Raw genomic sequence first — 144,179 nt, forward strand, 5'->3', positions numbered from 1 at the left:
TGCGGTTCCCTCACCTTTTCTCCATCTTTTCCCGCCACATTCCGCTTGTCTCCACCTCCACCCATCCCCAGAACCTGCTTCTTCCTTTTTCTTCTTTCTTATATTCTCATAACATTTCTCTTCACTTCCCCACCTCCCAGATTCTATTTTTAGAGTGGTCATACATAAACTCAGAGAATCAGAAGGGGTGTTAAGAGGACATCTGCCCACTTTGTTACCTCCAGGCAAACTTGTGCTTAAAAGGCCTCGCAAGATCAGGGGACACACTCCAGAGCCCTGCTGCAGGATGCACTCTGGTGTCTCGCAAGTTCTCCTGTAAAAAAATGGCCTCTACTACTCTCCTTTTCCTCCATACCTCCTGAATCACACCACAGGCCTAATGCACCTTTGCAATTACAGAACTGTTGGGAAGTTTAACCCAGAATGATATCGTTGAACATCCTAGGCCATATAGGACAACAGAATTAGGAACAAAGAAGAGCCAGTTAAGTGGGTCTGGCTTTTGTAAAATCAACAAAAACAAAACAAATAAACAAACATCCACAAGCATAATCCTACTGGAGTCATAGTTTCTAACAGACTATCTCAATTAACATGAAAAGTCTACCAAGCAGGGAGTTCTGGAATCAAAGCCCCCTTAGGTTGGAAAGGCCCTTTCTTAGATGTCATCAGGTCCAGCCTTTTATGCCAAGTCGGTAGCCAGCATAGCGAACGTCTGTGCCCTGTTGATTATAGTTGAATAATGAATGGAGGTCATTCAGCACTGGGTCCTCCATCAGCATATGCAAAATTCCCCTCCAAAGCCATTTTCCCAGGCCCCTGGGCAGGACACCAGCCAGGTGCACACCCGGAAGGGGTCTGATGCCCTGGATGTTGCTGCTTTTGCTCTGTGCTAACCTGCCAAGGTAGTCTACAGTCTTGAGAGAAGCAGTGTGGTCTAGCTGGGGGCCAGTGGACAAGGAGGCAGATTTCAAAATTGCAGCATTTTCTTTTTCTTCTCCAGATGGCAAGAGGCAGGCAACTTGAACTAAAGAGAAGAGGTTTCGCAGTAAGTTGCTGACCCAGCTTACAGCACAGCTGTTCTCTTCTGTAGAATGGGAAGAAGTAACCTTTTATACTTCTCTGCACTGTCAGCCTCAAATCTTGGTGGGTACCTCAGAGAAAGTGCTATTGTTAGCAAGTAGTCACAATTCCAAGAAGCCACTTGCTAAGGGGGTTCTGATAGATGTCTTTCTCTCTCTTTAGAGAACAAGGAATACCCTCTATCTTGGAGAAGGCCGGCAAGTTTTCCGTAGAGGCTGCTGTGGAAAGGAGTTATTTCATGTCCCATGATGGGCTGAGGGATGAAACCCTGCCTGGGAAAGCAAGAGTGGAAGAGGAAGTGGGCTCCAGTCCTGTTCCAGCCGCGATCTTGGACATGTCCCTTCAGCCTCTGGGACCTCTCTTTCTCTATCTGTCCAACAAGGGGGATCCAAAGACCTTCCCACTGCAGTGGTCTTGCCTTTGCCTGGGTTAAATGCTGCAGCCACAGGAGGAGAGGCAGGGTCCTTGTCCTTATGGGTCTCCCACCAGGCCCAAGGCTTCCCCCAGCTCTGCTGACCCAGGAAGGCCACTCATAGCCTTTCAGCCAAGAATCTACTTTCCTTCCCTCAAGGATTGATCATGCTCAGAAATCAGCTGATTTGGGGGATCCAACATGAAAAAAATTCTACAAAGAAACCCCTTGGTAAGCTCTCCACCTCTACACACACTCACACACATACACACACACACCCAAACCCTGAAGTGTAAGCATTTCCCCTTCTGTGTATCAAAACTCTTTTGCCCTTTCTAACTGCCAGTATGTTGGGAGAGAATTCAATCCCCCCATTGAAAAGCACTGCTCCCACCTAGGGAACTCAGCTGAACCTCAGTGTTTGGGGGTGACCCTGGGCACAGGTTGAAGCTAACAACCCTAACACACCTCAACTGTGGGCCAGAAATTCAGACTTTACCAGCCACGCCTGAGGCAGTAGCTAATTAGCAGCCTGGCGCCAGGGCCCAGACCCTCCCCTCCTTGCTCTTCTACCCCCACTGCCCGCCCCCACCCATAGCCATACTGTTCTGTAACGATGGTCACCTGCCGCAGCCTGCCTGTCCGCCCGCGTAGAGTGCTATGGACTTGTTGTGTAATGCACTGTGTATGTGTATGTCCTGACTGTGGTTTACTGCAAATAAAAGTGACAGCAGGTGGCTGACCTCTGACCTCCTGGTGGTTTCTTTTCATGCCACTGCTTGAGAAATCAGGATTGGCTGTACTGCCACAGAGCACTGGGGATGTGCACGTTCCTCCAGACTCTTCTGTAACCTTTCCACAGTTGCCCCCTGCCAGGAAGGTACTGCTAATATGCCAGGACTGGGAGGAGTTGGAATTCTCTGTTGCCACTTTCCTGGAGTTGAAGGAGGGGGAAAGGAAGCCAAAAACTCTATTAAATAAGCCCCAGCTGAACACTTTATACACATCATCTCACTGACATCTGAAAACCCTCCTGTGAAGTGGTAAGCGTTTTAGACGATGAAACAGAAGGCTCACAAATAGTAATTAACTTGCTCAGCATATAACACAATAAGTAACCCAGTCCTGTCTCTCTCAGACCCCAAAATTCATGTTCTTTCATCTAAACTAGTGTCTTTCCAAGTGTGGCCCGTGGACTGGTTACATCAGAAATACCTGGGCTCCAGATTGCTGGGTCCTACCCAGACTTCCTGAATCATGGTCTCTGTGAGTGGAACTCTGAAATCTGATATTTTATGGGCTGGGGCTGTGGATGGACCCTCATGCCCACAGAAGTTTGAAAACCATTGTACCACACCCTGCTGGGAGGGCAGGACCACTTTGGGAGGACCGAGACATGTCAGGGCTTTCGAACTCAAAAAACGGAGCCTACAGCAGAGCACCCCTAGACGGAAGAGGGTGTCGAGGAAGCAGGCCTGGAATAAAAATGCCAGTGAGGAGCAAGACCGTGGGCTTCACATCAGAGTTGCTGGCCCCTGTCCCCAGGGTTTAGACCCAAGAACAAGTCCACCTGCTGGTCTCCGGGCTGAGGCTATACTGAGCCAAGGGTTCAAGGGCATACCTACATGTGGCTAGGCAAGGAGGTGTGGGCTCAACACAGCAGCCTCAGAGGATGTCCATGGATGCTTCGCAGCTCCGGCGGGACGCTGCTGCCTTGTCAGCCCTATGCCTCCCTGCCCAGCCTGGCCCAACTGGCCAGTCCCCCTGGATTTGAAGAGCCATTACTGTTGTCTCTCCAGGCTCTTCCTGCCACAAGCTACCAACAAAGCTCTAAAAGCCCCAGAACTCATGACCTGAATCCTCCATCTTCCACATGTCCCTGCTGTCACTCTCAGGACTGGGCAAGGATTCCGACCTCAGGGAACTGAACCAAAATGTTACTCATTCCTACCCATTCCCTCCTCCTTCCACCTGGATCTGCTGAGTTCTATTTTGTGCCTTAGAGTCTAGGTGGAGGTTTCTGAAATGATGGTTGGGATGTCTGAGGTGGGGCACTGTGAGACAGATGCATAATTGCTACTTGGGGGCAAAACAAAATCCTGGAAATAGCTCAGCTGCCCACTCAACTGCACAGATTCAGCTAGCCTCTCACACTCCCAGCCGCCACACTAACTATGCGTGAAAAAATATTTTCCTCAAGAAAACGGCTTTTCTGGAGTCAAGAAATCAGGAAAACACCTCCTGAACAGAATTTGATATAACCAAATCAGCAAAGCACTTAAAGTATGAATCTAGAAAGTCGTTGATGATATAGAATTTTTATCGTGAGAGTTTTCTTGACTATCTGTAGCTAACAAGAAGAATTGTGTAAACTAGGAAAATGCTGGTCTGTTCAAGAACAAAGGCCTTGGGCCAGGCGCCGTGGCTCACGCCTGTAATCCTAGCACTCTGGGAGGCTGAGGTGGGTGGATCGCTCCAGGTCAGGAGTTCGAGACCAGCCTGAGCAAGAGCGAGACCCCGTCTCTACTAAAAATGGAAAGAAATTATCTGGCCAACTAAAATATGTATAGAAAAAATTAGCCAGGCATGGTGGCGCATGCCTATAGTCCCAGCTACTCGGGAGGCTGAGGCAGTAGGATAGCTTAAGCCCAGGAGTTTGAGGTTGCTGTGAGCTAGGCTGACGCCATGGCACTCACTCTAGCCCGGGCAACAAAGCGAGACTCTGTCTCAAAAAAAAAAAAAAGAACAAAGGCCTTTTGCAGTTGTGTTTGCATATTAAACAATAACTAAGAATAAGCAGTGCCTGTTCCTTGCTGCAGTATTTACAAGATCCTCTGACCCATACGACCACGTTCCTGCTCCTTCTCCCACTTACCAGGTTACCGTGTGCCCTTTAAAGGAACAAAACTGCTTTTGTTGTAAAATGTTCCACCCTCGTCCTTTCCATTAAACTGGACTATCGATTATTACGGAAATATTTGTGAATCTAAAACCCTAAAATCATTCTCAGGGGGAGCAGAAAGTTAACAAAGGCACTGAAAATAGTGAGGGAGGCAGATCAGAAAGAAAGAGCAGAGAGATCAGAAGGAGATAATTGTGGTCTCAGAACTGACCCAAACTCTTGGCCAGAGCAGGACTCTTCCATACAGCACCCTGTCCCACAGGCAGCCACCTCTGCTTGAAGACTTCTACTGATGGGCAGCTCCTACTTTCCCAGGAAGTCCATTTGGGAACAGCCCTCCGAGCTTTAGGTGGGCTCCTATTGCACCCAAATCTGCCTCTTCTTGGCTCCTACCATTGGGCCTTGGCTCCCACCATTGGGCCTTGGCTAGTGACACAGAATAAATCTTTCCTCTCCTCTGCAGGACAGCTTTCAGATATTTGGAAAGAGCTACCTCGTCCTAGCTAAGTCTTTATTTTTTGTTTCCTCCAGACTAAACATCCTCCAAATCCTTAAATCATCCCTTATATGTCATGACTCTCAAACCCTGAGCTATTCTTGCAAGTTTCTCTGGAACAACAACAGTTTGCCAAAGTCCCTCTTCAAATGCGACTCCCAGAACTGAACACACTGCAGCACCCCAGAAACGGTGGACAAGTGCAGAGCTACATCCCGTGCTCTGGATACCACATTAGTTTTCTTTGGCAACTGTCTCACCCTGCTAATTCATCCTGCTCTCACAGCCAGCAGAATCGCCTAGCCTCTTATGAATGATAATTACTACTATTGGTACCATTAGTTTCAGCAACATGCTCTCATTTGTTCCTCACAACAGCCCAGTGAGGCTGATTAAATATGAAGAAACTAAGGTTTTCCAAGTCTTCCCAGCCAGGCCTCAAGGCCCAAGCCTGTGATTCCAAATTTATGCTCCTCCAAACACACCCAGGTTGCCTTTTCACTTGAACCATTGTTAAGGGCAAGAAAGGTCCCCCTGGCTTCATTTGTTAGTGTCTATTACAAATTGAGATTTTTTTTTCTGTTCTATTTTGTCTTGTTAACTTCTACCCATCCTTTAACCTGTCTATCTCTGTTTCTGTCACCTGTTATCTTAAAGGGAAGACACAGGGTCAGAGAAAGAAGGAAGCAGAAGTGGATGAAGGACCAGACAGGAGGAGCCTTTGGGAGAAGGGAGCAGGGAAGGAGCACCTCAGAGAAGAATGGGCAGTGTGGTACTGCAGGTGCTGTGGGATGGAGTCCCAGTCACTGCCCACCTTGGTTGGCTCTGTGCCCCCTTTGCGTCTCTGAGCCTCACTTTCTGAGGAGGGGGCTCAGAAATGAGACTAGTCTATTCCCAAGCCCCTTCCCAGTTCTATGAATCTAATGGATAGAAAAGGTATTTTCATTAATCCAATGGTCCATGTCTCTTTTAATCCAATAAAGATATTGAAAATAAGACTTCTCTGCAATATTTAGCATGATTTCCTTTTGCTAAAGTAGAGAAAAGCAAAGATGGCTAGGGGCCATGGCAACAAGCAACAATTATTATATCTGATGGCCAACTCTGGTGGGTTTTTTTGGAAGGGGTGGATTTTAACAGCTGCTTCTCAAGATACAGGACTCAAGACTAGGAATCTCAAGGGGGTTGAACAAGAAGTTCTGCAGCAGTGTCACTGATACCTCTCCACAGTATCAGTGGACCAGGCATCCCACAATGAGCAACTCTTTCTACAGTAGCCACTTAAACCCTGTGTGGATGGAGAGAAACTCCTACTCGGTAAGCATCTCTCGCGTGCCTCCCCAGGGAGGTCACAGGATAGACATTCTTTGATCCTTGCACTAAGATAGGAAATATCATCTCACGCTTTTATTCTTCTAGACCAGTGCTGTCCAATAGAAATATAATGTGAGCCACATATGTAAGTTTACATTTTCTAGCAGCCACATATAAACCTAGAGGTGATCCCATGGCGTCTGGTACTTCCCCATCATAGTGCTTCTCAAACTACATTGTACGTGGCTGTTTCCTGGTCTGCATTACTCATCAGACTGGGAGCCTTTGGTGGGCAGGGACTGTGGAGTTAACTGGTGTGTTCCCAGCCCCCAGTGCAGTGCTTGACATGGATATAACAGGCCTTCGATGAACACTTGGCAAGGAAGCAAGGAAGGGAAGACTACAAGGTCACATACATAACCAGTACAGGGGATAGCTCTCGGGTTTGAACCTGTGCCTATCTGATGATAAAACCCATCATCATTTCACTATACAATACTGCCTCCTAAACTTCAGAAAGCATTATGAAAAGAACATGGTCTTTGGTGCCATGTGTTTTTTGGCATGAACTTGGGTTCAAATTTCAGCAAGGTGACCAGTGATGGGGAACTCGGTCCAGAGGTTATTACAATGGTTTTGTTACCTCTCATATCCCTGATTTCCTCCTTCATAAAATGGGGATGATAACATTTATCTCATAGATAACTATGAAGATGACATGAAGCAATGACTAGTACCTTACAAACATTAGACTTTCTATAAATGTTGGTTTCCTTTCCCGGCCTAATCAAATGGAAATAAATCATTCTTATCTGGCCAAGTTTTAATCATGCGGCAGCTTTGACCCTATCCAGAAAGGGGAAAGTAATAAAAAGAAAACCAAAATTTGAAAAAGGGAGCCAGCTCCTACCATCTGCCTCCTTGTTTGTTCTTTAAAAAGCTCCACAAAATGCAGGTCTATGAGGGCAGCCTATGCATTATGAGAAAGCTAGAGATCACCTTGCTCCACCAGTAGGTAGATGCACACTGCACTTTCTTCTAACATGTGCCTCAGGGATTCTAACATTTAAACCTCCTCTGCCCCAAGACCAGTAGAACCTACCTTGCTATTCTGAGAGCTCGGGAGGATGGAAACTCTAAGAATTGTTCCTGGTGCAACAGCCCAAGTGGAGAAGGGGCCCAGTAAATGCACAGAGATTCGGTCACATGGCCCTTCCCAGAGTGGAGGCCCAGTCCTGGCTTCACTTTGGTGCCCAGAGTAGAAAACAGCACTTTTCAACCCAATATCCTCCTTAGGAAGGACAGCTGAGGGGTGCAAAACTGTTGTCTCTTGATTAGAAAGTATTTGTCAAAGTTAAAAACTCTTTCCTAGCAATTTCTCACCATTCACTCCTCCCCTTGCACACTCCCTCTGGAGTTTTCCTGTCTCCACGCCTTTGTTGGCACAGCCACTCTGCCCCCAGGGCGCTCCTCCTCCCAGCGTATCCCAGTGAGATCGCCCTGCCCCATTTCTAGCACCATCAGGACCCCTGCACACACCCGTGTGAACACACACACAACCCCCACCATCACTACCACACACACACATATTCTCTACCACTTAACACACACACACTTACTGCCATATACACACACACCACCATCACTACCACACACACATTCTCCACCACTTACCACACACACACACTTACTGCCATATACACACACACACCACCATCACTACCACACACACACATATTCTCTACCACTTAACACACACACACTTACTGACATACACACACACACACCACCATCACTACCATGCACACATTCTCCACCACTTACCACACACACACACTTACTGCCATATACACACACACCACCATCACTACCACACACACACACTCCCCACATCACACCATCACTACCACACACATACATTCTACACCATTTACCTCACACACACTTACTGCCATATACACACACACACCACCATCACTACCACACACACACATATTCTCTACCACTTAACACACACACACTTACTGACATACACACACACACACCACCATCACTACCATGCACACATTCTCCACCACTTACCACACACACACACTTACTGCCATATACACACACACCACCATCACTACCACACACACACACTCCCCACATCACACCATCACTACCACACACATACATTCTACACCATTTACCTCACACACACTTACTGCCATATACACACACACACCACCACTACCACACACACATTCACCACCACTTACCACACACACACTCCCCACACCACACACCACACCATCATTACCACACACACACATATTCACCACCTATTCACCACTGCCACTTACCACATACACACTTCACACATGCACACTCCCATATACACACACATTTTCCACACCACACACACACCACACACCATCACTACCATCATTACTACAGCCACACACGTATTCACCACCATCACTTACTACATACATACACACACACTCCCATACACATAACCCACATGCACACAGGCACACACACAACATGACCATGGCACACACCCAACGCTTGCCCCCCTACACATACCAAACACACAAACAGAACAATTACCCACCTCAGGACACTTTATCTTTGGAATTCTGAAGGTTCTTATCTTTGTCACCTTGAGTATTGTCATTAATACACAAATACCTCTTATCTCCTCTTGCTTCTCTCTTCATTTTGGCAACCTCCATATTAGAGCTTGGTACATGGTTGGAGCTTGGAAAATACTTCTGAATGATTAAATGACTCAACTAATCTATCCATATTTGGCTATAGGGCCTAAACGAAGGGACTAGGGAGAAGCAGTGGTATGTAGCCAGTTGTGCAGGCACTGAGCAGGCCTGGCCTGGGAGTTGGGGGCTGTCTTTGGCCCCACTGCCTCAGTCTCATTCCAAGGGAAATATTTGTTCTGTGAGCAAATAAAATGTGAATATGTTCTAATCTGCTGCAAAGATACACAGAGCTGCCTTCAGCCTGATGCTTAGATCTCTGAGGGCACTTCAAAGAACTGCAAAAATAAAATGTTCTCAGTAGAAAAGGAAAAATGTAGCTCTTCCCTTTCCAGAGAGAAAGGCAAATGACAAGTTTCCTCTTCAACATTTGTAAATAAAACCTGCTGTGGGCCTGTCAGGACCCCAGACACGACAGGTAATCACAGGCTTCTCTTTCCTATCATCCTACAGACTTAGAAGTGCCAAACCTGCGATTTGAAAATACACCGTGGTGGCTCACGCCTGTAATCCTAGCACTCTGGGAGGCCAAGGCGGGAGGATCCCTTGAGCTCAGGAGTTCAAGACCAAGCCTGAGCAAGAGCGAGACCTCGTCTCTACTAAAAAAAAAAAAAAAAAAAAATAGAAAAAATTAGCCAGTCAACTAAAAATAGAAACAAAAAATTAGCTGCGTGTGTTGGCTTGTGCCTATAGTCCCAGCTATTTGGGAGGCTGAGGCAGGAGGATCACTTGAGCCCAGGAGTTTGAGGTTGCTGTGAGCTAGGCTGACACCACGATACTCACTCTAGCCCGGGTAACAAAGTGAGACTCTGTCTCAAAAAATAAATTAAAAAAAATGAAAACACACAGACACACACTCACACCAGACATTGTTACTTCACATCCACATTTAACTACTGAGGAAGAGTCCAGCTCCCAACAGTGCGTGTGTTGAAACACATCTTGTCCATCTCCCTGGCCTACTGAATCTGCCCACCCAAGTATCACATGCCCTGGGCCTGTCTGCCTACATTTTAACAAACATGGACAATGCTTGGAGAAGTCAGGAAGGAACAAAATTTCTAGTTGCAGAGAATGAGGAAGAAATCTTTGTATTTTGTTTGTTTCCTACGAAGGAATTCTTGGAAGTTCAGAACCTTCCATAATAAGCTGTCATCGGATACACTTGTTTCCGAATACAGCCTCAGGTTTGATTGCAGGGTGTTTGAGCTTCTGACAGAGGGACGCAATGTTTCAGCGCACCCTTGGCCCAGCCCTGTCCCTTTTTACAGGCTGGGGCAAAAAAACATAGTGTGAACCACCAGTTATGGAAAGCCAATGTGTGCAAATTAAACCATTTATGAAATACCTGAAGAGAGATGGTTTAAGATCCCTACAGTTGATTCTGAAAATATAACCCAAGGCATCCCCTTCATTTCCGTGTTCTGTAAGTGTGAGTTTTCTGCGTTGAGCTGTCCTGAGGTCAAACACCCCTATTTAGAACTCTGGCTTGGACACAAGCCTTGGCTATCCCATAGGACAGTCTGAGCTGCCATTTTACTGACCCTTACTTGGTGTTTGAGTCCTCTCAACAATCTGCAAGTGAGAAATAATGGTGTTGTCATCTGCCTCATTTTGTAACTGGGGAATCTGAAGCTCAGAGAGGACAAGCAATTTGCCAAGATGTCCCATCCAGGGTTAGAATTCTGCTTTGCTGACTCCAACGCTTAATTCTGGTACCTCTGAGGAATTGCTTCACCAAGGAAGCCAGCCTGCATGGAACTTGAGGAATAATATTCCCACTAATGTATTATTCAAAGTAACTGTTATTCTCTACCTCATTAGATCCCCTATTTGTTAATATGTATAATTTAATTTAAAAACCACACAATACTAACCCAGTCAATTCAAAAGGAGTTTTGAAAACCTCTGTTTCCTTTGAAAATGGATTGGCTTTTAGGGTCCTCCATTACAAAGTGGAATTGCAAGAGAACTCGCTGATGTGTTTACAACATTCCTGTGCTGAGTGTTATCCCCTCTCCCAGAGCCAGATTGACAGTCACTAGTGCAGCCCTCCCTTGGCTGACAGCTGTCATTCACAATGGTAAGCTGCGGTCTACCCTCACCTGCCGGAGGCGGCAGGGCCTAGCCAGATCTCCTACAGTCATACCTATACTAAAATTTTCACATACGTACACACACACACACACACACACACACACGCACAGATATGCATGGTAGTGTTGTTTCTAACCTCAAGAAATTGGAAACAGACTAATATTCAACATTAGGGCAACAATTAAGTAAATGATAGTATAGCCATAAGAAGGCATATTAGGCAAAGCTTTAAAATGGAGTTTTTGAAGTGTTTAATGCCCTGGAGGCATTCCTATGACATAATGTTAGGCAAAATGCAAAGTTATATATTAAAAAATATCTTCATTATGTAAAACAGCAAAAAAAAAAAAAAGACAGGGAGGAAATGTGTTTAAATGTTAACAGTATTCATTTCTAGAATGATGGATGCTTGTTAGTTTATTTTAATCATTTTCTGTGTTTTCCTAATTGTACACAAGGGATATATAATAACTTTATAATTTGAAATGTTTAAAAATTTTTTTCAAAGACTAAACTCCCAGTTTTGGTGAATTAAGAAGACTGAATAAAAAAATTAACAAAAATAAATACTTTTGGAAAAGCACAAAAAAAGTGAGGTTATTAAATATCTGAAACTTCTCTGATTGGAATTAGGCCACAAATTAAAATGTTGAAGTATCATGATAGATAGGCATGCCTGCCAGTTGAAAGAACAATTTTACTTCCCATCCTACTCCCCTACAAGTAACTTACCAAATCTTTTAGAACAACAAATGTAACAGCCTGCAGGATTCTGCTACTTGTCTACCATGGACTTGGGCTCTAAATGGCTTGAATCCATCTCCACCATTCATGATCAACCCTGATGCAGGGCTCTTGGAAGAAATCCCTGGTGGTGGGGAAAGCGGTCAGGGGGGGGAGGAGCAAATATGAGCCTCCCCTGCCCCCTACTTCCCTCCTTCCATACCTGGTGTGGAACTTAGTCAATTACTCACTGAAAGAATTTAAAACTCTGTTCTCCCTACTCTATCCAAGCTAGCAGCTGCATAAAGCAGTAGCAGAAGGACATGCTGGGTTGATTCCAAAGCACTCAGATTGCAGATAGCCCACAGAGAGCCTTCCCTGTTCTTCCTGTGGCCCCAGTCCCATTCCTCTGCATTTTGGGGTGTTCTGGGCCAGGACGAGGAGGCATCTAAAGAATGTTTTTTCTGATCCTCCCATCTCTTCATCCAGGTTCTGGGCTGTTTTTCTCTCACTTTTCTGCTCTGATGTCCTTTAACCCATCCTTTACACCCATCAGACCTGTCTTTCCCAAATTTCTCCTTCCCACTTGTTACTCTCCTACTCTAGAACTTACTGTGGCTCCCTCTTGCTTGAAGAATCAGACCCAAATTCCTCAGATCCCCAATACACAGCCCCTACCCAACTCCCTCCAAACTCACTTTCCTCTGCCTTACCACTTCACCCATTCCCCACCCCTTTACCCCCACCCCCAGCATCCAGCCCTGTCCTCCCCATCCTCTAGGCTGTATTTCAGTGGCACTCAGAAGTTCCATTAGCTGGAAAGAAATGTTCCTTCACTAAAAAAGAATAATGGAACCTTGTCCAGATTATGCTTAAAGATACATTTTTCTCAATGTTAAGTTTTTCCCACCAATTTTTGTTGAACCTTTGGCACCAACAGCTCTGCCTATCTCTAGTGAGAGCCCACAGATGGCAAGGCGAAGGAACTCGTCCCGGGTGAATAATCACAGAAAAGCCTCGGGAACAACCCATCATGCATGTGTCCTTCAGCAGCTTGTTTATTTCACAGACACGTGCTCATGGTTGTGGTTTTATATGTACCCATAAAATAAATTCCCATTTTCTACTAATAAAATTGTTCTTGATTCATGCAATAGAATTATATACCGCATGCTTTAGTGATAGTCTTTTTAAAATATATATATATATAGTGTTCTACTAAGAAAATTATGATTGCAATGAGCCAGGACATATCAGTGACTTTGCAAACTATTTTTTCAGACACATCACACCCATTTTTCCCCAGCATATCACACACTCATGCACATTTGTGCCTTTATCATACCATATTTCCTATGATCTTCACGCCCCCTTTCTTAGTCAGCGAATACTTGGGCATTATGCAAGGTCCTTTCCTCCATGAAGGCTTTCTGAACCTCTGTCCTGAGATCTAATAGAACTCCTTTAATTTCTTCAGAAATCAGTGAGGAAGAGAGAAACACTAGATGTCAGAGAAAAGTAGTTGAGAAGAAAACACTAAGTGAAATCTACAAGGGAGAAAATATAATATCGAGAAGGATGGTGTGGGAACTCTTTAATCTATTCCAGAGAATATCATTGTGAATCCTACTGGAAAGGTCAATGGTGGTCATACAAGGTTAGCACCTAGTGGCTGGATTCATGCAGAGAAGAGGGGAGAGAGCAAGATGTATTACATTTCTATGCTTTTCCAGACACTCCACTAGGTGTTTTTCAAATATTCTATTTATTCCTCTTGGAAACTTTTAAGGCTTGCATTATTATCCCTATTTTACAAATGATAAAACTGAAGCTCAGAGAGATTAAATTATTTGCTCAAATTCATCCACTTAGCAAGTTGCAGGGACATGATGGAAACCCAGTTCCACTGCCCACACCTACTAGGCACTAGACATCTTCACATACACTATCTCACTAAATAGGAAAAAGACTCTGTGAGGCAGGAGTTACTGTTCCCAAATTTCAGATAAGAGACTGATATGCAGAGAAATAAAGTGGCCTGAACCAACAGTCACCAATTAGTGATGATGGAGTTGACATATGATACTAGCTTTTGGCTCCAAATCATCCTCTACTCGCCACACCCCAGCTGCCACAAGGAAGCACAGGTATAATTTAATAGTAGCTTCAAGAGAAGACAGCAAATCTGGGAAGCAGGGGGAGGTAGCTTAACCCACTGAAGCTCTTTGAATAAATACAAAGCTTCTTCCAGACATGAGTCTATAGAGCTGTTACCATATTACCATATGGATTACCTAGTTACCATTTACATTTACAAGGTGTACACATAGTTGTAAATGAATGCTACCCACATTCCCGTCAGGAACGTGTGGGTTGGAGTGGGTAAAACATGAATCCTGTAATGAAAAATTACATCTTGTCATTGAAGGTGGTTTAACATATAGGGAGGAAGGGGAAGACCATATTTGGCTTTTAGATTCTATGACGGAGACAGACTCTGTTGGAGCAGGCCCTGAGGTCAGCTTACAGCTTCAAGGCGAGCATTCCTAAGTGGGAAGGTCTTTCCTGGCTGCCCAAAGAAGACCCTCCAGGTGCACTCGGGTCTATCTCAAGGAAATTAGCAACGTGGATGAGGACCAGGCAAGCCAGGGGTGAGGAAGAACATCCTACAGTTTAGCTGCACATGAGGAATTGACAGTCCCTGGATGTGTCAACTATTGCCAAGCCCCCGTGTGTTTGTGTGTGCTGTTCCCTGTGCCTAGCAAGCCCCTTGCTCTGCCCAGCAAGAGTCTAGTAATTAATTAATCATTCAAGGGCTGGTCCAAATGTCAACTCTCTCTGGAGCCTTCCTTGACTCTCACAGGAAGTACTCACTGCTCCTTCATTTGTACACCCAGAACCCATTTACAGGGCTCTATTACGACACCTGTAAACATTGTAAAATAGCTATTTGTTCCTGTGCCCTTCTCCCACCTCCCACCAGATTGTGGGCTCTTCTCAGATAAGTCCCAGGCTGAGGACACCGGCAACTCAACAAATGCTTATGGAAGTGGAAATGAAATTTACTGCGTGCAAACTCCCATGTGTCTCACCTTAATAAGGGCCTATTAAAAGTGATAGCCCAGCCTCATTTGATAGAAGGAAGGGCCATTCACCTTCTATGGCCAGATATTCTCACCCACTTATCGCTGGAACTCTACAGTGCTATGATGGTGGCAGGGAGCCAGGGGACAGAAATACAGTGTAGTAAAACTCAATTTGTGAGTTTTTTTTAAAGGCTGTAATGCATATACTTAGATATGATTGCCTAGGCAATAGAAAATACCTAGAATGATACACAAGAAACCATTAATAGTGCATGATTCTGGAGAATGGGCACAGGCAAGGAGGTGATATAGGAGCTTGGTTTTCACTCTGCACCTTTCTGTGATGTTGAAATTTTTGTCATGAGTTCCTGTCACATTTCAAAGAGGTAAGATATTAAAATGAACCCTGTGACTACCTCTTAAATGAATCAATTAAAATTAGGTTGATGTTTACCGAAAGACATGTGCTGGAGTCTCACTAGAATGTTCATAGCAGCATCATTAAAAATAGCTAACACTGGAAACTACCCAAATGTTCATTAACAGTAAACTGGATAGATCAGTTGTAATATATTCATACAATGGAATACTATACAGCAAAGAGAATAAACGAAACACAACTACATACTACGAAATAGATGACTCTCCCAAACATAATGTTGAAAAAAAGAAGCCAGACACAGCAGTATGTACTGTATGATTCAATGTATGTGAAGTACAAAAACAGGCAAAACTGATCTGTGACGTTAGAAGCCAAGATGGTGGTAATACTTGTGGGGAGCAGGGAGAGGGATCTATGAATAGTAGAGGGTGTGAGGGGGTTTTGGCGGGGTGAGGAAGGGAGCCGGCAATGTTCTGTTTCTTAATCTGGGTCCTGAATGCACAGAGGTGCTTACCTTGTGAAAACTCTTCGAGATCCACATTTATGATTTGTATACTTTCCTGTATGTTTGTTACACCTCAATAAAAAATGAACAAACACACAAAATAGGCCAAAATTGAGATGCCTGAGTATTCCCTTTTATCGAGCTGAAAATCCCTCGGGAGAGTCAGGCGCTGACCTTCCAGCCTCCTAGATATCCAACAATGGGGCAAGTGGAGCTAAACTGTGGTCCCTAAATGGTTTTATGAGCACTGAGGTCCTGCCCCAAGGTAGAGCCTTAGGGTGGGGAGGAACAGAGACCCTGGACACTTTCAGGGAGCCAAGAAATCTGGGCTGTCCTGGGGTGGGATGCTGTTCTCATATTTTACATTTTTAGGCATGTAGTTTGGCTTCCAGATGGGAGAGAGTGCGGAGAAGGGAGAAGAGCAGGGGAGGCTGCCTTCTGCCCCAGGGCCAAGGGCAGGCAGATAAACTGTTAGCAAGAAACTTGACCAGAAGAGGAACGGAAGAGGATGTATACTGATTTTAATCATTACTTAGTTATTTGGTTTCAAGTGGCAATAGATAGGAAGACTGCCTCAGGCTAAAAGGGTATGCAGGCTGCATCCCCCTTTGGAAGCCAAAGGATCAAATTCGCTGATGGGGCATTTCTTCTGGGGGCTCCATTACCAGTTTGCCATGGCTGATCTTCCCTTTGGCCAACTCAAAATAAACACAGCCCCCTCCACAGGCCTGGCAGAGCCTCAGCGGAGGTGGGCGCTTACAGACCAAGCCAAGAGCTGAAAGAACCGCCCGCCTTCCCACCCGCTCTCCAGCTGCCATGCTGAAGCAGGCCCATGAAGAAGCCACATTCCAGCCCTGCCAACCCCTTAGTCTGCTCTTCCAGTGGGACTGTTGGGAGATGCTAAACAAGGCCTTGTGTAGTTCAAGGCGGGAGAGTTCTGAGTTAGCCTCTCCTGCTTTAGGAGCTAAAGTCTGAGGACGGCACAGCAAGAGTTAACCCCTGGTCATATGAGACTCACCACCAAGGGCATAAAAGGAAGCAAAAAGAGGACTCTGAGTGGTCAAAATAGATTTTGCCACTTGTACACATCCAAGTTCGTCCACTTCCTCATCAGAGGGCACTTTAGCTCTCACTCAGAGCTTGTGGACGACGCTCCATGCCCACTTCACACTCACTTGGTTTGCTGGTTTTCGAGCCCATGGCAGGCCAGAGACAGAAAACGACAGTGAATGTGAGGGGCTGGAGAAGCATGTGCTTAATGCGTTGAATTCTGATTAACAACCTAACATCAGAAGAGGAGGAAAACTCTAAAGATCTGCCATGGGATTCCCCGCTAAAGCCCAGTAGCCTGAGGCTCCTTCATGTGGGGCAGGTAGACCACTGGGCACCCCAGAAGTGGAGCAGGATGTGGCCGTGTGACTGGCTCAGGGACCAGGCAGCTCTGTCCCTGCACAGCCAGACCAAAGGCCCCAAGTGGCTCAGGAGGCACTGCAGGGTCACTCAGGTGCTGTGAAGATCCTAGCACAGAGCTGGACTCAGTTCTGAAGTCAATAGGAGGCCATGGAAGTTTCCAAAGATTTCCATCCAATTTTTTTTTTTTTAAGGTTTTGGGCTTAAGAAAAAAAATCCTTCAGCTATTAAGAATCTGAACAGGACATGTTCCCCCAGGTTTTCTTGATATTTCATAAGATCTAAGAATTGAGAGTTAGAAGGAGACAGGAGAGAAGAGGTCTTTCAGCTCAGGAAACCAGCCAGGAGAGGAGAGAGGCCCCGCTGGGCAGGCTGGGTCAGAGGATGAAACACATGCATTCGGTCAGACCTGACTTGCTCCTTTCTAACTGAGAAAACTCAGATATGTTTTTAAACATCTCACACCGAACCTCAGTTTTTACATCAGCACATTGGGTATTATTACTACCTGTATGAGGGATTGGAGTATTAAATGAGACGTTATAGCATGTTGAGTGTCTAGCACAGAGCCTGGCATGTTGGGGATGCTCAGTAAATGTAACTTACACTTTCTACCTAAATGGCTTTCATGAAGGCAAACCCTTGCTGGCCCAGGATAATAATTCAGAAGTCTGGCTAGAGTTGCTGGAACAAGCTCCAGAGGAAGCACAGCACTCTCACTGGAGTGGCAAGTAAGCAGCCAAAGCCCCAAAGGCAAGATGACGACAGAGTGAGAGATTGCAGGAACTAAGGCAGCATAGCGGAGTGTGTAATAGCAAGGACCTCATTTAAGAACTGCATTCGGAGCCTGATTCCAACACTTACTAGCCATGTGACCTTGGACAAGTTACCTAAACTCTCTGTGCCTCAGTTTCTTCATCTATAAAGTGGGGATAATAATGGTATCTACATCACGGTGTTGTTAGGAGGATCAATTGGGTTAAATGAGCAAAGCCTCAAAATGGGACCTGGCACATTAAAATGCTCTTTCAGTGCTGGCTGCTGTCATTAAGCACACACACATCCATGGGGCTGAGGCAGCACAGCCGAGAGACTCACAGGCAGGCTCTGGAGCAGCCGGCTTGGGTACACTGCCCCTTTTACTGTCTGCTAGCTATGTGACCTGGAGCGATTTATTGAACCTTTCTGTACCTAAGCTTCCTCATCTGTGAAGAGTAGAGGTGATAATAATAGCACCTCCCTCAGAGGGCTGTTGTCGGGATTAAGTGTGCTAATACATGTGCAGTCTGTAGAAAAGTGTCTGGCTCATATTGAATAGCAAATGTCAGCTATTACTATTCCCTGGCTAGAAGGAACTCTGAAGACAATATGGCCTCTAGTTGTTTAAAGAAACATTGAATCTAAAAAGATTTTCTTTTCTCCCCTCAGTCTTTAGGGACTTTATTTCTGAATTTTAGAAAGGAAGATAGAATTCTTCATCTCTCCCTTGAAGAAAAGAAACACGTTTCTATACCTTTTGGACCCTGTCCTCAAGTCCCTTCCCTCCACTCCACAAGAATGGCAAAGGACACTGAGGCTGTGTAGCCCACACCCCAGCCTCTGGACAGGACTGTATTCACTGCAGAATTTCTGGCAGAGCCACAGCGGCATTGTCCCAATGTCAGGGACCAAGATCATGATGTTTCCACATTTCCCACCATCATTTTTGTGATCAGCTCAAGACAGGATTGCCTGCCTTACACTCTAACCTGCTTTTGGTATTTTAGGGGAAAACATTACTAGCAGTCTTCTAAAGGGTAACAGAAGCTCTCAGGCTTGGGGCAAGGTACATTTTTCCCTATTCTTCCACATTGTTTCCCTGAAGACACACTGCAAATTGAGTTTAAAGAACAAGGGTATAGTTATCTTACTGTGATTAAGTGAGTTTTGCTACTGCTAGAGGACAAAGGCTAGATTGACACTAGCTGAATGTTCCAGAGGGTTGGTCTCTCTTTTTGTTTTCTTTTCCCATCTTGTTTCTCTCCTGGAGGAGAGGGAATGACAATTGGAACACGTGGGTGCTCAACTAAACCTCCAGTGTAAGTAACATTCTTAGGAGGAAAGTTCTAGACAAAGAACTTCTAAACACTGACCCTTAACTCTTATAAAGGCAAAGATAACACAAGAAGAAGAGTGGGATAGGGATCGGAGTGGGGGGGGGTAAATAAATCTCAAGGAGAAGCAGAAGAAAAGGAAGAGGAGTGGAGAGAAAACATCAGTAAATGTTGAATAATAAGGAACTCTCTGGGCCTAGGAGCTGGCCTGGCAACATAGGTCATCACAGGCTGTACCCTCACTTTTTTTTTTTTGAGAAGAGGTCTCACTCTGTCACACGGGTTAGAGTGTAGTGGTGTTGTCATAGCTCACTGTAGCCTCAAACTGCTGGTCTCAAGAGATCCTCCCGCCTCAGCCTCCCGAGTAGCTGGGACTACAGGCACTCGCCACCACATCCATCTAATTTTATTCTAGTTTTGGTAGAGATGGGGTCTTGCTCTTGCTCAGACTGGTCTTGAACTTCTGGCCTCAAGCAATCCTCCTGCCTTGGCCTCCCAGAGTGCTAGGATTACAGGCGTGAGCCACCTCACCCAGCCTGTACTGTCACTTTTCATGAGGCAGCATGGCTGTGTCTAAGCTGGACCTCCCTGTCTAACACAAAGCTCCAAATTCCCAGAATCATAGACTCTTAGAGCTGTAACAATCCTGAAAGTTCATCTATCCTGGCCAGTACCTTAGTCTGTCTACACTATCTCTAAATCTTTCTGCATAAATGCCTCCCACCACATGACACTCCTCACCAGATACAGTATTCTTTTGTTGGACCACTCCAAACATCCGAAAGCCCTTCCTAATACTAGACTGGGCTCAGATCTTCCCTTTGACTTCAACCAGTTCATCCTCTACCACTCAGCGTTCAAATTATGATTCCTGGGGGTTTGCTGAGTAATGGAGGCTACATGCTATGTCTCCCACATATGGGCTCTGGTATGTGACCACCTGGGTTCTTACCCAGATTCAGCAACCTACATATGAGCTCTGTGACCACTGGCAAACTACTTAAACTCTCTGTGTCTCAGTTTTTTGCCTATGGTATGGAGATATTAATAGCCTGCCCACTTCGGTACTATTATTGGACTAAGTGAGATAATCTCTAGAGAATTATATACAGCATGAACAGGTCATATATTAAGTGCTCAGTAAACCCCAGCTACTGAAATTATGCGATAGACTATGGGCTTCTCCAAGGCAAAGGCTGAGTCTTATTCATCTCTCTTTTGTCTAGTACAGGGTCTGACTGAATACTTGGTACAAAATAAATGTTTACTGGATGACTAAACAACTAGTTGGTAATAGCTCTATTCTGGCGTAAATCCCTACATCATGTGTACACATGATCATGTTCATGACAACCTTCTTAAAAAATACATCTATCACCCAACTCCTCCCCTGCCCCCACCTTAGCCACCATTTTGTTACTACTGATTCAGAAATATCCAACTTCTCTTTCCACGGTGGATGGAGAGGCTTGGCTCCAGGCAAAGGTCACAAGAGCCACACTACAGACATCAACCAACCCTGTGGAGAGAGTTGCTATGAAGTATCCTATACTGTTTTCATGTAGCCAAAGTTATAAAGTATGACTGATGTGCTATGGTTTATATAAATCATAGGACATGTGGGCTATAAGCAGTCCAGAGGGCTGGAGCTTGAAATACTTAAGCAAAGAGGTATAAGAAGCTCTTTTGGAAAAACGAGATTAGAGAGCAGGATGACATGGGATGAGATCGGGGAGGAGTAGGAGTAGGGGTAGACAAAGCTGGGAGGAGGAGTATCTGGGATCTAACTTGTGCCCTGCGTTGAGCTGGGGAGCTAGAGCTCTCAGGGACGTCAACAACATGCTGGGAGCACAAACAGACTAGGGTGAAATCTCCAGGCATCAAACAGAAATGGTTCTACCTGGGGAATGAAGAAAGGCACTACAAGAAAACTGGAGATGAAAGCAAAATGCTCGACCAGGAAATTAAAAATCAAGGAACTGCTTGTTAAAAGTTCAGAGGGCTTTCCACCCATCCATTCATGCCCATTCCAGTCTCTTGAATAACTCACGCCGGGTCACTGCTGGGCCCGGGACTCAACCTGGGTGCTCCAGGTACCTTAGGTGCACTTGAACATTTCAAGAACTATAAACCACGGGCGAAGCACCTGTTCTGTTAAGAGACACAAGTGGAAGTAGAAAAGAAGGTGGGAAAATTTTGACTTTAGAATAATTTCTTTTTCTCTAAAAATCCACACTGTATTCTCCACCGTACGGAGTGGGGACAGCCCCAGGGTTGGCTACCCTGGGACCCCCTTTGCTTGGGGCTCTCTCCTAACATTTGGCATCTTTCTTCCCCACCGCTGGCACACGGGGTGAATGGCTGGGCACATCAGCAGAAGAGCTCCCTCACAAAGCCCCCAGCATCCTACGGGAGAGGATAGAGCGCCCCATGGACTTCACAGGAGGGATAGAGGGGGCAGACGGCAGAGGATTGCTTGTTTATTTGTTTCCTGGAACACCCTGTTAAGAATCTCAGCAATTGCAGTTAGTGCCCTATCGTTTGGCAAGCAGTGCTGCTTCTCATCGTTCCCAGCTGCACGGGATCTAATTCGCAAATACACCATCTTGCATTCAACACTTAAATGGAAAACAAGCAGCCTGGGGAGGGAGGAAAGCGGTCTAACTCTGCATGCCCATTTCGGAAGGATTTATGTTTCTAGGTCGGTTAACTGGCTGGTGCTAACCCGGAGGGGATTTCTTTGGGCCCCGACCCCCTTTCTCACCTCGACTCCAGAATCCACTCTGGTGGAGGTTACGAGCTGCAATTAAACATAAAGAGAAAACGCGATTTGGCTGGGCCTTAGGCCTTGTCAGTATAAAATAGCAACTAAAATCTGTTTGAGAGCTCAGATTGTAAAGGGAGATACTGCTTATTCTTCCCACTGGAAACCTGGTTAAAAGAAATTAAAGCCTCTCTTAAAGGTAACTAAGATTAGAGGGCTCGGTTTCCGTTTTCTGTGTTTCTGTGGGCCAAACGCCCAGGTCGGTCAGCGAGTTTCTCTGTGTGGAATGACGAATTCCTCTCGCCTGAATTCTAAAATGATAACTTTGCTTGGTGCCGCAGCTGCGAACGTCTGGCGCCAAGCGACCCAAACTGGCCGTGGCATTGCTGGATGGAGATGTGGGGGTAAATGGGGAAGGGGGAAGAGTCACGCCTTGGCGAAAAGTCGGGAGAACGGCGAGAAGGGAAGTAACGGCGGCTCCTTCTGGTCTCGGCCCCTTTAAGTGCTTCACTGACTCAGCTAAGCTTCCCCCTCAGGTCGCGTTTTTTATGAATGAAAAACGTCCTTACATTCATTATATAAACACCCTGTGCTGATTGGCCAAAGGCCCCCGGTGCATAAATTATGTAAAGCAGGCCCCTGAAGGGGTGGAGAGAGACGCACTGTTGGCCAATGGGGGCCGGAGTTGATGAGGCGGCTCGGCTGGATTTGCCCTCAGAAAGGGTAAACAAGAGGTGATGGACAGCCGCGGGAACTGTTTCGAGCCAATGGGAACGAGGCTGGGCTAGGCCCCAGGCCAATGGCGGCGGGCGGAGCAGAGGGCCGCGGGGGGCCGGGCCAGCGCTCCAGCCTGGTTGGCAGCTGCAGCGCAGAGTCCAGCCGCTGGTGCGCGGAGCGGTTCTCGGTCTCCGGAGCGGTTCGGCCCAGCCAGCCTTTCGCCTAGGCGCCCAGGCCCGGTGCGCGCGTGCGTGAGCGCGCCTGCGCCGCCGGGGCCGCTGCAAGGGGAGGAGAGCGGCCGCCTCAGGTGAGGGGGCGTTGAGGGGGTAGGGGGGCATTCAGAGAGGGCGTCCAGCAACGGGTCCGAAAGGCCCAACCGGCGAGAGTTCACGGGCTGATTGGGAATCCTCAAAGTCGGGTGCACTGTCTGGGGTGAGCCACCCCCAGGGCTGACCCCCTCCCCCCGCGGCCCGGTTCGGTTCGGTTCCTGGGAGGCGTCGGGCGGGTGCGGCTAACGGTTCCGGAGCGCGCGGAGAGCGGGTTTCCGCACGCCGTGGGGGAGGCGCGCCCGAGCGCGAGGTGCGGGGGCTCCGGGTGGAGATGGGGGAGCGCGGAGTTGCGAGGCTTTTGCAGTCTCTGGAGATCTGAGAGCCCCGAGGGGACTTGGAGGCTCGCGAGAAGAGACGCTTGGCGGAGCTTTGCAGTTGGGAGGAGGGGGCGGGAAGCAGTTTGCGGGGGAAGATTTGAGAGGTGCTGCCCCCCAGAGCACCAGAAGGGGTTAAGTGACATAGGCATGTGCAGCCCGCGGGGCTGGGGGTCGGCCGGGAACTTATGCTGGCGTTTCAAGTTTGAGGTTGTGGGAAGTGGACACCCAGTCCCCCTGCTCCCACCCCAGCAGGCTGAGGGCGTTGGGCTGCACGGCGGCTCCCGAGAAAAATCGGGGAGCACCAAAACAGCAGCCTGGGGATGGTGGGAAGAAAACGGGTGTGGAAGGGGAACGGAAAGGTGCTGGAAGCCTCGCGCTGGGTTCGGGATCTGGCCGCATTTTCAGAGTGGGGAGGAAACTCGGGGGGGAGCCGAACTCCTGGTCGAGGAGGGGGTTCCAGGAGAGATGTTGCGGGTGGGGGGTGGCTTGGAGGCGGCTGGTAGCGTTGGGCGCCGCACCTCGTTTTTATGAATGTGGGTGACTTTATGAATGAAGCGGGTTTCTTTCGTTGGCCGGCTGCTCCCTGCGGCTTTTTTTTTTTTTTTTTCTTCTCCCTTTTTGTGAATGAAGCATAGAGCTTTCTTCCTAAAACGCTGGGGTGAGGGGCCTGCGTCGGAGGCTGGGTGTGCGTTGGGAGTGGGGGCGGGGGCGCAGCTGAAGGAGTTTTCATGAATGGGGAAGGCTGGGAATTGGGTGGAAGTGTGTCTTGTTTTGTGAATGGGGCCCAGCGCGAGAGATCCAGTTACAGTCTCTACCTGATGTGGCGGCCGCGGCTCGCTCTCCCATTCATAAAACCGGGCCCGCTGCGCGCCACGGGGGAGGGGCCTGATCGCGCCGCTGCGCTGTGTTAAAGTTTTCCTGGGGGCACTCGGGGCGGGGGGAGAGGGGGCACAAAGGAAGTGGTTTAAACTCCTGGATAAACTCGAGCCTTCCCTTAAGGCTTAAAAAAAAAATTATACTTTGAACACAGTTTCTCTAGCCCTTGAACTCTGAGAGCTGCTTTAAAGATCCTCGATGCCTCTTTTGGATTCGCGTACGGCAGTTTCTTATATTTAATTTTTTAAAAGATATTTTTGCTCTTCAAGGTGAAGTATTTCATCATGAAACTCTGAAAATACCTCCCCCTCCGGTCTCCTACTCGTCCCTTCCCTCCAACAGACATTTATAGGATTTCTAAGGCCACTGTATAATCTTGACAGATTTTCATCGGCGACAGAGAACTCTTTTTCATGCTCCTCAACTCACTGCTGAGGTTTCTCAGATTTTGTCTACGGGTTGGTGACATTTGAGAGAGAGAGAGGCTTTATTCTGAACGTTTTTATGCTGTTTGGAAGGCAGGCTGGCAGGAGTGTTTTTCTAGGAAGTTATGAACTGTGTGCTATTTTGCTCCTCTCTTTCCTTTGACTTTGAAAATATCTGATTACTTGAGCCAAAGTGCTGAGGAGGAGGCTGGCTGTGAAGGGTTTCCTTGTATCTTGCTCACTTATGAAAATTTGATATGTTCTACACATTGTAAAAAACAAATTGGATGGAATTGCCCACTGGGAAAAAAAAGTTTTTTATTTAAAATTTGTATACAAGTTAAACAAAAGAAATAATCCTTTAAGCATTTTGCATTACGTAGAGCTGGAGTGAGTGAAGTAAGTGTTTTCCTCCATTTTGTTGACAACTGTATTTTTATTTGGAGAATAAAACAAAGTGTTCAGGAAGATAGGTACCTTCCTAAAATTGTTACATTATTCCTCCCAAATTAGGAAAAGTTCTCTCTTTTCCCTTCTGACCCCCAGCCTGTCTTTCCAGCCAAAACAGTTATCATTGCTGTAATGAGTTTAATTTTATTTTTTTGGTATGTCTAGGAAAATTGACTTTGCTGTAAGAAACAAACTACATTTTCTTTTTGTGAATCTTTTACTTTTAACACTTTGTAAAAGACCTTTTGCAGAGATGTACTTTAAATACATGCAATGGAATTTAGTTTCCTTTATCCATTACTTTTCACAGATATTTTATTCCTTTAGAAGTTGGAGATAGCACAGATATCTCCGTAAGCTGCCATGGAGATATTTGTGACATTACAGAAAATACACCTGTTTGGACAGAGGTTTAGGTTTTAAATAGTTGTGTGTGGAGATAAGTATACCTCTGATCAATTTATTCTTGGAACTATATATAGTGTTTTACCACTGACCTACAAAATACTTTTAGAAACACCATGTATGTCAGATTCTTAATTGACAGTACTTTGGAATACTTAAACCCAGTTTCTCTACTTCCCTTCACTGTACTGTCAAAAATTAAATTATCTCTTCTTTTAAAACCCTACTACAAATGCCCTGAAGGATCTTCTATATGAGAGAGTCTTAAAATCACCCTTTTCTAATAAAAATAAGATCTTTTCTTTTTTAGGGGACAGGCAGTACCAAATTTATAATTTTAATGATTAAAAAAAAGAAAATGATGACTGAGTAAATGGTTTTGGCACTAAATACACTGTGCACCTCTAATACTATTAATCAAGCCTGGCATTGGCCTGTAAAGCTTACACTTTGAATAGGATTTAAGTACCTCACAGAAGGATAGTGATTTTACAGAGGCCCCAAAAAAGACCAAAAAATTGTTTCATTTCTCTTTTTTTCCTCGTCTCAGTTAAATCTACCAAATTCATATTGCAGGAGGATCCCTTTTCCCCCAGAAATTAATCAATGCTGAAATCTTCCAAAGTGATATTAGAGACGTTGGAAGTACCATGGATGGGTTTTATGATCAGCAAGTCCCTTTTATGGTCCCAGGGGTAAGTTTATACGTGGCTTTTGGTTTGTTTTGTCCTCCCTTCTCAATATGAGTCTTCTCCTTATTGGTTTAGTGGGTCAACCCCTTTGGACCTCTTTACTGCACTTGAGTCTTCACTGTCTGTTGGCCTCTTTCAGAAATCTCGGTCTGAGGAATGTAGAGGGCGGCCTGTGATTGACAGAAAGAGGAAGTTTTTGGACACAGATCTGGCTCATGACTCTGAAGGTAGTAAGCTTCCCCTCCTATTTTGTGGCTTCCTCAGATCACTCCCAGAACCAGCAGCATGTAGAGTCTTCCCCCTCCTTTCCCCAACAGAAGAAATATCCTCATTCTGGGGTCTTCTGTTTTCAATTCCAGAGTTGTTTCAGGATCTCAGTCAACTTCAAGAGGCTTGGTTAGCTGAAGGCAAGTTTCTTGGATGTCCTATTTTCCATATAAAACATTTTACTGTGCTTTTTAATAAAACTTAAAGGTCTAAAATAAAAATCTCTTTTCCAGCACAAGTTCCTGATGATGAACAATTTGTCCCAGATTTTCAGTCTGATAACTGTAAGTACCTTTCTGGTGGTGGCGCATTTGTTCTGAAATTGTTTGGTCTTGAACACCATGTCTAGAATACTCCTTACAGCTATAGCCAGCAGATTTGGACAGTGGTATGCATTTAGTTTCTTTTAATAATTCAGAGTTAACCCTGAAAACTTTTGTTTTATTCTTTATTAAAATTATTTCTAAAGTACTTCTACTCTATTGCAGGTAAGATTTATTGAACATAATTTCACCTCACATTTCTTTTTGCCTTAAGAATATTGCAAAGCTTCAAGCTCAAAATTGTAAATTAACTGATGTAATATATAAGATGTTGGACCAAACATCTAGTAGTCAGACACTACTTTATAGCTCTTTTTGTTCGTTTTATAAATTAAGTCCTTGATATGAATCATGAAACTGACATTTTTCTTTCTTTTAAAGGTGCAGAAAATAGTAAATGGAAAATTCCAGTTAATATTGGTTTCACCCAACATGTTGTCAGTTTTGTCTCTACTTCTAAGTTGACAAGAGGTGGTCACAGAGTGGCCTGATTTACTCTTTTTTTTTTATGTAGTTGGTATGGCTTTTCAGTTCAAAGAAGGGTAAAACTTTTTCTTAAAATGGTCATTAAGTGCTCATTACTTGAGATAATAAAATGCTGTGGGAAGCTCAAAAGGTGGCTCTCAATACTGGCAGGGGCATGGTTAGCTTTGCACTGATCTTTTGGGGCTGTCCTCAACAGGTCTGGGAGCTTTTACGGTGGTGGGGGGCAGTGGGCAGAGCTATCAAGGACAAAGCTGGCTGATGAAATTTGAGCAGCACAGGGCTGCTCTAGAGAGCATTAGTCACTGGCGAATGAGCAGGTTTAAGAGAGGCCTGGAAGAAAATGCTGCCTCTTGAGAGTTGCATCATAGAGAAATTCATGTCTCTTAGTCATAGTTTATAATAGCAAGCACCTGAGCCATGCAACGATTCGATTTCTCATTTTGTACCAACAAATTCTTCCCAGCTTTGTTTTATCTCTGGGGTGCGTGTGTGTGCATGCATGTGTGTGTGTGTGTGTGTGTGTATACGCGTGTGTAAAAATGCCACTGGAGAGAGGGTATTCTGGGGTCTTAGTAAAAACTGGGTATTCTAATTCTATTAAATGAAAGAACAGAGGTACCAGCTAAATATTATTTAATGATAGGCCTCATGTCCAAGGCACAATGCCATGAAACTTTAAAAGAGAATAAATTGTAACCCACATTCGCATGGTTACCTTGGCTTTGTTACAGCTTGCTGTGAATGTTTTCTATAGGAAAGTAAATGCATGTTAATTATTGCCCTTTGATTATTTTCAAGTGATTGGGAAGCTTGCCACTGAAAGCCTAAATAAAGATAACCCAAAGTACGTGAGGGTGTGTGTGTGTGTGTGTGTCTGTGTGTGTGTGTTTGCAAGATGAAAGACAGGATTTGTAATCCAACTTTGTTCTGTGTTGACAGTTTGGCCGAGCCTTTCCAGTTCTTGCTCAGAGCAGCATAAACTGCAGTCTGTTTGGGAGGTGGCTTTCTTGGCAGAGGTTCTTTGAAATGCTTTTATGACACTTTTGTTTGTTTCTCTGTAACCCAAAAGAGTTAAAAGGGAGATGAGATGACTGCATTCAAAGATTGCATGTGCTGAAGCAAGGGTATGTTCTTTGTCAGCAAACAGGGTTTATAGTTGGAGATATATTTATCTGTGGGAATAAGCTAACGTGAAGAAATCAATAAATGTGTTTTGGCTCCTTAGAAATAATTTCTGCTTAGCATATAGAATGTGCTAAGTTCTTTAATTAAAATACCATACCTTAAATAAAGGTGCTTTGGGAGATGTTTCTGTTTACGAAGTATGATGTTTTTTTACTTTGTTTGCTTTTTGCTTTAATTTCTTAAGGTTGAGCTCTTCTATCTTTTAAGGATAAAATAGATGGTTGAGTAGCCTAGAGAAGTCTTATAATAATTCTTTCCCTCTCTCTGACTCTTTATTTCTTGAGGTGAAGCTTGAAGGATAGATTCAAATAGACTGACTTGCCTGAGAGGTTAGGGGAGAACATGAATGTGGAGTGGTGCATCCCTGAACCATTCATTCTTGGGGTACGTTTGACTGCAGTTCAGACCTCACAGACACATGGGAGGAGCAGGCAGAGCCCACAGCTGGGCTGCCCGCTCTTACTTCTCTCTGGGCACTTTCCCCAATACCAATATTGTGGACCAGTTCCATTCCAGACATTTTCTGGAAGAGTCCATGATTTTTCCAAAGGAGGAAAAGAACCTGAGGAGTTTCAAATTTAATGAAACCTTTTGAGTTGGTTTGACTGACTCAAATCAGTGAACTATAAACCAAACTTATATTTCCCAGGAGAAAGCAAACCTTCTTCCTACAGTATCAGAAACATTTGTAACAAATGTTCTTACCAGTGGCCACTGGTAATAGCCAGACTTTCCTGTTAACAATGATTTGGTTAATTTTCCATTTTGTGTGTGTGTTTATGTGTGAACAAAAGAGAAATACTAAGTAATGTGGGTAATCATTTTTATTTTGGAATATTAGTTTCAAAGATTATGGCTTTTTTCCCCCCTAAGCGCTATAAGCTCAACTTCTAAAACGATTATATTTTATTAAGCTTTTCAGATTTGGGTTCCCTGCCCATAGGCATCCATCCTTAAGTGAGCAGGTGAAACCATTGTTTTTGTTACAGAAATGTCCAGCTTCTTTCTACCTGTACAGATTTTACCTTTACCTCACAAATATAGAAATTAGTAAAGCTTCCCCCACTGGACACTCTCAAAGGTCAAATTCAAGGTAATAGAAACCTATACACCATAGGGGTTCTGCCAGTGTCCCCCCATTGTCCCTTGGTCCTGAGAAGTCATTCTGAGGGTCCCAGATTAAGCTGGAAGTCCCTTGTAGAGATGGTCTTGCCCAACCCTCTCATTTTACAGAGGTGATGATGCAAGTAAGATCCAGATAGCTGGAGAGACTGATCAGTGGTTTGGGGGCAAATTAGAAAGACTAGATGAAGCAAGAAAAAGAATTTATAAAATAATATCCTTACAGAAGCTCCCACAAAGCTGCAGAGCCAGGGAATAAAGTTATACTGAGGTGTATTCCAGGCTCTCCGTTATTTCACATACCTGGAGATGGCTCTCAGGAAAGCCTCAGGGAGACTGCCGAGTATCCAGCACAACACTTCTGTGATTCTGAGAAAGTTCTTAAATATCTTGGTGCTTTGAGTTTTTCCATCTAGTATTTGGAAGAGAGAAATTATGAAACAAAAAAGTTATAAAAACTAACAAGTTTCCCAGAAGATACATTAATATGTGTGCATATAAAACTGCATATATACATCCTATATATTTATAAATAAGTGTGTGTATATATATATATATATGTAAAAGTGTGTGTAGCTAAATATGTACATTAACAAATAGAGCCACTAAACAAGGGAATCTGGGTCAGTACATAGATGTGTATACTTTTTTTTTTCAGACAGGGTCTCACTCTATTGCCCGGGCTGGAGCGCAGTGGTGTGATCATAGCTCACTGCAGCCTCGAACTCCCAGGCTCAAGTGATCCTCCTGCTTCAGCCTCCTGAGTAGCTGTGACTATAAACTCGAGTCACCATGCCTAGCTAATTTTTCTGTTTTTTGTAGAGACAGGATCTCGCTCTTCCTCAGGTTGGTCTTGAACTCCTGGCCTCAAGCTATAGTTCTGCCTTAGCCTCCCAAAGTACTAGGCTTATAGGCATGAGCCACAGTGCCTGCACAATGTATATACATCTTTACTGCACATTTTCACAGAATTAACTATAAATCAAAGTTATGGATAAGATTGGAACTTTTTTTTTTTTTTTTTGGGAGACAAAGTCTTGCTCTGTTGCCTGGGCTAGAGTGTCGTGGCGTCAGCTCACCGCAACCTCAAACTCCTGGGCTCAAGCAATCCTTCTGCCTCAGCCTCCTGAGTAGCTAGGACTACAAGCATGCGCCACCATGCAGAACTAATTTTTTCTATATATTTTTAGTTGTTTGGCTAATTTCTTTCTTTTTTTTTTTTTTTTTTTTAGTAGAGATGGGGGTCTCGCTCTTGTTCAGGCTGGTCTCAGACTCCTGACCTTGAGCGATCCTCCCTCCTTGGCCTCCCAGAGTGGTAGGATTACAGGCGTGAGCCACCATGCCCGGTCTCAGAGTGCTTTGATGTGGGTGTCAGGTGATATGTTCCATTCATTTTTCTGAACTGACTGCGTGGGTACTTAAGGGTATATTACTAGACTTTAGCATATATAAATAGCAGGTTTTTTTTAAATGCAGAATTAATTCCTAATTTTTTTAATCTCACTAATTTGTTTCAGTTGTGATATGGTGAATATTTACCTGTCAGCATCTTTTTTTTTTTTTCCATCATCTGCATGTCAGCATCTTAAACAACTAAAATATTTTATGCTGAGGAAAGGGCATGATAAATTATTATTTCAAAATCATGGCCTCCATACCAAATATAAGTTAGAGAATTGTTTTGAAATCCAGATGACCCCATTTTCCCCATGAAGTGTTCTTTTTAGATTTGTGTTTCAAAAAGAATGGGACAGCTGAAGGAAGTTCAAGTCATTTCCTAAGGACTGGCTAATTAACTGATAAAATCAACTTTTCTTAAATACATTGCAATAGATGGCTGGGAAAATAGGATTAACTGTTATGACAGCCCTTGAGCCTAAAACTCATTGATCTTAATCCCGTTTCACTAGGAGATTATTCAACTGAATTTTTTTTTTAACCTGTGAGCTTAATATAGTAGAGGCAATGCCTTTCTTTTGAAAAGGGTATATCACCTAGGTTCGAGATGTGGTATAGCAAAACTCCACATCCACTTGCTATGTGGTCCTGGGCAGTTTCTACTTGAAAGGATCATCCTAAAGTCTTTTTGTTTTGCAAGGTAAGAAAAAACAGTAGGTACTTTAGAAATAAGAGGCTTGAGGGAAAGGAGGCTATTCAGTTTATACTTTTCAGGAGCCAGTATTTCTGAAGGTAGGGAGAAGGAAGAAAAGAATGCTGAAGAAAGCATGAGGAAAACATGGAGGAGAGATTCTTTGACTCTAGATTTTACAGTGTTACTTTCAAAATCTTTGTTAGCCAGCCCACTTGCCTTATGGCTGAGAGGGTGCCAAATGATTTGAAATCCTTCCTGTTTTGATAGTCTCTAAGATCTTTAGATCCAGGGCTCTTAAGGACCCAAGACCTAGAGTACCCATTTATCTAAAAGAGCCCCTATGTTTAACAAAATCTGCTTTCATCTAACTTTAATTCAGTTAGGCTTATTTATTAAAACAATGGATTTTTCTCTTACTCTTCTATGTCTCTTCGCTCTCAGTCCTCTAATAAAACCCAGTAGGCTTTTCAGTCCTTTGTATTTGGTGAGAAAGACGGGCTGGGGAATTACATTTGTGTCGGCCAGGCAGATTACTTGTGTGGGTGCCAGGAGTAACAAAATCCTGGCATCAATCAAGAAATTACCATTTATCCTATGCTCTTCAGCGTTCTTCAGTTTTACAAGATTAAGACATGGGTAGTATAATGAAGTCGAAAATCTGTGCTGTCATTTCTACCATCTAGTAATATCATTGTTGTCATTTTAGTCTCACAAAAAATGTTACTCGTGCTGGGGTGAAGTGGGGTGTTTGATTCTCTACCGAAGGACACTTTTCTTGGGTTTTAGTGGTGGTAAAGTACATGCAGCCTCAGAGGCTGACAGCCCCCTCCCGGGCATACGGCTGCCCTTGAGGCAGCTTGGGCCCCATCTGTGCCCTGGCACATAGTGCTTCTCCACTTGGAATCCAAGGAGCTCAGAGGCTTGTCATGTTGCAGCTCCCAGCTCCTGGACAAGTGCCAGGCATACTGATGCCATTACCGGATTAGGTTGCTTTTTTAAAAATTCATTTTGTGAACTCATCAAGCTCATTTAACAGAGGCTTTGGTCGTCAGTTTCTATCATTGTCCTATCCCTCTAGGCTCAGCTTAAAGTAGTGGCAAAATACTAGGCCCCTAGTATGTACGTGCACTCTTAGAGGGGAGGGGGGAAGTGTGTATGTGTGTGTATAAATTGTAACCATAATGTAAATACACCTTTGGGCCTGGCAGGCAGATGACAATGGACTAGCAACTCAGATATTAAAGGGAGAAGAGCCCCACATAAAAGGACCCTGCAGAGCAAGTAATGGGGGCTCCCCTGTTTAGAAGGAAGAAGCTTCTGGGGGAAACTTGCAGCAGAGGGTGCAAGATTCCAAGGAGCAGGATAAAATCTAGCTATTAAAAGGCGACAAGTTCACACAGGCTCATCTGCTGAACAGCTAAGGCATGGAGCAGGGATTCTGTGGTCAGAAAGACTTCAGAGAAAAGCATCCAGGGGCAGTGTGGGGGCAGGCAGTGAGAAGACATAAACATAAGACGTTTGAAAATAGCCAAATATAAAAAAAAGGGAAACAACCCATGAGCTCACATTTATCTCCTGGATTTGATTTTCATAAAGAAGTATGCTTTTCCTTGAAATAAATGAAGTCTGGTTGTCAGACTGGCTCTGGCAGCTCTCCTTCAGGGTGATAGTTGAAGGTTTGGGAAAAGCTCTAAGAAACCAAACCAGTTTTTAGCCTTGTACTTTGCAGAATCTTGGAATAGATTTCACCCCCTCAACCTCAGATCTCCACACACTTCCCTTTTGATGTCTCATGGGCATTCAGGATGGTATTCTAAATCCTTCAGGCTGGATCTGAAGCCAAGGAAAGGAACTGTGAAACAGTCATAATAGGTGGCTTGTCCCCTCCTCCTCTGCAGCCAGAAAATGTAGTAAGTGTCTCCAGAGTCCTCCTCCCCTGGGGAGGAAGCCAGGTGGCTCCTGACAGTGTAGCTACTGGCGATGAATGGGAAGGAAAGTCTGGAGAGGCAGGCTTCCAGAGAGAGCTGTCCCCTAATGCATACCAGCTCGCCTGGGGCAGGAGAAATACCACTTAAGTCTGTTTCTCTCAGCTGGTAGCTACAGTCTGATTCTGAACGGGGCTGCACTTGATAGTTTTTCTTTTGTCAGAGGATACTTACGGACCTCACTTCTAGGGGACTTGCATGCCCTTGCAGATTTCAGCAAAGGTCTTGGTCATTTGGATCCTAGGGAGGGTGCACAGTGGGCAGGCGCCCCCGCAGTGTCTGAATTTCTTACATAAACATAGCGCACTGGGCGAGCAAGCGTTCCTGTGGCGACAGCTGGGCGCTGGACACTATTAGGTCTGCCCCAGCTAGCTGAGCTGCAGATTCCCCCTCTTGCCTCAATGGAGTATTCCAAATTGGTTGTGAATGGAGGGCGGGGCTCACTTGCAGACTTTTTCAATGAATAACCAGACCCCATTGTGCAGCCTGTGGAAAAACAACCAACTCAAACAACACTGGGACTGTTAGAAATATGCTTGTGATTGGCAGCTTGGAGAGCCTCCAAAATTAGTTTCCTTTGGCTTCCCTGCTGCTCCCTGTTCTCCAAGCCTGGGCTTAATGGGGTTTGAGTTTTCTTTTAAGTGCTGACTTTAACCCTCAAACTGCCAGGCTGATGGCCTGGGATTATGGGGAAGGGCTGCTACTGACCAACAAAGCCAGTGAAGCCCACTCCCCTTTCTTTGTCTCCCATTTTAGACTGTAGCTGTCTAAAGTGAGTGATAATAGAGGAGAGGGTGGTTTACTTTCCCTTTGAAAGGGAGGTGTTGAGACTTGATCTGAGGATATTACCCTTTTATCTCCTTCCCATGGGGTTGTGGCTTTAGCTCCCCATTGAAGATTCCTGCCAGCTTTTCTGCTCTGACCTCCACTCTGTACTCCAGGCCCGAAGACCACAGGTGTTTGCATGCCACCATGCAGATATTTCTCTCTTAGGCTGACATTTTAACATGGTGCAAAGGTGCGATTTCTCTACTCTTTAGCCTTTTCTCTCTTGTTTAATTTCCCACTGTGATTGGATAAGTGTCATTTTACAATGACACTTCCCGGGCTGGTTGTGGTGACTCACGCCTATAATCCTAGCACTTTGGGAGGTCGAGGTGGGAAGATCGCTTGAGACCAGCCTGGGCAACATAGTGAGACCTTGTCTCTACAAAGAAAAAAAAAAAAATTCTCTGGGCGTGCTGGCACCTGCGCCTCTAGTCCCAGCTACTCAGGAGGCTGAGGCAGGTGGATCGCTTGAGCCCAGGAATTTGAGGTTGCAATGAGCTATGATGATGCCACTACATTCTAGCCCGAGCAACAGAAAGAGACCTTATCACAGTAAATAAATAAATAAATAAATAAAAATGACACTTCCCAAACTCTGGTACTCAGCTATGGGGGAACCTCACTATGGCTGCAGTCCTTCTGCTGGGCACTAATCAAATGCTTTTTTTCCTCCCAAAATGAACATAACAGGGAGTACCAGGAAAAAACCCATCCTGTGTGCAAGCCCCAAACCAGAGTGACCTCACACCGAAACAAGGCCAGGTTCTAGGTGTGCACATGCCTCAGTACAGTGTCACCCTCACACATCTTCCAGCGTCTTAGCTAACAGCTCACAGACACACCCGCAGAGGGCTGTGTGGGTTAGCCCAGGCATGATAAGCATAAAAAGGACAATCAGTTAAAAAACAAAACATAACTTAATAATAATGATCCAGTGCAATTTCCTCAGGATTTTAAAGAGCTTTTCTTAATTCCTACTCTGCATCCTCACAACCGTAATAAGGCTGTTTGCACTTGTGTTTTGCCGTAAGGATTTTTTTTCCAGAATTATTCCCCTTGCTGTAAATTGGTCTGACAAGCACGTCTTCCTTTCCCTATTAAAAAAAAAACAGGCCTGGGCAGATTGTCCTTTTGTGAGAGAGTTTGAAACCTCTCAGGAGGTAACCCTAGATATCAGCTGTGTAGGAGGATGCTGATATGTGTGCTTCTCCAGAGGGGCTGAGGAGGACTTAGCTTACATAAACACTTTTCAGCTGAGTGCCTGGAAATGCTTTGTAATTGCCTGAAAGAGCACTTAATGAGGGTCTTTTATACTTTTCCCATAGAAAAGGTAGCATAGAAGAGGGGGATGTCTCTTCCCCATGGTCACCCACAGAAAAGACCAGATCTGGAGCTTGCCCCAAATTCCTAATCTGAATTTTAATAGAGAATAAAGAGGGGGGATAGCTTCACTGTGCTGAGGAATATCTTGAGTTAGGAAATTTCTGCTTTCCTCAACTCCCTTTTCATTCCTCTCCTTCCCCACTAGCCATGGAATTTTATTTCTTGAGGAATAAGGAGAAAACAGCATAGAGTTTTGATATATTCCATATTTCAATGAATATTAAACTTAGTCCCTGCTTCCCAATTTCCATTCCTGTCGGAACAGGAAACAAACCGTGTTTCTTAGGCTCTAAGTGTCTCCAAAAGCAAAGGAGCCCTGTCATGTGTTTCTTTATACCCACCTCAGCGCAGTGCCTGCCCTGCGCACAGTCGGCACTGGTGAGTGCAGGTGACGGGCCTCCACATTCTCTGCTGGTTCCCTTCCCGCCCCAGCTTTCTACAGCCCCAACACCAGCCTCCAGCTGGAAGGGAAGAAACTCTATAAAGGGTCTCAAAAGCTGAGAGTCCTTGGGATGACCTTAGAGATAAATAGAAGAAAAAAAAAACTAGTTAGGGCTATTTCTCATTTTCTGTTTCCTCTTTTAAACACACACACTAGCCAAGTGTTGCTAGGCTGCATTTAGACTTTGAGCAGCTAATGCTATGTTTCCCAGCAAGACTGCATGTGCGAGAGAGCAAGTCACAGTTTAGCACCCTTGACGCACTTGCCGAATTTCTACTCTTGGGAGAAGGGACTGTAGACAGGAGGGAATGGTTCTTGGGGGAGAAGCTTATTTCCTCAGGGTTTGGAGTTTCTCCTGTCAGATTTTCAAGATGAATTTTAAATTTGAAATTGAAGATAAGATTTTCCACAGTGCTTAAATCCTATTTCAAGTGCTGTTAACATTTCACTTTAGTAGTGCCAGTTTAGATGAGAATTATATAAGTTGGGAGTAAATTATAGAAAGGATGTTAAAGCTTAAGGATTAGTTTTGCATTTTCTTTTCTTTCAGGAAAAACATCCTGTTCCCCTTATCCTGACTGTGTGTTGCACTGTGAGCAGTCCTTCCTGGTAGAAGTCTCTGTGGCTGATAGAAGGCCACCGCAGAGGGGCCATCCTGTCATGTCTAAGAACCCTGGACTTGGGAGAACAGGGCTCTCTTGAGACCTCTTTCTCAATCTTGAAAATAAAACAAATAGTTGTCTATCATATTTGTACAGGTTGAATATTAAAATTCTTTGAACAGCTGCCCAATGAAAGTAGTAAAGCATTGGTTCAAATAACGTTCAGATCCTCCTTTTAGTGTAATCAGGCCGATCAGTCACATTTTTATCCTGCTGATCTCTTAAGCATGAAAGCAACCAAACACCCCTGGTGGGAGCCAGCCCTGTGGCTGTAGGTCTGAAAAGCCCTAGCCCATGGTAGTCAAAAGGGGGCAGTGAATTAGAAACCAAAGAAACCTCTTCTTTTTATCTTGACTCTCTTCATAGTCAACTGTGTATACTCAGACAGCCTTTTATTTGACTGTTAAATGCTTAGGTTTCTCCACGTCCCATAAGTTCTGAGATGTGCTGCTCTTTTGCAAGTAGAAATAGTCATTCTGTTCAAAGTATTTTTTATGGGAGAGCCCCATATCTGTTACTATATGAGCCCTACCTTAATCAAAGTTGGTCTAGTTCTTTTCTAAGTTCATTTCCCAAAATTTAGTTTCTAACTCTTACATTCAAAGCCTCTGGATTTCTGTTTTCAGAATTCTAGAGCAAAAATCCTAAACTGTTAGAATAAATGAGTCCTTTGAAGAAAAGGAACTGTACAAGTCCAAGCTGTTTCAAGAAAAATGCCGAAGTGTGGAAAGAATATGAACTTTAAGGAAGTAAATCTGAAACTAGTTCATCTGGGTCAAAAAAAAAAAAAAAAAATCTCTCCATTACTATTGGCATTCAGTTTTCTTCCGTATTTGATAACAGAGGTTTTCTGTTTGGAAACGACTACTTGAAAGAGGCAGTTTGTCCCAAGAATGAGATGCAGCTATTCAGTGATATATGCAGTCATTCTTACCCACAGGTCACCATCTGTGAGTCACAATGCTCCTGATTTAGTACATACGCCCAAGGTGGGCTCCTCTTACTTAAATGACCACTTCTTTTGGGAGGAGGAGAGAAGGAGCATTAATACAAAGAATCTGTTCCCTTCTGTTTTAGCCAGACTTAGAATAGAAACCTTTGAAATCACCTGTGTCATTATTGTTAGTGCTGAGAGAGGAGAAGAAAGGACAAGGCCAGTATCTCAAAATCCATTACCAGCCCTCTTAGTTGATGACCAAGGACGTGACCTGCCAGCTTCTCTACCCTGGCAAGCTGGCTACTGCTCCATCTGTCACCCCTGGTGATTCTTCTGCTCCGAAGGCCTACAACAGGCCAGTCTATGCCTCCCTGTGTACAGGCCCATTGCCCTGATCTGGTCCTGGGCCTTCTCAGCTTTTGGAGGGTGGGAGCAACTTTCAGCCTCATGCAACGCAAAAGGTAGACAGCTTTGAGGACCACTTTCGCCCCCCCAACCCAAGCTATCCCCACCATCTGTCCTCCTGTCTGTCCTTTAGGACCTGGGTGTCATCCTTGACCTGGATCACATTGCTTCTCTCTGGAGGGGGGAGTAAAGAGGAAGGGGAAGCCTTGAGTTCCCCCTGGAGTTTGGGGTGCCCCCCACCTTTGGCTGGTTAGCCTGAGTGGTACTATCCCACCTGTTAGGTTACAATTGTATGTTCTACAGTGACCTCCCAAGCTGACTTCCATGGGCAAAATTTAGTTTTCTATTTTCTGACCAAAAAGTATTTCAGTTGCTGATTCGATTGTGAGACACATGTGCTAGTTCTGCTGGGCAGCTGCTGCCATGGTTGGAAGAGGCCGTGGGGGCGTGGGCAGGAAATGTTTTGCTGAATATTGCAATCATTGAGCTGGGCCTAGCAGAAACAAACCTTTAAACCACCTCCCCTCCCCCCATGTTATATGCCATCACTAGATAATATAAACGTTATAGTTCAAATAATATGATTCCAACAGTGTAAGAGTGCCCTTTCCTATAGCGTATTACCCCCTTGTCAAGTCAATTCCCCTTTTCACAAAGAAACTAAAATCCCTTTATATGTGTAAAACCACCATTTCCATCTTTTCCTGCTTTTACCCTAGCCGGAAGGGCTTTGTTCTCTAGTCTAACAGAAGCTACAACCTGGGAGCCTCCTAAACAGGCTTTGCTGATACGCTTTGGCACCTTCAGAGCTGGGTTTGCCCCTTGTTGAATCTATCTTGTATCTCACGTAGCCACATTCCAGGGAGCAGTAAGAGCATAAAATATCCTAACACCGGCCTTGTACAAACACTTCATTCTCCAGAACCAAGTGAACTCTGCGGGATCTTGTTGTCAAAGCACCAATTCTATATACAGCCAGCATTTCCCCAGAGAAAGCTACATCCTCCCAGCCCAAGGCATGATGTGTATCACGACCTGGACCTATGTTGCTGTTGTCAGCTCAAGTACATAGCAGAGATTTAGGGTTTATCTGAGGTAAACAGAAAATGCAAGAGAGAATTCAGAGCATGGCCTCATGGTTTTAACTTCTTCACGTGATCAGTTCTCTTGTCTAATTTAAAACCCAAATGGGGGATATTCTATCAATAACTCTTAATTCCTGTATTCTGGGAGAAATTCCACTACCTGTGCAGGTGGCCTGTTAGAGATGTTTCAGATACCATTCTCTACTAATGCTATTTATACATTTTCAAAGTTAGTCTAGTTCTTTTCTAAGCTCCTTTTCCTCCCTTTAATTTCTAACTCACATATTCAAGGACTCTGGGTTTCCATTTCCAGAATTGTAAAGTAATCTTGCAGTGTCCCTGATAATTGTGTGTTTCTCCCTCCCCATTTATGATTTGAGAGTAGGCTTTTTGGAAACACTGTCTTCATACTGTCTTTTGAGCAAGGTGCCTTGCATTTTTTAATGGGAGCTCACAAACAAAATTCCTCAGCTTGCATTTCAAAGATCCTCCCCAAAAAGATCTGGCTCTTGAATTTCCAAACACTTGATATAACCTCATCTACTCTTACAGGCAAGAAAGGTGTCTCCTTCCCTCACTTCTTTTCCCACTGTGGCAGGACCTGGCTCTAATTTCATTGGTTATTATTTCACTCTGATATCTCCAGCCATTTTCATGCAAGATCATCAAAACTTCAAAAACTTGAATCTTGATCTTAGGTTGGTCCTGTTCGTGTACCAATGTAACCCTAACTGTGTTTGTTGGATCTGTCCATGTCATGATAAGTTCAAAACCTTTTTTCTTGAGCTAATCATATTAATCCCAAGTTTCTAGGTCTGAATCATGAACAATAGGATGTTTTTTTTTTGTCCACAAACCAATTCCTGAGGCCTCTTTTCTGCTGACTGTAGCTTTTTCCCTACTGCATAGGAGAAATCTGATTCCTGGAGCCAAATGTTCCAGGAACTGGCTTTACCAGTTCCTAATTTGGCTCTGGTGTTATTTATTGTACAGAAGATGATAATTGGCCGTATAGGAAGAGCTTCTATTCTACAATTATTCATTGGTGAATTCTGCTTCCTCATGCCTGATCCTATACCCTGGAGCTCTGAACAAGACCACCAGGTGACAGTCAGTCCTGTAGTCCTCACTGAGAAACAGACAAATAGAAAAAATGTCCTGGAGTCATTGACACCATAACCCCCTGCCACTACCCTGATTAATCACCAATCTAAAATCCTGAATACTGCAGCTGTGCTAATCCTGAAGTGATCTTTCCCTATACCTACTAATAGGAAATCCTATCCCAGAGCATAAGCTTTGCTTTCTTCATGTAGGACTTTGCCCAGGACAAATGTAGCCGTTCTTGTAGTTTGAGATTGCAGGATGAGCCTGCCCTGAAAGCTCAGCCTCTGTATGTGGTATGCCCACCTAGGTGTTGGCTGCACCAGCTGTTTGTCATATCTCCGATGAGTTGAGTGGGGGGCCTTGGTTCCACACCAGTGTCCTACTGCCATCCTTGGTTCCTAAGACTTAAATGTAGAAGAGATTGTCCCAGCCAACGTATTTTGTTTACAACCATTTAGGTCTTTAGCTCCACATTCCTTTCTGATCTCCTAGCCTGATAAGCTAAGTTGAGCCAGTTGGAACCCCCAGAAACTCTTGTGCCCTTTCACCCTAAGGCTCAGAGCAGCAAAAGCCTAGGCCACCCATTTCCAGCTTCTCCTTGCCCTGGTCCCAGCCCTGCTCAGCCTTATATGGGTAAAAGAGGCCAAACCAGCTGCTTGGGAGGGAAGAAAATGATGGAGAACCTCAGGAAAGAGAACTTTAATTCTGCCAGCCTTCACAGGTTGGTGATGGCTACATTGTGTTCTCTTGGGGATCTAGGTATGAAATCTAATGAATTGTCCAGCTGTTCTCCTATCATGCATGTATAGTCACAAGGGGTGGAAGTTCTCCATTTTTTTCTCCAGAATGCTTTGTGGTCTTAAGTTGGGCATATATTTTTTGTTCTTATTATATGTGCTTTACTATGTAATGGCATTATAGGTAGGTGCTATTTTTGCTGATCATTTTGTACTTGTGTAGTTGCTGTCTTCTTACCCACGCTGTGGATATGTTGGCAGGGGGCAATCATTCCAGTGATAGCAGCAGCAGTTTTCATCTTACCCTCTCGAGAGTGTTTCCTTGTCCTTTCTAAATGGGCCAACGCCAATAAAATATTTGAGCACCACTGGCTTAGACATTAAGTATGACTAGCATTTATGCTTGTGTAATTTTAGATTCCCAGGGTTATATTATCCTTCCAATTTGGTAATAGGCCAAGGGTGCTTTCTTCATGTGTGAATGCATAGTTTTGAAGTTCTTAGCATTTCTACTTTTGACAAGTTAGTCAACCACAAGATAAAGGATATTTTTCCTCCAGATATCTCAGAGGAAATGGGATGCAACATCTATTTTATTGATTTATTTTTAAAACATCGCTATATTTGCTTCATCTTTCTCTCTGCATATATATACTTTTTTCTTTCTGAACCATTTGAAAGCAAGTTGCATACATTATATTTCACCCCCAATACTTTGGTGTGCATTTCCATAGATTAAGGATATTCTCTTACATAGCCTAAGAAAGTTAACTTTTACTCCATAATATTCAAAATTCCCCAATTGTCCCCAAATGTCTTTTACAGCTGATGTTGATATTGTTTTTGATCTAGGATTCAATTAAGAATCAGACATTGCATTTATTTTTTTCCTCATTGATCTTCTTTAATCTACAACAGTCTCCCTACCTTTTTTATTTTCCCTGCAACATTGAATTTTTCAAGAGTTCTGGCCAGTTGTTTTGTAGTTGTTGATTTTTTTAGGGTACATTTTTAAAGAATATATAGAAATGCAAAAAGCATCCAGAAATGCTGATCTTAGGCTTAGAAATCTCCTATATTGTTGGTTCTCTCACCTCTCACGTCCATGTTATTGTGTGGACCTTAAAACATTGGTAAAAGAACAGGGTGACATAGATGGAGATCATTGGGTCAGAGATACTTTGTACATGTTTGAGGAGAGGGCCTTCGTGGGACTCATTAAAAAATTTTAGGACAGCTTGCTCAATAGTTGATTATACTATTTATGGGTATTTTTCACTATATTTGAGAATTTATCCTTACAAAGGTTAGCTATGTTAGATGTTAAGGACAACAGCACATTCTCTCATACCTACTCAATTCTGCTTTTAGAAGTTGTGCCCCCTAACTAAATTTGATAACATTGCCAACTTTTATTTTTGGAAACTATTGCCAGGCAGGATCAATGTTAACCGTTCAAATGTGTTTGAACTTGCCTCTTATTTGGTCTGGAAATCCAAAGTCATCTCCTTTTCCAGATGTTCTTTTTTAAGTACCAGAAACTATCCACTTATCTTATCTCCTTGTGAACCTTCTTGGTTCCCAGAACAGGGTGTTACCTACTATCATTGTCATTCACTAGTGCTGCCATAGCAATTCCAAAGAATATTGAGATATTAATAATATATGTTATGCCAGAAATGAGTTTCTAATCCACTCATTCCTAAAATAAAGAAATAGTTCTGACCCCTTCTGGCAAAATGGTAGAACTTAAAAAAATAAGCCTTATCCTATCTACATCTTTTTTCCTACTAACTAGCTATTTGAGCTTTGTCTCAAAATTCATCAAAAAAGGCCAGAGCTAAGAATAGGCAGCAGTATGTTGGAAAGTAGACCTTCTTGCTTTGTTTTGCTTTTGAAACCACAGAACACAGGGTACACTCCCTCTGGTGACTTAAAGCCCTCTAGTCTTTGCCAGTTGAGTACTTAGACGAAGTAAGGGTAAATCAAGGGAGAAGAGGCCATACCTGCTCTTCCCTGGTGGGTTCTTCATTTCTGTTTTGCCGGTGTTGTTTTTCTGTTTTTTCTTTTTTGGGGGGGTGGGATGGGGTCTCGCCTTGTTGCCTGGGCTGGTGTCAATCTCCTGGGCTCAAGGGATCCTCCTGCCTCAGCCTGTCAAGTAGCTAGGACTACAGGCATGCGCCACCATGCCCAGCTCAGTGCCATTTTTATATTTGCATGTCCCTCTGCTTGACAGTCTTTTCCTCTACCTTCTTTCCTCATGTTCTGCTCACTGCCACAATCAAAGAATAATACAGTCAGATTCTCAGGCTTCTTTCCTCCCCCCCATCCCCCACCCATTCTTGAACTAAACAAGACATATTTCTTCCTTTACGGGGAAACGAAGTGGGATGGTGGTGTCTAAGACAGGAGCAGTGACCCAAAGCTAGTGGCCAAGAGAGTAGTAAGCTTAGGAGTAGATCTGTACTTTAGGATTATGGCTCTGGAATTCTGAGACATATCTGGCCATGACTGTGTGCATTCCATATCACGTTTGTTCACAATTGCTATGGGAGGCTCTGGAGACATAGGCTGGCCACCTGAGACGCAGCCTCATGGACATGCCATTCAGAAGCAGGTGTCAGTCCTCGGGTCAACTTCCGTCGTGAGGCACAACTTTCCATGTAAATAAAGTAAGAGGATCGTGGCTGCTGAGTGTGACCAAATAAGGTCCTCCCCCGAGGTCGGGCCTGCACAGCTGATTTGGGAAAGATGAGTCTGCCCCAGATGAAGGTAATGAAACTGAAGAGGAGAAAAGGAAAACCCCAAAACAAAACCTGAAGGATGACAACTGGTGGAGGGCAGGCTAAGCCTGTGTGTGAAGCAAGGGAAATAAGGATGGGTTTAGTCCTTCTCCCCCCTCAGACATAGTATAGCTGATTGGCAATTTCTTTAACACTCAGCAGCTACATGAATATCTTATGTATTCACAACAAAGTCAGTGGCAAATTGAAACTTTGATGATTATGAAACACCAAAGGGAAGCCTTATTAGACAAGGTGCTTTTTGTCTTTCTAAAAAAAATTCCTTTTGAATGGAACTGTCATTCATCATAACATTCAACAAAAGCAAAGTTTTCCTTTGTTTTGATCCTTGGGGCTGTAGTAGTGAAGTTTGTTGTTAGCGCTGGCATGGGGTCGCTGCCTTGGACAGAGTCCACAGGCCTCTACTTGTGGGCAGGAAGCAGATTTTGTCAGCGGAGGGAATTACTATTAATATTTATCTTGAATGGGCCAGTTGATCTATTTTTCTATTTTAAAACAGTTGGGTTATTTCCTTGAAAGACTGTTTCTATACCATCACAGAAGAAAGATTTTCTAAAATTTGGGAAATCATTGTATTAACTCTGTGGTGTTATATAATCAGGACAGAGCTGCTTTTTTAAAAAGTAGAAATTATTTGAAGTAACATATAGAAATCATAAGGGTACAGCTACTTGATGAATTTTCACAAACACTATAAGCACTTAGATCACAAAATATTAATAACTTATCAAGATACAAGAAGACTCCTTATGCCCCCTTAACAGGCGCTATCCCCTCAAGGGTCATCTCCACCCTGACTTTAAACACCATAGATTAGCTTTGCCTCTTTTTGAACTTTATATAAATGGATTCATACAGGATGTACCTTTTTGTGTCTGGCTCTTTTTTGCTCAGCATATTTGTGAGATTTATCCATGTTGTAAAGCATAATTGTAATTTCTTCATTCTCACTTCTGTCTAGTGCTAAGATTTTATTTGGTGTTACATTGAACCTATAGATAAATTTGGGAAGAATTGATATTTTTATAATATCAAGCTTTCCAATCCATGAATATGATCTATCCTTCCATTTATTGAGAATTCTTTAATGTCTTTTATTAGACATTTTCCTAGGTATTGGTGGTTTTGTTGCTATTGTAATGTATTTTTTTAAATTTCACATTGTTTTAGTATATAGAAATAGTTTTGTTTTTATGTATTGACCTTGTATCCAATGATGTTGTTAAATTAGTCTACTGATTCTTATACTTTGTAGATATTTTTATATTTTCTATATACCCAATCAGACCATCTGTTAATAACGACAGATTTCTTCATTTCTAATCCTTTTGTCTATATTTATTTTTCTTGCCTTATTGCATTGGCTAGGACCAGGCCTGGTTTTTGATCCTTGTGTCAGGCAGAAAAATCTTTCAAGGGGTTCCTTTTGATAAGAAAAGCAGCTATGAAGTTGGTTGATTTGTGAGTGTCATGTCTAAATTTAAAATGGTGTTATGGTGGTCTATAAAGCAATACATTGTACTTTGTTGTGCATACCCACAGATGGACTTAATTAAATCTTATCATCTAGCCACCCTTTTCTTTCCCACCCCTGACAAACAGAGATTCTCATATATTTGTGCATGGATCCTTAACAGAGTTTTTGTAGTCAAATAGGAATCCAGACAGCTCAAAGTGTTCTTGCCTCAGAGGTGGTAGTAAGAGAGGATTGTCCAGAGCAATTTCAGGGAGAGGCAGGAATTCTAGGGAGAGAAATGCCATCCATGGTAACAGTGTGGACTCTCGCTAATCAATGACCGGCTATAGAAGATACCAGGTCTTCCAAAGTGCCTGAAACTGTCTTAATGAGCAGAAAGGTTTGATAAGCTGGAGTATAGAAGGGAGAATGAGACCTTTTAAAAGGAACACTAGAACGAGAGGCAAGGATCACAAAAAGTGAAGGCTGCTGGAGTCCAAGATGATAGTTGCGGATAGGGGTAAAAGAGAGATCATGGGCATTTTGGTGTCCTAGAGATAGGAAAAAATATAAGTCCTTGAGTGGATTTAAGTGTCTGAGTTGTACCTCCGGGTGGAGAGTGCAGTAAACATGAGGACACAGCCCTGAGAGTTGGCAAAAAGTATTCTTCTATTGTCTTCTCCTGTGCTGTCTTCCTTCTCTCTTTCCCTATTTCTTTTAATCCCTTTTTTATTTAGTCTTTGTTCACTCAGATTCCTTCTGGGAGGCAATATAATGAAATGAGTAGGAACTGCTTGGGTAGGAATCCTAGCTGTGAGACTGTGGCAAGTTACTTTAAGCCTTGTTTTCCTATTTGTAAAATGGAAATAATGGAAGTAGCTTTCTCACTGAGTTGGAAAGATTGAATGAAATAAGGTATTTAAGAGCAACTCGGCACAAAGTAAATGGTAAGGGGTCTGTCTGGCTGCCTCTTTCTTGCTCTGTCTTCCTTGTTCTTTTCCAGAGGTATTAGTTCTTCTCATCTATTTTCCTTTGTTCTAGAGCACTTTCTCTCAACCAGGTGTGATGTGATATTTTTGATGGTTTAGTTGAAAAAAAGGTTTATGCCTTCTATTTTTAATGTACAAAGTAAGTGAGTAGAATATCTCCCATTTCTGACAGTGTGGTAGAAGATTGCTGAAATGACAGTGGGAAGCCCTTGCCTCTTCTGCCCTCTAATAGCAGCAGCCCTAAGACCTTGAGCAATTCCTTTAACTCCTTTGAACCTCAGGATCCTTATCTATAAATGTAAGGTCTTGAATTAAGTGTACTGAGGCCCGAATCTGTCTCCAGCTGCATCTTTAAGAAGATGCTCAGGCCAGGCGAAGTGGTTCACACCTGTAATCCTAGTACTCTGGGAGGCCAAGACAGGAGGATTGTTTGAGCTCAGGAGTTCGAGACCAGCCTGAGCAAGAGTGAGACCCCATCTCTACTAAAAATAGAAAAATTAGCTGGGCGTGGTGGCGCATGCCTGTAGTCCAACTACTCGGAAGGCTGAGGCAAGAGGATTGCTTGAGTCTAGGAGTTTGAGGTTGCAGTGAGCTACAGAGCGAGACTCTCTCTCAAAAAAAGAAGATGCTAAAAGTCAGATCCCTCACTAAATTAGGTATGACATGAGGAAAGGACCAAGTCTGTTTTGTTTACCATCATATCCCAGCACCTCCAGAAGGCTTGGCCTGTGGACAATAAGGAATGAATGAATGAATGATCTTCATGACAAAGAAGGTGGTCCATATTCAGCAGGACTTATTGTCAGGATATCATGGACCTTGTGGGCCCATCTATAACTCTGAGCTTAAACTCAAAATTTCCAATTGTAGATGATGTATATCAGCTCAAATAGTCAAATTTTTTAGCATTTCTTTTCAAACTTCCTTAAGAGTTCATGATCCCTTTTGATTCCAATTCGTTGCCATCCTTTGTATTCCTAGGTCTCTGTCATGGTTTAGTAAGTCAGCTGTGCAAATGTAAATACTCTATTTTTGAAAGCACAGGGTATAATTACACAACCTCATAGCACCATCTGCAAGGTGCTGTGCCATTTTCTTTATTTCTCAAGGCAGCATCGCATACCTCATTTTACAAATGAGGAAACAGGCTGAAAGCAAGGAGCATTTCTTGGGATTTTGAGTTCCTGCTTTAAATACACTACTATCTCTGACTAAGGCATGCCATAATTAGGCTCCTTCACACATCCTCTAGTCCCGCAGACCTTTGAGGAGCTGAGCCTTTGTCCTCACCACTCACAGGGCCCCTGATGGCTTTCCTGTAGTGCAGATCTATGAAACTTTCCGTTCTTGTTCCTCCCATGTTCCATTTTCTTCTTTCATTCAAATGGTCAATTCCTGGGGGAAGAAGTATTTATAACTAACATTGTGCCTAGCCTTGTAGGGTAGATGTGGTCCCCGCCTCCAAGGTTAAGAATGAATGGGTTATATAGAAATATATGTGAAATATTTATAGAATTTATATAGAAATATTTCTTGAACTCTTCCTTTGTATAGAGAACATAAGATTCCACATATAAGGCAATTTTGGGGCAGAAGATACCATATAATTTAGAACCAAAATGATGTGGTACACACTAAGAGTACCTCCTAGATTTGAAGAAATCAAGACACAGAATTAGCTGGCAGTTTAGGTTCTCTCTTTAAATGGATATGTGCAGTTCCGGAAACCGTTATAAAACTTTTCTTTCTGGGCAACTTTGGTTTACCCTCTGGTATTAGTCTTGTCAGCAGAACTGGTAACTTTTCAAGACATTTCTAAAACCTGAAATAAGAAAATTGAATAATATTACAATTGTTTACTTTCTAAACTTAGGTAAAGCATTGATTGTAAATAATTGTCTTTAGGTAACAAAAGTAGACTTTTCAAGGACATGCAAATTTTGTTTAAATTGGGGTATCATTCACTTTTTTCATTCTTTTGCCAAAACTTTCATAGCAGAAGACCGGTAGGAGGTGGGGACAGTGACCAGGGACAGTGCTGAGAACTGCCAGAATAGCTACCGCACTGGAGGAATGGCTGTCCGTGTCTGATCGTCTAACTCCCCCTCTTTGTTTACTAACAACATTCAGACAACAAGCTTAACTGTTTTCTGTGTCTGAATGTCTGAAAACATTTGATAACAATTGAGTGTTGGCTGCCATGATGTCACCATCAAAAAAATCACAAGAGAGTCTCTAATGACTTCTAAATATAATCTGCTGGTTCTCAACTTATTCCATGTATTCAGGAAAAGCATTTGGCATTATGCAAGAAAGGAATTATGAAAACCTGTCCTTTCCAGTTAGTCACTGGCAGGACTTTGCAGCGGCATTGCTTTATAACCTTGTCATCTATGATAGAATTATCTGTCTCCTATGTTCATGCCTGGGCCTAGAATTTGGGGTCGTAGGAGGCACCTGAGAAAAGAGTTCACTGGAAGATAGTTCAGTCTTATCAGACAGAAAAGTGATGATCATATAGCTAGTTCTACTTAGTATAATCACTAAGAATTAACAAACCCCTGAAAGTGTTTTAGGAGTAAACATGGAGCCAAACTGAAATGTTAGCGGGTCATCAGAGCTGCTAACCACTGACTGTGGTTAACTATTTAACAAAACCTTTGATGTAGTGGAAAGCGGCTGGCACAGAAGCTTAACGCGTTCTCCTCCCCCACCCTCCAAGGTTTCTAGACAGAGAGTGGCCATTCTAACTTACTGCTAGAAGACAGCCCTCAGGGCAACATCTTTAGAATTTGTCCTTCTCTTTGGATAAAATTCTTTCTCTGAAACAATTTAGCTCCTAGTTAAGACAGAAAAGGCAAACCTGGTTTTCTATTCTTTGGGGTTTTTTAGCCACGGTATGTAAGGCACCGTGATTTGAAAAATTCTTGTTACTTTGCCCTCTCAGCATCATGTATGGAATACGTAGTTGGCTTCCAAGCCTAAAGTAACAACTCCAAGTACTTATTTCATGAATTCAGGAAAAGTCACTGCTACCATCTACAAAAAACTGGTTATAAAAACCTGTCCTTGCAGGTTGGTCACTGGGACAGGCCTAGAGCAGATGTTACAAGCACAAAGATAGCCAGGCCTTCACCTGTATGTAGTTAGCCTTTCCTAGGTGGTAGATTGGTCTGTCGTTTTATTCCTTTGCTTTTAAAATAATCAGTAATACCTCTAAAGTTGAGTATTTCTTACTCAGAGCTATCATTTAGAGTTACTTGAGAAAGGACTTTAAAAAAAAGTATATTTAATTTGTAAATATGCCCCTGAATTTGAAATGTATTTGTCACAGCAATTTTAAGCCTTTGATAAGCTAATGTATAATGTATACTAACACATTTTTGGCTATTTTGTCCTTTTTGCAAAGATAATTCTTCATGTCTGCAACTCTTGGTATTCTGTCACCACCTGTATTTTTCCTGAAGACCCATCACCTGCAGGATTTGTAAGGGTTTCAGAGCCTCTGGGAAGCAAGACCCATGACCAAAGAAGTTTGGAAAAAAGACTTGGCTAATTCAAAGTGTCAGATGATGATTTCTGACTTTAAAGAACTTTTAATTGGCTTTAGATGGAAGGCTATGTGTTTAAGTGTTTCGCTTTCTCTGACGTGACTTGACGTGAGATCCAAGAACAATCAGCTATTTAGAAGGTTTGCAGAGGAAGCATTGTGCTCCCTGTTAATCAGCTGTCCTCTCTCTGTTCCTCCCTCATCCCTCTTCTGATTTCAGTGGTGCTTCATGCCCCACCTCCAACCAAGATCAAACGGGAGCTGCACAGCCCCTCCTCTGAGCTGTCGTCCTGTAGTCACGAGCAGGCTCTTGGTGCTAACTATGGAGAAAAGTGCCTCTACAACTATTGGTAAGTGGGTAAGTGGAGCTGAAGAAAGGCTGCCCAGAAAGGCTCTGGAACTAGCCATGTTCTAGGTGTTGTCCTGCAGACCCTCAGGATAGAGCATGCTCTTCTTTCATGGCAATATAGTCCTCTAGGAGCAGCCTAGTCCACTTTGGGCCACTGAGCTGCACAGGAGCGCAAAACTGAGAAGGCCTTGTGGCTCAGCAGGGAACTCGGTTCCCAGAGTACCTACCGAGTCCTTCTAGGGGAAGAGCCTCTAATACTGAGATATTTGATCTGTGGCTTCAAGCCAGGTAATATATACTTCATGTCTATCATATGTTAATGTGAACTTTAAGCACCAAAGAAGTAATCTTCAAATCAGAATATATGAAAAAGTCCTGATGCGTGTGCCCTTTACTTAAGAATATCCAGGCCCCAGGAATGAAGCTTTAATTTTAAATCATTCTTTGCTCTAGAAGATAAACATAGATCGGCATGAAAGGGGGAGAAGAGTTGTTAATTCAAGTAATGTTACAGCAGAAATTTATCCTCAGCAAAGATTCTAATTCCTGGGAACCCTGGAATACTTGGGAGAGGGGACCAGAGAACACCTGACAAAGCATAAATTCTCCCCTCCCTCACGCATCCATCCCTACACGTGCACACATGGAGAATTCTTTTAGAAGGAGGGAGAAAGGAAACCGGAAGCAGAGGCTAAAATTATCTTTGAGAAAAAATCACTAGAAGTGTTAAACAAGTCCCTGTGACGCAGTGTGTTTGTCACTTCTCAGAGGTACAAATATTCCCTCAGGGCTGCTAGCGATTTAACTATGTTAATACTGTCATTTCCTGGCAACAATGGGCTGCAAACTAGCGTTCTGGTGGACCTGGTTACCATGCTAATGACTTCTTTTCAGCTTAATGGTTCCTTCTCTTTTTCTGTTTACAGTGCCTATGATAGGAAGCCTCCCTCTGGGTTCAAGCCATTAACCCCTCCTTCCACCCCGCTGTCACCCACCCATCAGAATTCCCTGTTTCCCCCACCTCAGGCAACTCTGCCCACCTCAGCCCCTGCAGCTGGCCCTGTACAAGGTGTGGGCCCCGCCCCGCACTCGCTTCCAGAGCCGCAAACGTTTGCGGTCCCCCGGCCACCACATCAGCCCCTGCAGATGCCAAAGATGATGCCTGAAAACCAGTATCCATCAGAACAGAGGTGGGTGCTGATTTGGGCTTCCTTAACTGCCTTCCTTTCCTCACTGGGAGAGGGAAAGCAGCTAGTCCTATTTACCAGGTACCTAAACAGTTCTTGCATGGAGGCATCTTGGGAGGTTAAGACTAACACTAATGTGAATATAACCCATACCACCCTGTTCCTGAGGAACTCCAAATGGTTTATGGGCATCACAACATCCTTGTGGAGTAGGTAAGGAAGAGATAATGAGTACTGTCTGGCCTTATAGAACTAGAGGAGAATGACTTGCCCGGGATACACATTCTTGACCCTCCCAGGGGCAGGTTCCTGGCTCCTCATTGGATACTGCGTATTAGAATTGAACTTATTAGGAAGGATAGCTGGGTGACAGGAGGTGTTATTACTCATCTGATTTTAATACAGCTTAACAGTAGGAGATTAGCTAAGGACCTTATTTATTCATCTACTTTTGCAATAAAAATCTCCTAATTACACTCCAGGTTGTTTTACATTCCTAATAAGAAAATTGAGGCATGGGGTAACTTGTCCAGGGTCATTCATTTATCAAAAAAAGATATAAAGGGAACCTGTTCTGCGCACACCAAAGCTGATCTCTTAAGTACCAGCCTTCGAAGTCCATATCTGTGGTATTCTAGAATTTTGCATGCTTGCGGCCTTCCTTTATATAGCATGTTCCAGGAGGCTGTCTTTTTTATTTCTAGTCTCTGGGATAAGGAGATAACCACGGGGGTGGAGAATTGTCAATGATGTTACTAAGGGATGCAATATGGTGACCACTGTATTTCATTTCTGTCTTTCCTGGTCTGCATTGGGTAGGTGTGCACGCAATAGGGCAGGAGAAGAGAGAATGCATGAATGTACCGTTCCTAGGCCTGGTCCAACCCACATACCTACCAGTATTTACTTGGAGGTCCCTTTATTTCTAGATAAAATGCAGGGGAAAAAATAACACACCTTTGTCTAGTTCTGATCCCCTTCCTCCCTTGCTCCGAAAGTCACTGTATCTTTATGGCCGCATAACGTGGCTGGTTGGTGTTTATTCTGTTGGTTAGTACAGGAGCCACAAACATTCATGCTGCACAAAGCCCAGGGGTGAGCACTGACTGGGGGGCTGGCTCAGGAGTGGGCCTGTGTCGCGACTGGGAGCTCATCTGGAGGAGACAGCTGCCACTAAGCTTTTGGCAATTGTTGCCATGTATTAACAACTTTGTACTTTTTCAAGAGTATTTGAAAATTTGTTTTTTATGTAAAAATTGCATATTTTTTTTTAAGTTGGCAACTAATTCAAATTAAAAACAACACTTTGCAGACTAAACAAAACCTCTCTGTGGGCAAAATTACCCTGCGGGCCTGCCAATTTGTGAACTCTGGCCTAGATACCATTTTTATTTCAATAGTTTTTTGATGTTTTTAAATAGCATCTTGCTGATTTTCGGCAGGGGTTATTAATTGAGGAGGAGGGATGGGATGGGCATATATTCAGTTTTTTAAATGCTTAGTAAATTTTATAGTATTTAATGTTAAATCTCTTTTACTAATATTTCACCCTAAAGATTTGTATTTTTTACCCAGGGGCCTTATATAACATACTGTGTTGATGGGCTGAGTTGTGGGGAGAAATACCCTGATTCTGCTAAAGGTTGTTTGTCTTCCCGCGGCACTAGCAGACAGGGTATGTTATGAAGTAAGTTTGTCTCCAGGTTACCTAGGCTTCTCAAGAAAAAGAAGTTTGGATGCCTGAGATTTATGTGTTACCTGCCCTCAAGTGTCCAAAGGGAGAAGCAGGAGCCAGAAACTGGGTATTTTTTTTTTCAGGGCGATTCCTCCCTGAAGTCTGCCTGTCCATTTTGGGCTCAATTCCTTTTACATTCTGCCCTTAGGAATGATGGTTCTGAGCTAAAAAGACCTCACATATACTGGGGTGACACAGAGATCCTTGAGAGAATTGGGGTGAAGTTGAATAGAGTAAGCTCTTTGAGGATAAAAACTATGATTTAGATCCTTTTCTTTAGACCACATTTAGCTCTGTATCTTATTTGTCCTTAGTGTATGTTTATTGGTAGTGATGACAGTTTGCTAGGATTATACTTTAAACAACTAAATTGTAATCTAGTCAAAAGTACATTCTTGCCAGGCATGGTGGCACATATCTGTAGTCCCAGCTACTCAGGAGGCTAAGATGGGAGGATCTCTTGAGCCCAAGAATTCTGGGCTGTAGTACACTATGCCGATCAAGTGCACACTAGGTTCAGCATCAATGTGGTGACATCCCTGGAACAGGGCACCACCAGGTGCCTAAGGAGGGGTGACCGGGCCCAGGTTGGAAACAGAGCAGGTCAAAACCCCCTGTTCTGATAGCCACTGGGCAGCATAGGGAGACCTCATCTCTAAAAATAATAATAAGGAAAGGAAAAAATTACATTCTTAATGTTTGATGTAATCTTAGTATATAATTCTTGAAAATTCAATTTATTTTTAGAAAATAAATACTGTATTCAAGAACCATGATTTATATTGGTAATTTCCTCTCTGCAAGAGGGGGAAAAAACATGAAATTTGGCATGCTCAGACATGTTCCATTCATTTATTCTGAAAGATCAGTTGCTCCTGGAAGAAGAGTACTTTTCCTTCATCCATCCCAATCTCGTGAGTTTTTTCGTGGTGTTATTTATGATGCTTATGTGTACCAAGTGGAGGAACTTAGAAAATACTCCTATGTTATGCCCATAGTACTGGCCATATATATTTTTGGCTTTTATTATACCATATCTCATTACATCTTGAGTTGAGGAAAGCCCCATTAATTCAAATGTAGAGACTCCACTAAGAAATTTATCATCTAAGAATTGTAGAATCCACTGCTCTCTCACTCGTTATAAAGGAATGAAGCAGAATGAAACAAAATTTAAGAAAATTCTTCTGTGGTGGAGGAATCCTCTGCTTCTGGAGAGCCCTTCCGGGCATCAGGATTGTAGTAGGCTGCTAGTGTGATGTAATTGATAGTCAAAACATAGTGCCCCAGGGTCTTCAGGAGAAGATCAGTTGTGTGTAGTATCTTCTGAAGGAGGAAGTGGCCTAACCTGTTTGAGGAAGTTCCCTCCCTCTGTGGTTATGATCAGGGCTTCAGAGCTCAAAGGGATGAGCTAAGTTTTCTGGAATTTTGATTTAGCAGGAACTACTCATTCCTTAAAGATGCTAGATCAATTAAGAGGTTTAATATACTCAAGTTTTTCTCTTGTTTCTACTTCCTCTCATAAAGTCCATTACTCTTAAAGTATTATACATTGCTGTCCTTTTTGTTCTTCAGATTTTCAAAGAACTTGACTAGGAGTCACATTGGTAGCCTGATCTGGAATAAAGTGAATGTGTCTGGTGTATGTCTTCTTCGTGCGCCTGTTAATAGCATGTTATGTGTAGCAGCAAAAATTCACTTTGGGATCTAAAACTGACTTTCATGGATGCTTAATGGAACCTTCTTTGACAGACTGAATAATGTATTTCTAATGGTTACAGTGCAGGGATTTTTTTAGATCTGAATCTTAAGAGGGCTTGTTTTCAGCATTTCATCATGTTTACTGTAGGGTTTGGGTACCTTTTATCAAGTTAAAGGAAATTTCCTTTTATTCTCAGTTTACTGAAAGTTTTTAATGTGAATGAGTGTTGAAATTTATGAAACACTTTTTCTGCCTCTATTGAGATGATCTATTTTCTCCTTTAATTTCTTTAATGCGGTGAGTTGCATTGATTTGTATGAAACCAACCTGGCATTCTTATGACAAACCTAACTTGTTTATTATGTATTGTCTTTTGTACATTGCTGAACTTGGTTTTCTAATATATATTTAGGACTTCTATGTATGCATGATTGAGAATAAGGTATAATTTTTCTTTCTTATATTATACTTGAGTTTTAGCATTGAAGTTACTCATCAAATGAGTGGAGGCTGTCCTCCTTTTTCTATGTTCTGGAATATTTCATGTGAAATTGGAATTCTTTATTCCTTGAATTTTTGGAGGAATTTACCAGTAAAACCATTTGGGCATGGTATTTTCTTTGTGGGAAGATTTTTAATTATTGGCTTAGTGTCTTCACCTTTTATAGTTTTGCTCTGAATTTAGTTGGATAAATTTTTTTTCTAGGAATTTGTATGTTTTGTGTGGGTTTTAAAATTAATTGGCATTAAGTTATTCTTGATGTCATTTTACAAATCTCTTTAGCATCTGTAGTTGTCTCTTTCCATTTTGATATTATTTATCTAGACCTTTTTTTCTTTCTTAGTCCTGGCAGACAATATTGTCTTTTCAACAAATCGAGTTTTGGCCTGCTTGTTCTCTCTATTGGGTGTTATCTATTGCATTGATTTCTGCTCTTACTAAAATACTTTATTTTCTGCTTTCTTTGGATTTATTCTGTTTTTTTTTTTTTTTAACTTCTTTGGTTGGATCATCAGCTCATTAATATTTAGCCCCTGTTCTTTGTAATATATGAGCATATAATGAAATAAAATTGCTTCTAAGTGTGGGATGACCATACATGGAGATTTTCCCAGTTTACTTCTAGTTTATGCCTTCTTCAGAAGTAATTGCTAATAGCTTCCCCTTTGACTCCCCAAAGTATCCTGGTTTGGACAATCAGTTATTTGATCTCCCTATCCAAGTCTTACTTTAGCTGTATCAAGTTCTGATTTGTGGTATTTTTAAAATTCAGTTCTAAGTATTTTCTATTATTTCTTTCAATCTTGGAGTTCTTTACAAATATGCTTCTTAATTTCTAAACATATGGCATTTTTCTAGTTGCCTAGACTGTATGATTTTTATTTAAATGTCATCAAGAGAGTGTTTGAAAACCATTATAGAAACAATTGTAGAAACAGTATAGGCTCATGGCTCTGGCGTTAGACAGACTGACAGACCTAGGGTTGACTCCCAGCTCTGCTGCTGTATATTGTCAGGCAGGTACTTCACTTTGTAAGCTTTGGTTTCTTCATCTCAAAATAAGAGAATGATAGATACTTACCACATCGAATCGCTGGATGGATTAAATAAAATCACATTTGGACAAAGAAGATGTTAAGTAAATGTTAGCTTCTTCGACAATTTTACTTTTTAAAAATCATTTTTGGCTGGGGATAATGGTCATGCCTGTAAACTCAGTACTTTGGGAGGCCAAGGCAGGAGGATTGCTTGAGCCCAAGAGTTTTAGAACAGCCTGGACAACATAGTGAGATCCCCATCTCTACAAAAAATTTTTAAGCAATTAGGCATGGTGGCATGCACCTCTACTCCCAGCTACTCGGGAGACCAAGGCAGGAAGATCACTTGAGCCCAAGAATTTGAGGTTGCAATGAGCTATTATGGTACCATTGCACTCCAGCCTGGGCAACAAAGCAAACCCCATCTCAAAAAAAAAAAAGAAAATCACTTTTATTTTCCATAAAGTATACTAAAGAAATCTTCCTTAAATGATGAATGACGTAGATAACCACAAACTTAGAAACTTCAATTGCTTCATTGTTTAATGTTAACTTTTTAAAATGTAAAGCTGCCTTTATCCCTAATCTTTTCATTGTCAAACTTATTTACATTATATGTACAACTAATAACTTTCACCATCAGATATCCTGGGGCCGTGTCTCATTTTCATCACCTTCCTTCTCCCATGTTTGATCTTAGAAACTAGACAAACATCTTGGCCTAGAAAGGACTTTTTTTTTTTTTTTTTTTTTTGGTTCCTTATCTCTCAACGCCTAATCATAGCATAGATGGGCCAATGTGAGTCTAAACAGCATTGGTGGGCCTCATGGAGTCCTGGGAGTTGTTTCAGAGTTCTTTGGTGTGCTTTTAGGGACAGTGTCTGGCTTTTGGTAATATGGCAGAAAAATAAATGTTAATATGAAGTTGGCGCATTGCCACCAGTAACAAAAATCAGCATTCTCTTTCTGAAAAAGGAGAATGGATATTGGGCAGGCAGCTAGTGGGCTCTTTTGATTTGTGTGTGGCTTATATGTGTGATAGTCTTCTCCCGGTTCCTTAAGGTCTCCCCTTATATTCGCACAGCTTCTGATTTTAGCTTGGGGTTGCAGGGAGATGGCGGGACAGCTGAAGGTAATGTATGTTGAGAACTTGCCAGTGTGCTGGGCCCTGCTACATGCATTATCTCGTATAATCTTTACGCAGGTATCCTGGCTGCTCTTACGTTATTGGTAAGGAAACTGAGGCACAGAGCAGTCACATAACTCACCCAAGGTCACACAGCTAGTAAGTGGTAAAGACTGGATTTCAGCCCAGAGCGTCTTGACTTCACAGCCAGAGCTATGCTGTTGCTTCTTACCCAGCTATGCTGCCTCTGTGTTTTCCCTCTTCTTCCTTTTAGCCTTAACGGAAATATTAAGTGTGTGGTGTTGGTTTCTATCAGTTTTTACGTATCATCTCTCCGCTGGGCTCTAAACCATCCCTACTTCACCTGGCACCCACAGCCACAGTGTAGCCTTCGTCAAATCCGCACTTTTCTCCTTTTTTCCTGTAAGCATTGTGTTTACTCTGTGTGTTGGCAGCAGAAACCAAAAAGGAAATGCAGAAAAAGCATCTAACGGTTTTCATAACGTAAACCAAATGTTGGTAGCGTGGGTGAGCTCTCGGGAGGAAAGGCGCTATATAAATCTGACAAATAAATAAATAACTGGTTCTTTAAATAAACTGGCACTGAAAAAGCCTTAATCTGTGACCTATTGAATTTAGGCTTATTCGGTAGTCAAAAGTCCTCTTTGCTCACAAATGTGAGTTCCTTGCTCATAAGCTCTGTTGGGCTAATGGGTGGGGGTGGGAGGAAGGGAGGGAGGAGGTTAAAGGGAGGAAGAAGAGGTTTGTTAAGAACCAAGCTGCTCCTGCATTGAAAATGATTGCCTGCCTTGGTAAATAAGAGGCATCTTTGTCATAGCTGTAATATGTATACAACACATTCTTAGATACTTCAAAAAGACCATGTGAGAAGGGAGGGGGGTTCAAATGAAGGTCAGTGAGTCAAGTTCACAGAATGTATTTTTGAGGACAAGAACTGAATTACTTTACTTATCTCTGCCAATAAAAGCCATTATCAGCAGCAAGCTCTCTGAGAGAATCTTTCTTCCAAATATGTTGGTTTTGTGACATCCCCCTGAGATTCCCTTTGTCACCTGCACTCTCTCAATACAAACCAGTGCCCAACCATCCCAGTTGTAGAATCTGTTCTGCAGATCACTGGCTTCCAAGCTTCATCCTTAAAGTTGTGCTGGGGGGATGGGGGGGTTGCTGGCTAGTGCCCATATGGAAGTACCTTTTCCTGAGGAAGCCACAGCAAGCCAACTCTAGAGTTTCATTCTGGAAGGTGAGAAGTTGAGTGCTGAGCGGAAGTTGGGTAATTGGGCCTGCCAGCTGCAGGGCTCTGGTTACAGAACTGAATGGTACACACCATCTCGGAGCTATCACAGGAACTGATTTGTAGAGGTCACCTTGGATGGTGCTAGAATGGTGGCAGAGGGAAACAGGACAGAAAATGGAAGGCCTTGTTACTCTTCCTTGTTACAAGTAGCATAAAGTTTGGGCACTTTACAAAAATAAGGCCTTACAAATATCTTCTTTCCTTTCTGAACAAATTCCCTCCAGGTTTGCAGTGTGCTGCTGGTGCCTGTATTCTAAATGTCAAGTGTAAACCTGAGTTGCAAATTTACACTTCTTCAAAGACCATTAAAGGGTTTCTCTAAATAACAGCAACCTGATGAAGTTCTGCTGTTGTGCACTCGGCACCCAGTGAAAAGGCTCTCGCCTCACTGAGCCTCATACAGTTTGCAAAACTTGTTTAAGACGTTGCCCAGGCAAATTCTGAGGCTTTTGGTGTCTGCGATAAAGGACTATGTGTAAATTGCTCAGTGATCTTCATATTATAAAATGATCTTATAGTTCTGCTTTTGGTGGGTAATAAAAACTCACCCAAAACATATCATAGCATGCTATACTGTGATCTAAACAGTATTTTATCTGCACCTAAATCTCTTCAGTTAAGATTTTAAATTTTGATGTTCTAGAAATCTGTTGGCCAGCTGTTCCCACAGATTCAAATCAAATTCAAATTATTTGATTAAAGCTATTAGTAGAATTCAAGCTAAAAGAGAATAAAACCTTAGTATTACAGGATTATATTGTTGATTTTTTTTTAAACTTCATTGAAATTAATTGTCCTAAATCCTTTATTTTTCCTTGAACACTGGCTCCTACTTTCTACCTGAGGCTATATATTCAGAAATTGTTTTCTTTATACACATAGATTAGCGCCTGATGCATATTTCATGGATTGAGGGTCAGTCATCTCTAACCTCCACACCCACCCTTCTAAAGTCTGTCCCAGTCTGTCAGTGATTGTGGCTGTGGCAGAAACCATGCTTTGTACACATGGTTGTATTTCAGCATTTCAGAATCATTGGAGGGGTGATACGTCCCCATGTCACAGGTAAGGAAACAGAGCCCAGAAAGTTTGCCCTCAGTCACTTCCCTAGTAAGGGATTGCAGGCTTTCCCTTCTACCACACTCCCCTCCCAACAAGTAAAAGGCATTTAGCACATATCTGGATTTATCTGACAGCTACAAGCTACAGGGTGTTCGGGTTACCTGTTTAATAACAATAACAAAAGGTTTCATTGTTGTGTCTCATTATAAAGACAATGCCTATTATTAAACTGTAGTTGAGCTAAAAAGGAAAGTCACCTAAATTTATAACCACCCCAAAGATACGCAGTGTTAACTTTTAAGTGTATATCTTTCCACAATTTTATATGACACCGTAATACTTTTTTATTTTTGGTAAACTTTGATGCTCTCTGTACTGTTTAGCAACCTGCCTTAATATGTCAAAAATACCTTTCTAGGTCCTTACATATTTGTATGTTACATCATTTCTAATGGTTGCTTTCAACTAAATGGCTGTATAACAATGTACTTAGCCCATTCCCTTGCTAGACATTTGTGTTGGTAACCATCTTGGTAGCTGTATCTAATTATCTATGATTCAAGTGCTATTTAAATGCCAGGCACAGAATTATTAGCTGCTTGCTTATCTTCCAGGTTAACAGGAAAAAATATTTCTGTTTTTACTTTGTACTTTTTGTTATTACTAATGAAGTTAAACTTTTTATTTATGACCATTGGTATTTTTTCTTTAGTGATTTTCCTGTTTATGCCCTTTATCCATTTTTCCCTTGAGATACTCATCTTTTAGTGATTTTTAAAAGCTCTCTCTGTCAGTAACACTAACATTGCTATGTCTGTTAGAGATTTTTCCTCAGGTTTACTTTTGGTTTTGTTTCTGGTGTTTTCTGATTATTACAGATTTTTTTCTCCCTGGTTTGATGTTTTTCTTTTGGTTTTGTTTCTGATGTCTCTTTAACATGTAGAAATTCATACAGTGAGGTATATTCATGTTTCTCTTGATTTCTGCTGTTAATATTAATATGATACTTAGAAAGGTTTTCCCTCACTCCAAAGTTATGTAAGGTTTCATATATATTTACTTTCATATTATGGTTTCACTTTTTATATTGAAATCTTTAATCCATATGAAATATATTTTGGCATGTGGTATACAATGGGATCTAAGTTTTTTCCCCACTAATTTGAAATGCTAACCTTAACAAGTAGTAAATTTTGGAATATACTTGACAGTTTTTGACTTTCCATTTAATTCCTTTGATCTACCAGTCTTTTATTCCTTGTATTACTGTCTTATTGTAGTTTTATCAAAAATTATTTAATATTCTTAGTAGTTTAAAATCATTTTGTCAAGTTGGTTGGAAAGGCATTTGCTTTTATAGAATAATTTTTAGCAAATCAACAGCTTCAAAGTCCTAAATATTTTCTCTTTACTTAGATCTTCTTTTTTTCCTCAGAAAACAATTTTAAGATTTATATAAGCTATATATTTCCTAATTATTCCTAGGAATTTTATGTTTTTTATTACCATAAGTGGGATTTTCTCTTTTTTTACTATATTTTCTAACTGGTTAATTTGTACTTTTTAGTCTTTAAAAATTCATGTGTATATTTGTGGTATTTACAAATAATTGTTCTTATATATTATAATATTCAGATACATAATCTGACCCATCTGTACAGATAGATTATGCCTGAAATAAATATACATGGAAAGATAAGAGGCTACCATGTTATCTCTTCAATTATTATTTTTTTTGTCACTCCCTGACTCAAGAGCTTTGAAATATGCAATGTGACTTTGGGAGAAGGGTAAAATGCCCAGAAATAAGCATTAATAAGTACTTTGCAAATAATTTCATTAATCTGAACTTCTAGTCCCCAGTGCTCAATCATAATAAGTATTCATCATGTCTCAGTTAAACAAGAAAACTTCTTTCTTCTTACAGATTTCAGAGACAACTGTCTGAACCCTGCCACCCCTTCCCTCCTCAGCCAGGAGTTCCTGGAGATAATCGCCCCAGTTACCACCGGCAAATGTCAGAACCTGTTGTCCCTGCAGCTCCCCCTCCCCCTCAGGGATTCAAACAAGAATACCATGACCCACTCTATGAACATGGGGTCCCAGGCATGCCAGGCCCCCCAGCTCATGGGTTCCAGTCACCAATGGGAATCAAGCAGGAGCCCCGGGATTACTGCGTTGATTCAGGTTAGCATAAAAGCATGCGTTTCGGTTCTTCATGCTCACGTTCAGCTGTCTCATCGTTATTGAGTGTCTCGTGTGTGTAGGGCCTTGGGGAATAGTTTATAAGAATTGCCCTCAAAGAACTTAGGAACTAGTAAAGCAGAGGTGTAGGCACAACTGAAAACAAAACAAATCAGAAAAGCGGTGCAAATGCTAGGAAGTGCAGTAGGCATTCAAAAGTGGTACAAAGTACACCTCTAATACTGAAGGTTGTTGGGGTTCATTCTTGGGCGGTACCTTTTTAAGACCTATTAGCACAAGAGTCACTGGACATAGGGAACATTATTTCTGTATTTTAATCCTGTCCCTAGTTTTGTGGCTTTGTTTTTTAGTACAACAGAGCCATTAAGCTTCCAGGATAGGACAGGATTTTTTCTATTGTTGGAATGAATGGTGTTCTGAGAAAGCACCTGGTATTTCATGTCTGTGTGGGGTACTGGATACATCACAGAAAAGACTGTCTTGTTGGTTGCCTCATGGGATTCACTGCTCTATTGCAATGCTTACAGCTGGGAAGGTTCTTGTGTCCTGCACCAGCTGCTGGTATATGCAAGGAGAGGTTTAACATGTTAGGACACCTGTTGTTTGGTTATGGGATACTTCTTGCCTAGGAACCTAAGCATATCAAGAAGTTTGAGCTGTACTTGGGAGAGCTTCCCCCTCTGCCTCCCCATTCACTGTTTGCATATTTTGTAGGCCAGGCATATTAAATGAGACCATTAATGAAAAGGAGGATTAGAATTCTAGAGCTTGCACACTTAGAAACTGTTTTCTCCTCTTTATTTCCTCTTTCCCTTTCAGAAATGACTTAAACTTTTTCACTGTTTTTTTTTGTTTTTTTTTTTTTGCAGTTGGTGCTAAAGAAATTTGAGGGTAGTTGGTAGATTTTCAACTTTTCCCTTGTGTGGTTTTCTCAAAGACCCTGGGGCAAGTTGGGACAGTTTGAACTTGATTGGTTTTTGCAAATAGAATGGGATATAGAATTTGTGCTTGGCCTTCACTGAGTTAATACATAGATTGCTCCATTCAGGCAGAAATCGGTTATGGGAAAGGCTGGGAGGTAGGCAGAAGGGAGACATCTGTTGCTTTATGACAGAAAAATTACCAAGTGTCAGGTAGTGATAACTTGTAAAAATTTCCAGTTGCATTCTTCTTGAAGGCTTTGATGTATTTTTCTCAGGAGTAGGCATGCACAGCAACATTTTTTCCTTTGGGATTGACATTTCAATCTATTCTGAAGGGTTTTTCATCCCACCTCACTCCCTTAATGCAAGATAGTCAACACATGTTACCATATTGGTAATTCTTTGATCTGCATGGTGTTCCCAAGGTAAAGACTCATCCCATGTGGGCACAACTCAATTCACTGTCTTTCTCCTCAATGGACACCCTGATAACATGATGGCCAAAGAGAAGTGATCACTTGAGTGTGTTTTGGTTTCGGTGCAACAGTCCCAACGTGGCAAAAATGTACTTTGCCAAACCACTGACCCCCACCCCTGCCAGTTCTGGCTGGGCTTCATAACTTCAGATCCCTTAATCCCTTTGGCCTAAAAATACTCTCACCACTTGAAGAAGAATTTTATGTGGCCACCAGCAGTAAAGGGGAGCAAATTGGAAAAGATCTAAAACAATAATACTCTTCCTCCTCCCAACCTTAAAACCCAGGAGTCAGTATAGGCAGGAGGCCAAGCATGGCCTTTTGAAAGCCTTTTTTTTCCTACCATTAACTCACTCATCAGATTTGGTATTAACTAATTTCTAAAATGAGCAAATTATGAGAGTGAAGCATCATTTTTTTCCTTCCCGTAACTCTTGATTAGGAGTGTCTTCCTTTCAGATAGATGGTGGGTTATAGTGTTTCCCATGTTGCTTATGGAGATGGTACCTCTTTCCCTGGACAAGGCCAAAATGACATAACCTTGGAGCAAGAGGTTTAGGGGCTTTTACAGAGCTTCAGTTGATTGATGTGCTGCTTCCACTGCAGAAACTATTGACGGGAGTGTGTCCACCTGTGTTTCCCTTTTAGAAGTGCCTAACTGCCAGTCATCCTACATGAGAGGGGGTTATTTCTCCAGCAGCCATGAAGGTAAAGAGCTTGCTTTTTTGTTTGTTTTTTAAGTAATGCTCAAGCTTAAAATTGCTCAGTTTCTAGGCTAAGATTTGAAATCATAGATTAAACCTTCCTTATTAGCTCATGAATATGAGAGCTAATTGATAACAATTTTCAGTTATTTTGCACACAGGGTTTGAGGCATGCTCCTAAGCACTGTGAGGGCTGCCGTCATTTTCAATAGCAATGACCCTAACTTTTAAGAGTTTATAGGTGGAGAGAGGAGTGGGAAATAAAAAAAAAAAAGAGTTTATAGGACAATGTGATGAAAAAAATGAACCCCCCTGGTTTCTGCATTTCCAGATATGGAGGTTATATAGTTATATAACACCATCGGCCTAAACCATAATTTGGGAATTACATCAGTGAGGGTGCTTTTATATGGGTCCAAGGATGTCTTAGGAGTTTTAAAATGTGTTTTCTAGGTTTTACTTAGTTTGGGTGCTAGGGTGGGTAACTCTTCATTGTAATTTTTATTATGTGATAAATGGTTGCCGCTTTTAACATGGGAGGGAAACTTAAGGTGTTCTTCACTAACCTTGAGAGGGTTAGAGGGAGGTGGGAGTATGGGGGATGGGGATAGACTCTATCGAGGTATATATTATGTACAAAATGCATTATAGAAGGGCACAAAGATAAATAAAATACCTCAAAGGAGATAAATAAAATACCTCAAAGGAGATAAATAAAATACCTCAAAGGAGAAACATGAGAACAGATATAAAACAATTTACCCACAATCCTGGATTATCACATGTCCTGACATTTGTTTGTATGTGAAGGTGATGGTTTTATGTCAAGGGTGTGCTGTCTGTTCAAGTGCTGTGCTCAATCCCTTTGGGACCAACTAATTCAATAAATCTCTGAGATAATCTCACTATAATTAGGAGCAGGAAAGTGGGCAGGGTTGAGCCTGTGATTTTGCCTTCCTTAGCACTGACCTACTAATTAGAGTGAAAGTAATTTAGAACAAATAAGATGCATAACTGTTATACAGTATATGACTTCAAAGAAGTGGTCAGAATGGAGCTACAATCTCAGTTTCCTGGAGGAGCTTGCTCTTGAGCTAGTTTTGTTTAAAATATAAACTTTTGTAGTTTATTCTTAGCACAAGCAATAAATATTGGTTACACAAAATTTAGAAAATACAGACAGGCGAAAAGATGAAAATTAAATCTCACTGTCCAAGGATAATCATTAACTTGCTATATAGTCATCTAGTCTTTTCTGTGCATACATAAATATAGAATTGTACAGGCCCTCCTGTTACGCCAGAGGGTCCATTCGAATGTATCTTACTTTACTCAATAAACTTCACCTTGTGCATGCCTTAAAAGAAAAAAAAAATTGGCTTGGCATGGTGGCTCACACCTGTAATCCTAGCACTCTGGGAAGCCGAGGCGGGAGGATGGCTTGAGTTCTGGAGTTCGAGACCAGCCTGAGCAAGAGCGAGACCCTGTCTCTACTAAAAATAGAAAAATTAGCCAGGTGTCGTGGTGTGTGCCTATAATCACAGCTACTCGGGAGGCTGAGGCAGGAGAATTCCTTGAACCCAGGAGTCTGAGGTTGCTATAAGCTAGGCTGACGCCATGGCACTCTAGTCCAGGTGACAGAGCAAGACTTCATCTCAAAAAAAAAAAAAAAAAAATTATACAGATCATAGAGAACTCATTGTTTTATAGTCTTTGTTTTCTTTTAACAATAGTCATTAATTCATACTGAACACCTACTATGTTTCAAACACTGTTTTAAGTTCTTTACATGCACTAATCTGTTTATTCCTTATATAGCAGCCCTATAGGATAGATATTTCTATAGGCCCCATAATACAATGAGGAAACTGAGACTCAGAGCATGACAAGGTTTGCCCAAGGCACATGGCCATGAGGGTACAGCCAGAATTCTGAGCCAAGGCCTGTGCACTCCAGAGCCCCTACCTTCATCTCTTTCCACACTCTATAGCCAAGGTAATCTCTGTAGCAGCAAACATTCCTCTATGATTTCCTCTTAAATGGCTTCGCAGTACTCATTGCATGGGTATGCATTTAGCTGATCACCTGTTGCTGAAAACTTAGTTATTGCCAGAATATTCACAAATAAATGAAACCCAAATGAACATTCGCTAGCTAAATTTTTTCACATTCCCTTGATAAATTCTCAAAGCTAAATTCCCCAAATTTCTGGGTAAAAGGGGTATGACGTTTTTAAGGCATCTGCTACCAGTTTTTGTGAGGGCCTGTGTTTTGTTGCTGTTTGTTTTGAGCGCATTGTCATGAATTTTTAAAATTTAGGATTTCTTTAAAGAAGAAATTAGATGTGAATCAAAAGGAAGAAGGAGCCTTTTGCGGAGAAGAATAATTGAGCTTTCAAAGCTGCTAGAAGTATTTGTTGAATAGCTCCTGCATGAATGGATGACAATAGCAAATCAATGGGCTCTTTTGACAAAAAGGAGCCCTGCTGGGTACTAAGATGGAGTTTGTGGGGCACGAAAAGCCTTGAGAGGTAGGCTCAGAGCTTGAAGTTGCCCTTCTGGGCAAAGGCATGACTTGAGATGGTAGGTTCAGAACTTCCTTTCTGAACATTGAAATAGGGAAGATTTTTTTCTTAGAACAGGTTCACCAGAAGTATGCCTTGTTTTCTGTCAAATACATCTCTCCATAAATATCTGGAGTAGTGTGTTTCCTCAAGCCTGTGGCATCAGCTTCACCTGGGACTTGATAGAAATGCACATTCTCAGGACCCACCCCAGACCTACTGAATCAGAAACCCCATGGGTGGGGCCCAGCAATCTGTGTCTTAACAAGCCCTGCAGAATATTCTGATGCACCTTTAAGTTTGAGAACTACAGAGTAGTGATTCTCAACCGTGGCCATACATTAGAATCACCTGGGGAGCTTTTGAAACTTTTGATGTCCAGGCTTCATCCTGAGCAATTAAATCAGAAATTTTGGGGTGGGACCCAGGCTGTAGTTGTTTTTAAAGCTTCCCAAGTGATTCCAGTGTTCATTCAAGGTTGAGAACCACTGGTGTCTAGCATTATGGACGAAGATCAAAAGAGCTGATATCCACGAAGCATTGGCTGGTTTTTAGAAGTGATGAGTTCACAAGAGAGGCATATAGTAGCTGCTTCCCAGTGACTTGCCTAGATGGGAGACCAAGTGTTGTTTCCCTGGGCACCCGGTGAGATTCCGAGTGAGTGTCCAGCGCTGGAAAGGAGGAGCTGTCTACAGGACCACTGGCTGTGATGGGCACAGCTGTGTGGGGCTCTCTTCCAGGTTCCTAAATGTTTCTCCAGCAGCAATTGATGTCTGCAGCAGGCAAACTAGGAGGGAGTAGGGGAAGAGAGGGAGGAAAACATTTTACATAATTACAACATTTAGGAAAGAGCACGCTCTTAAAGGAAATATTTTTAGTAAGGCATTGGGTTGCTTACTACACACTACACACAGACTATCTGGTGAGTTTGTGTGTGTGTTTCTCTCCACTCTTTCCCATTCCTTTCCCCGACTCCACACACATCGAAGAAGTTAGTTTCAAAGAGACCAGTATTTTTAATTGTTCCAAATTACCCTGACACAGTTCTCAGTCCTTTTACAGGCTTGACCACAGATGCCTGTGAAACAGTTAGAGAAACAAGTGTTTCTGATTGGCATCTGTGATTGCTAAGATAGCCATCCTGCCTTAAGCGTTCACCTGGAATCCTTGACTAATGTTTTAAATCTTTCATTTCCATTTTGCCCCTCAAACAGGTTCTTCCTTCCTGCCACCTTTATTTGAGTGATTAGATGGTTGTGGCCACAACTGTTTGTGAAAATTTAACTGACTTAAACTTCACTTAAACCAATAGCATCTACCAGATGTTTTAGAGGAACATATGAGGCAATGACTAGAAACCACAAAATACACTAAAATGATACTTCTTATAGGCAGTCTTTCATCTGATTAGTTTTGAAAACCAAACCAAGAATTTAATCTAGATTTACGGGTTTTTTTCCCTCTGTACTGTGGATATATTATCCTTACCTTAGAGGAAGAAAAGCTCCAAAAATAACATGGCAAGTTTGACAGGTGTGTAAACTTTGAAATAGTTTCACTTATAATGACTTTATAGTAAGACCATTAAAACTTTACTGGAATATCAAAATACATATGAAGGTTGAGAAATATGTATAGCTTCCTGGTAGCCAAGGCAAAAAGCATGAAGCATAATGGATTATGAAACCTTTGTTTATAATATAAAGTATACCAATTTGTCATAAAAGTCAAAAGGTTTCCTGCTACCAAATTGAAAAATAAATTTATCAGGAGTCATTGAATCCCTGGCTTAGAAGTTAGCATTATATTCTTAAAATCTTTTTTTATGAACTATAGAATCTCTCATTTGTTCAGATATTTATTTAGCACTTATTATGTGTAAGGTGCAATGAGGACACTAAGATAGCCAGGGTATGGTCCTTATCCTCAAGGAGTTTAGAATCCCTGATGGATATAAGATAAAACTCTCACATTATCCAATTGATTTCTTAATAGTACTTATCATAGTGTGCTATTAATATGTTTTTTAAACTATCATTTATTACACACTTATGTACCAGGAGCTATCCTTAGCACTCTGGTATAGAGAAATAGATCAATGAAACAGAATATATATAAACTGATTAAATTCTCATAACAACCCTATAAGGAATTATCTTCCCCAATCTTGCAATGAAGACACTGAAACACAGAGAGATTAATTTACTCAAGATCACACAGCTAATTGCTGTCCATCAGTCCGGCTCCAGGGCCTGCCTTCTTTAACTTCCATGCTACACCATGTCTTGTTTGTGTCTTTTTCTCCTTTATGTCTGTCTCCCCCAGTTGGGATGTAAGCTCCATGAGAACAAGGACTGAGTCTATATTCTTCTCCTTGCTACCTACCCCCTTCTGGCACAACATCTGGCATAACTATTTAGTGGATTAAATAATAAATAAATGCCAATAAAATATACTTCCTTTGATGTAGTTAAGCATCAGAGAAATCATGCTTATGGCTGAGAAAACAAAAATGAATAATACAAACCTCAAAGCAGTCTCAGTTGGACAGTGTTTCTCTGGTCCCAGACCTCTTAAAAATGGTGCTGGTCCTGCCAAGAAGCTACTTGATCTGGGCTGACTAAAGAAACAAAGAATAGCAAGATTATGTCTTGGCGCCTTTACTCATGGATTTTTCAAGTCACAGTGAAACCCTCTCCAACTCTGCTGAAAGCCCCGTACTGCAGAGCGCTTTCCACTGCCTGCCCCTGCTGCATACTCAGCTCACGTATGCCTATACTGAACAGCCAGGTGAAGCAACCTGAGAACAGAGCGCAGGGTGCCATAGCCATCACTAATCAGACAGGAGCTCCTGGGGCTTCTCCCAAGAAGTGTGCTAGTGAAGGACACTGGAGTCCTTAAGCCTCTGGACACAGGCTACCCTGCAGCATGTGATCCCCATTGAGGCCGTCTATTAACTGGCTCTGATTTGAACCACTGATCTTGTCAGGGTGCCCGGTGACATGGTGGTCAGCACTGAAGCCATCCTTGAGGGTTTGTGGATGGAGAATATCAGGCCATCCTTCCATCTCCTTGACCCCTGCAGCTTTTTGCCTTACCTTCCTTTCGTTTCCTTGGCATGTGTCTTTGGGCCAGTCGGTTCCCATTTCTTGGCCTCTGTTTTGTCCTCCATATAATGAGTAAGTTTTATTGCTAGAAAGTCTCTTCAGTGTCTATCCACTGTGTCTGGTAATAATACCTCCAACTTGTTTTTCACTTCTCTTCAAAATCCTCTATAGGCCCAAGTTCTTGTTCATTTTGTCAACATTCTTTACCCTCCAAGCTCTTTCATAATTGAACTAGGTATGTGGGTGGCCTAGACAATGTGTAGGAAAGGCTGAAATTAATATTAGCGAAAAGGAAAGTGGCAGGGTTGGGTAGAGATCAACCAAATCCAGCCAAGCAACCGAAATAGACAAGATGTCTTTTCAGATGTAAAGGCTTAGTCACGGCAACACTGATCCATGCAGACCTCATGAGCAAGATGTGAAGGAACTTACTGGTGACTCAGCGCTTCCTCGCAGTCTCAGTGCGAATAGCTGGAATTGATGCTGCTCTGACTGAGGCTTGGGTGATTACATCAGAACTCGAACCCCTATCAGAACTTGAACCCCTAAGTCCTTGTGAAGTCTCTGAAAATTCAGTGTGGCATACAGACGGCAGTAGGGCTCAGGACCTGATATGATAGAATTCCATTTTAGTCCTTAAATCCACAGATTTAGTACAACACAGAGAGAATTGGTTAAGCAGCGTAGTCTGTTTTTAAATTCTCTTCCAGGTTTTTCATATGAAAAGGATCCCCGGTTGTACTTTGATGACACTTGTGTTGTGCCTGAGAGACTAGAAGGTAAGTAGCCCCATCCTAAGTCTTTTGCTAAGCTAGAGGGTTGGAGATGCTGGAACACCACAGTCAGTCTTACCATGCTAAATGATTAAATCAGTGTTAACAATGCCTTTTTGACCAAATTAACTGAGAAATTTAAGACTAAAGTATTGCATACGTGTCTTTGTCCCAAACAGGCAAAGTCAAACAGGAGCCCACCATGTATCGGGAGGGCCCCCCTTATCAGAGGCGAGGTTCACTTCAGCTGTGGCAGTTCCTGGTCACCCTTCTTGACGACCCTGCCAATGCCCACTTCATTGCTTGGACAGGCCGAGGCATGGAGTTCAAGCTGATAGAGCCAGAGGAGGTAAGCACTGGATGCTGGACTCAGATGATTTTTTTTTATTTCAGCATATTATGGGGGTACAAAAATTTAGGTTACGTATATTGCCCTTCCCCTCCCCCCCCAATCAGAGCTTCAAGTGTGTCCATCCCCTAGATGGTGTGCATCGCACTCATTATGTATGTATACACCCATCCCCTTCCCCCCCCACATCTGCCCGACACCCGATTAATGTTATTCCTAAATGTGCTCTTAGATGATGATCAGTGAAACCAATTTGATGGTGAGTACATGTGGTGTTTATTTTTCCATTCTTGGGGTACTTCACTTAGTAGAATGGGTTCCAGCTCTATCCAGGAAAATACAAGAGGTGCTATATCACCATTGTTTCTTATAGCTGAGTAGTACTCCATGGTATACATATACCACATTTTATGAATCCACTCATGTATTGATGGGCACTTGGGTTGTTTCCACATCTTTGCAATTATGAATTGTGCTGCTGTAAACATTTGAGTCCAGATGTCTTTTTTATAGACTGTCTTTTGTTCTTTTGGGTAGATGCCCAATAATGGAATTGCTGGATCAAATGGTAGGTCTACTTGTATCTCTTTGAGGTATCTCCATATTGCTTTCCACAGAGGTTGCACTAGTTTGCAGTCCCACCAACAGTGTATGGGTGTTCCTATCTCTCCACATCCATGCCAACATTTATTGTTTTGGGACTTTTAGATAAAGGCCATTCTCACTGGAGTTAAGTGATATCTCATTGTGGTTTTGATTTGCATTTCCCTGATGATTAGAGATATTGAGCATTTTTTCATATGTTTGTTGGCCATACTTCTGTCTTCTTTTGAAAAATTTCTATTCATGTCCTTTGCCCACTTTTTGATAGAGTTGTTTGATTTTTTCTTGCTGACTTTCCTGAATTCTAAATAGATTCTAGTTATCAGATGTGTAGCATGCGAAAATTTTTCCCATTCTGTAGGTTGTCTGTTTGCTGTCATGACAGTTTCTTTGGCTATGCAGAGCTTTTTAATTTGATCGGGTCCCATTTATATATTTTTGTTGTTGCTGTGATTGCCTTTGGGGTCTTCTTCATAAATTCTTTGCCTAGGCCAATGTCTATAAGAGTCATTCCCACATTTTCTTCTAGAATCCTAATAGTTTCACACCTTAGGTTTAAGTCTATTATCCACTGTGATTTGATTTTTGTGAGAGGTAAAAGGTGCGGGTCTTGTTTCAGTCTTCTACATGTGGCTATCCAGTTTTCCCAGCACCATTTATTGAATAAGGAATCTTTTCCCCAGTGTATGTTTTTGTCTGCTTTGTCAAAGATTAGATGGCTATATGAGGATGGTTTTATATCTGGATTCTCAGTTCTGTTCCACTGGTCTGTGTCTCTGTGCTTGTGCCAATACTAAGCTGTTTTAATAACCACAGCCTTGTAGTATAGTTTGAAGTCTGATAAATTAATACCTCCCATTTTGTTCTTATTTCCTAAAATTGCTTTTACTAAAAGGGGTCTTCTCTGGTTCCATACAAAGCATAAAATTATTTTTTCTGTATCTGTGAAAAATGATGTTGGTAATTTAATAGGGATTGCGTTGAATCTGTAGATCACTTTGGGTAGTATAGACATTTTAACAATGTTGATTCTTCCGATCCATGAGCATGGTATGGTTTTCCACCTGCTTACGTGCGTGCTCTGCTATCAGATGATTTTTGATTTGTCGTTTATGATGTTTGTTTAGATTTCCACTGAGGCTTTTTATTGTGTTAATTCTGCTCTTTTCTCTCATTCACATTCTGGCCTGGCCGGTGGGCTTGGCAGTGCCCTTCCTATTAATAGAACAGTTTACAATCCATGGACAGGCAGAGTTCTCCACTGTAGCATATGTAAAAAGTGTTTTTAACACTCCTACAAAATCTGCGGAGTGAGGCCATGAGAACTTATATTCAAACGGGATATGTTCTCTCTCTTGGAAAGTCTTTTTCAAGTGTTGTTTCAATGATACAGACTCGTTTTGGTCTCAGCCCTTGCGTGTCATAGCCTATGTCTAGGCTCCATGAACATATTGTATGACATTTTGGTAACATATTACAGAATGCAGCTGCCCCACTGTGTATTTCAAATGGCTCTAACTTGGAGAAATAAAATTATCAGAGATGGATCAATCTTATGACCTTGGATTTTTTTTTTTTAGCGTGTTATATGGCATCAAAATAATGTATTTGAGAGATGATACAAACCTCCAATATTTTGTTAGTAAAAAAAAAAAACATTATTACTGTTTTTTTGCCCAGACTTATTGACAGTAAGGCCTATGGACAGAAGCAGTATCATTTCTTCAGTGGAGAAGACCATAGAATCCTTTTCCTGAATATCACATAACAAAGTAAATTAAATCAGGCTCTCAGTGTAGCATATTCTAAAGGGGCTGATTTTTAATTTGTTTGATTTAGAATCTAGAGAGATTATAAATGAACAACAAATAACTGCCCCCAAAAACTGACATATGCTTCTTTTGGTAGCGTGTACTTAGGCATATGTATTAAACCAGCAGAGCAAAAGGTATCTTTTTGGGCTGAGTATAATTAAAATGGGAACAACACTCTTGGAAGGCATTTGAGCAACAACTACAGTTTTAGATGTTGTCCAGTTAACTGCAGGGCTCGCTTTAGCACACCGAGGGAATACGCTGGCATGGGGGTTAACAGCAGGAGGTAATAACCTGGCACTTGGTTTGGAAGAAGGAAATGGTCTGACAGTTAAAATGGGAAAAGGAGGAGAATGTATAGATTGGAAACTTATGAAGAAACCTGATTGGTAGGAGAATAAGGCAGGCTTCATTAAAGGGAGTTAGAAAAGAAGATATATGTTTGTGTTCCCTGTCTTGTATTCATTCACAGAAATGGAAATTTGTCAACATCTAGACCGTACACAGCTTCTCTTAGGCTCAGTCTACCTTCGAAGCCAGAGTTTAGTGCTGCTGTGTTTTTTGAAGGCTTTCTTTCTGGCTAAGTGACGTAGAAGTGGAGCCATGTTTTAGGCTTCCAGCCCCTGGAGAGCTATGCATCCACATAGGCCCATCCCTTTCCTCACTGCTTTCCTCCTATCGTGGCCTGGTTTATGTGAAGTGTGAGGAAAGCATGTCGCCTAGACTCACCGAGGCTCTTGGAAAGTAGGTCTGTCATGTGGGCAGCTCTTATTGATTTATCTCATTTCACAAACAGGAGCTTTTATTACTTTATTGCCACTGCCTCAGGCCTAAGCACAGGCTGTCCAGCTGCAGGTAAACCTGGTTATGACCCTTTGCAAAGCTGTTATTGAATCTTCTGCACTCCTACCAGTGGTAAAGAAAATGATGAACAGATGGCAGAGGGCCCCTGCTTTCTTACTTAATAAAGAAACTAATATTAATCCAGAATGCTCATAAATGCCAAGCAGCCAGGTCATGTGAGAGGCCTGTGGCGGCCTAGAGTCTCCTTCAGTTGACTGGGCAGCTCTGTGTCTTCAGGAAGGGCTTCTTTCCACCCCACCTCGAAGTCCCCCACCATTGTGCAAGCTCCAAGTGTTCCATTCTCTTACCCCAGGACCAATTGGGTTCCACCTGTGCACTTCAGCCTCAGGGCAGGCAACATTTGTTGAGCCTTTCCCCTCTACTCCTCGTATAAGGGCCCCGTTCTTGTTAATGTCAGGAAGGTACCAACTCCTGGAAAAAGCTGGAAGAAGTCGTCATGGGGGGAGCTTGAAGGGTGAGGTGGAGGAGGAAGCTGCTGGGGACGTAATTGTAGGCAGCTGTGTGGCTGAGTAGTGCACTCTGGGTAATTATCCATAATACCCATTACACTGTGCATGGAAATTGTGGTTTTAGAACTGTGCTTTGGCAGGCCCCCTAATCAAATGTCTTTTGATAGTCATCCAGCTTAGCACCCTCTCAATTATGTCTGACTCGGCTTTAATCTGGAGCCATTTTAACTGTGAATCTGCATTAATGAATATTTTGGGGGGTAGGGTTGTTTGTTGAACATGTGGCAGATAACTGATGCCTGGAGGTTTTAAGGGATGGGCTGCTAGAAAGAGCCACTCCCTGTGCTGTGGCTGCTCTCTCTCTTTAAAGGGGTGGAGGAGATAGGTGGATTTGTTAACTCCTTCAGCCTCGGTCCTCAAGATGTGTGCTTCCAAAGTAACTAATGGGAGAGATGAAAGAAAGAAAGAACTGCTAACAAGCTATCGCCTGTTCCCCCAACCCCAGAAGAGGGGCAGCCTTAATTCCCAGCTGCTCTGGAGCTGAGCCGCATCACGCATTACTGTAGAGCAGCCGTGGCGAGGGCTGCGGAATCAGGGCTCTGGCCGGAGAGGACGAGTCAGTAACTATGGCTACCAGAGCTGCTTTGAAATCTATGCATATATCAAACCCCTCTCCAGTAAGCAATTGCATATGCAAGTGACAGCAGAGAGGTCGCCACTGAAGTTGAAAAATATCCAGGGATTGTTTTCCACCACTGAACATAGTAAAATGATGAGGCTGAGCTTCTTTTAAAATTTCCCTGTGTCACTTGTAGCAGACAGCAATTAAAGATTAGTTTGATAAAATGTCATTTTTTTTAGCAGTTTAGAAGGATTTATATTAGTTTTGCAGATTTTCCATCCTACCACTATTTCTATTGGTTTAAAATGTTTATCTTCTCTAACCAGCCTGCAATTTTTGGTTAATTTTGCCTTTGTGGCTGTTTCAGAGATAGAGTTGAGTAGGTGCAATGTGGAGAAAAGAGGAGACCAGGACATCTCCTGGTATGCCATAGGGGCATGAAGCAATCGAATGGAAATTTAAATTTCACAGGGTTTCTTGCAAGGCAGAGTAGAATCATGGCTATTGAATTATTCTTATGTAATTAAGACAGATGCATTCTTCCTTATCAGATCATTCCTAGAATTTATTAAAGGTCATGTTAGAATCCTAAATTTAGGAGATGTTGCTTTCATTCTGCCCAAATACTTTAAGGAAAGACTTTATGCGAAATGGTGTTTTCGCCCTACTTCCTAGTCCATGTTTAACATTTAGTTTTCAGAAAATCAAAAGAATATAGTTAGTTGTTTTTTATTTTAAGTTTCCACAAATGACCTAAAATGTTCAAAACATGACCCTTTGGTTTGCATACATTTAAAGACTGCTGAGAAAACTCACATTTCTAGAATTATTCTTCTCCTACCTTGACACTCATCCTCATAAGTAAGATTTTGGAAGTGGAGATACTTGAAAACAGAAATTGCTTGGCCACTCTGATAACTAGGAAACTCTACTAGGAAGTTTTCCTGCTGAGGCTTCTTTGCCCAAAGCTCCAATTACACCGCCCCATCACTGCACCTCAGGTGGACTAGGTTGGACATAATGCACTTCAGAACTGTTTGGAAAGCCCTGTTAATTTTTCATTAAGTGGATAATGGTGCTACATGCTTTAATGTCCATTCTGCAAGTCTGCTGGGAGCAGAGGATTGGATGGCAGCAGGCTGAAATGATCTGATTCCCTGTTAGTCCATGAACTGCAATAAGCAAACATCTCCCAGCCCCTCTCCAATCTTATTAGAATTGAACTTTTGCTCTGCTGGCCCATTAACAACTCACTAGTGTGTTTCTAATGTTTCAGGAATGACCATTCTAATTATTCTTATTGACTGCTACAGAAACCATAGCACTTAATGGCAACATGTTAATGGTCTATGGGTATTGGTCAATAATTCATACGTGGAGAAACAGTAGAGAGCCTGCATCCTCTGGGACGTCAGCCAAGTCCTCTGCAGTCTTAAAGTGCTAGGATTCTTCCACCTTAGGTCTCACCTTGTAACAGTTGTGACTGAATCATCACCTTTGTTGAATGTTTGGTCTTGAGGGAATTAAATGCTCTTTCTTCCGGATCAGAGAAATGGATCATTAACCAAAGCAGTTGGGTTACAGAACTGGCTGTGATGGGATTGGGAGAGAACCACTAGGCCCAAGGAATGTGTTTCCATTGCTCTTTGCTTTCCTGTCTGTTCAGGTTGCCCGGCGTTGGGGCATCCAGAAGAACCGGCCAGCCATGAACTACGACAAGCTGAGCCGTTCTCTGCGCTATTACTACGAAAAGGGCATCATGCAGAAGGTGAGCAATTGTAGGAGAAAATGAAACCATTGTAACTGCTTTCAAAGGCAGTGTCTTGGGTTTCTGTAGTAAGACCGTTTATAATAGCTGGGAAAAAACGGTAGGAAAAAAATCTTAAAAAAACAAACTTGAGTTGAATCAAATGAGATAGAACAAAGTGCCTTTAGTGCTGTTGGGTATGTAGAAACCAGAAGTTGTGTGTGGAACACACAATAGGAAAATTAGGTTCCTCTGCTTTACTAAAACTGCCTCCATTATGTAAATGTCCAGAAACTTAGGCCAACTGTTGTATCCATAAAGGAGCATGTGAGGGAACCAAATTGTACGTCTCTACTCCCTCAAGAGCTTGGTTGAAGTCTCTAGTTGTTAAAACACCTAGACCTCCAATCTGTTGGTTTGATGTGCTCAATAGTGTTAGTTAGAGGAATAACAAAATTTTATTTCTCTTTCACAACCTGGAGAAACTGGAACTCAAGTGAAAAACCCAAGATTTGTAAAATGGCTGCAGAGTTATCTGGTAGCAGGTTGTTCTTTGCAGAAGAGAAGATGAAGTGTATTTTGAGGAAGCCAGTACAAAATCCTTGTTGGAATACAGGTAGTGAGGGTCACAATCTTAACATCCTGTGGATAAGTAGAAGATGAGAATGGCAAATCTTTTATTGGTCTTTCTTTGCCACCAAATTTTATACTGTACTGTTCCCTAGATCCTAGCATTTACACATTTAGGCACTTGACATGGTAGCAGCCAACAAGATGAACTTAGCAGAAGAATATGGGCATAACTGCTGAGAACTTGTCTATAAAGAAGCTAAATTCAACTTTCTCATAGGCACGTGGTAATGTGACCCCATGTTCCTTTCACTACCTTAAAAAAAATATTCAACAGCTGTTGATGATCTTCTGAATCAAATGTAGACTTTCCAGTGCTTCATACAGATTCTAAGGCTGTTCCCAGTCTACCGTCTAACTCCCATTTCCTCATTCTTACTTGACTGCTCACTAGCACAGCCACCTTTTCTCTTAATTAATGTAGAATTTGTTTACCAAAGAATATACACATCACATACATATAAGTTATCAGGCTTACTATACAATGGGAAAACATCTGTTAAATTACCATCCTACTTAAGAACTAGAACATTCCTAATACCTTCATCACCCAGCCGGCTTCTGTTTGTTTTCTGCCTCAATAGTTACCTTTTCACTTCAGATTGGGTTAGGTGGTACCCCTTTCTGCTTCTAATAGCACCTTTGGCTTACCTGCAGTTTTAAATCACTCACTGCACGGTGCAGCTACACAGAAGGAACTGATGACTACCTTTACATGGACTTTGTGCATTATAATATTAAAACCCAAAAGTCCTGATTACTCAAGCGCCTCATGGTGTAGCTGGTGAGCCATCTGGATCAATGGGATCACCCTGTCTCTGCTGGTTGTTTAGCAACAGTACAACAGGGCACATAACACCAAAAATCAAACCTGACCATCAGCTTTTGTCAAGAAACCAGAGGGGCAAGGGAAAGGAGCTAAAATTACTGATAAACATTTTCAGACTAACAAGCTTGAATTGTTGAGTTTAATCCAGCTCTTCGGTCATTCTGCTGTGATTCTCAAATCTCTTTTTAACCGAAGAAGTGTGGCTTTGCTTCTACATCTTGGGTTTAAGAAGTCTGTTGCTCCAGAGGCTGGTTTAGAGGTACAGTACAATTATCCCAATAGGTCTTAAGGTTTATTTTACAGTGACAATTCTATGTTCAGTCACCAGGACCTGGGTGTCTGCATCAACATTCCCTGGAGCTCAGACATTAGGAATGAGGGACTGTGTGTATGAAACTGGACAAGTAGCGTCTTCACGACAGCAAGTGTTAAGGGTGGCAGAGATATATACAATCGGCCATCCCTATCTTGTTTTTTAAGCCACAGTTTCACCTTTGAGCCCAACCCCAAAAGTAAGTTTATGTTAGAGGGTGAGGCAGGAGGGCACAGTGGAAATAATACTGGATCAGAAGCCAGGAGCAGTATGGCTTCCAGTCCTGGTGTAGTCATTAATGAGTCTTAACCTTTGCGAACTTCAATTTTCCCTTTAAAAATTGAGGGTATGGGACTCCAGCTTTTCTAAGTCTCTCCACACACTGATAGGCTATCATTCACCTTTTATTTAGTTCCCATTTACTCGTGGGTCATATAATAAATAAAATAATAATCCCCTACATTGGATAGCACATTATTATCTCTGGAACATTTTCAAATATATTATGTTGTAAGACTAGAACAAGGATTGTTATCTACATTTTTATTAGAAATAGAGGCTTTGGGAGGTTGAATGACTTTATTCAAAGCATATGGCTAACAAAAGGAAGTGTTAGGATTTGGACCCACCCAAGCCTCATTCCTGGGCCTTCCTGTAACTCTGACTATTTTATTCCCAGAAATAAAGTTCTCCTCTACTTCCTTAGAAAACCTAGGAGCTGGTCATAGGAACAATTCATTTCCATTAGTTCAAGTTACTTTGTCTTCGTTACACTCTATCACGTTGGATCTGGAGTTGGAGATGGCAAAAGAATAATGGCTCTCCCTCTTGAACTTAGGACTCAACCCAATGATATTAACACTAAAAAGGGAGAATAAGAGGAATTGGGGAAAAATGGGGAGTACCGCTAATGGATATGTGGTTTCTTCTGGGGTAACAAAATATTCTAAAATTGATTGTGCTGACAGTTGCACAACTCTGTGAATATACTAAAAATCATTGAATTGTACACTTTAAAAAAAAGCTGGGGAGGGTAGTGTAGGGTGTCTACCCATCCCAGGCCATTTAACTCTGTGCCAAGCACTGAAGTCAAACCTCGATTCCTGCCCCAAAGGAGCTACACTGTAGTGGGAGATACTGACAAGTAAAGGAGTAATTTATAGCACAGACATAAAAGCAGGCATTCAAGCTTGTTAGTCTGAAAATGTTTATCAGTAATTTTAGCTCCTTTCCCTTGCCCCTCTGGTTTCTTGACAAAAGCCGATGGTCGGGTTTGATTTTTGGTGTTATGTGCCCTGTTGTACTGTTGCTAAACAACCAGCAGAGACAGGGTGATCCCATTGACCCAGATGGCTCACCAGCTACACCATGAGGCGCTTGAGTAATCAGGACTTTTGGGTTTTAATATTATAATGCACAAAGTCCATGTAAAGGTAGTCATCAGTTCCTTCTGTGTAGTTGCACCATGCAGTGAGTGATTTAAAACTGCAGGTAAGCCAGAAAACAATTCTCTTTGGCTTTGGAACATACTTAAAATTTCCACACAGGCTCTCTAATAAAATTCGTAACCCTTCAAAATAACAATGCCATACTGTGAAGACTGTAAACTTTGGAAGCAACTGAAAACATAGTCTGGCTTCTGCATTATACATCTCAATCTATATACCTTCTTGGAACACCAAGCACCAGCCTCAGCATAATCGTGCTCCCTAAGCTGTCACTGTAAGACAGAAAGTGAGGATTTTCTTTTAAAAGAGCCTATCTAGTGTGAATTTGAAATTCAAATATCTTCTTTTTCAACTTCTAAGCTGTGGTGTCAATAAAACACTTGGCAGGTAATAGGTGCCCAGGATTTCTCATAATAAACCTGAGTGATTCGGGAAATCAGCTCCCAATGAGCCTCCTCTGCTCCCTGGCTCCCTGAGAGCTTGGTAACTAAGAAATGCCTCATTCGACTCTCTTGAGCCCAGTGCCCTGTTCCAGCTGGGCCCTGTAAGCTGTGTTTTCTCTCCCAGGTGGCTGGGGAGCGATACGTCTACAAATTCGTCTGTGACCCAGATGCCCTTTTCTCCATGGCTTTCCCGGACAACCAGCGTCCGTTCCTGAAGGCAGAGTCCGAGTGCCACCTCAACGAGGAGGACACCCTGCCCCTGACCCACTTCGAGGACAACCCTGCTTACCTCTTGGACATGGATCGCTGCAGCAGCCTCCCCTACGCTGAAGGCTTCGCTTACTAAGTTTCCGATTGGCTGAGTGGCCAAACCCTAGAGCTAGCAGTTCCCATTCAGGCAAATGAGGGCAGTGGTTTTGTTTGTGTTTTTGGCTGTTCCTAACGCTTGCCCTTCGAGTATTATCTGGAGAACCTAAGCCGTCTCTGGATTGGCACCCTTAAAGACAGACACATTGGCTGGGGAGTGGGAACAGAGAGGGGCAGAAAACCACCAAAAGGCTGGTGCCTCAACTCTGATGAGGTTTCTGGGAAGAGATCAAAATGGAGCCTCCTTACTGTGGACAATATATGCAAAGCAATACCTTGTTCAGGTTAGTACCCACAAAATGGGACAGAGTGTGTGACAATCTGCATTGATCACGGACTACTAAATGCCTTTACACAGAAGGGCTCTGATTTGCACAATTTATTGAAAAAAGAAGTCACAAACCCATAGAAAAGTAGGTAGGCTAAGCTGGGGAGGCTCAAACCATTAAGGGTTAAAAATATATCTAGAAATTTGGAGAGCTCTTCCAGCTCAATCTGAAATGTCTCCCCTTGGTCTGGAGAAAAGGGGGGCAGTCAGAACAGCTGTTACCCACTCCATGGTTCTCAAATCATAAACCATTGCTATCCTTGGGAACCTTCCGGCCATGTGACCACCAAGTAGAGCAAGTACCCTTTCTCTTCCTAATCACATGGCTGAGTGTGGATGGTTTTCATTTTAGGAGAAGGGCGATTAACACTTTTGACAGTATTTTGTTTTGCCTTGATTCGGGGGATTGTTTTGTTTTGGTGGTTGTTTTGGAAAAACAGTTTATAAACTGATTTTTGTAGTTTTGGTATTTAAAGCAAAAAAAAAAAAACAAACCTTTTGGTAACTGTGCACTGTGTCCTCTAGCCAGGGCCGTGCCAACTTACAAAGACACTGCAGCTTGAGAGGGGCTTTGCTAGGGGCTTCCCCTTAGCCGTGTAAAGCCCGCTTTGTTGCCTGCTTAGTGCTTTCTGCACCAGACAGACTGATGGAACATTTGCACCTGAGTTGTAAATTTTTGAAGTGTACAGGGCAGCCTGGACACAACCTTAGATTCTCTGTGTATAGTTCCCCGTGTTCACTAACATGCCCTCTCTGGAAAGCATATGTACATAACACATGTCATGTCCGTTGGAAACCTGGTCACCTGATGAGAACCCTGGGGATTCTTCCCTGGGCATGACTGATGACAATTTCCATTGCATCAGTTTGTTTTGTTTTCCTTTTTCTTTAAATCTTGGACTTTAAACCCTACCTATGATTCAGTAGGGTTTGAGACTTACGTGTGACACTGACAGGTAAAACAGCGCTAGCATTCTAATTTCCTGCCACTTTTTTCTTAAGTTTATTCTGATTGCTGTATTATATTGGAAAAGTTTTAAACAACCAAGCTAAAGCTGTGTGAAAGTTGAGCTCAAAGTAGAGAAACGTGGTAGTACCTTGCTGCCTGCTCTGTGGGTAGACATCTATGCTCCCCACAATGCGTACCACATCAGGAATGACTGTGCTGTTCCTCGTGTGTGAGGGGAGGCAGGGATGACTCCGTGAATGTAAGACACATGCTTTGAATGGCTTTTCTATTACTGGGGCGCTCCATAGTCTCAAACTGTCCCCCTTTGACCAACAGCACGATTGTGAAAAGGTTCACAGGGATAAGGGGTGCACTTTATAGCTATGGAAACATAAGATTCTCCTCTGTTGGAAGCTAATTAGCCCATAAAGATGGTGAACTTATAGCTCGGGCCTTAATTAGCATTCTACTCTAATCAAAGGACTCCTTCTAAACCATATTTATAGCTTTCTAACCTACACATAGTATATACATAGATGCATATTTTACCCCCAGCTGGCTAGAGATTTATTTGTTGTAAATGCTGTATAGATTTGTTTTTCCTTTCTTTACTTATCCTGGTTTGGGAGTTTTTTGTTTTTTGTTTTTGGATGGATTTATGCTACCTTAGCAAGTATGAAAATAATCCTCTGTAGCCTGAGCTACCCCTTCCCTGCTGTAACTTCGTGGCCTGTGCTGTCACGGGACACAGGACGGCGGCATCACCGTTGCATTCCCATTGGACTCATGCACCTCCCGAATGGTTTGTTTTTCTCGGGGGTTTTGGGGTTTCGTTTGTTTGTTTGCTTCTTTTCCAGAGTGTGGAAAGTCTACAGTGCAGAAAGGCTTTAACCTGCCAGTTATTTGAAATACTTTCCCCTGCGCAGGGCCGTTTGCATCCTGCCAAGCTGCGTTATATTCTGTACTGTGTACAATAAAGAAGTTTGCTTTTCGTTTACCAAGTGCCTGAAACCCGCCTCTTTCTTGCCCACGTGGTCTAATTGTAATGCAAGCAGTAGCCAACCTGGCTTCCTCTCCACCCCCTGGCTGCCCCTCCCTCTCAAGGATTTAGGTTTGGCCTTACCAATGGACCCTGGGGTTGCGAGTAGTTTAGGAACCTTTCACCTGAAAACAGAAGTATAGTGCTGCTCTTAAAGTAAAAATTGTATCCAGAGGGGTGGGAGGTAGAGAGACCTTCTTCCCAGCCAGTGGTGAGCTGACATCCCTCATCCCCTCGAGCCCACCTAGTCACCAACTCTTCGTAACTAGTTTTTTAAAGCATAGCTCATGTTTGGGCTTTGGGTTGTGTGAAAAGATTACTAACTAGGCTAGGACTTTGTAGTCCCTGAATTATTCTAGCTCAGCCCCTTAGACAGATACTTTGAAAACCAGTAAGAACTTAAATAGACCATTCATTTACTAATTTTTCCCCAACAAGTTTTGTCCTTGACAAGTAAAAATTTTACTAATGGCTGGTCCCTCAAAAAAACAAACTTAGGAAGGTTTTTGCCTCTGGCTTTTTTTTCTGGCCAGGCAGCAGTAAAAACCTTTCCTCCAAATTTATCTCTTTCTTGTGAGTATACATCACTTGGGAAATGTGTGGAAGAAAATAAAGGTTGCAGGGTTGTGTGCAATATTATGCCTTTTAGTGTTCTTATTTCACCCTTTTTCTGCACCTTTAATTTGAGCTTTTCAAGACTCCTATTATAGTAGAGAAATAAAGGAGAGCCTTTTTTCAAGCCTAGAACAGAAGGCTTTCTGTAACTTTATCTACTGTCTGTCTTTCACTGTTTTACAAGCCTTGTAAGTGTAGAAACATCCGAGACTGAATCAGTGCACAGCCGCTTGAATCGGAGCTTGTGAGGACTGAATGTCTGCCACAGAAACCCCATTAGCTTCCACAGATTAAGAAAAGATGCTTGGGGAGAAGTGGCAGGGGAGTGCAGGGAAAGGCTGTCTCTGCTCAGCTTCACCGTGATAAGCCTCTGACAATCAGCTCCCCATTATTCACCGGCTCATTATCCAGCCTGGGCCCAGGCCCAGATCGTTAACCTAACGCGGGAGGTCACCAAACACTGCCGCCCGTCTAGTGTCCGGCGCTAGGATAAGGAAGCCCAGAAAATGGGAAGTTTACTCTTCATCAGGGTCCCCTTTCACAAGCCCAGCCAGGGGAACAATGCGTATTCAGTTGTTAGATGACAAAGAGGTAGTGTGAGGGCAAAAGAATGTGGTTTTGAGAGCCAGAGTATGTGCAGAATCTAAATGCTCATGCAGCTGGGACAAATGTAAACTAATGTAGAAGAAAAACGTTCGTGTACCCAGACGGTTAGAAACCTTGGACAGACAGTCCATTGCCCAGTGGTGCAGGTGGCTGGAGCTTGATGCGTGGCCTCTGAGATACAAGCGAAAGGAGAAAAGTGCAGAAGATCATCAGCTTTAATGCAAATACTTAATGTAAGCACTGATTCCATTCAGCATAAGCGTATTGTACTTAAAATGGGGGGTGGGGTGGTGCACAGGCAAGCAGCTGTGTCCTTTTGGTCCCGGCAAGTACACTGGTGTCCCATTCAGAAGATGCCCCTTGAATGGCCAGCCTTTCCTTAGCTCCTCCAATTTACGAGCTGGCTCTACACCCAGCCTGGGTTTGTTGACCTTGGCAGTGAACCTTGGATAGCTAACCTTTGGATAGCACTTTACAGTTTACAGAGCGCTTTTCCGTCTCCATTATCTTTTTGGCAGGCTTTCTTATTGGTAACACTTTGCTGAAATTGAATCTGAAAATACTCATGGCTGCTGGCCTCCAAAATTACTTTCTTCCTTGGAATTTTCACAGTGGCTACTGTAGAAAGAGGATTAGATGATTGGAGGCTGGACGTTTAGGTTCTTGCCTCAGCTCTGTGATTGACCCAATTTAAGTAGGTGGTCTCAAAGGGCCCAGGTCAGTGGGTACTACTGCCCAGACAGGCAATAAGAGAAAGGAGTTTCCTAGGGAAGTCCAGGGGTGTGTGTGTAGGCAAGTTGGGCAATTATGAACATCATTCTCAAGTCACCACTGTTAAGAAAGCTCTGGAGATTGTTCAGTCCACCATTAAGGGCACATGTTTATTCATTTTCCAAGCATCCACTGAGCACGTCCTCAATGCCAGACACTTGTCAGATGCTGAAAATAAGTGATTTAGATGGCATTTTCAAACTAAATCCCTGTTCATGGCATAGTAGTACAAGTGATGACCTCTTAAATATTTAAATGCTCTACTTCCCAGCTCATACTTAAACACCACTGACACCATCTTACTCTGACCACATTCACCAGAGGCTGGGGAGGCTGGGGCATTTATCTACCAACTCCTGCCCCTATTATTCGATAGTGACCCCCAGGGATGTTAACTCTTCAATATATTTCCTACCAGGAAGAGAATAGGGTAGGTGCAGGTGTCAGTGTGCTGGGAATTGCTCTCAGGTGTGGTTAGCTCAGGTGGGCTTAGGGGACATGGAGCTGGCATCAGTGGTGTCTGCTACACCTACCTGTAACAATTAGGGCTCTCCTGGATGACCTCGGACCTTGTGTCCTTGTCTCCATGCTTAAGGTGAGTATGTGTTTTTGCTTCTGTCATCCAGTTATCATGCCTCCGCCACTATGATGTGTAAGACACTGTCACAGACACTTTGCAAGTAGGGATGGGGGAACCACGTGAAACCCACCCTCCCCGTAAGCAGCTCAAGGCTAGTTGGGGAAACATTTCTCCACGTGAAACTAAAATACATGGTAAAACATACTGAGTATTGCTCATCTAATAAATAGTGCCTCTTCAAAGCCTAGGGAAGGGAGCAAAAAGAAAGTGAAATAAATCAATGATAGCATTTGTTATCAGGGAAGAGAAATGGTGACTGAAGGGGGTACAGGTCGCAATTCTAAATAGGGAGGTCAGGGAAGGCCTCACAGTCCAGCAAAGACTTGAAAGAAAGTAGTAGCCAGATAGCTTTCTGAAGGAGAAGCATTCCTGGCAGAGGGAAGAGCAAGGGCAAGGCCCTGAAGCTTTGAACATGCTGCAATATTTATGGACTAGCAAGGGCTATAAAACTGGATCAGAAGGAATCAGATGGAGCAGAGTGAAAAATAAAAGTGGGGTTCTATCATCTAGGCTGTATCCTAAGGCTTTCTGAGGACTGTGGCATTACTCTGTTTATGTTTAGTTAGAGTTTTTTGAGCTAAGAAGTGACATGATCTGATGCATATTTTAAAGATCACTCTGACTGCTAAGTTGAAGATAAGCTGCAGGGAGCGAGGAAGGAAGCAGGAAGGCCAACTCATAGGCCACTACTGCAATCCAGGTGGGCTGAGATGGTGGCATGGGCCAGGGGCACAAGGAGAGCATATATGAATATATTTTCAAGGTAGAGTCAAAAGGTTTGGGACATGTAGAGTGAGAAAAAAAAGAGTCAATTATAACTCTAATGTTTGTGGCTTGAGCACAAGGAAGACTGAAGTTGCCATCTACTGAGATGGAGAAGACTGAGGAGGGACAATTGGGGTAGGGTGGGGAGAGAACAGGCATTCTGTTTTGGGCATGTTAATTTTGGGATTCCTATTAGAAATCCAAAGAGGAGCACCAATTCGGAGATAGGAGTCTGGAGTTCAGGGAAGAGATCTAGGCTGGAGATAAAAATTAGGAGTTGTCAGTGTGTAAGAGAGTATTTAAAGCTGAGACTGGATGAAATCACTAAGGGAAGAAGTATAGATAGAAGAAAGAAAAGTCTAAGAACTGAGCCCTTGGACACGCCAAGATTAGGGGGTTGAAGAGACCAAGAACCAGCAAAGGAGACTGAAAAAGAGTGGCCAGTTAAATAGGGATAACCAGGAGCGTGTTTCCAGAAGGGAGTAGAGATCAGCTATGGCAGATGCTCCTGACGTGTCTCCTGACAGTAGGGTGAGGACTGGGGCTGGGTTAGCAGCACGGAGGTGGCAGGGGACTTGCACGAGCCATTCCACGGAGTGGCAGAGATAACAACTGACCAATACTACTGGAACCCAAAGGAGGTCTGAATTTACCCTCAGTTGGGGACAGGGATCAAAGAAAGCTCTGTGGATTTCAAAATCCTGGATTTGAGTTCAGCTCAGCCTCTGTCACCAGCCCTTCTGCTCTCAGATTCTCCAGATCTGAAAAAGGCCTAGGAATCCCAGCCAGGTGTCCTTACCCTAAGGCACAGGGTGTGAAAGAGTATCGGAGGATAAAGGAAGAAGGATCGAGATCCTGTTACCACCACCTTTCCCATCCCTCTGGGGCTCTATTTATTCTTGTTTTGTGTTCTTAAAATAAATGTCTATTTTTGAAATGTTAAGTGTTTTTTAAATAACTTTTTTCATATTACACAATTAGCATATGTTCTTTGTAGAAAACCAGAAAAAACCATAGCCCAAATTAAAAACTATTCTGAAAACTCAACCTAGAGATCATAGTTAACACTTTCTATTTTTCCAGATGGCTTTTCTCTATACCATTTTTAAAATATTAAAAATGGTCATACTATACATTATACAGAGTTTTTAAACTTTTTTTAAACAATATATTTTGAACATCTTTCCGTATCAAGAAATTTTCTTCTCCAACACCACTTGTAATGACTGCATGCTATTCCATGGTACATACGTAACATACTATATTTAAGCATTCCCCTTTGCTGGAGATTAGGACACCACAAATATGCTATGCCCCAAACCAAGCCAAGTGATCCACACCCCCAAAATCAAACAAACAGCAAATAATAATCTCGGCCTTTCCTAATGTTCCTAATTAGTAATCAACTCCTATTAATTCTACCTTCTAAATATCTCTCAAATCCATCTCCACCGTCAGCACTGTACCTTGATCCACCATTCCCTCTCACCTGAACTGCTGCAGTCCACACCCGACAGGTCTTATCACCCCTACTCCTGCCCCACTCCCCCCTTCTCCATGTTGTAGTCAGAGTGACTGTTTCAAAGCCCAAGTCATTCCCCTGCTTGAGGACTTCTCACCCTCTGGAATGGCTAAAATAAAGACCATCAACACCAAATGTTGGCAAGGGTATAATGTTGCTGGGAGTGTAAAATTGTACAACCACTTTGGAAAACTATTTAGTGGTTTCTTATAAAGGTAAACACACTAGATGATCCAGCAATTCCAATCCTAAATATTTGCCTGAGTTATATAAACATCTATCACAAAAAGACCTATGCAAGAACATTTATAGAAGCTTTATTCACAACAGCCCCTAAAAACAACCCAAATGTCCATCAAAAGGAGAGCAAATAAACAAGTTGTGGTATGCATACAACAGAATTCAAATTTACTCAGCAATTAAAAGAAAGAACTACAGAGCCTGGCACCATGGCTCACGGCTGTAATCCTAGCACTCTGGGAGGCCGAGGCCAGGAATTCAAGACCAGCCCAAGCTAGAACAAGACCCCGTCTCGACAAAACATAGAAAAAATTAGCCGGGCATGGTGGTGTGCACCTGTAGTCTCAGCTACACGGGAGGCTGAGGCAGGAGGATAGCTTGAGCCCAGATGTTTGAGGTTGCAATGAGCTATGACACCACTGCACTGCAGACTGGATGACAGAGTGAGACTCTGTCTCAAAAAAAAAGAAAAGAAAAAAGAGCTACCAATACATATAGCACCATGGATGAATCTCAAAAACATTATGTTAAGCTAAATAGGAAATAAATAACACAAAAAAATACATACTGTATAATGCCATTTATATGAAATTCTAGAATAGGCAAAACTAATCTATGGTGATAAAAATCAGAAAGTGGTAGCAGGGGATGGTTGGTCAGGTGTTGGTGAGAAAGGAGTAGCAGAAACATGCTGGGTGATGGAAATATTCTATATCTTGGTTTGGGTGGTCATTACATGTATATGTTTGTCAGCACTCATTAAACTGAACACCTGAAGTCTGTGCATTTTATGTTAATTATTCCTCTGAAAATATTTATAGTCATTTCTCGGGATAAAACCAAAATCCTGAACTTGGCCTTGTGATGTAATCCCTGCCTATCTCTTCAGCCTCATCTTGCACCATTCTCGCCCCCATTTTATAAGTTCCAGCACCTCTTGCTTTCTTCTGGTGTCTCAACCATACTTTGCCAACTAAGAAATAAACTTCAGTTATATACGAACCATGTTTGGGTCTATTTGTAACAGCAGTTTAACCTACCCTAACCAATATACCTTGTTCACTTAAAGGAGTACATAAGAATGGAAGGAGTTCTGTGTGTGTGTTTTTAAGAGAAATGTCACTACATTTTTGGAAGTCTTTCCAAGTTAATATGCCAAAATTCAAATACTATTCTTTTATCAGAAATTATTTTTAATGATCTATCAATTGACAATTCTATTAGATCCTCCTTCAATTTTGTTGAAAATAAAAGACTGGAAACAATTTAACTTGTAAAAGGATTTGCTACCAGTCATTAGAATCTAATCATTTTCTCAATTTCTGAGAAATACACCAAAAAGCCTTTACCAAGACTTAGCTACCAGATGACTCTCCATCAGTGACTGTCAAAGTGTGGATTCCAGACAAGTAGCATCAGCATCACCTGGTGGCTTGTTACAAATGCAAATTCTCAGACTCTACCCCAGACCTACTGAGTCAGAAATTCTGGGGGTGGGATCTAGCAATCTGTGTCTTATCAATAAGCCTTTTGGATGACTCTGATGCATGCTCAAATTTGGGAACCACTGCTGTATATTATACCTATAATTATCTCACCTGGACTCCCATTTAACCTGATAGATTCCAAAAAGGTTCAAATATTGAAATGTTAATTTCAACATACCTTTACCATTTGTACTAGTCATACATTGGTGCATAACAATATTATCACAAACTTAGTGGCTTAAAACAACACACATTTCTGTGGGTCAGGAATCCAGGTATGGCTTGGGTAGGTCCTCTTCTTCAGGATCTCACAAGGCTGCAATCAAGGTGTCCTCTAGGACAGCAGTCTCCTCTGAGGCAACTGTGAGAGGATCCATTTCCAAGCTCACCTGGTGGTTGGCAGCATTCAGCTCTTTGCTGGCTGTCAGTGGGAGGGCACCCTCAGCCCCTGGCCACATGGGTCTTCCCAACATGGCCACTTGCTTCTTCAAAGCCATCAAGGGAGTATTTCCTAAAAAACTGGTGTTACAATTTTATACAGCATAATCACATATTCATAATCAGTACATCCCATCATTCTTACAGTATTCTGTGTGTGAGCAGTGAGTCCTAGGTCCCCCCACACTCAAGGGGAGGCGATTACCCCAAGGCAAGAACACCAGAAAGCAGGGATCACGGGCGCCACCTTAGAATCTTTCTGCCACATCACTCCATATTTTTTGTTTAAATGCTTTTCTCTTATGCATTCTTTAACTCTATTTTATTAAAACTTCAGAGATTCCATTTAGATCATTCAGTAATAAACATCCTGGAAAATGTTTACTAGAACATTTTTGGCAAAGCTGGGCCTCATTGTCAAACCAATCAGCTAAATCGGACTCCAACTCTGTCAGAAAGAGTGTGATGTCATTTTTCAGTTCAAATAAATGTGTCAACACAAATTTTAAGGAATAATATTTTAAAAAATTGAAATAATGCATTTTGTAGCATGTATTATAAGAAATATTACCAAAGCAGGCAGGTCCAGATCAAACTGATGCAGATCTAATATAATAATCATATCCAAGTTACCTAAACAAGATGATAATGGAAGTCCTCATTATTTTATAACTATCCAGTGTGATGTGTGGCTAAAATTATCCATTATTATTAACATGATGAGTATTACGGAACACAAGGTATTCCTTTGGTAAATGTATGTCCATGTAGGTATTGAATCCCGGTGGATGGCTTTTGGGAATAATGCAATTAAGTAATGCATTAAAAAGGCCAAAATAGCTCCATTAAATTCATTAGACATGATTAAATTTCCCATGCACTTAATGAAAAAGAAAGGTGTATACTGCTAAAACCGATTGGTCCGGCAGCTAGCATATAATTTTATTTTTTTTAATTAGGAGATATAAAATCTTATTATAAGCTGAAATAAGATGAGTATTGACTATGATTGTAATGCACATTTTATAATATGATTTGATAAAATAAGTTTTAACTGAATGATACACACCACATTTGAAAGCATGGGAGATTTTTATATATTATATATTTTGTGTGCTTATATAAAGGATACTTTATTGTTTGAAAATTTGTTTTTTAAAAATTTCAAACTTATGAAAAACAGAAAGAATAATATAATGAACACATGTAAACACTTTACTTAAATTCATCTATCCTCCTGTCTATTTACACACTTTTGACTGAATTTCAGCTCCTAAGTGCAAAGACATTCTCCAGGCCTATTGTCTAGTAGAAAGTCTCACAAGCTGAATTTGTCTGATATTTTCTCATGATGGGCAGGAATATATTTTTGGCAGGAATATTACTTAAGTGTTATTGTGTACTTGCTAGTGCATAATTTCGGAAGGCACATGATGGTTTGCTCCGATACTAGTGATGCTGAGTTTGATCATTTTGTTAAGGGGGTGATGCCAATTCTTTTGATTATAAAAATGCCTTTTCCCTTATGTAATTAATAACCCATCCCCCCACTAAATTTCACACAGTGGTTTTATCATCCTCTGATGATCTTTCCTGAATAAAGCTACACATTGGTTGTTGCCCAATGTTGATTATCTGAAAGATCTTAAAAGGTTAGTAGATTCAGGAAACTGCAGATACATTTTAAAGAATCAACATGCTTAATCTTAAGCATTGCTTCTATTTTTAGAGGGGCTACCTCTTCCCATTGGTGACAGCTCCTAGGGATGAATGTTATGAATACCTGAAAAGAATTCCTTTCTGTCTTAGGTCAGGTTCCCTAGAAGCCTGAGGCTGGTATTCTTGCTCAAGTGGTTTATTAGGAAGTGCTTTCAGGAGAGGAGGAATAAAGGTAGTAGGCTATGACAAGGAGGAAAAGCTAAGCAAGAATGTTCTGGAACACAAACGCAGTCCCCCTTTGAAATGAGGGAATTGGCCTTTTGGACCCCACGGAGTTCAGTCACTTAGAGTTTGGAGTGGCCAGGGGCACAGCCTCTGTGGTGAGAGGGCTTCTGTTTGGCCAAGACCAATTATCTGAAGAAAGGGGAGCAGCTAAGAAGGGTTATTAGCCATTACTCACAGCAACATTGAAATTCAAAATGTTTTTAAACATTGAACTAACCAAACATCTGAAAAGACATCTGAAAAACAAGTTCCTCTAGTTTATGACCCTTGGAATAAACAGGTCAATGGGACAGATTAGAGGGACAAATTCATATCCGAATTTCACATATGATAAAAGTATTTCAAATCAATGAATTTTTTTTTGAGTCAGGGGTCTTTTGATTGCAAGTGAAATTTTATATATATATAATTGGCTCACATTACCAAAACATGCCAGGGTAGGACATAATGGGACCAGAGGATCAAATAATTTCACCAGTACCTAATCTCTCTATCACACAAAGCTCTGCTTTTCACTGCGTTGGATTTATTCTTGGACTACAGATGGTGGTGGTCCCTGGAAGCACAGGCTTACAGCTTCAAACAGTCCAACAGAAAAAGACTAATTCTTCTGAAATAATACCAATAAAGATCTCAGAGCTTAGTCTCCTTGACTCTGATTGGCTCAGCTTGGGTCATGCCCCATCCTGAACTTAAATCTCTGTGGCCAGGGAGGTGACACCACGGTTGATTTACATACCCAAGCCTGGAGCAGGAGCTGGTGTCAGTTTCAAGCAAACTATATGGACTGAGAGGTGGTTCCCCAAGGGAAATACAGGGGCTACTATTAAAAGAAGAGACAAGGTGCAACTTCTTGCATCCCCTGTGACCTTGACATTATGCCATCAAGAGGGGGAGATGTGTCCACTTCTCTGGAATGTGGACAGGGTCGTGCTGCTCTCTGACCAAGAGGACAACACAAGGGATGCTATGTGACTTTGGGGGCTAGGTCAGAAAAGGCTAAGGGGCTTCCACCTATTATTCTTGGGACGCTTGCTCAGGGCCCAGTTGCTCCCTCTCAGAACCCAGCTGCCATGCTATGAGAAGCAACAGCACAGAGACACAGTACTTTGGTGCCCCAATTGATAATCTCAGTTAGGTCCAGCCTTCAAGTTATCCCAGCTCTTGTGTCAGATATGAGAAACGTCTAGGTGATTCTAGCCCAAAGCCAGCTGAGAATCAAGATATTGTGGAATAGATGCAGCCATCCTTACTTTGCCCCTTCTGAATTGGTGACACACAGAATCTGTGAAAATAATAAAATGACTATTTTTACACCAAAAAAAAAAAAAAAGAAGAAGAAGAAGAAGAGACAAGGGCTGCTGGGCAGAAGGCAAAAATAAAAGATGTCTACTATAACTGACTATTCAACAAAGAAGTTTAGACATCTGATAAGCCATTTGAAAGGAAGAAGATTGCGGGTAAGGAGTGAAGCTAAGCAGCTACTCACTCTTTACATCAAAATAAATTCCAGATGATTTTTAAATTTTTATGCAAAAAACAAAACCACAAAAGTACTGGAAAGAAGCATGACTGAAAAATTTTAAAACCTGGGAGTAGAGAAACCTCTTCAAGCATGACACAAAACACAAAAACCATAAAGGATAATATTGATAAAATTTGACCACATAAAACCTTAAAAGATTTTGTATATGAAAAAACACCATACCAAATGAGATAGGAAAGATCTACAGTGAAGATATAATGGTTATAATAATCTATACATCAGGCAATAGAACAGCAATCATATACCATAAATTATGCAAGATACAAGAAGAAATAGAAACACGTCAGTGGAAGACTAATTCGCCTCCCACAGACCATGACAGTTCCAGCGGACAAACAAATAAGCAATGATGGATCAGACTTTATGTGTATAATTATTAGTAAGAAAGCTGTGATAGATAAAATTTCAACCCTGTACTATGAAAATAAAGAATACATTCCCCCTACCCCATAAAACATTCATGAAACTTCACTAAATATTAGGGCACAAAAAACATTCTCAGACCTACATACAATAAAACCAGCAATATAAGAAAATCAGAAAATAAAGAGACCCTTCTACCTTCAAAAAATAAAAAGAATGTTAAAATTCTGTCTTAAACATTTCTTGGGTTTAAAGAAAAATAACAAGTTGTAGTCTACCTAAAATAATAATAATAAAAATAACAATGGAATAGAGCTAAAACAGTGTTCAGAGGAAATTCCATATCTTTATTTATATGGAAGAAAAAGGAAGAAAAACAAATTGATTAAGCATCTGATTCCAAAATTAGAAACAGAACAACAAACTAAAGTAGAAAGAAAAAACATAAATGTGTTAGATATCAGAAAAATAGTACAAATAAGAATAAACCAAGACATAATGCATAAATTAAGGGGAAAAATAATGAAATAGATAAAAAAAATAGCCAACCTTATGAAGAAAAAAAGGAGGACAGCAGGCTGAAGAGTAGCCCCCACAAAGATGTCCAAACTCTAATCCCCAGAACCTGCGACTATGCTACCTTACATGGCAAAAGGGACTTTGCAGGTGTGTTAAGGTGTGCGATCTTTTTTTTTTTTTTTTTTTTTTTTGAGACAGAGTCTCACTTTGTTGCCCGGGCTAGAGTGAGTGCTGTGGCGTCAGCCTAGCTCACAGCAACCTCAAACTCCTGGGCTTAAGCGATCCTACTGCCTCAGCCTCCCGAGTAGCTGGGACTACGGGCATGCGCCACCATGCCCGGCTAATTTTTTCTATATATATTTTAGTTGGCCAGATAATTTCTTTCTATTTTTAGTAGAGACGGGGTCTTGTTCTTGCTCAGGCTGGTCTCGAACTCCTGACCTTGAGCGATCCGCCCGCCTCGGCCTCCCAGAGTGCTAGGATTACAGGCGTGAGCCACCGCGCCCGGCCAAGGTGTGTGATCTTGAGATGGGGACAGTATCCTGGATTATCCAGGTGGGCTCATCATAATCACACGAGTCATTCAAATTAGGGAACGTTTCCTGGCTGAGTTCAGAGAAATGTGATGTGAGAATTCAACCTGCCATTGCTGGTTGAAGAGGAAAAAAGAAGGCCATAGCCAAGGAACGCAGGTGGCCTCTAGAACTGGCAAAGGCAAGAACGAGACTCTCTCCTAGAGCCTCCAGAAAGGAACACGGCCCTGCCAACACTTTGATTTTTGCCTAGAGACACCCAGGTTAGACTTCTGACCTACTGAAATGTGAGATGATAAATGTGTATTGTTTACGCTACTTAGTTTGTGGTAATTTGTTATAGCAGCAATAGAAAATTAATACAAGGGGAAAGTTCAACTTTACAAAATAAGAATTGACAAGGGAGAAATAACTCTAGAATAAAAGGAAATAAAAAATCATGAGCTTACTGACTCTATGCGAAAAAAACTTTGAAAATCAGAATGAAATGGATACATTCCTAGGAAAATACAATTCCCCCAAACCAATCCCCAGAACAGGTAGAAAATGAAAACAGACCACATTCCATAAAAGAAGTGTAAAAATTTATCAGATAGCTACTCCCTCAAAAAGCAGCAGGCTCAGAAAATGTCACAGAAAATTATTTTTAACCATACTTTTGAGAGTTGATAAGGCCAATGGCATTTAAACTGTCCTACAGCTTAGAAAAAATGGAAACCTTGCAAACATTTTTTATAGTGAGAATATAACATTGATGCTGACAAATAACAAAGATTGTTTATACAAAAATTATCAATCTAATTTATAAATATGGATGCAGAAAAATCCTAAAAAAAAAAGGAAATAGACCCTAGCAGCATTAAAAAAATTATAATATTTAATAATAAGCCAGGCATAGTGGTGCATGACTGTAGTCTCAGCTGCTCAGGAGGATGACTTGAGTCCAGAAGTTCAAGGCTATGTTGTACTGTGATCATGCCTGTGAGTAGCCACAGCACTCCAGCCTGGACAACATAGAGAGACTTCATAGGAAGAAAGGAAGGAAGGAAGGAAGGAAGGAAGGAAGGAAGGAAGGAAGGAAGGAAATGACTGTGAAGTTTAAGAATGCAGGGATGGTTCAATACTAGAAAATCCGTCAGTATGATTCATATTCATAGATCCAAAGGAAAAAAAAGATCATTTCCATAACATTAAAAATTGGCATTTGGCAAAATTTTATAAACATGCATTTAAATCACTAATAAACATAGAAGGAATGAGGGAATTAGAAAATCATCATTTGGCATCATGATATAATTCATTTGATCTAAGAATTATCAATGGATGCTAAAATTAGTAGGTTAAACTTTTGAGGACTAACAGGATATTTGCATAATCTCAGAGTATTGCCCCAAAGATATCTATTAATTGTGATGGAAACAATAGTAACTTTACAGTGAGAAAACCTGGTTAACACCAAGTGATCAAAGTTAACATGACTTGTCTTCCTTCAGGCTGCTACAACAAAGGACCATCAACTGGGTAGCTTATAAACAACAGAAATGTATTTCATACAGTCCTGGAGGCTGGAAGTGTGAGTTCAGGGTGCCAGCATGATTGGGTTCTGAGGAGGTTGCAGATTGTCACCTTCTCCTTGTATCCTCAGATGGCAGAAAGAGGGTGAGAGCTCTCTGGGGTCTCTTTCATAAAGGTACTAACCCCATGCATGAGGGCTTCACCCTCATGACCTAATTGCCTCCCAAGGGCCCCACACATTGAGGGTTAGGATTTCAACATATGAACTTGGGGTAACGGGTGACACAGCATTCAGTTCATCATGCTTGTAATAGGATATACCAGCATCATGTGCCTCCTGATAGGACACACTGAGAAAACCACAGCATCACTTCTGTGGTGCTCCTGCCAAAGGAGCATAACTTGATTCTAATCATAGGGAAACATCAGATAAACTCAAATTGAGGGATTTTCTACCCCCCCCCAAAAAAAAGAAAAATTGGCCCCAGGCTTGGTGCAGTGGTTTACATCTGTAATCCTAGTCCTTTGGTAGGCCAAGGTTGGAGGATTGCTTGAGGCCAGGAGTTCAAAACCAACCTGGGCAACATAGTGAGACCCCATTTCTAAAAAACATTACAAATTAAAAAATTAGCCAGATGTGACTGCACACACCTGTAGTCCCAGCTACTTGGGAGGCTGAGGAGGGAGTATCATCTGAGCCCAAGAGTTCAAGGCTGCAGTGAGCTATGATGATAATACTACACTCCAGCCTGAGCTATAGAGCAAGACCCTATCTCTAAAAGAAAAAAACAAAAACTCTTTAAAAATGTCAACGTCATGAAATACAAAAAAAACTGAAGCACTGTTCCAGATCAAAAACACTTAAAGAAATGTGACAACTGAATGGAAAGCATGATCCAGAATGTTCCTTTGCTGCAAAGGACATTATTGGAACAATTGGTAAATCAGAAATAAGGTCTGTGGATTAGATAATGTTACATTAATGTTAATTTCCTGATTTTAATCATTGTACTTATATTTATAGGAAATACACACTGAAATATTTAGGTATAAAGAAGAATCCTGTATGCAACAGTTCAGGAAAAAGTATATATATTTATATGTTTATGTTAAACTACATAGATAGAGACAAGACAATAGGTGGGGAGGTAGATAGATAGGTAAAGCAAATATGGTAAAATGTAAATATTGGGAAAATCAGGGTGAAGATTATGTGGGAATTCTTTGTACTATTCTTGAATATTGCTGTAAGAATGAAATTATGAGGCCAGGCCAGTAGCTCATGCTTGTAATCCCTCTAAGGCTGAGACCAAAGGATTGCTTGAGGCTGGGAGTTCAAGACCAGCCTGAGCAACATAGTGAGACCCCATCTCTACAAAAAGTTAAAAAATTAGCTGAGTGTGTTGGCACAGACCTGTAGTCCCAGCTACTCGGGAGGCTGAGGCAGGAGGATCACTTGAGCCCAGGAGCTTGAGGTTGCAGCTATGATGCACTGAACTCCAGCCTGGGAGACAGAGTAACACCCTGAGAAAGAAAGAGAGAGAGAGAGAGAAAAATAAAGAAAAAAAAAGAAAGAAACAAATGAAGAATTATGAAAAAATAAGTTAAAAAGGAAAAAAAATCACACATAATTTTTAAAAACAGCTTTTATTGTAACGAGGGAGAGAGATACAAGATACATCAGGCAAAGGTTTTGGTTTGCTTTTTTAATGACGGAAACTTGAACATAAAGATGCCAGTAGAGGAGAGAGGGTGAGGGTTGGGGGTGGAGAGAGTGCACAAGAGTGAGGGCAAGAACAAGAGTAAAAGAGAGAATAGAAAGAATGAGGAAATGTTTGTGACTGAAATAAATATGTTCAATGTGTAACATTTAGAAAATACAGAAAGGTATATATAAAAGAACACAAATCACACCTCGTACCAAGACCTAACATGAAGGCGCACTGATAGGGGCATTTTGGGTGCAGGCGGGCCAGAGCCGGAGGGCTGCAGCACAGAGCCATGGAGGAGACCCCAGAGGGCCTCTGGATGTGCTCCCTCATTCCATAGATGGGGGAACTAAGGCTTAGAGATATGAAATTATTTTCTTTAGATCACAGAGCTAGTTAAGGACAAACATTATTTTCTAGCTCCTGATGCACTATTCTTTCTACTTTCTAGGACCTATCATTGCAGTTCCCAGTGCTGGTCACCCAAGGGAGATACTGCCCCCTAAAAGCAATGGCAGATGTGTGGGAGCCGTTCTAATGGCTGTAGGATGGTACCGCCATTTAGTGGATGAGGACTAGAGATGTTAAACTTGCAACAGTGATCCAGGAAGTCCAGTACGATGACTCCAAAATACCAATTGCGCCTCATAGGAGCCGGGCCTAGAACTCAGCCTTCTTGTCAAAGTCCAGCCCACCGTTACTGACACGTGTGACTAGGCAAGTCACCAATCCTTCTCATTCATCTTGAGAATGAGAGTTTTCTTCCAGGTGGGAACTCACAACCCTCAGCCCCTGACTTGCACAGATTCTGTCATCATGTTGCAGTTGGCCCCTCAGAGGAGGCCAACAGTGGTCACAACCGATTTAGCCAAGGACACATAGGAGCAGGCCAATTCCCTGCCAAGCCCTCCACTTTGTGACCTTCCTGGGCTGAGCTGGTTCACAGATTTACTATGCTAGGTTTCTAGCACCTAAGATGGTAGCTATGCTCCTATTTGTAAAACTGTTTACAGTTACAAAGCATTTTCACCTGCATTGTTTCAGTCAGTCCTCCCGTTAGCGCTATGAAGTAATTACAACTCCAATTTTGTAAATGAGAGAAACTAGACCCAGGGTACAAATGATTTGCCCCAGATCACATCGGGCCAGTAAGTGAAAGATGGAGCCGGGACGAAGGTCTGTCTTCTGAAGCCAAATGTGGAGCTCTTTCCAGGCCACCTTACTGCCCTCGGGGCAAATGCCAGTCTTGGACCTGCTCCCAAAGTCCAGGCTGGGCAATGATATCCTCTCTTCCCTATCCTCCTTCCCTTAGGCCATTCTTTTTGCTTGGATGAAAACTAACTAAAGAGCGAACAGGGAGACACCCAGTATGCTCTCAACTTCCTTAAAAAACAGTTTTCTTACACCAACAATGGTTTTAAAGGTAGTGAGCTCTCTGTCACTTGGGGTGTTTAAGGAGACATTACTACCATTTGATCCAGCAATCCTATTATTGGGCATCTACCCAAAGGAAAAAAAGATACTCTATAAAAAAGACATCTGCACTAGAATGTTTGTAGCAGCACAATTCACAATTGCAAAGATGTGGAAACAACCCAAGTGCCCGTCAGTACATGAATGGATTAATAAAATGTGGTCTATGTGTACCATGGAGTTGTACTCAGCCACAAAAAACAGTGGTGATCTAGCACTTCTTGTATTATCCTGGATGGAGCTGGAGCCCATTCTACTAAGTGAAGTATCACAAGAATGGAAAAACAGGCGCCACATGTACTCACCATCAAATTGGTATGAACTGATCAACACTTAAGTATACATATAGTAGTAACATTCATCGGGTGTTGGGCAGGTGGGAGGGGGGAAGAGGGGATGGGTATATTCACACCTAATGCGTGTGGTGCGCATCATCTGGTGGGTAGACACGCTTGAAGCTCTAATTGGGTGGGGCAAAGGCAATATAAATAACCTAAACAACATTTGTACCCCCGTAATATGCTGAAATAAAAGTAAAATAAAATAAAAATAAAAAAGAAGACATTGGATGACCACCTGGCAAAGATGTGGTAGAGAAGATTCCTGATTTGCAAATTAAAAAGATTTCTGGGGTCCTTTCCAAATTTGAGAGCAGAGGACTCTGTGCTTAGGGAGACAGCATGGTTCGGAAGCTGGCTGGGCAGAGGCCCAAGCTGAGGGAATGGAGACAAGTCTGGAGAAGGAAAGAAAGAAAGAGAGAAGAAAAAAATCTGAAAGTGATTGTGAAGACTAAAGCAGACTCTTCTTTTCCAAGAAAGAGACTGGAGCTCCAACAAGGATGAGGAGACAAACTGGGTTGATGCCTGGAGAGGAAGTTAGGGGAAATGTCAGTATTTCTCAAATAGCCTTGCCCAGAAAATGTGTCAACAAACACCCAGCCAAACTTCGCTGACTACAACTCAGGCAACACAGCTCAGAAACAGAGGAGGAGCAGTCTCTTGAGAGAGAAGCACTTGAATCGAGTTAAAAATATATTAAATTCAAAATCAATCAAAAATGCTAAAGGCCCAGAGAATATCTTTGGACTGGACTTCTTCCATTTCCCTGAAAGTAGGTGGTGTGTGAATCTTTTTTAAACATTATCTAAATCAACACTGGGGATGGGGAAGGACTAGCCTTGTAGTAGGAAATCTGCATTTCACCTTTCAGCCAGGCAGCATCCTAAATGCAATTCCAGAGGAAACTCCAAGGACTTCTCTTAAAATGGAAACCAGGTCCAGAATGCATCTTTGCAGCCTGGCAGGATGAAGTAATAAAGTTTCAGGTGAAAAACAGGGTTCATTTCTACAGTATCCTACAGAAGTGCCTTTTTTTCTGAAACCTTTTCGAAATCTCATTCAACTCTTTTCAACCATGGGTACAAAGACTGAAAATGTTTCAAAATAACTCCTTTCTTATAAATGTAAAACATTGGGAAAATACAGATGCACTAAAACAAGGGAATAAATATATGCTGTTTCACCCAAAAATAAGCATTTTGGTATGTCTACCACATTTTACAATTTTTATTTTTTGAATGGCTCCAAATCAAAGTGGTATTAAAAAGATATTCCTTGAGAAATGTTGCCCCTACTTCATCCCCCTCCATCATGTTTCCCACCCACTCCCACCTTCTCAGGTAAACTCTCAGATTGTTTTTTTTGTTTGTTTTGAGACAGAGTCTCACTCTGTTGCCCGGGCTAGGGTGCCGTGGCATCAGCCTAGCTCATAGCAACCTCAAACTCCTGGGCTCAAGCAATCCTACTGCCTCAGCCTCCCAAGTAGCTGGGACTACAGGCATGTGCCAACATGCCCAGCTTATTTTTCTATATATTTTTAGTTGTCCAGCTAATTTCTTTCTATTCTTAGTAGAGACGGGGTCTCACTCTTGCTCAGGCTGGTCTCGAACTCCTGACCTCGAGCAATCCTCCTGCCTCAGCCTCCCAGAGTTCTAGGATTATAGGCATGAGCCACCGAACCTGGCCCCAGATTGTTTGTATATCCTTCTAATGTTCTGATGCTTCTTTCTTTCTTCTTTTCTTTTCTTTTCTTTCTTTCTTTTTTTTTTTTTTTTTTTGAGACAGGGTCTCTCTCTGTCACCCAGGCTAGAGTGCAGTGGCATCATCATAGCTCACTGTAACCTCAAACTCCTGGGCTGGAGTGATCCTCCTGCCTCAGCCTCCTGAGTAACTGGGACTACAGGCATGGGCCACCATGCCTGGCTGATTATTTTATTTTTTTACAGATGAGGTCTCACTATGTTGCCCAGGATGGTCTCAAACTCCAGGTCTCAACCGATCCTCTCTCCTCAGCCTCCCCAAATGCTAAGATTACAAACTTGAGCCACAACACCTGGCCTCTAATGTTTCTTAATGCAAATCTGAGTACAAACATAAATTCTTATTTTAGGGCCGGGCGCGGTGGCTCATGCCTGTAATCCTAGCACTCTGGGAAGCCGAGGTGGGCGGATCGTTTGAGCTCAGGAGTTCGAGACCAGCCTGAGCAAGAGCGAGGCCCCATCTCTACTAAAAATAGAAAGAAATTATATGGACAGCTAAAAATATATATAGAAAAAATTAGCCGGGCATGGTGGCACATGCCTGTAGTCCCAGCTACTCGGGAGGCTGAGACAGGAGGATCCCTTGAGCTCAGGAGTTTGAGGTTGCTGTGAGCTAGGCTGAAGCCACGGCACTCACTCTAGCCTGGGCAACAGAGTGAGACTCTGTCTCAAAAAAAAAAAAAAAAAATTCTTATTTTACACTGTTCTTACTACAAAAGGTAGCATGCCACATACACGGCATTTAGCTTTTGACATGATACTATATCCTATTGCAGATTTTTTTTACAAGTTTATACAAACATTTTAGTTTCTACTAAAATCGGATTATACTTTTGTAACTTGCTTTTTTACTTATGATTTTTTAATTTTATTTTTTAATTGACAAATAATAATTGCACATATTTGTGGAATGCATAGTGATGTTTCGATACATGTAATGTATAGTGATCAGATCAGGGTAATTAGCATATCCATCATCTCAAACATTTATCATTTCTTTGTACTGAGAACATTCAATATCCTTCTTCTAGCTTTTTGAAACTATATATTAGTATCAACTACAGTCCTCCTACAGTGGTACAGAGCATTAGTACTTATTCCTCCTATCTAACTGTAATTTTGTGTCCTTTAACAGATCTCTCCCTATCCCTCCCTTCCCAGCCTTTAGTATCCTTTGTCCTACTTAAGAATTTTCATGGACATCTTTGCATATTTTCAAATACTCTTCTACAGTGTCATTTTCAAAGGCTTTGATGGCAGTAAAAAGCCCTGAACACTACCACGGCTGTTTTTTGCTTCCCCCAGGATAATCTCTGGCATAGAAAAGAAGAATGCCCTGGCCGTTGGAGTTGAGAGCCCTGTGGCTGAACAACTTCATGCTCGGCCAGTTAGCAGCTGTGTAAATTTAGGCAAGATTGAAGCTCTGAGCCTTAGTTCCCAACACAAAAACTTCTCACCCACAATAATGCCAGCCTTGCTTCTAACCTAGGGCTGTGGTGGGAATTAAATGAGACAATGGTTAGGAAAAGACCATTCAGTATGAGGCAACAAGGTACTAAATATCAAGATAGCTACACTATACACACACACAAAGTATTTGCATTTTTAATAGGGAACTGGTTTTGGTTACTGTTGATTTTTCAATAAACACTTTTTCTCAAAATTTTAAGTTTTCTAAAAACATTTTTCTTGTTACATATTTAATATATATGCATTATAGAGAAATTTGGAAAGGTAAATAAACCAAAAGGAGAAAATTGAAATAATCCATAACTTATTTGCAAAAATTCTTCTAGATATTTCACGTATATACATGTATGTGTATATATATATTTATGTGTGTATACATATATACATACACTTATATATAAAATTTACAAAACTGGTTCATGTTGTACATTCTGTTTTTCTAGTCTCCTATTCCTACTCACCAATATATTGAAATACTCTTCTATATTCATAAATATAATCTTCATTGTTATTAATAGCTATATGAAATTCTGTTGTATTAGTTAATGTACCACACTTTTTCTAACCAATTCCCTTTTGTTGGAAATTTAAGTTCTTTTGAGATTCTTATTGTTATATATAATATTATACTGGACATCTTTATAGTCAAATATTCACATACATTGACAAAGTCAATTTAGATTGAGTGTTGCATGTTTTATTTAATCAACAAATGCTCGGAAGCACCTACTATTCTCCATGAACAGTGTAGGTGCTAGATTTACAAAGATGAATCTGGCACAGGAACTGCTAGTCCAGGACAGAATACTATAATAAAACAATCATAACTACATTTTGGGCTCACTGACCTCCCTGGGGTTCCTGAGGTTCCTGGCAGGACCTTCCATGACCTTGAGCCTTACTCATACAGCCCTGCTCCACTCCCCAACCAGAAATGACCCTGTCCTTCTCTACCTGGCAAACTTTTACTCATTTGTCAAGACCCAATCCAAATATCCCCTGCTCTATGGAGTTTTTCCTGATACCCCAAAAGAAAATAAGATTCTCCTAGAGAATTTTATGACCCCAGAGGACCTGTCACATTCCATTTGAAATTATCCATATGCTATCTTATCTTATCTCTCCCTCTGCACTGTAGGTTCCTTGGAGTTGAAAACTTTGTCTTACTATCTCCAGCTATGCTCAGCAAGATGCCTGACACACAGAGGATGTTCCCGCTGAACATTTACTGAATGAATCCCTAGTACCACGTGCTTAGTAAAATAATAAATACAACAAGTTGCATTATTGGCAAGAAGAGCTGGTCAGCAACCAGCTTAAGGGAAGGCTCAGCTGTCCTGGCCCATGGGCTAGGCCAGCTTTTTCCACATCCCAATTTTGTCTGTCTCTCTCTCTCTCTCTCTCTCTCTCTCTCTCGACCTTGACTATTGAAGACATAGACCTCATTCCTAAATGCCTTGGCTCACTTAAGCAACCAAGGAGCACCAGTGGCTCACCAGGTGAAGATCTGGGGCTAAAACTTTTATAATTGGGAGAGGCTCTTTTAAAGAAAAATAAAATCATGAATACCAAATTTTCTATAAAAGTATTCATTTCAAATGAAAAAAATCACAACTAACAAATTTTTAAAACTGACCAATATCACAAAACCCTAACTGCCTGACACACCACTCTAATACTTTGTAAATTTTTTGATTATTCTGAGGAAAACATGCAACATTAATCTGAAATTAAGGAGTACACAAGAACAATACAAATACATTTCTAAATAGCTACAATCTGGGACAGGAAATATACACAATGAGCCTTTAGCATCTTGTAGTGTGAGAAGGTAAAGAAGTGCTAAAAAAAAAAATTGGGGGGGGGGTCATATTTCAAAGGGACAAGAGCTAAACTGAAAGAGCTCCCAATGGCCAAAGCTGGAACAACTTAAGCAACTAAATTAAGAAGTACAGGCATACCTAGTTTTATTGTGCTTTACTTTATAGCTCTTCGCAGATATTATGGTCTTTACAAATTGAAGGTTTGTGGCTATCCTGCATCAGCAAAGTCTGTCGGCACCATTCTCTCGACAGCACGTGCTCACTTCATGTCTCTATGTCACACTTTGGTTATTCTCGCAATATTTCAAACTTTTTCATTATTATATCCATCATGGGGATCTGTGATCAGTGATCTTTGATGTGACTATTGTCATTATTTGGGGGCGCCACAAAACACCCCCAGATGGCAAATTGAACCGATAAATGCTGTGTGTGTTCTGACTGCTCCACTGACCATCCATCTCCTGCCTCTCTTCCTCTCCTTGGGCCTCCCTATTTCCTGAGACACAACAGTGTTGAAATTAGGCCAATTAATACTCCTACAATGGCTTCTACATGTTCAAGTGAAAGGAGGAGGAGCACATCTCTCACTTTAAATCCAAAGCTAGCAATGAGTAAACTTAGTGAAGAAAGCACGTCAAAAGCTGAGAGGCCAAAACTGGCCCTCTTGCACCAGACAGCCAAGTTGTAAATGCAAAGGAAAAGTTCTTGAAGGAAATTAAAAGTGCCACTCCAGTAAACACATAAATGATACGAAAGCAAGACAGACTCACTGATGATATGGAGAAAGTTTTAGTGATCTAGATAGACGATCAAAGCAGCAACAACATTCCCTTAAGGCAAAACCTAATCCAGAGCAAAGCCATAATCAAGGAGTAATTTTGACTTTCAAGTTTTATTATTTAAAAAATATATTTTGTAAGGCCATAGCTGCCATAGATATTGATTCCTCTGATGGATGTGGGCAAAATAAATTGAAAATCTTCTGGAAAGGATTCACCATTCTAGATGCCAGTAAGAACATTCATGATTCATGGGAGGAAGTCAAAATATCGACATTAACAGAAGTTTGGAAGAAGTTAATTCCCACCCTCATGGATGATTTTGAGGGATTCAAGACTTCAGTGGAAGAATTAGCTACAGATGTGGTTGAAATAGCAAGAGAACTAGAATTAGAAGTGGAGCCTGAAGATGTGACTGAATTGCTGCAATCTCATGACAAAACTTGAACTACTCCTGATGAAGATGCTGTGAACATTGTGAACAGATAACAGAGGGTTTAGAATATTATATAAAGTTAGTGGATAAAGCAGTGGCAGGGTTTGAGAGGATTGGCTCCTATCTTGAAATTCTGCTGTGGGTAAATGCTATTAAACAGCATCACATGCTACAGAGAAATCTTTAGTGAAAGGAAGAGTCAATCAATGTGGCATATTTCACTGTTGTCTTATTTTAAGAAATTGTTACAGCCAACCCCAACTTTCATCCTGATCAGTCAGCAGCCATCAACATCAAGCAAGACCCTCCACCAGCAAAAAGCTTACAATTCACTATAGACTCAGATGAGTATTAGCAATTTTTTAGCAATATTTATGTTTAATTAAAGTATGTACATTTTTTAGACATATAATATTGCACACTTAATAGATTACAGTATAGTGTAAACCTAACTTTTATATGCACTGGGAAACCAAAAATTGGTCTGACTCACTTTACTGAAATATTTGCTTAATTGCAATGGTCTGGAAGCAAACCTGAAATATCTTCAAGGTATGCTTGTATTGGATTATAATCCAAAGTATAAAATAAACATCCAGAGTTCATACTAATATAAATGATTGAAGAAAGACAAGAAGGAAGGAAGAAAGGAAGGAAGGGAAAAAGAGAGAAAGGGGGAGAGGGGAGGGGGGAGGCAGGAAGACAGGGAGAAAGAAAAGGGAAGGAAGGAAAAGAGGGAGAGAGAAACCTCCCATAGAAAAGAATTCCAAATAATTTACATAGTTACTGCCCCCTAAAGGAGGGTTGTGTAACTTCCCACTCCTTAAGTGTGGGCTGTGCATGGATGGTATAGTGACTTCTTTCTAAACAGTACAGTATGGAGGGGGAGGGGGGATGGGAAGAGTAAGTTTACAGTAGAGAAACCTGACAAACACTACCTCAGCCAGATGATCGAGGTCAACATCAACACTGATAAGTTAACAGGGACAGTATTTCCCTTGACATGATGTTATGAAAATGGCACTTTACCTCTGTGGCCTTCTTCCCCAAAACCCATAACCCCAGTTTAACCATGAGAAAAACAAACAAATTCCAATACAAGGGCATTCTACAAAGCCCGACCAGTTTCCTCAAAACTAGTCGATGTCTTCAAAAAAAGGAAGGTCTGAGAAACTTTCACAACCAAGACAAGCCTAAGGATACATGGCAACTAAACATAATCTAGTATCTTGGATGGGAAAAGGAAGATTGGGTAAAAGGACATTAGGTTAAAAACTAAGGAAATCTGAACAAAGTATGAACTTTAATTAATGATAATATATCAATATCGGCCCATGAATTGTAACAAATGTACTTTACTAACATAAGATGTTACTAGTAGGGAACACTGGGTACAGGGTATGGGGGAACTCTCTGTACTGTCTTCATAGCTTTTCTGTAAATCTAAAACTGTTCTAAGAGATAAAGCGTTATGAAAATCGCTATAATGTATTGAACTCCATAACTGTGTAACTGAATTATTTTTAAACTATAAAACTTACCTTGTTGATGGGTATGTGTTGAAGTTTTATCTCAGGAACACTTGATCTTCAGGCCATCTTGCTGCATTGGGAGAAAGTTTCCCTATTCTTTTGCCTAGAACCACCACACTTTATCAGTAATGAGGGGTTTCTGTATCTTATCTGGAAGCATTTTACAAAATTGACAGATAAAAGTGAGCTGCTCAATGGAAGTAGCCTGAGCCTAGAGCCCAGCAAGTTGGCCCTCCTCTCCCCAACCCTCCCAGGCGCCCAAGGGACTCCCCGGGGCTTTGAGGAGTGAGTCTGATTTTCATTCAGCAAATATTTGTGTTGCTGGGGGAAACAGTGGTGAACAAGAGAGACAATGTCTCTGTCTTTGGTAAGAGGTGGTCTGGAAAGCCTGGACTGTAGCAATGGTTCTCAATCCTGGCTGGACGTTAGCATCACACCGGAAGCTTTAAAAAACAAACAAACAAAAAAACAATGCCCAGGCCTCTCCCCAGGCCAATTAAATCAAACTATCTGAGGGTGGGACCCAGGAATCTGTATGCTTTAAAAGCTCCCCCAAGAGATTCTAAAGGGTAACCAGGATTGAGAAACATTGACTGAATGATCTAAGCACAACCAGCTCTAAAATGGGTGTTCTGTGATCTTTGTCATCGTGGAGCGGGAGGAGGAAAGGGCTGAGGACCAGACCCTGGGGCACGTCCCCTCCCCCAGGGGAGTCTGGAGAGGCACAGGCGGTGGCAGCAGAGGTTCCTCAGCCGAAGGCAGGGCTGGTGCTGGCAGGGTGGGGGCGAGGGGAGTGTGCCGCAGAGCAGTGCTGGCGGCCCACGCACTTGCTCGTTTTAGAACAAATCAGTGCTTCTCAGACATATGTGCTGAAGAAGCCTCCCCCTGGAATTTTCCAGAGGACTACAGGGCTAAGGACTACTCCCAGCAGAAAAACACCAAGCCTAGATTCTGCTTGTCTCACTCAAAGAATCTCAAGGCTGGAAGGTTCCATGAGGGGTGGCCAATCTCTGCATCTCTCTCTGTCTTTCTCTCTCTTTCTCTTTCTCGGACACTCGTGCACATGCTACAATAATATTAGTGCCGTGAGTTGTGTGTTTAGAGCAAGTTTTCTTGGTGCATCTGAACATGCCATGTGGATCTTTGATCTGTCTTTTGGCATTTTTACAACCCAAAACAAGAACTCAGCTGAGGAGAAGCCTGGGAAACGTGGCTGAGGGGTAAAGAAAGAGAAGAACAAATGACCTGGTGGCCTAGAGCTGAACAACTACCCTTCCGCTCACACCCTTGCGGGGGAGGTTGTAACACGACCCTCCTCACTTTACAGAGGAGGAAACTGCCTTCAAGAGTCAAGGTCTTCTCCAGGGTCACTTAAGCTAGCACAGGACAGAGCTGGGATTTACTCGTCTTCACAACAATTTCATCCCTGTTTTCAGATGAGGAGACTGAAGCAGGATGACGGCGGTGGCAGAGCTGGGCTTTGACTTTTGAGAGCAGGTCAATACTTTCTCCTGGGTATCACAGCCGCCCATTGATCCGAGAGGCAACGTCTGCCCCTCCACCCCCTGCCCCTGACACACACACCAGGAAAGGCTCTGGAGCGTTCCCTGTGCTACCTTGGCAACTTTTCTATAAATGTAAAATTCTTCCAAAATAAAAAGTTAATTTTAAAATGGCATATATTCAATATCATTGCTTTCAAAACTCTTTTGTATAGTATAAGTAAAAAAGATAAAAAATTTTTTAAACACTGGTTTTTCATCTTTACATGTTCTTCAATCTCAGTTTCTGTGTGTGTGCTTTATCATATACATACTATATCCATACACCAACACATATATGAGTTGTATTCCTTCTTAGGACTGCCATAACAAAGTACCACAAACTGCATGGCTTAAAACAACAGAAATTTATTATCTCACAGTTTGAAGGCCAGAAGTCCAAAGTCAAGGTGTTAGCAGGGCTACCTCTCTTTGAAGGCTCTAGGGGAGAAGCTGTTTCATGCCTTTCTCTTAGCATTAGGTGTTGCCAGCAATTCTTGGTGTTCCTTGGCTTGTAGACATATCACTCCAGTCTCTGTGTCATTGTCACAAGGCCTTCCCCTTGTGTCTCTTCTTGTGTGTATCTTCTCCTCTTCTTATAAGGACACCAGTCATATTGGATTAAGGGCCCATCCTACTCCAATATAACTTGTCTTAACTTACATCTTAACTACATCTACAAGTACCCTATTTCCAAATAAGGTCACATTCTGAGGTTCCAGAAGGACATGAATTTGGGAGGAACACTAGCTAACCCAGTATAGTCTGCCCTCTGGCCCCCAAGAGTTCATGTCCATCCTACATGCAAAACATTACACATTCACCTGATCCCAAAATCCCCGAAAGTTTTAAGCCACTCTGCTATCAACTCTAAGTCCACAAATCTCATCTAAACACCACTAACTCAAAAAGCCCCAAATTCCATCATCTAAATCAGTTATGAGTGAGACTTGGGTATGGTACATCCTGGGCAAAATTCCTATCTGTGGACCTGTGAAATCAGAAAATAACTTATCTGCTTCCAAAATGTAATGGTGGGCAGGCATAGGGTAGACATTTCCATCCCAAAAAAGAGAAATAGGAAGGAAAAAAAACGTGCCATGGGTCCCAAGCAAGTCTGAAATCCAGTACACAAGTCTGAATAGTAGTCTAGGTTCATTAGTCTAGTCTTGCTATTTTTATATTTGTTTTTAAATTTCCAAAATGAAAAAAATCATAGAAAAAAAAAAAAAAAGCTCCTCTTTCCTTAACATAAGAAGTACAGACTTATTACAGGAAAGATACAAGCAGTAACTATCATTTCTAAGTCAATGACCCAGCAGTAACCCACTGTTCACATTTGGTATATTTTCACATATATGTCAAATTTATTTTTTGTGTTTTATAATTTTTCTACATTATATCTGTACTACACGTGTGAAAAAGAGAAAACTATGTGTTCTATATAAAATATATACAGGATTCTACCTACTTTGTCCAAGAAGTTTGTGTCCTGTGCCACATATTTCCTAGCACTGTTACCAGTAGCCTTGTTGGAAGAGGCAACCATGGTTTCAAGCAATATCCAGCCACCAGCCACTGAGCCCCACTAAAGAGAGCTACTGGGATGGGGAAGATTTCTAAGAATAGAATGAAGTTACCTTTTTCAGATGAAAGTCCTGGGTCTTTCAGGCTTTCAGTACGGTGACTTGCATTCTTTCTTTTCTTCTTTGGGTGAATATAATGGAGGCTCTAAAGAAAGGAAACTCTGAAATATATTATCACAATAGATTGTGAAGGAAAGTGATCACAGAAATAACTCTTTGAGCTAAGGTTTCTTCCGATGTTAGAATCTGTAGTTGTTTTGATTTAAGTATCGAGTTAAGATTCTAGACTCATACATTAATCTCGGAGGGGTATTACTTCAACAAATAAATGTGATTTAAAGTGAAACACCCCTATTTACGACTAGGGGCAAACTAGAATTGGATCAAACTGATTGACAATACAATATTGAAAATTATTCAAAATAACTCAGAAAATTCCATCTACATATTTATAGCTCCAAAAATTTTCTCAATAAACACACTTTTTAGAGTTAGGATTTGGTAATAACATTTAAGTGCAACTATTTAATAAGATGTTTTATTTTTAAAAATAAAATAAAATCACAGTTAAATCTAAAAATTCCAGAAACCTAGCATCAGTCAGCTCCCCTTCTGTTGGACCGTGTGTCCTTTGCCCATGACTGTTTTTATTAACTGGGATACCATCTCTGTGCAACTCTATGATATGTGTTTTGGCGTGGAGCACAGAAAATCCATTTAGCCATTAATAGTCTAGTTGCAAGTTATGTTATTCATTCACAAGAGTAATAACAGTGTGCTGTGATTTTTTTCCAGCATTTTTCCCTTAATTTTATTGGCTAATAAAATCCAAACACTGGAAGCTTTTGCCCAGAAAGTGGTGCCAAAGGAGAGCAGCTACCCACCCAGACTCCCAGGGGCTCTCCAAGTAAGATCTCAGAGTCCTGGGTGAGGCCCCAGGAGAGAGAGGAAGTCCTGCTCTCCAACTGCCAGGCTTCCCTACAGGGTCAGCCAGAGGTTTTCCTTATGTCTTCCTGACGGAAAGAAGAAAATTCAGATCTCCCTCTAGTTCTCGAAATTCAAAATGGTGGTATCACTGCAGCACATTGCTTCATTCAATTCTTTTACTCAAATGTTCTCTTTCTTCAAGATATCAACAAGCAATTTGGAGCAAATATTATGTGCCAGACCCTATGTAAAATGCTGGGTGTATATACTATATAAAAGTAGGTAGAGATACATATATTAGTATAAGAACATCACCTCAGACCCATTAGACAAAATGGTGAAAGGCATAATAGGCAATTAACACAAGAAAAAATAAAAATAATAAACAAGCAGTTTTAAAAGATCCTCTATTTTATTAGCTTTCAAAGACACAATAATTAAAACAATGAAAACAAAAATTTATAAAATCCAATTCTCAGAAGTCTGCAGGAAAACTAAAACTCCACTTAATCTGATAGAATGTAAATTTGTACAAACTTGTTGGAAGATAACTGGCAATGTGACACAAGTCAAATATAAGTATCTATTTAAACTTAGCATTCCCGGTTTCACATAATCTATCCTAAGGAAATAACTGTAATGAAGGAAAAAACTATATGTATAAAGATATTTGTCACGGTATTATTTATATTAGTGATAAACTGGATCTAGCAAACATACCTAATACAGGGGAACATTTCAGTAGATTGTGAAAAATAATTATAAAGTCTCTGTAACAGCATAAAAATGCTTTACTTCTTAATATAAAATTTAATAAAAGGAAAACACCAAATTGTATATATATATAGTAGATATAACTCATGCTCTCAGATCCAGCTACAGCTAGAACAGGCTTCAGAGGGGTTTTGGAAACTTTAGGCCAAATAATTCTGTGGTCGGTGTGAATCAGCCCTTCCTCTTACATGTCCTTCTTCCTAGGCACCCCCACCCTTGTCATCCTCTGCTTGCCATATTCCATTTTAAGATTCTTCTTTACCGCTGGTACCACCACTCCCCAGAGAGTACAAAGTATGAGAACTACGAGACTGTAAAACTATGAGAAAACTCATTTTTGTAACCACCTACCCCCAACCAGCCTCTAACAAGTTCAATAAAGTCATGATTTATTTCATTTATTTAACGTAAAAAATATATATATACGGGAGCAGATGAAGAGAAATAACAATAATTTTGTTAGGCTGATGGCACTAGGGGAATTTTTTTTTTAATTTCCTTTTATGTTTTGTTTTACAACTTTAAAAAAAAAAAAAAAAAAAAAAGGTAGAGCCAGTTCCAGGACAGGATTTCACGGTGGTATCTGAAGTCAGTCTCTGGGCATTTACATTCCATATAAGTAAGCAAGTTAAGCTGGAGTAAGCACGTTTATTTATAAACTTGAGATGAAAGATTCTGAGGAGGAAAAGTAAGAAAGGGGACCTTCCTCTATAGATGTTCTAACTCCTTTTAAAGCTACAATAATGATGCAAATGAGAAAGAAGCCAGAACTCCAGACACGACTCTGAGAGTGACTGTGCTGTCTGAGCATTGCTGGAAGAGGGCTGACTGTGAGATGCACACAGGCCAGCACATCTGAGTGCTCCGTGGTGCTGGACACCCACACATTTTTTATTGTAAGCCATGATGAGCCTAAAGGGCCACACTTGGCAGAGTAGCATAGGGCCTACCTTGGCTACGATTCAAGTTCACAGTGAGGCTTCATTTATTTCCTTTTTCCTGTTGTCAGTAATTCTCCAAAATGTTCCAGTTTTATGATATGGCTTTTAAAGGAATTAAATTTGAATAGCACAAAATTGTATAATTATGTTACAATTCCATTGCAATTATTAGCAGATCCAAGTCTGCTACATCATTATTAGGTAATAATGATGATGATAATAATAATGACAGCTAACATCCATAGTCTGTTTACCACGTGCCAGATAACGTGCTAGGCAGCTCAGAAGATGATTAGATCTACTAGCCTGCTCATTCATGTGTTTTAGTTATTTAGCATGAAAAAAAGTCTAAGAATTTAAGATGAACCACAGTTTGGAGGCAGATAAGTCACATTTAGCTTCCAGAATACACATTGGATGCACACACCCTAGAGCAATGCCCACATTTCCACATGGCAACAATGGGCAGGAGCTGAATTTTCAGCTTCCCTTTAGACAGGGCATGCACTTCCTAGCTCACCACAGTCCCCACTGCTCCCTTCTGGGCTTACGCCCAGCCTCTTCATTCATTTACATAGCTTGCCTATCTTCCATACATTTGAGTTTTCAACCCCTACACCTAGATAGACACTGTGCCTGCAGTTCAGGCATCTGCCACTAGAATATTACGATTCCAATAGGCAGACCTAAGACTACCAGGGACAATGGCGATCACGCAGCCTAATAGTTTTCCCAACATTTTTATGGCAGTGAAATATTTCTTCTAATAACATCTTGTACAAAGGCCCATCTCTAAACAAAAAAGTGGAGCTCTTCTGGCTGAGGGTGGGGAAACTCCCAAGAAGTACCCAACCTGCTTGGCTCCCCATCCTTATCCCCTGCACCCCTCGACACTTTAGGGATGTTGGCAACACAGTTCAATCCCCTCATTCCAAAGCGGAGGACACAAACAAGTGAAGTCATCTATCCTCAGTCACACAGCTAGTTAGTTGTGAAGCACCCAAGTCTCTGACAAATAGTCTAGTATTTGGCAGTTCCTTCCATTAAAAATTTGTTGAATTTGTTGAAAGTAAAAAATAATAACAATGGCTATGAATAATGGTTATCCATCTACTTCTTTTTTTAAGCCCTCTTGTTAGTTCATGTCATATACCAGCAAGTACCTTCATTAGAAAAGTTTAAGACTTAATAGTCAAGTATAGAATCATGAAAGTACATGGTTTTAGAGCTGAAAGGAACATTGAAACTTTTTTTTTTTTATCCCACCTCCTTATTTTACAGGAGGAATGTGCTTGAAACCAATTTCCCTCTTAAGTGTTCCAAGTCACCGTCCTGTTCAATATATCAAGTACATACTGTTACATCTGGACTGGATGGTCAGAAGCCAGAACTTTCTATTTTAACCAGTTCCTCCACGAAAATCATGAACAGTTAAAATATAAACTAAAGTTGTGATTTCTTTCTCTTTGTAATTTTCTTCCATTTTTGACTCGCACACTCTCAGCTGGGAATTCAAATATTTCTTTACATCAGAAAGTGCATTTATAAACTTATGGGGAGATTGTTTGCTCCAGACTGAACTTTTCCAAGAGAATTCAAGTCAAACTCTGTTGTCAAAGAGCTTTTATTTTTAAATTTCCAATTCATTGCATTGTAGACCAATACTTTGATAAAATACAATAAAATCAAATTATTAGACAAATGAAATTTTAAAGGACACAAAATACAAACTCATTTTTTATTATTACATTCTAAACATAAAATTACTCTATCAAGTGTCTATTATATAACAGTTTCTAAATGCCCGCTTCCTATTCCTGTACTTACCGCAACCCCAACTTGTACCAATAACAATCACTTTGTGCACTAACCCTGGAGCTCCCTTGAGTAGCTCTGGGGCAAAGCACCAGCAGATGTTTGGTCTGGACACAGGGCATGTTAGTGAGGCCAGTCATGTGAACCAGGTAATGCTTCCCATCATTTAACCCCAGCCCCAGTCAGCCATTTTGAAAATGTGGCTGTACGCCCCAAAGGCCTGGGGCACAGTCAACACATGGCCGGTTCATGGGAAAACAGAGTACACAACTCTCTGATTGTACTACTCAGAAAAGAGGAGGGGAGGGTTCAGAGCACAGAGGCCTCGTAAAATGGATTAAGGAATTTTGAAACTTCATCCTGAAAGCAGTAGGAAGTTATTAAAAAAGAAAAACAAACTTGAATCATAGCTGGGTTTTAAGAAGAGAGGTCTGCCTGCAATGTAGAGCGAGGCTTGGAGGAAAACAAGATCCATCAGGAGGTGTGTGCAAAGTTTCAGAAGAAGCTGATATGGCCTGCACTCAGGGAGTAGCAGTAAGGATGGAGACACTGCTTTGAGAGCAAATCGGGGGACTTGGTCAATGACTGGATGTGGGTGATGAAGACAATGGAGGGATCAACAATGACACAGGTTCGGGCTTGAGCAATTAGATGGCTGGTGGAGCTATTCCCTGGGATGGGGAGCCCAGAAGGAGGAGGGTGCTGAAAACAATGAGTTCAATAGGATGGGCCATGTTTCAGCTTTCCTGATCCTCTACTGTTGCTCATGGTGGTCTGTTAACTGGATCGCCCTGCCCTTAGGTTCACTCATCAAATCTCAACCATAAAAGGGCTTGGCAACCATAAAAGGGCTTATTAAAAACATTGAAGCAACATGAGAAAAAAATTTATTAAGTAATATTAGGTAAAGTAATAAAAATGCAAATTAAAACAAGGTAAAGTTCTTCCCCTGTTAAATTGGCAAAAAAAATTTTTTAATTAAAATACCCCAAACTGCCAAGGGTGTGGGAAAGCTGGCACTCCCACATGTTGCAGGTGGCAATATAAATTGTACAAACCTTTTGGAAGAAATTTGGCAAAATGTATCAAGAATCATAAAAAAAGTTTGTATCCTGTGACCCTATGATTCCACTTCTGGAAATCTATTCTAAGGAAATAACTCAAAATGTGGGGAAAAGCACTTCATACACAGTGATGTTTATTGCAGCAGAAACTAGAAACAAACAGAATGTCCAATAATAAGAGATTGGTTAAATAAATCATGACCAATTTATTTGCTGACTTCTTTTGCACAATGAAAATTGTGGCTATGGAAACTGCTTAGGAAGGAAGAAGAATGCTTGTGCTACAATGTTAAATATGTATGTTTAATATATGTCTATTATCCTAATTATGTAAATAATTTCCATAAGCAAAAGACTAGAAGGAAATGATAATAATTATTGGGCTAGGGTGGTGAGTCCATAGATAACTTCTAAAATTTTCTTTACTGAATTTCTCAAAATTTAGTATAAATGGCTAAAATGCATATGTAATAGAAACCATAGTGTATTATAAAGGAAAATGTTAAGTGAAAAAAATAAAATAAAAAATTTTATCTGTGTTAGTTACAAATAAATAATATATGTTTGCTCATGGACCAAGAATGGAAAAGACCATAAGTAAAAGGAAACAGTTGATTTGTCTAGGTGAAGGATTTTTAAAATTTCATTGTAATTACAATATTGTTTGTGAAATTATATTCATTTCAAGCCATCTACCCAATCTTCAAAACCCATCTCAAAGACTTCCTCTTTTTTTAAGGCTTTCCTCATTTTCTGACCAAATATTATTGCTGCTTCTTCGAACCACCATGGTGTTTGGTTTCAGCTCTTGTATGACAGTGATATAATGGTTCTCAAACTTTAGTGTGCATCAGAACATCTGGAGGTGATTGCTGGACCTCACCCCCAGAGTTTCTGATGCAGAATGTCTAGGTTAGGGTCCAAGAATTTGCATTTCTAACAATTTCCCTAGTGAGGCAGACACTGTGCTCTGAATGTCATTGTAGTGGTAGGTACAGATGCAGTAGGACACCCACCCCCAGGAGCAATGTCTGATCTCTTTCTCCTTCAACACTTGCCCGTGGCTGATTAATCCAAGAGTAGAGATAATTAACCTGAAGTGTAACATTCGGAATATATCATGCCGCAGGCACATAATTGGTTCGAAGGGCAGGCAAGATGTTTATGCCAGACCAATCAGAGCCCTTCCCCATGATTTTTCTGAGCCATTAGGATGTATGTATGGAGCCCGTCACTTATGAGCCTTCCTGCAGTGGACTAAAGCCACACGCAGAGAGAACCCAGGTGAAATACAGAGTCCCAAAAGTGTTTGTTTGAGCCTGTACCAATTTGGATTCTTTTAGATAAAAGTATTAATAGCAGACATTGGACTCAAAACATAAACAAAATGAAATTAAAAATGTTCAAAATTAAATGTCTTACATAACCAGAGGTAAAGTGGGCTCCAGGGCTGGCTGATACAGCAGCTGAACAATGTCACCAAAGACCTGGGTGTTTTCCTTCTATCTGCTCTTACTACTTGGATATCATGGTTGGCTTAGTCTAATCATTGCAGTAGAACATTAAAGAGTTAAGACAGGCACAGGCAGTGAGTATAACCCATATAGCCAGTTAACCAGTTACCCACATTATTCCCCTCCCCAACCTTCAGCCTATGGCTTTAGCTGAGGTCCTACCCTGGTTCAAAGATCGAGCTGTAACCTAGACCTAAGCTCATCAATGGATCATCTCCTCTCCCCACCCCACCACAATGATTGGTTGAGAAATGGTCATGTGACCTGGTTAGAGCCAGTGATGCATTAAGAGGCTTTTGCTAATAATCCTGGGAAAGAACCTATTCTCTATTTCCCGTAAGACCTGAGCCAGATAGGTAGCCCAGCAGCTGCTAGGAACTATCTTGCAAACACAAAGGCAAAGCGTGTCTGAGAATAGAGTCAACCCAGAAGGAGAAAAACTGGGTGCTGAGCCCCTGTCCCCTGGGCCCTCCTGTTCCTCTTCTCTTTCTTTGCTTAAGTCAGATGGACGCAGCCTTTTCATCATGTACAAACAAAAGGGTAATAACTGATAAGTCCTATTCCTCACCCCTCCTGCTGCAATTAGACAGTGTGCTTTTGAAAGCAGAGTCTAGATCTTACCTGCAATTGTGTCCCCAGTCATATTAGTGCCTGGCGTGCAGAGGCACTGAAGCACAGTTTCTTGAATGGACTTGAGGCTACCTCCAAAAGACATTTGTAATCAGGTCCCAGAGCTCTGGGTAGCTAGGAGAACCTTTTTCCTTTCTCTGGGCTGTTACTTACATAAGGCCAGGACCCTTCCTGGGTCATCAGCAGAGATGCACAGGTTTTGGTCATAAGGGCAGCTACAGCATGGGTTATAACCAAGTGCTGACCTTGAAAGTTCCAGTTGGGACTACAGAAGCCAGTTTCACCCATCTCAATGCCCACCTTCGCACAGAAAAGGCCTTGACATGCAGCAGTTTCCACAAGAGCTGTCTATTTTGCAACTAAGAAGGAGGCCCTTCTTATATATTTTGCACAGGGGCCCCATATTAAACCTAGAGTCAAGGCCCCCAGGACTGCCATGCACCTTGTTTACTAGAACCTGTCAGAATTCCCACATTCCAACAGACCCTCACTCCTGGCACAGCCTGGAACAAGATCAGAGAGAGAATTACTGGAATAAGTTGAGTTCCCTTGGCAGCTGATGGACGATATCACAGCCCTCTCCTTTGGGCTCTGACCTAGCCTGTTTATAAGAGGCTAGGGACCTCTCAATTCCCAGCATGTCTCTGGCCCATCAAACACGCTTGACACAGAGAATTTTACTTTCTAACCACAGACTAGCCTAGAAGGGAGTGCTCAGGCTGCTCTTTCAGGGGAAGGATGTTTAGCTGATTGTTTTTCCAGAAAGAGGTGCATGCTTTGTCCTTGGATGGTATCTCAGCATTGTGAGGTGCTAGGTTGCTTTAATTCTGCCCTCTGCTGCTAAGAGGTGAGTCAGCTTGAGCATATCGATGTGGGGCAAGGAGGTGCATCACAAAATGTGGCTCTAGTTGGAGAGGGTGATGAGGGTCAGGACAGGGTCCCGTGTTGGAGGACAGAACGACAAGGCTGGAGACGATGTGGGGGTGGGATCACAGGGCACCAAGCCTGCTCCACAGCCTGAATCCTTCCAGCACCACCCGCATGGCCCCCACTCCTCAGCTCCCAGCATGTCCTTCTTCCCTCCTTGGCTGTTAAATTCTAAGGCAAGGAGATTCCAAATGCTGACTACATCTTCCTTGGCCCATCTCAGCTTTTGGCAAATAAATTGGTGCCATTCCCCAGAAAGCTTTTCTTGAACTTCATAAAGTTAGCAAAGAGGAGAAGTGTTAACAGTATGATCTGTTGAGTCCCAAATTCTAATCCCAGCCCTGACACTAACCCAGCTTTTTCACTCCCTGAAGTTCTGCCAAAATCAAAAGAGAAGGTCTGTGCCAGACACAAGTAATTTCAGCTGAACAAGCACTCCAAGGGTCACGGAGTGTTGCTACGCTCGCAAAATGTTCTGCTTCAGAACTGGCTTTGGGCTGCTGGTGGCAGTGCATATGGATGACACAGTCAAAGGAGCATGGAAAGTATTTTTCTTTGGTAAGCAAACAATTCATTGTTGATGCTGAATTAAATCAGAATCTCCAAGAAGACAGGTGCCACTCATTTATTATTAAAAAAAGAATAGAGTGGTCAGGTGCAGTGGCTCGGGCCTATAATCCTAGCACTCTGGGAGGTCGAGGTGGGAGGATTGCTTGAGCTCAGGAGTTGAAGACCAGTCTGAGCAAGAGCAGGACCCCATCTCTACAAAAATAGAAAAACTAGCTGGTCATGGTGGTGCATATCTGTAGTGCCAGCTACTCAGGAGGCCGAGACAGGAGAATTGCTTGAGCCCAGGAGTTTGAGGTTGCAGTGAGCTAGCATAACACCACTACACTCTAGCTGGGGCAACAAAGCAAGACTCTGTCACAAGAAGAATAGAGGAAGAGAGAAGGCACAATTCTGTACTGTCACCTTCTAATGAGAGGCAAAAATTATTTATCCACAGCTGCTGGAGAAAAGTCAAGGTTTGGGGGGGTACCCAATGCACATTCTTGAATGTCTATTATGTGTCTAATTGTTTCTAAAAATACTATTGCATTTAATTCTCACAATCACCCTATAAATCAGGTGATGGTTGTATCCATTTCCCAGATGAGGAAGCTGACGTTTAGAAAGATAGTCACATGCTCAAGGGAACGTGCAAGCAAACTTTGGTATAGTGAAGTTCAGACTGTATAGAAATATTCTTACTTTGAGAAACAAGAGGAAAAGATGATGTTGATTCCTGCACACTCACATGCATTATTTTCACATCATACTCAGAATGGCTCTTTGAGAGGGATAGTACCATTCCCACTGTAGAGCTAGGGAAACTGAGAGTCAGGGAGCAGAAGAGATTCGACACCTGGAAACTAAGATTTGAACATAGAACTGAGTCCAGACCCAGTTCCTTTTCCATAGAGGGAGGCTCTATTAAAAAAAATAGTTTGATAAAGAGAAGGGCACTCCCAGGAGAAAGATGGCTGGCTGCAGTGGCTCACGCCTGTCACCCCAATACTCTGAGAGTTTGAGGTGACAGGATAGCTTGAGGGAAGCAGTTTGAGCCCATGAGACGGAGGACCAGGAAAAAAGGCCCTCGGGGAGAATTTAGGGTGTATGGCAGGGAGTCTAAGAGCCACACAGACAGGTTATACTGACACACGTGGTTTCATGGCCATGGCCACATGTGCCGGGCCTGGAGCCACACTACCTGGATTTGAACTCAGATGCTGCCATTCAGCCTACCCGTGCTCAGTTTCCTCTTCTGTAAGTAGTGACAATGACAGTACCTGTACCTCCTTCACAGAGAATGTTGTGAAGAGTCAGATAGGAAAAGTACTTAGAAGAGGGCCTGGGACATATATCGTCTTAACCATTATTACTTCTATTACTTCTTCTACCACTGGGGAGACCTGGGGATGAAGCTGGGCCAGCACAGGGGACCTTAGAATCTCCGGCTGCAAGTTGGAACCTGAAGAAGCAAAAGTAATCGAAGGCCAATTTTAGCTGAAACAGGATAACAGTGTTATTTTAGGACGATGAATCTGTCAGGAGTATATAGCCTCTCTAACACCTCCCCCAAAGCCTCCCCATCCGGGTTAGGGCCGCACCTGAGGGCTTTCTCCATCACCACACTCACCCCACGACACTGTAATTGCCTGTCAATTCCTGCCTCCCCTGTGGACCATGTCCATGTTACCGGTACATCTAGTGTCTAGTGCAGTGTCTGGTACTTAGTAGGTGCTCAACAAATATTCCTGTGATGAATGAAGGAATGAATAAATGAATGGAGTGGAATGATAGTTTAGAAGGGGAAGAGTCTATACAGAGACCAGCCAAGAGGCAGATACAAGGCTCTGGGCTAGGAGGGATGCAGAGAGTGGGGAAAAGTAAGACATGTAAGAGGCATTGGGAAGGCCGGGCGAGGTGGCTCATGCCTGTAATCCAAGCACTCTGGGAGGCTGAGGCAGGTGGATCATTTGAGCTCAGGAGTTCGAGACCAGCCTGAGCAAAAGGGAGACCCCCGTCTCTACTAAAAATAGAAAGAAATTATATGGACAACTAAAAATATATATAGAAAAAATTAGCGGGGCATGGTGGCACATGCCTGTAGTCCCAGCTACTCGGGAGGCTGAGGCAGGAGGATCGCTTGAGCCCAGGAGTTTGAGGTTGCTGTGAGCTAGGCTGACACCACGGCACTCTTACCCCGGCAACAGAGTGAGACTCTGTCTCAAAAAAAAAAAAAAAAAAAAAAAAAAGAGGCATTGGGAAGAAAGGACAACAGGACTCTGTGAATGAGAGACTAAGAGAGTTCATGGATGGGGAGACTCCACCTTGAATCTAAGCCTGGGCTCCTGGACGTGGGCAATGGCCCTGCTAAAAAATGAGAAGAAAGACAGGAAATTTGATTTGAGGGAGAAAATTTGTCCTTGACTTTGCCCTTCTTGAACTTTATTGAAGTTGCAGATGATGAAAATGGGGTAACACAGGGCAGTTTGGGGTGAGAGGTACTGCCTGGACCTGGGGGTTTGGGGAGAACCAATTCGATAACCTTCAGTGAGTGCCTCTTCCTCTGGGAAAGAGGAGAGTGGTGGCACTGGTCAGGCAGAGGACTGGGGAGGAGCCTTGGGACAGAGAGGGAGCAGACAGGCGGCAGGAAGGACTACCATTCCCAGCCTGCCAGTTTTGCCTCGGCAGCCCTACCCCTCTAGCAGAGCTAGCGTTAAAGCCAAGCCCTGGCCCTGCCCAGATACCCTCTTTCACTCTACCCCCTCTCCCTGCCCTTCTCTGCTCTTCCCTTCCTGTCAGTGCCCCCTCTTTTCCCTGCTTCACGGAGAAAAACACAAAATAAAATACAAGCAAGAAAAGGGCACGCTCACCAGGTGTCTTGCTCCCAAGTGGCTCCTGGACGTGGTCAGTGGCCCTGTTAAAAATTCGAGTTCTCCTTTCTTCCTCAAAACACCTGCCAATGGAAGAACTGAACAGAAAGGAGAGCAGTTTATCTCAGAAAGCCAATTTAGTTTAAAGGGAAGCACAAAAATACGAGCAAGCCATTTCATTTTTTGTTTTGTTTTGTTTTCTGGAAACATTTTATTACAATCGTGGCTTTCATGAACCCATAACTTCTCTTCTCTGAATTTCTGCAGAACTGCTGCTGCTGGGGTTCTCAGGGAAAGAAAGCACAGAACCATTTCTGCACATTTCTGCCTCCCCTGGTAGGTGGAAAATCAGGGAAAAGAAAACTAATGCTCATTCACAGTATGGTACAATGGAAGGAAAATCAGCTTGGGGGTTGAATAATCTCAGGTGTGCTCTGCGATTAATGGGCTGACTCCTCACCCTTCTGAGCAGGTTCCCTCCCTGATCAAATGCCACCGATAATGATCTCAGCTCAGGGATTGGTTGTGATGATGAGATAAAGAGTTAAGTACTGTGCACAAAGTAGATGCTCCAGGTATACCAGTTCCCAGCAGATCTTGCTCTTTCTCTCACAAACCTCCAGGTTTCTGCTATCTGTGATCTCCATAGGGGCCACAGAGGAGGGGCAAGCTAGCAGTTCATTCCCAAGCGAGCTTTCAGCCTAATGGTTTCAAGGAATTTTCACCTTCTTACACATTCATTCAGGCTTCAGTCTGATCTGACTAAACTGTAGAGAAACCTCATATATTTGGAGTGGCCAGAGCAGCCTGGCTTCCTAAGCCGATCGCACCCGATGGGCCCGCATTTAACCTTATCTCCAAACAAAATGTCTATTTCTTGCCAAAAGAAGGCTCAGAAAGACTGAACTGTCTACCTCATCAAGTGGTGCACTTGCTTGGAAGGGATCCAAGCATGTCGGAGTCCTGGCCAGCTAAAAGCACCCAAACCACTTTGGGAGAGAGCAGGCGGAAGTGAGAGCTCTGATTTTCATGTTAAATCCTCATTTGGCCTCGGAAATGTTAAAAATAAACTTTCACCTGCATCTGATTTTCCTCTTTGTTATTGCAGCCATTGTCTGTTTGAACAAAGAGGTAGCAAGAGCCTCTTTGAGCAGTTCACAGAGTTCAAGCCAGAGCCCAAATTGGAGGGACACAGATGTTAATGAACAAGAGTACCAGCAAGAGTGCCACTGGGAATCAAAAACTTCCCCAGGATTTTCAGACCCCTGATGGCAGGCTGGGGGCTGCAGGCCTTGTTCTCTGCCAGCAGCCCCACCTGGCTCTCAGAAGGACCTCCCCCTAAGCAGCTTGATATTAGAGTGCAATCCTGACGATTCAGCCCCCATTACCGCAACGCTTTCCTCCCACGTGCTTAGAATTTGGAGGCTCTCATCAGATTGGGAGGTGGGTTACAATAGGATGAGAAGCCCCAAAGTAAGCACTACAGAATTTATTGGTTACCTTGGAAGCAGTATGTTGTCATAGAAAGAGCCAGGCATAGGAGCTGGATAAATCTGGGTTCAAATTCTTGCTTTTCAGTTGTGTGACCTTGGGCAAATTACTTGACCTCTTTGTGCCTCAATTTGCTTCTCTATAAAATGGGCGTAAAAAATACTGTACTGATTAAGGCAATGCTAGCTGCTGTAATAAACACACACCAAAAAAAATGTAAATTGCCTCTATGAAAGGAAGTTTATTTGTCTTTCATATAAAGTCCAAAACGGGTGTTCGTAATCTATGGGCCCTTCTCCTCCAAGAGGGAGTGTAGATGCCTGGGCTCTACCATTTTCTAAACATGGTTTCCAAGGTTAGGGTCGTGGACGTTAGCTCAAAGGTAGGGGAGGATGATGGAGGACTGAGGCACGTGGAAGCGCTTTATGCCAGGCCTACGGTGTCACACATGACTTCCACTCACACACTCGTGTCTGGAACAGCCCCAGAGCTGTAATTAATTGCAAAGAACACTGGGAAATGGGTCCAGCTGCTCACCAAGGAAGACAAGTAAACAGGTTTGGTAAACATCTAGCTAGTTTTTGCCACATACGTGAAATTTTCAGGAAAATAATAGGCTTAAATAAAATGGTGACTATGAAACAATGTGGTTTTCACCAAATGTTGGTTCCTGGCTTCTTTCTCTTCCCCCACGGCCCACCATTGGCTAGAAGCAATGAGGAATGCTTCATCTGTAATGACACACAATGGGAGCAGCAACTGCCGCAAGCTCCTTGACCCCTCAACCCCCACGGCCGTAGCCCAGCATTTCCCCATTGCTAAGCAGGGGCCCTGGGGGCTTCTGAGGCTCCTACCCCTCCAGATCGGCCCACCTGCCCACAACAGCCTCACCAAGTCCCTGCCCTTCCACAAAATCAGAAGGCCCAGGGGTTAATCTCTGAGGTCAGAGAACCCCATTTTAGTAATAACGGGGCAAGTTACATTTGGTTGTCCCTGTGTTTCTATGAAAGTTGCTGTTTAATGCCTGCAGGTGGGTCACACAGTCTCGCGTGGGCATGGTCACCACCGTTCCCCTCTGAATCGCATCTGGCTGGCTTCCTCCATTTACTAGCCCGGCTCTTGGAAACATTTGGGTTTGACGCCCCAAGACCTCCTGAGGGCTCGCTAGATTTCCATGCAGGGGTCCCACATGCACCCCCATGACCTCTGCTGTGCTCCCAACTCAGCCACCGGATCCGTGGCTTTGCCTGTACCCTGCGGCGCACCTTGTCTCTGCTTCCTCTTTCTGTACACATACACGAACTTCGTGACCCCGCCCCCCAGTACTGCCTCATCTTCACCCCAGTGTTAGTTCCATTACTCTCTCGTGTGTGCAGCTGGGAGACAGGGTTCACAAGCAACGTCCTATTGAAAGTCGTGGTTTCACAGTGTATGAGTAGATGTGGTTTCACCAGCTTTGGGGGGTTGATCTTTATACAGTGTTGCAGGTTTGCATTTAGATATTATTTCTAAGAAAAATATGTCCAAATTCCAAACAACTGAGCTCTGAATGAATTTGATGATCCAATCCTTTCATAACTTGAGAACCACATAGAGATGGGGGTTCTGATATGGTGAAAGCTCGTGGAAATGGAGGCATACAGACTTAGGGTTAAAACCGGGCTCTACCACCCAATAGCTGTGTGATTTGGAGCAAGTTACCTAAACTCTCTTAAGTATGTTTCTGTATCTGTAAAATCAGGAGATAATCTTGCTTACAGTGTTGGTACAAGATTTAATGAAAGTATGTATACATAGCTCTTAGCATAGTGGCTAGAACATAGCAAACACTCAAAAATAACAATTTTTATATGTGTCATAAGGAAGAATTAGGACAATCTATAATATTTGTTAAATTTTAAAAATAATTGTTTACCTAAAGGCAACATTAAAGTAATATATTTTTATTATGGAAAACTGGGGAAAAGGAGAAACTTAAAAGAAGAAAAATAGAAATCAACCAAAATTTCACTTCAATGAAAACCCCTATTAATGTTTTGGCATTTTTCCTTCCAATATTTTATTATGTACATGTATAGTTTATCAATTGGGATTAGGCTAGCTACAATGCTATTTTATGTACAGTATTTTTCACTTAAAACAGAAGTTTTTTCAGTAAAAATTCTTCACAAATGCTAGTTCTAAAGCATTTAAAATGTAAAGGAATTTTAACACTTCAATAATTTAATTATCTATTCCTTAAATGCCAATTGAACATTTTGCTTACTTCCATTTTTTTGTTCTCACGTTCACATAAAATCCCCAAATTTTTATTTTTATCTATGTTTATTTACTTAAGACAGTTTCTTAGAAGAAATATTACCAAGTAAAGGTGTGCACAATTTTAATCCTCTTGCAACACTCAGCTGAGTATCCCTTCAAAAATGCTACAGCAACTTATACTCTATGTTTTAAAATTCATGTTATTGCCTTCCTGTTCACTTCTGCAAGAGGTCCAAGACATGACTGTATTGCCAGCATGTTCTACTCCGTTACTTTGGAGAGCAAGGTTTGAAGGCTACCAGGTGTGTACTTCCTTTTTTTTTTTTTTTAACAGTGCCCCAGTTTCCTTTTGGTGAACTGTCTCTGCCTCTAGTGTAGTTTTGATGGGACCTCAGAGTTGCAAGGGTCCCTTGGTGGGAGAGAGGATGACAGGCAGCATGGCAGGTGGAGAAGCCAGATGCAGGAGCGCCAGCACGGAGCGAGGCTCTGCCCCTGCTGCCAGGTGGAGAGCAGGCCCTGCCAGAAGGCTCATCTTTGGCCTGAAGGGGCTCCCTCTGCTGTGGGTTGAGCTGGAACTAGAGCCACTGGATAATGCTCTGGTTCTTCTTTTCCTTCCCCAATCCCAAATCAGGCACAGAGAAGGCTCTTCATCCCAGTGCCAGGCCCAGAGAAAGTGCCCAGTGCATGTCTGTTGAGATGACCATGGAGGGTGACCGATGACACATAGGCTATAATATGCACCATATAACTAGCTCCTTTGGCTTTGTCCCCAAAAAAGCCCCTGGAAAAATCTACCTGGGATGAGGTTGGAACGACTCTTTCTCATGCTAGACTCGGCTGCCATCTAGTGGGAGGAGAAGGGAGGTGGGACGGGGAGGAGACACCTGGTGGCAGTGGCGGTCAGAGCATGATGAGCCTGCAGTCCATGATGTCAAGACTGGGCGGGCAGGTCAGGGGACATGGAGAGCAGCCTGCTGGGAACCTCAGAACTTGGAGAGCCAGATGAAGGAGGCGCAAGGGCAGGAATTATGCTCAAGAATAATTACAGCTGTTTCCTGAGCACTTACTATCTGCCGAAGACTACACAAAGTGCTTCTCACACTTTCGACCTTTTAGTCCTCCCAGCAGCCCCTTGTAAGGATGGGGAAACTAAAGCCCAGAAGCCAAGTAACTTGACCAGGTTCCTACAACTAGTCAGTGGCAGAGGCAATCAAATCCAGAACTATCTGACTTCATAGCTTGAGTTTCTAGGGATATTTCTAGAATCCCAGAGAGAAATCTTTCTGTTCTCTCACCCCACACCAACACCCCAACCCATTCATGGACAACAGAGGGCGGTTTTGCTCGCCGAGATGCACAGCCCCATTCCTACTCCCGAGCCTCGCCTGAGTCCTAAGTCTCTACCCTGAGCAACTCCAAAGGGAATCTGTTCTCTCCCTTAGCCTGGAGACTGTTGGGCAGGAGGGGGAGAGGGTGGTAGTGGAATCTCGTGTCCACTTTCAAAGACATTTTAAGACACAAATTTTTCAAGTTCTTTTACCTTATTGGTTATGTGAGATCAAGGTCCCTAAAGTGCCTGGTCTCATTTCGGACTGGCCACTTGTAAAGTTTGGTTCTAAATCCTGAAAGGACTTCTCCTACTTTTCAGAAACAACGGTTGGGGCTGGCCCATGGCTACTCAGCCTTGTTCCAGACTGAAAGAACCAATCCACCCTCCCAGTGAATACACAATGGGGCCAGGGGACCCTTGGGCCTATAGTTGCTCTCAATTTGGGGGACCCTGTGGTTTATTTAGGGAACAGCAGCCATTCTTCCTGCGTGGTCCACTCAGATGAGTAATACGCTATCTATTTTTAGTTTAGGGTTTTTCTTTTTCTTTTCCCTTTTTAGAAATTTATCCAGGCCCATTTCCCAAGGCTGAGTGTTTCAGTTGCATAGAAATTATTGCTAGAGGGCTTTGTGCTTTGAAAAGGAGAGTGGTCCTCAAATGCACTTTGATTGTGATTCCTCCAAGAATTGATACTTATCTGCAACATCATTTATTCAACAAACACTTGCCCTTTGATGCCTTAAAAGAGAAAAAAGGCTGACGTTTGGCAGCCCCAAGTGTCCGTCCCCTGAGTCAGATCCCAGGCTGCTGTCTCCTCTCGCATGGGCACCACCGTCCCCGTCCTTGCTCTGTTGTTCCCAGCACCACACGTTGGGTAGTGGGGTTCCCCTAATCCCAGAAGTGGACAATCTCTCACCCTTAAAATATCCATTGCTAGTTCTTATCTCCACTCCCACTTCAACCTATGCACCTGTTTTTCTCTTTTCTTGTAATGATAGGATTGATTAACTTTATGTGCTCATTTAGTCAATCAGCATTTATTGATCATCTATTATGTACCAGGCACCAGGATAAAGAGGAATGTAAGTTACTCACAGCCAGGAAGAAAACTATTAACAGTAAATAAGATTATTGCAATATGGTACAGAAAATGCTAAGCCAGAGATATGCAAAGGTTGTGTGGAGCCCCCTGTCACCTCCGCTCTCCACTTCCCTGCCAGGCCTTGCCTCCAGGTTCCTGGCCTTCGCCCACTGCAGATCCTCTGAGTTTCACTTGGGGCTAAATGGGTGGATGGCCCCTCTTGCCCTGGCATGACACAAACCCAACCACAAACTGAAAAGGAGCCACAGCGGCCTTTGGAGAACGGATCATTCCAGTAAGAAAACACATAGGAAGGAGGCAAAGTCCACAAATGTACCACCAGTGCTGGGGCTACAAAAAAATATCTGTGCAGTGGACAAATGAAGAATAGATGAATGAATAAATAAATAATTGAATGATGATTCAATAGATGATTTGATGAATGAATCAGAGAATGAACTTCCAACCTTGAAGCAAAACTGAATTTTAGAGTTTCCAGTGCTTGTGCTTGTTCACTGAAGACCATGTTCTCCAGAAAGTTCTCTACAAATATATTCATTTGTTAAAATTCCAATGACTTAAAAGTTCACTGAGAGTTTTGCAATGCCTTTGAGAAAACTGGAGCTGCCATGGGGAATCTCAGAGCCAGGGCTTGAGATCATTCACCCAGGAGAAAGCTGAGTGGCTTCTCATGCATGTTAGGAAAGAAGCTCCAAGTTCCTCAGGCCAGGGTTTTTTGAGGGAAGTTGGCTTTTGGGGAGAGAGAGAGCTACAAATGGTGATGTGAGTTTGAGGCTTCTCATTTAACCGAACAGGTGCACTGCCCTTATCACTAGCTGGAAAGTTAAATGTGAATCAAATCACCAATGCAGTGTTTCCTACTGAAGAGAGGACTGCAAGAAATCCTTCTGCGTTGCAAATAATTGCATCCCAGCATGTTCTGTAACTGTGAATGTTGTGTTGCAAAGAGGAATGAGATCAGGGAAGAAAGGCTGTGTGGTCAGGGCCCGTCTGTGCTGCTGATTTTCTACAGGCCCTTAAAGGCTTCCTTGTTCTCTGATATAAACTGGCGGAAGCTTTTGACTTTGGGGTTTAGTCGGTGGGTGAGCTTGACATCACGATCTGGCTTCATTTGATAGAAAAGACACATGTTGGCTATTTCCTCCGCCATGGGGAATCCCAGCTTCTTGTACGCTTCCGGGGTGATCTTTTAAGAACAAATAAAAAGGCAGCAAATGTTACAGCCCACATTTAAAATAGTCTGAAAGGATATCATTCACCTTAATGATGATACAGGTCCACAATTCTTTAACCTAAATCCCAAATCCAAGAAACTCTGAAGTTTTTTCCATGAGCCATTTGACAGCACACTGACTTCTTTGAACTAATTTGGTGGCAAAACCTGATCTATATGAAGCTATTTATGGTCTTTATTCCATTTAGTAGGAATATTCAAATATTTTTCTGCAGAGCTACAGATGTGTTTGGTTACAGGTTCCTGCCCCAGCCCCTACTGGTGATGTTACATAATATATGTAGACAATAACCCATCTAAAATCTGGAAGATTCTGAAAGCTGAATTGTTCCCAGACCCAAGCCTTTTGGATAAGGGATAGTAGATCTGTACCCCCTTCATTCGAACACCTCTGCATAGTGCGTTCATCTACATTTCCTCGTGGGATTCCCCCAGCAGCCCTCTGAAATAGTCCACCGCCTTGGCCCTCCATTCGGTGTCAAAGTCCCCTCATCTGGCACCAGGCCCTCCTTCTCACCTGGCTGGTGTCCCATCCGTCCTCCCTCCCCTTCTTGGTTACAGATTTGTATGTTGCCTTCGATCATCCCAGCCTCTGCCAGGGTGAGGCCCCAGCAGAAATGTAGCCCATCCCACACCTCCTGAGCTCCCTTAAAATCCACTCCTTAAACCCTTGCTAACATTAACAGGTCGATAATCCCCCTGCTGAATTAGCAAAGACCATTTCTAACTATCTTATCCAGTATAATCTGTCCTTAGCCCTCAGAGATCACTCTGACCTCTCAATTCCAGTTGGCCTTAAAAGACACAAACAACTTATGTAAAACAATGATTGTCGCATGCCATTCACAATAATGAAAAAATCAAGAACAAACTACATGTCCAAAAATAGAGGTATGGTAAAATAAATTGTGGTGCTACTCTAAGAAAATGATGCAGTTATTAAAATGAATGTTTTTGAAGAAGTTTAACAAAATAGAAAAATGCTCATAATATAATGTTAAGTGAAAAGGACAGATATTAAATGGTACATTTAGTGCTATTTTGTATAAATACACACACACACACATACATATATATATATATTTTGGAGACAGGGTCTTGCTCTGTTGCCTGGGCTAAAGTCCAGAGGCGTCATCACAGCTCACTGCAGCATCAGACTCCTGGGCTCACGCGATCCTCCTGCCTCAGCCTCCTGAGTAGCTGGGACTACAGGCATGCGCCAGGACGCCCAGCTAATTTTTCTATTTTTGTAGAGATGGGGTCTCACTCTTGCTCAGGCTGGTCTCAAACTCCTGAGCTCAAGCGATCCTCCCACCTCAGCTTCCCAAAGCGCTATGATTGCAGGCGGAAGCCACCGTGCCTGGCCTATACTTTTATATATACAGGAAAAAGGAAAGAAAATATGCCAAATCTTAACAGTAGCTATCTCTGAGAGATTGACCTATGTCTGATTTTTATTTTCTTTGTCATAATTTTCTGAGTTTTCTAATAATTTGTCATTTTTTAAATCAGAAAAAAAGTATAGACTTTAAGTGAGTTTGGAAATAGAAGTGTCTGTGTGAGAAGCACAGAAAATGACTTCCAGTATGTCTGTCTCCTTGAGTCAGCCTTCCATTCTGTGACTTTGATACCTAATATGCTTCAGTAAAATATGGGGTTCTTTTACTGCATATTTTTGAAGGAAAGAGATTAGTTCTGCTGTGTCTCACTTTCTGAAAGAACCATCTTCTTTTTCAGACTAGACAGCTCCAGCCAGACTGACAGTTTCACACCACTTGAGGCAGGTGCAAGTCAGACTTCCAGGGCTGGAGCGCCACCTTGTGGCCAGATGCATTCCCTCCCCAGAATTTGCGCCAGGCTTCAAGTCAGACTAGTTAGCAAGAACAGCATTAACCGCTCTGTAGAGTTTTCAGCCTCCAATGGCCTAGAACTTTTGGTGCCAGAGAAGCTTCAGCTGCATTATGAAATAACATTCAGGGACCAGGTATACTAGATACTTCTCAGTCATCCAAAACAATGTCTACCCCGTCCTCTGAGAATAAACACACACACACACACACACACACACACGTATCCCATACACCTGCACTCCTTCTGCTTTCTGTCCTTCCTTGCAGAGTTCAAACCCCACAGCACAAAACCAATAGACGACCCAAATGCAAATGCCCTGAGAAAGGGGTCGCTGAGGAGTAAGTCTGCACTCAGGTACGGGGGACTTTGCAGGTGGCTAGACTGACACCTACAGTAGTTTAACAGAAAAAAGATCTCTTCACCTGCTCACAACTCCAGTAGCTGAAGCTGAGTTGGGAATCTAGATATCCTCTCAAGACTCACAGGACCAAGAGCTGCTGATGCAAACAGGAACCAACCTTCTATCCCTAATTCTAAGAAACGTTCTAGAATAGCGGTTGAAAAACATTTCTTAAAGGGCTAGATATAAGTACTTTAGGCTTTGTAGGCCTTAAGGTCTTTGTTGCAATTACTCAATCTATCATTGTATCCTGAAAACAGCCTGTTCTCTTTTTTCTTTCCTCTTTTTTTTTTTTTAAATAGAGGTAGGGTTTCACTCTATTGCCCAGGCTGCAGTACAATGGTGTAACCTGAAACCTCCAGGCCTGAGCAATACTCCTGCCTCAGCCTCCTGAGTAGCTGTGCAAGCATGTGCCACCACACTCAGCTAATTGTTTTTTCTTTTTTGTAGAGATGGGGTCTTGCTATGTTGCCCAGGCTGCTCTTAAACTCCTGGCCTCAAGCAATCTTCCGCCCAAAGTGCTGGGATTACAGGCATGAGCCACCGCGCCTGGGCTCTTTTTCCTTCCTCTTATGAACACCTGATTGGGAAAATAGCCAGTAATTCCCAATATCAGCAATTCTCATTTTTCTCCCATCCAAGTACTAACCAGGCCCGACCCTGCTTAGCTTCCGAAATCATACAAAATCAGGGTGGTATGGCCATAGACTCACTTTTCTGTAAGAAGTCTGTTCTAGCCACACTCTGTTTAAGGCCATTCCTGCATGATTTATAGCACGGTCAGTTATTGAGGGCTTACTAAGTGCCATACCCAGTGCCAACCACCTGCCATGAGTATCTCATTTCATCCTCACAATAATACAAAGGAAGTATAATAACATCTTTGAACATATGAAGAAATCGAGGCTGAGAGAAGTTAAGTACATTGCCAAGATTCTTTACATAGATAAGAGCAGAGACAGGATTTGTCTACTTCCCCATACTGCCTCTAGTTCATTCATGTTTTCTGTAGCATTTAGCCAGGCCTGCCCTGTTGCTCCCCTCCACCTGTACGCAGTTTTGTCCTCCCTCAATGACCAATTAAGCCCACCTCTTCCATGAAGCCTTCTCTGGTCACCCACAGCACAGTCTGGACAACACAATTAACCACCTATAGGGTTATGTCTTGTAATGATCACAGTGACTTCACGTGCATCAACATTTTCACCCCAACTCTGCTGCAAACTCCTTAAAGTAGCACTGGGTTCATAAAAAATACTCGATACATCTCTACAGTGCGTCAAATACTATGGCAGGCCCATTACACATATTTTCTGTAAATTTCACAAGAACACCCTGAAACAGAGACTATCCTTCCCCACTTTACAAATGAGGAAGCTGAGGCACACAGCTAACGAAGTGCCTTGCCCCACCCCAGCTAGCTCTGGCACATTGAAGTGGTCATGTGAAAAAGCTGTATGTTGGTCTTCGGATTTTAAGTTCTTTTCACCCAAAAGTTATGTTACTTTAATAAGCTGATTAACCCTAAGCCAAAGAAATAAAGCCATTTGGGAGAGATTCAGCTGCATCAAGCAATGAAGATCGATTTGTGGAACTGGAGTCTTTTTCAATTTCTTCTGACAGTCTAAACTCAATCCTACCTAAATCTGTACCAGAATTTATGTTAGTGGAATGTTAACCAAGGTGGCCTTTTGTGATCACACTGATGTCTCATAGGAACTCACCTTTGCGTCTCGGATGTCTTTCCCCAAACCCTTGGACAAAACGTCAGCATACTGCTGTACCGTTAGTGCTTCTGCACTGAGGCCCACGGCCTTGCCCATAAACTCCTCTGGAGAATTAAAAATGCTAGAGATGGCTGCTCCAATATCAGCAACAGAGATACCATCCATTGGCACATCCCCCATGGGAAGGACTAGTTTAAAAAGAAAACAAGATAAAAATAGCTAATTACATCGCATCCTCAGTAGGTCCCACCAACCTAACAACCCCTTAAACAAAAGGTGTAGGAAGGCAACGTAAAGCCAAGTGGCCACAATCTATGCACACATAGGTTTTGTTTCAGAAAATACCAAAGCGTCTGCATATTGATTAAAAAGAACAACCATTTACTAAATGTCTGCAGTGTGCAATGTATGAATAAATATATCTCCAGCCAAGATATCTATGCTGAATTCCAGACTTATATGCCCCACTTCCTACTCAGCATCCTTGGCTATTTAATAGACATTTTTAACTCAGCAGGCCCAAAAATGAACTCTATGCCCCTCCACAACCTGCCCCCCGCCCCACAATTTTCCCCATCTCATTTAGTGGCAACTCTGTCATTCCAGTTACTCAGGTCACAAATCTCGGAGTCAGCCTTGACTCTTCTCTCACATGTCATATCCTAATTTTTTGGAAATCCTATTCCCAGTAATTTCAAAATCTGACCACTTCTTACCTTCTTCACTACTATCACCCTGTTCCAAGCCACCATCATCTGTGACCTGGATTATTACAGAATTGGTCTCCTTGTTTCCACCCTTGTTCTTCCACAGTCTCTTTTCAACACCAAAATCAAAGTGATCTTGTAAAAACTAAAGTCAGCTCATGTCATGTCTTCCCCTGCACACCCACAAAGCTCACTATCTACCTTCATCAGAAGGTGCTCAAAGACAGCCCAGTACTGTGGTAGGCACCTATAGTCCCAGCTACTCAGGGGGCTGAGGTGGGAGGATCCCTTGAGCCCAGGAATTCCAGTCCAGCCTGGGCAACATAGTGAGACCCCTTCTCTTAAGGATAAAAAAGGTACTCAAAGAGACCCGCTTGATCATCTTGTTTAAATTGTTACTGCTAGTACTCCGTGTCTACCTTACGCTGCCCCATTTTTTTCTGTAGCACTTGCCACCTTCTAACATACAATATATTTACTCATCTATCATGCTTGTTGTTACTGCCTATCTCCTCCACAAGAATATGAGCTTCATGAGGGCAGAGCTTTGTCTGTTTTGTTCCTTACTGACTCCCTAGTGACTGACACACAGTAGACCCTCAAATATTCATTGATTGAATGAACATATTGGCTAGTTTAATCCCTGAAACAACCTTGAAACAGAGGAATTATCAGGAATTACCAAATTCTAAGTTATTGGCCAGCAAGCAGCAGAAGCGGATTCAAACCCACATCCTTCACTCCAAAGCCCATGTCCTTCCTACACTGTGATATGGCCCCTCATGGATTTCTAGATTGGTGGGGCTAGAATCCAATGTGGAAACGATCTTGCCCCAGTGCTCTTGTTTTTTAAATGAAGAAACTAAATCTAGAGACTCACCCAGAGGCTCACAGCTAGAAGCATCAGGCCAGAACAAAAATCAAGGTCTCTGAATTTCAATCCAATGTAAAAGTGACCTCAGGCTTAGCAGCCAGGGACTAAATACCCTATTTTGTCTTATGCAGCAAAATCATCTTCTTGCCTGAATTTCTTGGTAAGCAAAATGTCTGCTTATTATGTCGATTAAATTATAATTGTATTTTATATGTGTAAAGCAGTTGTAGCTTTTTGAAGGACTCAAAGTCAAGTCTGCTGTGACTCTGAGGTCTGTTTTTATTTGAGAGTTAAGGGTCTTGGGCTCAGTTTTAAAATAACTAAGAGAAAGTGGTAAAGAATATGGGATCTGGAGCCAGACGGCCTGGGTTAAAATCCTGGTGCTGCCTTATTGGTGATCTTGAGAAAGTTACTCTGTGCCTCAGTTTCCTCATCTGTAAAACAGCAGTAATTAGCACAGTGCTGGCACCTCACAGTTGCTTAGTAAATGTTAACTCTTCTTATAGTAGAGAATGAGGCTTAGGGGAACCTGAGGCTGAGTTTTTCAGATCTGGGGCCTCCAAATGGGACCGAGTACTAGGAGAAATTTAAGGTATCTCCTCTTTACCCAGGGCTGCTCTAATCCGTAGATTACAGTGTTCTAGTTCAGGACTTGGGAAATGTCAGGTGAGCTGGTTTCTGAAACCTGGTAGGGGGATAGGAAGGAAATGGAGTGAAGAGATGTGTCACATTTATGCATTTTCCTAGTCATTTGTTGAACTGTCACCTGAGTCATCTGTGGTGTATGGCAGGCGATCCTGGCTCTAGTTCAGGTCTACTTTGCCTGCCACTGCTTATGCCCCTGATGATGAGTCTTTTTTTTTTTTAAGAGTTGGGGGTCTCACTATGTTGTGCAGGCTGGAGTGCAGCGGTTATTCACAGGCGCCATCATAGTGCACGGCAGGCTCAAACTCCGGGACACAAAATCCTCCCACTTCAGCCTCCAGAGTAGCTGGGACAGCAGGTGCACCACCACACCTGGCTTCTGACGAGCCTTAATTAAGTGCCAAGGAAGAAAGACTGAATGGCTGCCATGGATATTCCCACACTCCCTCTACTCCACAGAGGCCATCTCTGACTATGGCCAAAGAAAGTGTCCCCCAAGGGCAGGCCAGTGCACTAGCAGCCTTGGGACTACCAGGAGTCCCTGTTAAAGCCATTCTCCCAGGCCCCAACCCAGACCTACAGAATCAGACTCTGTGCAGGTGGGGCCTGGGAACCCGTCCCCTGGAGGGGGTCACAGTCTCTCCAGGCTCTAATTCTGACCGCCGGACCCAGGTCAGGAGGAAAAGCCTTTCCTTCCCTGTTGGCACGGAGGGTCAGATGGATGAGCTAGAAGGGTCCTTAGAAGCCGTCTTGCCAGCTTTCCTCTTAGACATAAGGAGCAGAGCTGGAGTTCACATAGTAACCTCAGTGTTTACATAAGGAGGGTCAGAATGTTAAGACCGGAAACATAAACCTCTGTGCTTCCTGTGCCAAGCCAGTCCTCTGCCCTGGAAGAGTAACGGCCTGGAGGAAATCTCTAGGACAATCTGGCATCCTTCCCAGCACTTCCCACAGAGCTAAACACATAGTAGGCACGCACATGCTAAGTGTCCACAGGAGAGGGCACAGGCGGGAGGGGCGGGGAGGGCGGCCTGGGGCTTAGTTAACTTAGTTGCCCTCTGCAACCTTCCATTTACCCAAGGTGTAGTAATCGCCATCAGGCGCCTTGGCGGGCTTCCAGGCCGTGAGAAAGTTTTCGAAGTAGGCTGCCACGCGGACGCTGGTCATGGGAACGCCCGTGGACCAGAAGTACTCCTCCACCTCGCCCTTGCCGTCGAAGTGCGGCACCTCCAGCTTGCCGCCCGTCAGCCGCTTCACGTTCTCCAGGCCGCTGTACACCACGTGCTTCAGGCCCAGGCGCTTGGCCACGTCTGCCACCATCTTCCCCTGGGGGACAAAAGGAGGTCCTTTTTATAGAGCGATGCGTTTGCCTATGGACTGGAGGGTAGGCGCTGGGTCCCCTCCACCCCCTCCTTTTCTTAGTGTCATCATCCCTGCGGGGGAGCCGCCTCCACCATCGAAATATATTCAAGTACTGAGAGGCCACCAGCATTAGTGAGCAGAGGCCCCTCCCCAAAATGCCGAGCCCTCTGCTGTGATACTGGGCTTGCAGGGAGTAGTAGAGTAGGAACTTGGGGAGGGGAGCGGAGGAGAAAGGAATCCCAGGAACCCATCTGAAGCTGAGACACAACCGGGTGGGAACTGTCAGGGAACAGTTGGCCTCTTGCTCTGGGCTGTCAGTATCTTCGCAATCACCTACGATCACACTTATATCTATTATATCATTTTTTCTGGTAATGGACTACATCAGCACACTATGTGGATATTGAGGGCATCATGGACGGACATACACACACACAAACACACAAATACATATTTTCTCTCTTTTGTGTTTTAAGTTACAAATTTTCCAAAGCACCTTAGTCTCTCTTTTTTTCCTTTCTTTCTCTTCACTGTTTCTTACTTTTCTTTACAAAACTTCAAGCAGTAGGCACGGAAGACAGAATCTGGTTTAGCAGATGCAGTAAGTGAAGCAGAGAAGTGACTTGTATCCATAGTGAATGAATGTCAGAATTAGAATTCAGAACTCCTAAAATAAGCCCTTTCAGAGTTTATCATTAAAAGACAGGCTGTAAATGGGCATAATTAATTGAATAGACATTCTTGAAACAGTTCTATCCTGCTCTTAATTTTTTGAATTGTACAATTTCTGCAAGTGGCTGTTCTCATCCATTACATTTTTAAAATCTAATCTTCATTTTTTTCCCAAATTTATACATATACATAGTTTTAATTGCCAAATAGTACTGTCAAGGGGAAAAGTAGATCTTATAATGAAAAAGAAGTTCCCTATACCCCCAGGCTGATTACTGCTCTTTAATCTCATTTAGCTGTTTATTTAAAAGAAAACATGTTTATACTACAAATCTTTGATTTTTTTTCAATTTGAAATATCATCTACTAAATTCCTACTAAATAAAAGATGAGGATTTAATTATCTCATTGTCTCTCTCTCACACACACACACACACACACACGCACACACAGTCCACCACAACCACCACCACCATATTACATATACACAATTCTCTTTTTTTATTCCTTCAACGTTATAGGTTTTTTTGTTTTGTTTTGTTTTTATTTTTTTGAGACAGTGTATCCCTCTGTTGCCTGGGCTAGAGTGCATTGGTATCATCATAGCTCACTGCAACCTCAAACTCCTGGGCTCAAGTGGTCCTTCTGCCTCAGCCTCCCAAGTTGCTGGGTCCACAAGTGTACACTACACCTGGCTAATTTTTTATTTTTTGTAGATATGGGGCTCTCACTATGTTGCTCAGGCTGGTCTCGAACTCCTGGTCTCAAGAGATCCTCCTGCCTCCCAAGGTGCTAGGATTACAGGCGCGAGTCACCATACCAGCCCCAATATTATAGTTTTGGCTACAGCAACATTCAGTGCTTCCACATAGGTAAGCTGAGCCATGTGATACTCTGGTTACATTTACTTTTTCTACAAACTTTCATTTTCCCTGGAATTAATAATTCATTGTGGATTTATTTGCTTATTTCTTTTTTTTTTTTTTTTTTTTTTTTTTTTTTTTGTTGAGACAGAGTCTCACTTTGTTGCCCAGGCTAGAGTGAGTGCCGTGGCGTCAGCTTAGCTCACAGCAACCTCAGACTCCTCGGCTTAAGCGATCCTACTGCCTCAGCCTCCCGAGTAGCTGGGACTACAGGCATGCGCCACTATGCCCGGCTAATTTTTTCTATATAGATTTTTAGTTGTCCATATAATGTCTTTCCATTTTTAGTAGAGACGGGGTCTTGCTCAGGCTGGTCTCGAACTCCTGACCTTGAGCAATCCACCCGCCTCGGCCTCCCAGAGTGCTAGGATTACAGGCGTGAGCCACCACGCCCGGCCTTGCTTATTTCTTTATGTACCCATTACTAATTCATCCCCAAAGTCTCTGCCTGACGTATAAATATAATCATTACATTTTTATTCTCCGCATTTCTCTCTCAGAGTAGCCTCAATGTACGGGGTATCCTTGCTGTCACTCCTATAAGCCATCTACAAACAAATGCTGAGAAGTGGAAACTCTAATGACTGGCTTCATTAAACAGTCACTCTCGAACTTCAAGGTCTTGAGATCTGGACAAGTGCCATATAACATTAATTTCACAATCAAAGACACCTTAACAAATACCTAAAGTACATATTTTTCAGAAAAGCCAGAGGGATATTGTGGAGTGAGACTTATATTTTTGCCCGGACTGAAGGCCTGCGCCCCTCCAGAGAGGACAGAAGTAGGTAGGAAGGGTAAGAGGAAAGGGCTCCAAGGAGAAAGAAGAAAGAACCTGGTTTCTACCTGACACACTTCCTTCTTTATGCTGAGATCGTCCCAGAAGTTGGTAACCAGGAAGGCCCCATAGGCACCTTTTAAGGCGGCCTCCACAGATTTTTCATCATTCAGGTCCCCTTTTACCACCTCGGCACCAAGGTCCCGGAGCGCCTGTGCATTTGGCCTTGTCACATCCCTGGTCAGTGCTCTCACTGCGAACTTCTTGCTCTCCAAAATGGCCCTGGCCACAGAGCCACCTTGAGCACCTGCAGGGTCAAGGGAAGAAGAAACACAGGAAGAATCAGGAAGAATGTTCACTAGAAGAAGTTGGTCAGGAAGCCCCACTACTCAGAGCAGAGCTGCTGTAGTCCCTGCTTCAGGGGGTGCTGTGTGGTACTTCAGATACTCCACGGCTTTCAAACCATGTTCCTTGCAGCTTCTTCAGAGGTACCTTGCAGAAGACATGGGAAAGGAGGAGTGGGAGAGGCCAGAGGCAACAAGACGGCCAAGTGAGCGGGGTGACAGAATTAGGGGTGCCAGCCCAGATTCAACAATGGCAATTCTTTTATCTGCTTATAGATCTTATAGTGGGGTTATTCATACAATTTATTTTCAAAAGAGGTTTCTAGTCTATATATTTTTTTAAAGTTTGAAAACTTTCTGAAGTTTTTTATGGGATTCAAGGCCAATCGTGATATAATCATTACTTGCCTGATTTATTTACTCTGCAAATATTCATGGCATGCCCTATGATGCAGGCCAGGTGCTGCGCCGGGTTACTGACATTTGCGTTCCTCCGTCCAATTGGCCAGATACCTGTGCTGGATACATTTTTATGCTTCCAGATCCACGTTCACTTTCTTCATCCTACTCAGTGCCCTGGGAGGCTGACCTTTATGGAGTCCATCCATGGACTGTCTTGCACTCAGCTTGGGTTGAGCAATGAGAGGCATCAGCAGGAGTAGTGGTAGTGTGGGTGTCAATTCAAAGATGCAGGAGCACGAGCTATTTCATTGTTGTTTTAAACAAGAAGTTTAGTTTAACAACAAGATGGTTGACTTGAAGGGGAAACAGTACTTTAGATTTTTTTTAAAGCATCACTTAGGAGCTGCTACCCCAGAAAATCCAGAAATAGAGCTGCTTTGCCTAAGACATGGCAGAAATGAAGGAAAAATATGAAGCTATTGTAGAAGAAAATAAAAAACTGAAAGCAAGTCTTGTTCAGTATGAAGCATCTCAGGAGGAGAAGTGTGCTGAATAGATTCTTCTCAGTTGAAAAGACACTGAAAAATGGTTTTATATGACTTGAATAGTTTGTATAGTAATATAGTTTGTATATTTGATCCCTCCAAATCTCATGTTGAAATTCCATCCCCTGTGTTGGAGGTGGGGCCTGGTGGGAGGTGTTTGGGTCATGGGGGTGGACTCCCCATGAATGGCTTGGTGCCCTCAGCATGGGAATGAGTGAGTTCTGACGCTATTAGTTCAAGGTAGAACTAGTTGTTTAAAAGAGTGTGGGCTCCCTCTTGCTCCTTCTCTTGCCATGTGACATGCCTGCTCCCCTGCACCTTCCACCTTCCGTCTGCTTCTGGTGAGGGCTTCAGGGAGCTGGCACTGTGCTTCTTGTACAGCCAGATAAACCTCTCTTCCTTGTAAGTTACCCAGTCTCAGGTATTCCTTTATAGCAATGCAAAATGAGTGAAGATATATAGCATATAATCTTTTCTGCACTGATGCTGTAGAATTCTTTTAATATACTGTTATAAACACATATACTTAGAATCATCAGTAAAAACTCAATATAACTTTCTTGGGGTCTTAAAGCAGGAGAATCCAAAGTAAATCCTGAAAAAAAAATCTAAACACAGCCATTTAATTCATTACCTTAAAAAACACTGTTTATTAGTCTGATTAGGAATGATGGTACTGGTTGTATTTTAGCCAAGTAAGTTTAGCATGGAGCTACTCTTAAATGTAGTTTAAGATACGAGCACAAGTACAGTCATTCTTTAAAATGAAGATGACACTGTTGTTTATGTTCCCTGTAGGCAGCTGGAGAGATCTGTGTGACAGAAGATATTTTTGCACATGTTCCCATGAATTTTCTGCTCTTGTTTACATAATGCAAAACAGTTAACTCTTCGTTGCCACCACTTTGCCTTAGATACCTGTGTGTGCCAGTTTGAACTTTGATACCACATTTTCCTTCCATGCAATCATGCCCTGCCTGATAACCTTGCCTTGCTTTGCTTTGTGCTTTAGTGGGTCCTAGTTGCACATTAACCTTTCTGTGCTGTCTTTCAATTTGCTCAACAATAGCAGTTACCATGATTGTAACTTATATAACTTTAAACAGAATCACACTGTTTCCCCTGCTTTACTTAGTTGCTTAGTTGAGCAGAGGAAATATGAAATTCTGGGTTCCCACACAAGCTGGACTGAGAAAGGGAATGAGCTACATATCGTGGAAAATCATAGTTTGTGGGAATAATCATATAGTGCTTTTTTCCTCAAGGTATTTTTCTAGCCTTGAATTCATTTTATCTTCATTATCCTTGTGAAGTAGGTAGGGCAAGTATGAGGGGAGGTTGGGTGCTGAATTTTTAGGCTGAAGACTGATACGAGTTATTCACCAAGCATATCAGTTAACTGCTCTGAGATTCATTATCCTCATCTTTTAAATGAAAGGAAATCTGTGCTGCCTACCTCCCAGGTTTGCTGTGAGGGTCAAATGAGAATGTATGTGAAAGATTTATAAATGGTAAATCACTAGGAAAAAAAAGATTCACAAATCGGGCAGCTCTCAGAACCAAAACAGGTTCAGAAAACTCCAGCTAATAACATGATATGATAGCATTTATAGAAAATGAAAGTAAGATATACCGACAGCTTATTTGGTTAATTGGTTACAGAGCCTCTTACGATTAACTACAGCTCAGCTTGCTGTGATTCAGCTCAACATTGGATTGCTCTGTGGAGGCCCGTGCTGGAGCTCAGTCTGAATAACAGCCTCCTACAAATTTTATTTAACACATACCATTGGCCACTTAGTAAAACAAACAAACAACAACAACAACAAAAAAGCAATATGCTTGTGCACATATGCCAGTTACTTTATGTACATTAAAGGAATGGGGAAAGGGAAAATGAAAGAATACAGAAAACTATACT

The 144,179-nt window shown here is 42.2% G+C and overlaps 1 protein-coding gene across 1 annotated transcript; it reads left to right on the forward strand.

Moving 5' to 3' along the window:
- Positions 1-22,896: 22,896 nt before the first annotated feature.
- Positions 22,897-83,607, forward strand: ETV5 (ETS variant transcription factor 5). Its single transcript, XM_069472810.1, has 13 exons — positions 22,897-23,050; positions 26,122-26,240; positions 26,377-26,464; positions 26,597-26,644; positions 26,738-26,788; positions 50,303-50,432; positions 51,358-51,621; positions 62,028-62,287; positions 64,353-64,412; positions 70,789-70,857; positions 71,031-71,200; positions 77,219-77,320; positions 81,087-83,607. The coding sequence occupies exons 2-13, from the start codon at positions 26,196-26,198 to the stop codon at positions 81,306-81,308; spliced, it is 1,509 nt and encodes a 502-aa protein (XP_069328911.1). The 5' UTR covers positions 22,897-23,050; positions 26,122-26,195; the 3' UTR covers positions 81,309-83,607.
- Positions 83,608-144,179: the final 60,572 nt, after the last annotated feature.

This window comes from Eulemur rufifrons, chromosome 7 (genome assembly GCF_041146395.1).
Source record: "Eulemur rufifrons isolate Redbay chromosome 7, OSU_ERuf_1, whole genome shotgun sequence".
NCBI classification, from domain to species: domain Eukaryota; kingdom Metazoa; phylum Chordata; class Mammalia; order Primates; family Lemuridae; genus Eulemur; species Eulemur rufifrons.

What these genes read in the sequence shown, in the direction of transcription:
- ETV5 (XM_069472810.1), top strand. Translation starts at nt 26,196, where the DNA reads ATGGATGGGTTTTATGATCAGCAAGTCCCTTTTATGGTCCCAGGG. An exon ending in AGATTTTCAGTCTGATAACT is followed by an intron (nt 26,789 to 50,302) that starts GTAAGTACCTTT and finishes TTCTGATTTCAG; the next exon opens with TGGTGCTTCATGCCCCACCT. An exon ending in TGTGCCTGAGAGACTAGAAG is followed by an intron (nt 70,858 to 71,030) that starts GTAAGTAGCCCC and finishes TGTCCCAAACAG; the next exon opens with GCAAAGTCAAACAGGAGCCC.